This window comes from Hemiscyllium ocellatum, chromosome 25, assembly GCF_020745735.1.
Source record: "Hemiscyllium ocellatum isolate sHemOce1 chromosome 25, sHemOce1.pat.X.cur, whole genome shotgun sequence".
NCBI lineage: Eukaryota > Metazoa > Chordata > Chondrichthyes > Orectolobiformes > Hemiscylliidae > Hemiscyllium > Hemiscyllium ocellatum.
This window is the reverse complement of record NC_083425.1, coordinates 36,784,664-36,928,842: the sequence shown is the minus strand read 5'-3', so window position 1 is coordinate 36,928,842 and position 144,179 is coordinate 36,784,664. Positions and strand designations below refer to the sequence as shown.

Below are 144,179 nucleotides of genomic sequence, written 5' to 3'. Positions count from 1 at the left end.
AAAACACGGAAGAAGCATAAAAATTAGAGTAATTGCAAATTTGTGAAACTTTCATTTGAATGACCAATGAATGATTTTAAACTGAAACGTGCATGATACACAAAAGATGTATGTAGCGTCTGGTACAATCCACCCAACTTCCAATTGCCGTTGGTACAGCTGTAAACCACAATTTATTGGAACTGAGAGTGAACAAACCTGCCAAATGATTCAGCTTGGTGTTTAGTAATCAGAGAAAGTGTTGTACCCATAGCAAGTCCCATCACATCCTTTACTCTAAATGCTTTGCATTTAACAAATTATTTTTTTGAAAGGTAGTCAGCATTGTCAATGGCAACCTTCCAACGTCTAAGATGATGATTTGTGTTGTGCTGTCAACTCTACTTTAAGCAGCACCTGATGTACTTCAGGCTCCCACTTTGGCATGGCCATTTGTTGCAGGGGATTAAAAAGGTGCATGACTTGTTGGCCTTTGTATTTACTGAGGTCCCTTCTCAGCCAGCTGAACTTTTCCTTTTCTGCCAATTTCTTCCAATGCCTTTCCAAACAGTCTCACTCTCGAGGTCATGCCATCAGCGACTGCACCCCAGTTGTCAGTGTCAATGTCCACCATCTTCATATCACACTTGCAGGTGTCCCTGTAGAGGAGGTTTGCATACCCAGGATGATATGACCCAATGGCCAGTGCTCTATATTGACAATGTTTGGGTATCACCCATCCCATAAACACACCTGAATCAATGCAATCATTGTTGACTTAGCAGTGAGTGCCTGTTGATGAATTAACATCTACTCCCCAGGTCCTCCGAGCTGGTGACCTTATCCTACCAAAACACACCAAGAGATACATATTTACATATTCAGCAATCAATTTACAAGGAATAAGTAAAATAAATAAACATTTACATTAACTTGTGGAAGCATTAGTAGAGATAAGATTGTAGCCCATTGGCAAAGACAAATTTAACAGCCCATCTGCTGCCTTGGCTAAGATCAATTAATTCAACAAAACTCCTGATCAAACCACAGGTCTTTCAGTTCTATACAGTTCAGAAACAAACTAGGTATCTAGCAAGTGCAATTAAGTATTTTGTCAATTTAATGCAGCCACAACATCACAAATGTAAATGTCTGAAACATTATATGCTGCCTCTTAACAACATTATCCAAAGGCACGGTGCTCATTTTCACATGTAAACTGATAACATTGTCACTAAACTAGCAGACTATACTCCCAACATTCATTAGGAGATGAGCTGAAAACTCCAGTTAGGTATCAGGAAGACTAAAGCCATTGTTTCATGGTATTTGCTCCAAAATCAGTTCCCTCATCTCGTGGCATCAGTTCTGAATCTCTAAATATTACAGGCATTTTCAGCCCACAATTCCAAGATGCGTTTTCTAAAAGAAGACTATCACAGAGACAAAATTACTGCAAGTATAAATTCAATAGCTTGCTGTCAAAATGTCTGTGTGGGACAGATGGAATGTAACACATAAAGATGTCAAAGGAACTTCAAACAGAGAGAGTCAGCAACTTGAAACAATGGTTGACTATTCTACACATCTCTGCCACTTTTTCAGATATTTTTATGGGTTCCCCTTCCAAGAATGTAGAAAACAGATTAAAAGGGAGCTGCAACAGTGTTTGAATGGTATTATTTGGCTGTTGTGGAATACAGAGCGACTAGTATGCTGTAGCAGTCACAGATAGGGAACAGCTAGTAAGCACCCCTGCACTGTAAGTAAAGAAAGTACATAAAATGAGTTCAACAGGATTCCAGACGAGGAATTTAATCAGTCTACAAAACTAAGAATTTCAAAAATCAACTGTTCAACTGCCAATGTTAATGTTATTGGTACAACACAATAAAGACCACAAGGTTTCTTGGCTGTTTATAAGAAATTCATAAACTGATCTATATAACTTTTATTTAACTTCAGTCTTGTTTGACTTGCCTCTTATTTCTACTGAGTGTATACCTAGGTTGCATTCATATTTTTTGTGTGTAGCAAATAATAAGCTTACTTGTTTTGAGTTCATTTGGATCTAAGAGAAAGGTATCCACTAGGAAAGGAATCCTTTCTAAATGTTACAATCAGGCAGGTGGGCGAATAATGAAGGGGAGACAGTTCATCCCACCTCACCCAGCAGCTTAATAGTTTGGGGTATTCCATCTGGAACTGCAATGAATTGGGAAACCTTTCCTAGGGTTGGTTTGTAACACTGTGCACTATGTTCCCCTAGCAACACTCTGTGATCAAGCCAGCGTGTGGTCATAAATCTTCCAGCGCAGTCCCATTTATTCTCTTATATTTGAGCCACTGTAAATCTGAAGTCATTCAAAATTCTGCGGCCCATGTCTTTGCACTTGGAGGCAAGTCCAGTACCTCAATTATCACTCTGCTTGCTGAACTATATTGGCTCTCAGCCAAAAAATGCCTTGATTTTTAAATTCTCAGCTGAAAAATGTGTTGCTGGAAAAGCGCAGCAGGTCAGGCAGCATCCAAGGAGCAGGAGAATCGACGTTTTGGGCATGAGCCCTTCTTCAGGAATCATTCCTGAAGAAGGACTTATGCCCGAACCGTTGATTCTCCTGCTCCTTGGATGCTGCCTGACCTGCTGTGCTTTTCCAGCAACACATTTTTCAGCTCTGATCCCCAGCATCTGCAGTCCTCACTTTCTCCTTTTTAGATTCTCAGCCTTGTTTTCAAATCCCTGCATAAACTTACCCCCCTTTTTGTCCCTAATCTGCTCCAATTCTACAAATTTCTGAGATTTCTGTGTTTCACTAATTCTGGCCTTTTCTTAATCCCAATTGCACAATTCAAGTGTCTAGCCCCATCCTCTGAGATTCCCTCCTCACACCACTTTGTGTCTCTGGCCTCCTATAAAACACTTCATAAAATCTATTACTTTGACCAAGACTTTAGTTTTCTGACCTCCTTTTGGGCCTTTGTGTGATATTATATTTTCTACTGCTCCTGTGAAGCACCTTGGGACATTTCATTACATTAAACATGTTATAAGTTGCTGCTGTGGTTGCTGGTGGAAACAAGTTGAGGGTTTGTCCCATCTACATAATTTTCCTTCCAACGAACTCACTACTCAGGAGGCATGCATTGTTTTTATTTGTGTATAAAATTCTTTGATCATCTCTCCTTTTCTTTAATGGGAATTTTTGCCTCTGACTATGTCTTTTGTTTTCACGGGAATATTTTAAATAAACAACGTGACATGATGAAGTCTCTGAGTTTGCCTTTGCTCCTACAGCTTGAATGGCCATTTTTGATGTCTAACTCTAAAGGAGATCTGTTGTAGCTCACAGAATAGAATTGTAAGATGATCGCACTTTGGTCTGTGCTGTACACTGTCAAAACTTCCATGAGTTTGGGGGTCAAATGTCAGATTCAGTGGCGAGGGTCAGGTTGTTAAAACCTCTGTTCGAAACAAGAATCAAACTCCAGAATATTCCAATCAGATTTACTGACGTGTGCATGGAATTTCTCATTTTATGTTGATCAAACAGTCCCACACCTGTAGGCATCACATCGCTGGAAGGAACTGATGTAGAATTTTTCAAAAAATGCTCTGAGGAGATCATTAAGATTCTTCTCCCATTCTCAGCAAGACTTCTAATATTAGCTCTGAGGTTGTGAAATGCTTTTCAGAGCTTTGATAACAGCACAATCATTTAATAATCTTCCATTTGAAGATTAATTAGACTATGAAAGCAATAAAGGATTAATGTACCACTTCTGCCACTATCTAACACCATTTAGATGAAGTAGACTGAAAAGATACTTGTGAGGCTCAAGATTGGCATAGATTAGTTGGACCAAATGGCCAGTGTGTGTTATAAATTCTATCTAATGCATGTTCTGTTGGGCTCTGACTGTGATCTTCCCTTGGGACCTAATTAGCTTGAAGGGGAAGGATCTCAGGTGAATGTCTAGGCTTTCTGTCAAATGCTGGCCATGAAAGGATAGGCTGTTTGGATGCTGCCTGTGTCATAACTGCAATAGCACTATTAACAGGACAGGCAAAATTGAATCTCATCGAAGTCTCAGGATTCCTTTGAATTTTGTAGGTAATGAGGCGGGATTTTAATTATAACTACCTCTGATGAACTGTAGTAAACTTTTTAATTTCTTTTCATGTCTGCTGGAAGCTGTGATTATCTGGTATTCATGTTTATTAAAAATCTGTATTTCCTAAGAACGTTGCTGAGCCACATCAAATATGGTGAGCTTCCAGTCTGCCTTGGCAAAGTGTGGTCTACAGGACCAATGAAGAAAGAGGAAAAGAAATATAGTTACGAGGAATAATTGTGTGAGAATAAGAGGATGCTGGTTTAATGTGATATTTCTCTTTTTTATTCAAGACAATATGAAATAGTATTTGTATGCTTAAACAATGCATATCATGGTGAAAGAATCAGGGTACAAAATCATTTCATATATGCATGATGGCTCCTGCGTACCTTTCCTCCCTGGTGAAACAATATCCTGAAATTATTCCAATAATGGCACAATGGTGGTGCCACTGATGGGTATGGCCACCATGTGCTATCCTCCACATCATCCTGGCTTCAGGATTTTGTTTCAATGGTGAAAAAAATGCCTCTCCCTCCTTTGATAGAGGTCTTGGGTCAGGTGCTTATACAGGTTTAGGAGTGCCTCTATGGCCATGATCCTCACTATCACTGCAGCCTATTCCATTCCCACAGCCTACTGGGATCTCTCAGCTCCTCCACTTTTAGCTTCACATTTTCTTTGCTCCACTGACTGCTGCCTCGGGAATTCACTCACCTACTGCTGCCTCGGGAATTCACTCCACCTACTGCTGCCTCGGGAATTCACTCACCTACTGCTGCCTGAGGAATTCACTCACCTACTGCTGCCTCGGGAATTCACTCACCTACTGCTGCTTCGGGAATCCACTCCACCTACTGCTGCCTCGGGAATCCACTCACCTACTGCTGCCTCAGGAATCCACTCACCTACTGCTGCCTCGGGAATCCACTCCACCTACTGCTGCCTCGGGAATCCACTCACCTACTGCTGCCTCGGGAATTCACTCACCTACTGCTGCCTCGGGAATTCACTCCACCTACTGCTGCCTTGGGAATTCACTCACCTACTGCTGCCTCGGGAATCCACTCACCTACTGCTGCCTCGGGAATCCACTCCACCTACTGCTGCCTCGGGAATCCACTCACCTACTGCTGCCTCGGGAATTCACTCACCTACTGCTGCCTCGGGAATTCACTCCACCTACTGCTGCCTTGGGAATCCACTCACCTACTGCTGCCTCGGGAATTCACTCACCTACTGCTGCCTCGGGAATTCACTCACCTACTGCTGCCTGAGGAATTCACTCCACCTACTGCTGCCTCGGGAATCCACTCACCTACTGCTGCCTCGGGAATTCACTCCACCTACTGCTGCCTCGGGAATCCACTCACCTACTGCTGCCTCGGGAATCCACTCACCTACTGCTGCCTCGGGAATTCACTCACCTACTGCTGCCTGAGGAATTCACTCCACCTACTGCTGCCTCGGGAATCCACTCACCTACTGCTGCCTCGGGAATTCACTCACCTACTGCTGCCTCGGGAATTCACTCACCTACTGCTGCTTCGGGAATTCACTCCACCTACGGCTGCCTCGGGAATTCACTCACCTACGGCTGCCTCGGGAATTCACTCCACTGACTGCTGCCTCAGGAATTCACTCCACCTACAGCTGCCTCGGGAATTCACTCCACCTACGGCTGCCTTGGGAATTCACCCCACCCACTGCTGTCTCTGGAAACCCCTCCGCCTCTCCAACTGTAACAAGGATAGAACCCCCCGGTCTTCACCTTCCACCCGACCAACCTTCGCATAAATCGCATCATCCGCCAACATTTCTGCCACCTCCAAATGGACCGCACCGCCTGGGATATATTTCCCTCCCCACCCGTTTCCGCTTTCTGCAAAGACTTTTCCCTCTGTGACTACCCAGTCAGGTCCACACTCCCCCTAAAACCCACCCTCCTGTCATGGCACCTTCCCCTTCACCAGTTTCCTCATTTCCCCTCCCCCACCTTACCCCAGTTCCAACCTTCCAGCTCAGCACCATCCTCATGACCGATCCTACCTGCCAATCTTCCTTCCCACCGATCCACTCCACCCTCCTCGCTGACCTATCACCTTCATCCCCACCTCCATCCACCTATTGTATTCTTTGCTACCTTCTCTCCAGCCCCAACCCATCCCATGTATCTCTCCACCCTGGGGGCTGCCAGCCTTCAGTCCTGATGGAGTGCTTTTGCCCAAAACGTCGATTTTCCTGCTGCTCGGATGCTGCCTGGACTGGCTGTGCTTTTCCAGCACCGTTCTAATCTAACCACAAATCATTAAGAACAACAAAATTTATATTATTATTAAACTATAAAATCTTAGGGATTCGGGGCACCAGCTCCAGTAGAGTGTTCTGTTGTGTTGAGGAAACGTTGCTTTAAGAAGCTGCTCAGCTCTCTGATTTCATGTTGATATTGTTGAAGGATCATTCAGGATTGACTGAATTTTAAAAGCTGTTAAAGTTTAATGTGAAACTAACTGCACAGCTACAAATCATCTTTGTTAAGCCATACAGAATATTAAACAGACACTTGCAATGTTTTTGTGAAGCACTAAAAGAGAAAATAGTTATGTCTGGTACATGAAATAACTTTAATTCTTTACTGACCTGTTAACTGAAGGTAATCTGAACAATGAAATAAATAACGTTTTAATGTGAATCATGGGTTCACTTTACTTGGAAATCTGAGTAATAAAATCCATCAATTGTATGGTTAACTCGTCAGCTACAATGAAGGAAGTTACATAGACACAGTTGATGTACATATAAAGGTGTCAGTGTGCTGTTTGTACAGGTGCCTATATTACAGCACCCATTCATTACAGCTCCAGAATTTGTACACAAATTTAACTCTAAATTTCCTACTGGAATTGGATTCTATAACTTTTGAAGCCAGTGAAAGAGTGTAAAGGAAAGACAGTGACGCTTTTGACAAGAATGGTCTTTGTACTTTATGGTTGTAATATCTATTAAATCTTTATAAGTTCAGGATGCTATGACTCTAACATGATGCTATACAAGCTCTTCCTTTTGAGCTGATTGATATTTTCTAATCAATCTCTTCAGAGATGGTATTATACACCTCTGAAATGGGTGGGATTCGAATCTGGTCCTCCTGGCCCAGAGGTAGGACCACTACCACAGCACCACAAGTGGCACGTTAATGGAAGCAAGCTACTGATCATATTTTTAATCAACCTGCCCAGGGATGTTATGATACGCCTCTTAAAGAGGTAAGACTTGAACCCAAGTCTCCTGGTCCAGAGTTAGGGACTCTACCACTGTGCCACAAGAACCTCTCCTTAGGATCTATTCATGAAGCATGGTAACTCTGAACAGCTGTTGATTTGCTAATCCTATTTTACAGACAATTACCTAACAGAATGAATTATAAAGACTTCTGTTTAATCAATGTTAATGATGAATTAATATTCATCAATCTGACTATAATGATGTAAATAACTGATTGCATCTCCCCTTTCAAGAGTCTCTGAATTTTTTGCAGTAACTTAAAATGCTTCAAGAAATTCCCATCACAACTTGTGTCTTACAAGTAAATCAGAACAATTGGGCTTATTCAGAACCTAACCTAATTTCATTCAGTAACCAAAACTGGTTTCAAATATTTGAAAAATTGTGAATAATTATACTATTCCAGGACTTGGTAATATCTCGTATATTGGGCCTTTACTAATTAAGGAGAATCGAAGTTTCGGGCATGAGCCCTTCTTCAGGAATTCTTCAGGGCTCATGCCTGAAACATCAATTCTCCTGCTCCTTGGATGCTACCTGACCTGCTGCGCTTTTCCAACAACACATTTTCAGCTCTGATCTCCAGCATCTGCAGTCCTCACTTTCTCCTACACTAATTAAACCACCTACAGTTTGCACTAAATTTTATAAAAGCAGCAAATTGTCAAACCTGTTTGTTATAAAGAAATTAGAAACATATCTCTTGACTTCGGATCTCTCTCACACAATCAGATTCCAAAGAGCGCTGCATTATGGTTCTGCAAAATAACAAATAATGCGTAAGCAGGTGCACACACCATATAACAAGTTACTTTGTCACGTTAGCCTGGGACTTGATTTATAGATGTGACAAGATCAATGTAATAGCCTCAGGTGACTGTGTGTGTGGAGTTTGCACATTCTTTCCATGCATGTGTGGGTTTTCTCCGGATGCTCCGATTTCCTCCCACAGTCCAAAGATGTGTAGGTTAGCTGAATTGGCCATGCTAAATTGTCCTATAGTATACAAGGGTTTGCAGGCTAGGTGGAGTGCCCAAATGTTACAGGGGAAGGGTGGGATGCTTTTTGAAGGGTTGGTGCAGATTCAACGGGCTGAAAGGCTGCTATCTGCATTGTAGGGGTTCTATGATTCTATGAGTATAGCAGGTTGATGTTTATCCTTCTAAACATCCCCAAAACACAGACATGAGCAACCACACACAAACATAGAAACACACTTTTCTTCATTTCCCTGCACAGATTATCTGTACTGACTGTATATGTTAATCAATTATTGCATCTTTATTGAAAATGTTTTGTTTTAATAAAAAAACAATAACTGTGTTTATTAAGAAAGCAAGTTGGGAGATCTTTTTGTTTAAAACCTGATATTGAGAAGGTATTAAATTGATCATCTTGAACACTGCTCAAGGTATTGTTATTTTTTGTGAGATCCCTGGAATAGTGGAACTATAGCAGCAGTGTACTCATCCAACCACAGGCATAACATTAGTATGTATTAATGTACTGACTGCCTTATGCACTGATTTCAACCATTCTGTTTTTTTTTCAATAGAATTCTGTGAATGCATGTTATTGTTACATTTAAAGGTCATCAGCAAGAACAGTTTCTGAAGTTTTTTGCACTTAGAGATTCCTTTGTTTAATCCTGAAGAGTCAACAAAAACAAAATGAGAATACTGTGGCCATTCTTGATCCTAATCTATTTGCATGTTAATGCCATGCATTACTGGACTGCTTTCCCTCAAGTATCACCTGCTTAACAGACAAGCATCTGACATGTTAAATGAATCTTGTCTCATACAGTTTACTTCAGAGAGCGCTTTAATTTATAAATTCATTAACTGTGTGACATTTCTACTTACAAGGACTGCTGCAGAGAGATGTGACAAAGTATCACATCTAAGCCTGCAGCAAAGCAAGTGCCAACTGAAGTCAATGCTTTTATTTGACAATTCCCTTGGATGCAGAAAAAAACATAAACCAAGATCCCCAAAGCTGATGTTTTTGGTGTGTTGAAAAACTGGCAGCAAGCAAACTATTTAGATTTGTTTCATTCCTCTATCACAAACGCGATGTAAGGTGAATGGTTTACATTATTTCTCATTATTTATTTTGGATTTTCAAATTTTCAACTAGTGGCATATGGATTTTTTTGTGTCTATGATTAACTTGTTAGTATTTCTGTAGCCATGGTGATTTATTTTAAAACATAGTATTACAGAGAGACTTCTGAAGAGTAATAGGGTTTTATTTACATTGGGAGAGTCTATGAGTGAACAAAATAAAAAATATAGAGCATTAGACTTTCAGATTGAAGATTCTGGAATTTTGGGGATGCTTAGGAGAAACACCCATAGCTTGAATTATTTTTTACCTTTCAGTGGAACAGTTTTACAGAAGTCATAGCTGGAGCTAGGTATATAAAACAGTTGCTCATCTGAAAGACAATTAGTATAATACTGTTAGGAAATAGATTACTTCAGTATAAGCAGTTTATTATGAATTTTCCAGACTAGAAGTGTTTGGCTAAAATCTGAAAGAGCTATTTGAAGCTGAGAGATTCTAAACTCAGTTGTATGAAAGTACCAGGAAAAGGCTATCAGATTCTCAAGAGGAGTTGAACCACAGTCAAATAACACTCTACTGGTGTGAAGGAGAATGGAATTCTCTCTGGTATGAGTACAGTAAAAGAAGTGCTTCTGGGATTAATATGATTATATTTGAGCATATATTTTGACACCTTTAAATTTGTACCTTTAAATTTGTGTTACATGTAAATAGCTTGGTTTATTTTATTTCAACTTCATTTATTTTGCATAACAAACTTTTGTTTTATTGTTAAACATGAATCTTCAGCCTTGTGTGTTTGTGTTTCAGTAAAAGACTATGTCCTTAAAGCCAAAAGAAAACAAAATACAATCTATTAAGCAAGATTTCCATCTGGGATCTGTCTTGTCCAGTAACAGCATCAGCTGGAATCATAACATAAGGGGGATCTGAGTGAAATGGTCTATGGAGAGATGTGTGACAGATTTGGCTAAGATGTCCGGTGAGATACAGTTCAGCACTAAGGTAATCTCGCCCCATCTTTTACACTTTTTACAAGTGGTATGATGTGATCCTCGTCATGTAATGAAATGTTGCCAATTTATTGGCAATTAGCAGTTATTAAGGTCCTTCTTGATGGAATGCTTTGCCTCATTGATATTCCAATTACAATCTTATCAAACTCACCTAACAGACTAAGCATTGGACATGAGGATGAATCTTAGCTGCAAGTGATTCAAACCAGGAGGTCAAATGGGCTTTCTTATTAAGATTGCTAAATCTTATCAAACTTGTCACATTCATTGCCATCCCACCCATTTGGTGTGTATCACATCTGATTTCCACTCCATCTTCCATGTGTCATTCGGGGAACAACTCACTGGATATCCCAGGATTTACTGGCATCCCTGGCACAGGCACCATCTTTCAAAAGCCATTGTGCACCCAGACAAGCACTGTCTGATCACAGCTGCCCCATACAGTTGCTGGCATCTGCCCCAAGCATGGCAGAAAGGGACATTCTCAACCCACTTGTGGACAAAGTCATGAAGGTGCTACTGGATGGGGTGGTGCAAAGGTGGGACTTCATCTTCACCCTAGGAGCATCAGTGGAAGTCATGACAGCAGATCATGTCAGCCTGGTCAGAGGTAGTCACCCAGGTTAAAGCAATCTCAGCCATCTGATGGAATGCCCAGCACTGTTGGATGAAGATCAATGAGTTTCTCCACTCCACCTTCTTTAACTGCCACACCTTCTCTCTATTATATCACATTCACTTTGTCTCTACCATTATACCCACCAAGACTCATGTTCTCGCACTCTCACTATCGTCTGTAATATCTCTGAGCATAACAGGTAAGGAAATGAATGACAGGCAGCATAACCATCTGCCTTAACCCTTATTACCCTATTGATGTTTTTTTACCTCTTGGAATGCAATAGAGGTGGGTACTACGGGAGAGTGGGCAGCACAGCTTTTACAGTTAATGCAGGTGGGGAGGTGTTCCAATGGCACAGAGGGCATGCACAGTGAGTGGTATCAGGGACTGAGGTGGGTGAGAATGAGTGAGGAAGAAGTTGCAGACAGTAGTGTGTAGTAGGACATGCATCATAATGGGAGGTGGGTACAGTAGCAAGGATAGAGTGAGTGTCAGGTATCAGAGAGAAGATGATGGCATTTATGGGGGTAGATTGGAGATGGTAATTGGACTTCTTTCTTACAGTGTTGTGCATTTCTCCAGGTGGCTGTGATTGTTTTAACCTGGATAGAAGCCTCAGACCAGGGTGACCTCCACTGTTAGTCCTGGGTGAAGAGGAGGTCCTGCCTCTGCACTACACCCACCCACCAGAGTCTCCAGGACCCTGCCCACTCAGCATGACATAACTGTGGGAACTGTGCGAGGCAGCGCAACACTGACACTGCTCCCCTGGGTGCCTGTGCTAGAGATGCTGGTCAATTCTGGGAGTTGTTGCAGGAACGGAGCACGGTAGCTGGGAAAGAAATGGTATGTAAAGCTAGCCAATTGGACAGGAATAATCATTAATGCAGTGAGTTTGGTAAGATTTGGCAAAAAAAATTGTTTAGACTTGTGAAGCTTAAAATGATTTACACTCAGGCCAAAAAGTGGAAGATTCAGTCCAAGCAACTTCATTTTAAGCTTTAAACATAAATCTTGGCAGTGAAAATTAAAGGTCGAGTTTAATTATTGTGTAAATTATTATTATTTTCCATCTGACACTTTTACCTTATAGATCACAGTGGTTTACAAAGGAGTCTACCACCTTCACAAAGGCAATGTGTTAGAGGCAAATTATGCGACATTGCCAGAAATGCTCACATCTCGAGAATTAATTTACTTGAAAGAAACTACAGCTATTTTCCCCAGGCTGACACTGCCCACTGGCCTTGGCTCCCACTTCAATGTTAATGTAAGAAAATATATAAAAAAACAGAGTGGCTACATACAGATGATGAGGTGTCTCCTGCAGACACATTCAGAAATCGTGTCAGACATAGAGACAAACACATGTGCTGAGTGATTCCTCCAGTCCCAATAGCCCCCAAAAAACAGTGCTTTGCTATCTGGATGCAGAGAATGTGAACAAAGTGTAGGGCAACCAGGAAACAAGTTTGCGAACTAGAACTTAAAAATAATTGTGCGTTTGTGCATTTATGCATGCAAAGACATGTAACAGTTTCCAAAGAAGCAAGATGTTGAGTCAGTTCCATGGAACTGCTTTGTGAATGGTCTCATTGTTCTGCAGCATGATGGTCTATCAATATTCTGGGCCACGGGCTCCAAAAAGGCAGGAATGCAAATTCAATTAATCATGTAAATTCCTCATTTTGGCTGTGCAGCTCAGGGAGATACTCAGGAAGCTTAATTCTTTCACACAAAAGAAGGCAGGGAAAAAAGAATCGCGGAGAAAATAATCCTGTACCATTAGTAATTGTCACACAGCGGGAATGCCAAAGTTATTTTCAGCTCTGGTAAAAGACAATGACATCATTAATGCAATCTCCCAGAAAAGATTTTTTAAAAAAGAGGAAAATGGCTTTTGAAAAAGCAAGTGATCAAAAACAGTTCTTGAGACCGCACTAACCACACGATGGAGCATCGTTTCCTCTTTAGTTTCCTCAATTTCTGAGCCGTTGTCAACACTAGCAAATGCTCCCAAATGCCTTTTCACTGTTGTTATGTATACAAAAATAGACTAGAAGGGATAATTGTAGTGCCATTTAACAATAAATACTATTAAAGGTAGAAGACACAATTAAATTCTAAACACCCTAATTATTATTATTTAGGTGCCAGATAATAACAACATTCTGATGGTAGTAAGTCTATTTTAATCAATTTTTGAACGTTATCACATTTTGAACATATCATTTCAGTCTGTAGTTTGTTCATAAATCTCTACATTTTTCAGACTCAAAAAGAATGAAGACAGCAACACTGTTCAGAAGTCAGAAAAAGGATTCAAATTGGAAAAGAAACCTCTCCTTAGATTTCTGGCAAATTTAATCATTTTTTGTCCAAAAATTCAAACACATTGCACTGGATAAGATATTTTATAAAATGATTATACATCCTGACTGCCTAACGAAACGAGCTCAAGAAAGAACAAAGTCTCCATTGAAAATAATATGGTTATTTCGTGCAAGAATTAGATGTTATCTTTATCTAACCAGTGTGAAAGCTGATATCAGTGTAACAAAGGAGAAAGTGAGGACTGCAGATGCTGGAGATCAGAGCTGAAAATGTGTTGCTGGAAAAGGGCTTATGTCCGAAACGTCGAATCTCCTGTTCCTTGGATGCTGCCTGACCTGCTGCGCTTTTCCAGCAACACATTTTCAGCATCAGTGTAACAAACCAAGGGACAACTATAATGCCTGATCATTATATACAAAAGATGCTTCACAGAGATAATGGTCAGCACATGTTGAGCTGAAAGACAGGCTAGATCACATAACCAAAAACCTTGTCAAATTGGTCTGTGAAGATTTGGAGTCCTTTGACTGTCTTTGAGGTGGAGGGATTTAACCTGAGGTCAATGTTATTGGCTGGTTTCTGGCATGCAGTCACCTGTAGCAACATTTTAGTTAATCATGGTTCCTTGATGATTTGTCTCTGTAACAATGTTTGTGAAAACTGGGTGCCAATTTCATCGCAAAGAACAAAACTGAGACATTAGCCTTAGTTCAATTATTTACTCAAATCCTCTTGTGACCTCCCTTGTAATACTGGGTCTAGTGTGTGTTTCCAAGAGTTTTTTGGTGGATTTCTCTTTGCATAATGGTTTCTAGTTTTATGCCTTTGTTCCAACAACACTATTCCTATTGAATTCGTACCCATATGTGAGTAGGTAAAAGTGACTGCATGAAGGTGGTGTGCTTCATACCGTTATTTTTTACTTTCCTCAGAATTAACAGTTAATAAATTTGATCTTTCTGAGTTACAACAAAATCTTGACAATTGGCTTCTTATTGCTCAAAGCAAAAATGGTGACTACATTTGTATGGGAGAGAGGTAGGGCCTCATGTCAACTGAGGAGGTTTGTTATGGATGAAAATGTGTTGCTGGTTAAAGCACAGCAGGTTAGGCAGCATCCAAGGAATAGGAAATTCGACGTTTCGGGCATAAGCCCTTCATCAGGAATCCATTCCTGATGAAGGGCTTATGCCCGAAACGTCGAATTTCCTATTCCTTGGATGCTGCCTAACCTGCTGTGCTTTAACCAGCAACACATTTTCAGCTGTGATCTCCAGCATCTGCAGACCTCATTTTTTACCCAAAGGTTTGTTATGGACCAGACCAGACCAGACTCCCTCAAAGCATTTTAAGAAGATAACCCAAACCCCAACTTTTTCTTATTTTTACAGCAAGTGTAAAGTGCCTTGTCCAGAAGCAATGCGACTGTTCAAACTATTTGTTGTTAAGCAAAAACACAATTTATTTAAACACTATAGTTAAAATACAAACCACAGAAAGAAGAACTTAGAATAACTAAACTATTGGAAAACTTAACTGGATAATAGATACAGTAACAATTACTAATTAACTGTTCCAATTTAGTAACATACAAAAAACGCATCCCTGGACTATAAGTAAAATTCAGAAAAATTGATTTTGTCGCCCAGTAGCAGAGTGAAACCCCAGCTTCTAGCCGTAAGTGAGAGGGGGAAAAGATAGCTTCTGCTGCTTCAAACCCACAACAGCGACTGCTTAAAGCTAAACCTAGAAACTAAAAAAAACGAGAAACCCTGGTCTGTGAGAGCTGGTCCTACCCATACAGGCTGCCTCCACTGTTCCAATTTTTAACAAAAACCCCAAGGCCTCACAAACTGTTTACTCTCGTGGTTTTGATGGACTGCTCATTACCTCTGCCTTACAATCTCTCTTTTAAAAAAACAGGGCAAAATACAGGCACATCTCTTCCAGCCATGGCATCACCACGGGTTGAACAGAGGGGAACATTTCTTCCAGTCTCACCTGGTTGTGATAGAATGTGTAAGTGAGCCTCTGAGGTGAGCCACATGATTAGTCTGACACCTCAGTAGTCATGTGCTATTACTTTGCTAAGAAATTGCCAAGAGCACGATGCCTTATTATCATTCAGTCTCTTAATAGGCATGATTTTAAAGAAACTTAGAAGTCTGGCCTGAGCACATAAGAAGATTCAAAGAGCCCACTTGAGGACACTCTCCTCACATTATTTCACTGCTTCACTTCTCTTCATCTCCTATCTCATGTAATTGTGAGAGTAGGATATGACCTGCAGCTAATAGCACTTGAGCTGGTTCTAGTGAGTACACAAGGGCAGCTCGGAATGGAGTTTATGACTCATATCTCAATTTATTTGAGTTCAGGATTATGCTGCATTAGGATTGCAAACTGTTCACGCCATTACACAACACAACGAACAGAATGCGTCTAAAGTACCATCATGCCTCCTTCATTTCTGATTGAGAAGATTGAGTGTCTGCAGCATTTAAATTGCCTCTTATGAAAAAGATCGACACAGGTGGATTGGAACAACACCAACAGCCACTCTGACCTTTGATTAAATATTAAATATGTTCTGGTTCCTGGATCAGGAATTACTTGATCACACAGCCAGATGTCTATGTGAGTGATAGTCACAGATATCACAGCATCGCCGATCAAAAACCAGAATAATGACTATACGCAGCCACCCCTTCAATTCCATGTTAGACACAGCCTGCACTCTAATAAGCCTTAGACACTTTGAAGATCAGCTATCTGTCCTTTTCTGTTAACCCTTTGCTGATGTTAGTCACGGTTTATTTTTAAAGCCAGTAGTCAATACACAAAAAGTGACAACGACCATTTTAAATGCTTGGAGTTATTTTTTATCAAAGGCTTCCTGAAATTCTGCAAACTTTTGCAGAACAAATCACTACATTGTGGTGACAGTCTGTTATGGAGATAATCCCTTAGAGTTGAATAATCCAAAATAATGATACTAGATTTTCATTGAAATTCTTTTGTGTGGTGATGGAAACAGATTCAATAATGACTTACAAAAAGGAATTGGATAAGGCCTGGAAGGGATAAATGTACAGGTACCTGAGGACAGAGCAAGAAAAATAAATTAATTGGACAGTTCTTTTAAAAGGCAGGCACAGGAATGTTGGGACCGATAGCCGCTCTCTATGCTGCATGGTTCTAGAACTCTACTTACACAATTGTGCATCTTTATTTAAAGTGTTAGCTGTGCAAAGGTGGTCAGACATCATAAAGATGACCAGTGCCCTTGGGTTAAAGTCATAGTACATTCATGAAGGTCTGCAAATGTATGTTATCTCAGTCAAAAACGGCATATTCTGGGGAATCATAAAGTCACAAATGAAATAATCAAGATCAGGATGAGGGATAAATCACTAATATTGAAATGATTACTATCTGATTATTACTGAAGGGAAAATCAGGAATATGGGAAAGGGAAACACAAAATGTTAGTGTTTAAATACTTGGTTTTGAAATATGGGCTGCATTCCCTTTATTCCACCAATGTATGTACGTAAAGATAAATTATTGCAGAAGTGTACTAGTCAAAGTTGGGAAAGCGTGCTAAGTGTTTCATTGGAGAAATATCAAAGATATCTTATGAATTCATTGCAGATTGGCATTCAAGTTAAATTAACAATGGTATTGCAGTAAAACAATGCTTTTCCTAGTCCTTGTTTTGATTTTACGTGCCACACGGTGCAAACTTTTGTGAAGCAGCTAGTGAAAGAATTCTGAAGCTGAATTTTCAGGTTGCACTGTTCCTTGTTTCAGGAGATCAATTTTCTCAAGCCACAGATACATTTAAGCAGCAAAACCACACTGGAGCTTGTTGGGCATGAAAACATGAAGAGTAAAACATTTGGTATTGCATGAGTTTCAGAGGAGAAAATTTTAACATTCTTTGGCATTAGGTGTCATCTGTGTTTCTTAATTTGTTTTGAGACAGCCTGTTGAATTTGCTGAATCACACTGTAAAACTACAGCACTCAGAATGCAGTTACACAAGAAAGTAATGAGTGAAGAGGAAAACAATGTACTAAGTCTTTGGATCACAGAAGATTCAAAGTTTCAACAGCTCAATGGATGATGATAGAGAATATAATGTAAACTATTTACCCAAACACTGAGAAAGAAAAGGTACTTCAAAGATCGTAAATTCTGAGTCTTATTTTGTTACATCACATTTAAAAATGGGTGCAAGTTAAAACCTCCTCTAAGCAAACAAAATGCTTTACAACCTTCTGTGTCACATCTTGATGATATGAGTGGGATTTCCACTTTTGACAATTAATATCTCCTTGATGGAATGTCCTATTAAAATTTCTCACACAAAGTGACTTACTCACTCTTACTCATTAAATTAAAGCTTATGTCATGATTTGACATATCCGACTACCATGGGTCAGCATGTTAATTTATGTCATTTCTCATTGTTAATAGACATTGGTATGCACTTGACATATCAGAAAAGTTATGCACATTTTTACATCAGTGAAACCAGCCTATCTCTACAATTACATACAAAAGTTGAAAATGTGTTGCTGGTTAAAGCACAGCAGGTCAGGCAGCATCCAAGGAATAGGAAATTCGACGTTTCGGGCATAAGCCCTTCATCAGGAATTTTTTACCCTAATTACATACAAAACATAACTTCAAACAAAGTTGGGAATCGTGTTACTATTACATTATTGTTAATGTCCTTAATAACCCAACATTAGCTGAGGGAGTAGAAAAATCTGACATATAGCGGGTCCTGATAACTCACAAACTCCATCCTGTTGGTTTACTCTTTGCCCAGGCTCAAATTATCCAGTGTGATTGCAATAGTGAAACTGAAGGGCCTATCTCTAAATGTTCAAGCTCAAACTGATATAACATTATATCTTCATTTCAGAATAACTAAATACCTAGGTCTACTTATATCCAAAAAGCCACTATTGTACATTTTATATGTACTATTAATAACCATGTAAGTGCATTTTAAGATGATTCAACTTCTATTTATTTTTAAAACTAATATACAAAGCATTTTGAGAAAACACTATCTAATCCTTTGCAGTGTGATACTGTGCATAGGTGCAGCAATATTCTTGTTGACTGCAATGTTCCAGGTGCAGATCTTGACTTGTGGTGGAAATCAGTGCCAGTAAATGTGGCAGGAGAGTCAGACGCTCGGTCACATGAACGGAAGGGCTGGGAAAGATTGCGATTTATTTACAGTGGCTGCAGAGAACAAAGCCAAGAGCCTCAGGGTTCAGCCACACTGTGGGATCCATTCTCAAGCAGTAGTCAACTCGTGTTCCTCTTACATGGCAAAAGGACCAGTAAGCAGTTGGCAGCAGGACAGAGGGAGGTGGTTGAATTAGTAAAAGGCCAAGCCATCATCCCAAATAAATGGGGTGAATGTCACAAGAAGTTAAATGATCTGACCAAGAAAAAGAGGATCTTGTTGATCATATTTGCTATATTTAACCTTGCCCAAATCATTCTTTTGCCTACCTATGTTACTCCAAACTCTACTGTCATCTCTTCTTGTCCAATACCAGCAAGTCACTGTCATCTTTCACATTATAATCATAAACACATTCTGAATTCAGGCGCAATCATCAGTCAACATTCAAAAGTGGAAGGACTTATCACTCAGCTGCTGACCCCACAGATGTATGTCCTATGTGATCATTCTCTCGGACATCTTCCTCTCCTTTTCTCTCTCTGGCGATTGTGCCTTTGAAATGAAGGTGCCCCATTCAGCTGCGTCGAACTTTACAAGCTAAAGGTGTCTGCCTAATGTGAGTCTGTGCCTCAAAATAGAGGTCACATGAGTTTGGCAGACAAGGAGGCTATATGTACAAAATTGTATTTACACCATTCACCCCCACCTTTATATATAAAATATAAATACAGATGCATGCATTTCTGAGTTACCCAAATTGGCAAATATATATATAGATAGTATGACTGTTCTTCTGTCTTAGGAATTTGTTAGTCTAATTGTCTATGTATTCCTCACTTAATCAAAGGACAAAGAGAAGTACAGCACAGGAACAGGCCCTCCAAGCCTGTGCCAATCATCATGCCCTAACTAAAGTAAAAAACAAACCTTCTGCCCTAATTTGGTCCATATCCCTCTTTTCCCTCCCTATTCATGTAACCAACTATCTTAAATGTCACCAACATGCCTGCTTCCACCACCTCTTCTGGCTTCAACACTCTTTGTGTGCAAACCTTCCCTGGCACATCTTCCTGAAACCTCCCCCCTCTCAGCTTGAAACTGTGCCCCCTTGTAATTGAAGCTTCAACCCTGAGAAAAAGCATCTGACTGTCCACCCTATCTATGCCTTTCACAATTGTGTGGACCTTTATTGGGTCTCCTCTTAGCCACCGTCTTTCCAGTGAAAACACTCCTAGTCTTTTTAACTTTTCCTCATAGCCAATGCCCTTGAGACCAGGCAACATCCTTGTGAACCTTTCTGCACTCTCTCCAAAGCTTCCATGTCCTTCTGATAATGTGGTGACCAAAACTGCACACAATACTCCAATGCAGCCTAACAAGGATTTTATGTAGTTGCAACATGGCTTGCCAACTCTTGAACTCCATGCCCCACCTGACAACGGCAAGCATGCCATATACCTTCTTAATCACTTTGGCTATCTGTGTTCCACTTTTACAGAACTGTGGACCTGCATGCCCAGATCATGCTATATGCTAATGTTGTTAAGGGTTCTGCCATTTACAGTGTAATTCACGCCTAACGTTGATCCCCCAAAATGCATCACCTTACATTTGTCTGGATTAAATTCCAACTCCCATTTCTGTGCCCAGGTCATCAATCTATCTCTATCCTATTGTATCCTTTCACAATCTTTGACACTATCAGCAACTCCCCCAGTCTTTGTGTCATCTGTAAACTTAGTAAACAGACCACGCACATTTTCCTGCAGATCATTTATATATACTACTAACAACAGAGAACCTAAGACTGATCCCTGTGGAACACCATCAGTTACCAGGCTTTATTCTGAAAAACACCCATCCACCGCTATCCTCTGTCTTCTACAACCAAGCTAATCCTTATATCTTGCTGGTTTATTAATGGTATATGTATCTGTTTATCTTGGTATTGTTTCCTCAGTGATAAAGGTGTAGCAACTTGTAACTATTCCCATTTGCTCACCAATTCCATTGTTATGTCATAAGTTTGCTACTGTGCATGGAAACAAATCTAGTTTTGCTTTGTTTGCCAGCATTTGAGATGGAGTTTAGTGGAGAAAATGTTGCAGATGTTTTCTCTGAACCAGTTTTAATTATAGCTTTGTTTATTTTAGTCAGGGCTTACAGCTCTGCATATACTTGTGTCTCCCCATCAATAGCTGTGCTTTCTTACAGCTCTACAACAGTCACCTCAATATCAATTCTGATACAATGTTTCAAGTGTACAACTCAGCACAGTGTTCATCATGAGGCCTTCATTGAAATGAGCTTAAGGTGTCTCTCTACAGTGTGTGTGCTTCGTGGTAAATGATCGTATGACTGTAGCAGATTAAGAGGGACATTTGTACATGATTACATTTGAATCCAGAGAAAGGGATTGAATGTTTAATGTGATGAATGAGGTGCTCATCAATTAAGTTCCTTTGACCTGTGTGATAATGCTGCTTCTTTAACAAGATTACGTTGCCCTTGGTTGTTTTTCTCAGAAGGGTCATAAATATAAAGTTGCTGAGAGGTCGAGGTTTGAAGGGCCAGTTTGATAATAGCTAACAGATACTGCCTCAGGCAAAAGGCTTTCAAGTTTTTAAAAAAAAACTTGTACAGTAAAGAGGGAATAGCCAGATCTCCCAACTCAGTTTTTCTCTGATCTGGTTGTTCACTGAAAGCAGGCAGTCGGTTTTGAGGCTGCTGGTCCAAGAAACAGCTCCATTGAAGAAGGTGTTCCATGCTGAATCTCTCCGTCATCTCACTCTCTCCTGTTAGACTCTGTGTTTGATTTTACCGCTTTTTGCCTAGGGATGTTTAGGGGGATTAGACAATAGACAATAGGTGCAGGAGTAGGCCATACAGTCCTTCGAGCCTGCACCGCCATTCAATATGATCATGGCTGATCATTCCTAATTAGTATCCTCTTCCTGCCTTATCTCCATAACAGTTGGAAAAGCATCATTGAGTTGGGATAGTCTATTTGGTTTGCAGATAGGTTAAGTTATTCTTTATTCTGTTCTCTTTTGTTTGTGTTTCATTTGGTAATTTTGCAAATAAATTCTGTTTTGTTTGAAACTAAGTGATCGGACCAGTTACCTTCCTCCTGGAATATTCTCATTGCACCTGCTTAAATCAATGAGCAATGTTAGGGTCCAGGCTACTTCCTTGAAATGTGTTGAGGGGGTCCAGCCTGATCCATAACAACTGCAGTAGTATTGAGCTTCTTGAGGGTTGTTGTTGAGAGCTGCACCCATTCAGGCAAGTGGACATTATTCTATCACATTCCTTAATTGTGCCTTATAGGTGGGGCTTCGAGGAGCCAAGCATTGAATTACTCTCTACAGAATTCCTAGCCTCTGACCTGCTGTTGTAACCATAATTGGATAGGGAACAACAGAATAAAATAGACAGCAGGAAAAACAAATCAATCATCTGAAATTTCATATTTAAGAAATATCTAACAATTAAATGTAAAAGAACAAATCTCCACACTCACGGAGTTCATTTTCAATGCCATAGATGTTTATTTTAAGTAAGCAACAATGAGCGCATTGTTAAAAGAATCTCTGATGGCTAATTCAGGGTTTATTATATATACATAGGGAAAGGCTTCTAAAGATCTATGTTGCATCTGTTCATCCAGTGTCCTCCTGCAGTTCAATACATTCTGGTGAACCAAGCTTTGAAAGATGCCATTTCCATGAAGCTAAAAGTGCTCCTGTATATCTCAGACAGTAGCTTAAATAGTTAAATCAAACTATTTGCTGGAAAGAGTGGATATTGTCAGCAACAATGTGGTGGTGTTTAGTCAAGTAAAGGAACTATTCCTACAGAAATTAATTACTTTTTTTTGTAAAGATCATGTTGTATATTTAGTTCAACGTTACTAATGATCTATTTTATTGTGGTTACTATATCGGGCAGAACTTCCCTGAAGAAATTTTATATTCAAAAGAATTTGACCTATGCTGTTTGCAATATACCATATCCAACAAGAGAATGGTGTCAGTGAGAAATACTGGAAATTGTTGGTTGTCATGGTGCAAGTACAGAGAACTGAAGGATCCTGACAGGTCACTTGTCTTGTCATTGCAGAGCTCAGCCATGTTCAAATAGGTGAAAGAAGCTGTGGGTGGTTTTAATTTCTGTCGTCATATACAGAAATGTGTCCCCAAGGCAACGGTGGAGTTCACTCAACATTGATTCTTTTTGTAAACTTGTTTTTTTTACCGTTATCTATTAATAAACTGCTCTCTCTCTTTTTAAGTACTAAATACTTTCAAACTAAGCCATGGTTCTCAAATCAAATCAATAGAAGTCTCAGATAAGCCTCTGAGAGTCATTAATAATAACACAATACCCATATGTTTAGATGAATGTATTTGAGCTGAGTGATGTAGTCTAACAATTTTTGACTTCCATTACACTATCTAATGGTTTTATGGCCATATACTTTCCTGAAAAAGCGAGAACCAGGCATCTGTTGTCAGCTTGGTGATCAATATATTTAATATAATTTGTATCATTTCAAACCTTTCATGCAATTGCATATAGATGAAAATCAGTAAAAAAGATGTTAGATGTAACATCCTTTTTTTATCAGATGTTGGTGTCATTGGTCATTCCAGAATTTTTTAACCATCCCTAAATGCTTTCAAGAAGGTGTGAGGGAGCTGCAGTCCAGGGTTGTTAGAAAAGGAATTCCTGGAATTTGATCGAGTGAGTGTGGTAATTCCAAGAAAGGATGATGCCTGGCTTGGATGGGAATGTGATGGTGATGGGGTTCCCATGCATCTACTGCCCTCATCCTTCTAGATGGTAAAAATTATGTGTTTGGAAGGTGGTGTCGAAAGAACCTGGATGAGTTGTTGCAATGCATCTTGGTCCATACTGCTGCTGCAGTGCATTGTTGGTGGATAGAGTGAATGTTGAAGGTGGTGAATGGGTGCCATTCAAATGACCTCTTTGACCAATGCATCATTTTGAATGTTCTTAGAAATATTCTCAGCCAGCCAGGTGGCGAGTATTCCATCATACATCTGACTTTTGCCTTGAAGGTTCTGGAGAGTCAGGAGATGAGTTACTCACCACAGAATTCCAAGTCTCTCACCTGCTTTTGTAGTCAGAGCATTTATATAGATGACTCAGTTCAATTACTGTGCAGTGCTACGCCACCCCTGAAGATATTGATAGCGGGGATTCAGTAAAACCACTGAATGTCAAAGAGACATTATTAGATTCTCTGTTCTCGGAAATAGTGATTGCCTGGCACAAAATGTACTGTGGCACTTCTAAATCATAGAATCTCTACAGTGCGGAAGGAGGCCACTCAGCCCATCAAGACATCCACACCTTTGTATTTCCCATGGCCAATCCACCTAATCTGCACATCTTTGGACTGTGGGAGGAAACCAGTGCACCCAAAGGAAATGCTCTCAGGCATGGGAGAATGTGGAAACTCCACAGACCGAGGGTGGAATTGAACCTGGGTCCCTGGTGCTTTGAGGCAGAAGTGATAACCGCTGAACCATGTGCCGTCCTCAACAGCCCAAGCCCAGATGCTGCCCTGCTTTAGTTATATACAGTCATAGAGATATATAGCATGAAAACAGACCCTTCGGTCCAACCCGTCCATGCCGACCAGATATCCCAACCCAATCTAGTCCCACCTGCCAGTACCTGGTCCATATCCCTCCAAACCCTTCCTATTCATATACCCATCCAAATGCCTCTTAAATGTTGCTATTGTACCAGACTCCACCACATCCTCTGGCAGCACATTCCATACACGTATCACCCTCTGTGTGAAAAAGTTGCCCCTTGGGTCTCTTTTATATCTTTACCCTCTCACCCTAAACCTATGCCCTCTAGTTCTGGACTCCCTGACCCCAGGGAAGACTTTGCCTATTTACCCTACCCATGCCCCTCATAATTTTGTAAACCTCTATAAGGTCACCCCTCAGTCTCTGACACTCCAGGGAAAACAGCCCCAGCCTGTTCAGCCTCTCCCTGTAGCTCAAATCCTCCAATCCTGGCAACATTCTTGTAAATCTTTTCTGAACTCTTTCATCTTTCGCAACATCTTTCTGATAGGAAGGAAACCAGAATTGCACGCAATATTCCTACAGTGGCCTAACTAATGTCCTGTATAGCCACAACATGACCTCCCAAATCCTGTACTCAATACTCTGACCAATATAGGAAAGCATACCAAACTATCCTATCTACCTGTGACTCCACTTTCAAGGAGCTATGAACCTATCTTTGTTCAGCACCACACCCTAGGACCTTACCATTAAGTGTATAATCCCTGCTAAGATTTGCTTTCCCAAAGTGCAGCACCAATCAACTGATGCCTTGTCATTTTACATATTATTACCTATTTTTCAATTGTGGTTACTATTATATTAAGAAATGTAACTGCTAATGTTTCCACAGCAGCATTCCACCAAAAGAGCTGAATAACTACGAATATATTTTTATAAGCATTGATGGATGAAGGAATGTTGATCATGGACAACCAGAGATCTCCTCTCTTCAGATAGTGTTATGGATGACTGGAGCTTTCGAATACAGAATTGCACTAACATTCAGTTTGTGTGTCAGATTATATACAGAAATCTTACAGCAGATTTTGTGGTTAAACTGCAAGAAGGCCAACTGCTGATGAAGCAAACACAGAACTATTGTAATTATATTATTCCCGAGCAGGACTTATGCAATTTGCACTTTTATATCAGCAGACATTTAGTCGCACAGGCAGTTTTATGGAACAAGATCTATCCTCATGAATGATAGTTAATTGTGCTTCGGCAATATCAATTCACCACTCTGCCTTTGGATAGAGGATTTGATGCCTGAAGTCTTTGTTCATCTCAGGTGGCAGATATGGCTGAGGTTTGTCTGTCAGCTGTACCAATCTGTTGCAATCTCTGGGTGACAAATGACTGAGTTTCAAATACACCACAAACCTTGGCTACTCTTAACTACCTACAGGCTGGATGACAAACCTCAACAGAAACTAGAAGGAAGATGTCTCTAAAAGTAGAGCTCATATATTGAACAGACTTCAGCAATGACATGAGGACTGAATAACCTAAATTAAATTTGAATAGGATTGGTAGTAAGAGCAGTAAGATTGAAATCAAATTCTTCACAGCTTTGATTCTATGCATTGAGTCAGAAAAGATTATTGTCCTCTGAAGAACTGTAAATTGATACTAAACAGTGAAGACATGATAATGACTCAGCATTCTAGAGGATTATTTGATTGCCCACAAGGACTGGGGAGTGGTGATGCAACCTTTTTTCCTACTGGATGTTAAATAAATGGGACAGAATGGATTACATTATATTATATTGGACAGGAAGAAGACAGGAATGATAAGTGGGCCATTTTCAAGTTGGGGGGCTGTGACTAGTGGAGTGGCTCCAAGACCAGCATTGGGATAAGCTATGAGGAGGACATAAAAAAGATGCAAAAGGCTACAGACAGGTTAAGTGAATAGGTAACAGGGTGGTGGATGGAATATGAGACAAATATGAGGTAAGGAGTTTGGTAGTAGGAATAAGAAAACAGAATCCTTTTCGAAAGGCATGCAATTTCTCAATATTCGGAGAGACTTGGGTGTGCTCATGCAAGGAAAACACAAAAAGTTTGCATGCAGTTACAGTGATCAACTGGGAAGGCAATTGGAATATTGACCTTTATTACAAGGGCATTGGAGTACAGGAATGACAGAGTCTTGCTACAATTGTACAGGGCTTTGTTGAAACCACACCTGGATTACCACACCAAATTTGGTGTTCATACTACAGGGGACAATATATTTACTAAAGGGGCAGTACAGTAAAGATTCACTGGATTGACTGCTGGGATGAGGAGATTGTCTGAGGGCGTTTAATACCAGGAGTTTGAAGAATGAGAAGGATCTCATCAAAAAGCAAAGATTCCGACAGGACATGATTCTTGTTCCGTTGATTGAAGAATATTCAAAAATAACTTGCATTTATGCCAGAACTTTTTACTGAGAAATAACTTCTAAGGTGCTTCACAAAGGCATAACCAAACATTTTGAATATGGAGCCAAAGAGTTGTCAGGGAGGGAAACTAAAAGATTGGTCAAAAAAAGATTTTGAAAAGGTGATTAAATGAACAAGAGGTTATATAGACAGGATAAGAGAAAGAGATGTATTAAATGAGGCCTAGGAGGCTAGCAGAGGATGGGTGGCACAGTGGCTCACTGGTTAGCACTGCTGCCTCACAGTGGCAGGGACCTGGTTCAATTCCACCCTTGGGCGACTGCATGTGTGGAGTTTGCATGTCTTCCCTGTGTCTGCATGGGTATGTTCCAGATTCCTCCCACAGTACAAGAATGTGCAGGTTAGGTGGATTGGCCATGCTAAATTGTCCACAGTACCCAGGGATGCACAGGTGAGATAGATTAGCCATGGGAAATGCAGGATTGCAGAGATGGGATGAGATGCTTTTTGGAGGGTTGGTATGGACTTGATGGCTGAATGGCCTGCATTCACACTGTAGGGATTCAATCATGCACAAGAGATTGAATCAGAGAAATAGAAAGTTTCAGGGTTTCAGGGCTGGAGATGATTACAATGGTGCAGAAAGCTTTTAATCACAGAAATAGTCTTTCAGGTTGGAACTCTAAGGGTCTGGGAGACAATTTCCTTCAGTGAACTAATTCTCCTGCAATAATTCTTCAAAAAGGGTGAAATCTAATTCAAGTAAACCATAATAAAGACCAATTTAAATGAATTGCACAGAGAATCCAGCTGCTATTGCACCATTTATCAGAATATTACTCAGAACAATTAATTTATAGCATTGTCTTTCACAACATTAAATATTCTCTAATTATAATATGAGTGTGGACAGAGCTTCCTCTCTATTTTCAAATTATCTTAAGATTCCTTCTCCACAAGCAAAGGCAGCCATGTCATAATGTATGATGCACTTTGCTTTTTGAAACTGTTAGAAAACTATTACTTAAGCACCTAATTTACCAATTCAACAAGATGTCTAGTGCAAACAAAGTATCCTCACGGGTATGAACCAAAGGAGATTGGATATAACTAAGAATTACAATTCAGATCCTTCATCTGAGAAGGAGAGACATGGCAGATATTATGAATAATGTAACAATCTGTCGAGATTGAGGCCTTGTTTAGCAGGTGTAAAGTTTTAGTGTATAAAGGATTTGAAACGGTTCATCTTGTACAGTTCTTTAAAGATTCTTTCCAATTTAATACTAAAGACTACATTAGCATTAAAGCAGATGAAGGTATAAACCGGGACATTGAATAATAATAAATGAGCTCACGAGAGATTTCAAACTGAGAATGTTTACTGTGATGTCTAGAAATCTCACTAAAGTTAAATGAAATGAAACAAATTGTGTTAAATGTTAAACAATTAGAATAAGGGGGTTGTTGTCATATGAGAGAGAGTGAGTGAGAGAGAGAGAGAGAAAGAAGCTTTTATTTGTCATTTCTACCATATACAACTGATACAGTAAAAAATGAGACAGCGTTCCTCTAGGACCGAGGGTGCTACACAGACAGCACACCTACACAATCATACTTGGCATAAAGTGCAGAAGCAGTGCAAAACACGCAAGTTTCAGTGTAAATGAAAAGTTATGAATAATAAATATTTTTCTGGCAGCAATTCAAAGTCTTGCAAAGAATTTCAGATGGGAAAGAGTCCGATCATACTGCGTTAAGGAGCCTGATGTCGTGGGGGAAGAAACTGTTACATAGTCTGGCTGTGAGAAACTGAATGCTCCGGTATCGTCTGTCAGATGGTAGGAGGGAGAAGAGTTTGAGTGAGGGGTGTGTGGAGTCTTCCACAATGCTCGTAGCCTTTCAGATGCAGTGTTTGGAGTAAATGCCTCTAATGGAGGGAAGAGAGACCCCAATGATCTTCTCAGTTATCCTCACTATCCGTTGTAGGGTCTTACAATCCAAAACAGTGCAATTCCTGAATGAGGCAGTGATGCTGCAGCTCAGGGTCCTCTCAATGAACCCTCTGTAGAAGGTGGTGAGGTTTGGGGGAGTGGGAGATGGGCTTTTCTCATCCTGCACAGAAAGTAGAGACACTGCAGGGCTGATGTTGAAGGTCCAAGTAAAATTCTCAGCCAGGTGCACACTAAGAAATTTGGTGCTCCTTACAATCTCCAAGGGGGAGCCGTCAATGTCCAGCAGAAGCTGATTGCTCCTTGCCCTCCTGAAGTCAACAACCATCTCTTTCACCTTGTTCAGAGACAGGTTGTTAGCTCTGCACCAGTCCGTTAGCTGCTGCACCTCCTCTTTATATGCTGACTCGTCGTTCTTGCTGATGAGACCCACTATAGTTGTTTCATCAGCGAGCTTGATGATGTGATTTGACATGTGCATTGCTGCACAGTTGTGTGTCAGCCGGGTGAACAGCAGTGGACTGAGCACATGGCCCTGGGGGTCCCCCGTGTTCCATGTGATGGTGTTGGAGATGCTGTTCCCAATCCGGACTGACTAAGGTCTCTCAGTCAGGATGTGCAAGCACCTTAAAGAGGGTCTACTTTTACACTGTCAATTATTACTACCTGCCCAGGATATATATTATTGTACTGTGACATTTACTCAGTTTATGAGCAGGAGGGGTAAGCTAGGTGTTGCCTGTGTGTCATCTTATCTTAAAATAAATAACCCATATCATTGTTTTACCAATCCATATTGTATGATTAGTATGTTTAATTAAAACAAAAAAACATGTTAACAGTAGTAAATTAAAACTGAGCCCTAAATTTTGTCTGTGCAGAACAGTGTAATTACTCCCTGCTTTCCAAGCCCATTTAATTTGGTCTTGTCTCTTCATATTCAATGTCACAGCAATTTGGTTGGTATAGTAAAAGCAGAATAACTCTCCTGATACAGAGTACAGCACAGCTAAAACGTGTAATTTATTTTATAATTTGGAGATTGAGTAGTTTATGGATCTGGTGAAGTCATAAAACTGTTACATAATGACATCAGAAATTTTTGAAGTACGGACTAAAGCAACAGAAAATAAAAGACAAATGAAGTAACTCCAAAAAGGCTGGCGTCCTGTCACCAAGTCCCCCTTTATTTAAATGTAAACAGTCCTTGATTTCAGTACTGCCTTTTCAGAGTCAGCTATCAGAGTGTCAATATCTCTGAGATTCCCCTTTTTTTCAGTTTAATTTGGTCAGATTTATTTCAATTGCGGTATCTTTAACAATTGAAGTAGTTAGCTTCTCAATGCTTCCCACAAGTAAGGGAAATAAATTGTCCAATTATGCAATCATTCCTTGAAATCTACTGAATATACAGGGACTAATTCCGTATATCAATTCCTGATGTTGCATTATAAGTGACACTGACACAGAAAAGGTTGGCACCTATAATTTACATATACAGGAATATTAAATTTAATATTTTATAACTTGATCAGTTTTCTAACAGCAATGTTTAAACTAATTGGATTCAATTTTGTACAATTCACAATTGAGGACTAAATGTAAAATACTAAACAGTCCATAAAGAGGACAGTTACTTACGTATTAGACCAGACAAATCAATGCTTTGAACAATAGATGTTTTCCTTTATGAAAACCAGTTTAGCTTTTATAATATGAAGTGTAGAGGAAAAAGATGCGGCAAAAGATAACTGGAAGATTCCCCTTTCTACCTGTCAGCCTGGGCTACCTGATTGGACCAGATTAACAACCCCAATCAAGGAACTCATATTCTGTGAGGTCCATCTGGATGACCTCGTTACAATCACTACATCATCCACTTCTGAGGCCAGTCCTTTCTCTTAGAGAGCCTCCTATGGCGTTTCAGCACTGAGTCAGGTTTCTCTAATGGGGGACCTAAGATGGCAGCCATCTGAGAAGATCACACTGCAGAGCTTCACATCACAGCAGGAGCAGGACGGTCCTCTAACCAGCCCAACCCAGATCATCAGGATTTCTTGGGACATTGGAAAGATTCTGGAACCCCAAGAAATATTTAAAAATCAACTTACCTGTATTTTCAGCTGTCCAGAAATGCCTAAAAAGGGAGGAGGAGCATCCGAGGCCAGGCCTGCAGCTCAGCCTGCAGCAGCCTCGGAGCCGTTTACTCTCCAGGACCTGGTGGACCAGCTCTCGACATCTCGCAAGATACTGGGGAAACAAATTGAAGAGAAACTGGCTCCAGTCTCTCTCATGCTGCAGAAGCACGAGCAGCAGCTGGGAGACCTGGAGAAGAGGACGGATGAGGTGGAGCACAGGGTCACAGTGGTGGAAACTGATGCCAGTTCATTCAAGGATGAGATCCAAACCCTGAAGACTCAGGTTTATAATTTGCGTGACCAAGTGGATGATCTTGAAAACAGGGGCAGGGGAAAAAACATTCGGATCATCGGTCTGCCTGAGGGTAAGGAAAGTGAGTGGCCTGCGAAATTTGTTGAAGATTGGCTTCCGAAATTCCTTGACTTGGAGGCTGGCATGAGAGAATTGAAGATAGAGAGGGCTCACCGGGTCACAGCATGGAGGTCGGGTCTGGGTCAACACTCTCGTCCTTTCCTGGTGCGGTTCCATCATTACCGGGATAAGGAGTGAGTCATGGAGGCTTCCAGACTCCAGGGGAAGGATCCAAAGGCCCTAATTTACGAGGGGTCTAAGATCATGTTTTTTCAGGACTTTTCAGTGGCGGTGATCCAGAAACAAAAATTGTATGATGGTGTCAAGAGAAGATTGAAGGAACATGGGATTCAGTACTCCCTGAGATATCCGGCAGTGCTTCGGATCACCTTAGATGGATCCATGCATCTCTTTGACACATCAGAGAAGACAAGAGACTTTGTGGATACACTAACCTTATTTAAACAATTGTAGTATGTATAAATATTGTTGCTTGGATATGCGTTTATGCGGAAATCCGGTTGGAGCTTTGTATTTCCCCTTTTTTTCCTCTATTGAAAATAATTTGATTCAAATTATATCTGGCGGTGATTAAGATGTACATTTTAAATTTCTAAGTTAGGACATACCAAAGGAAGGGTGGGGTATTTATTCCCCCTTTTTTAAATAAAAGAATTTTTAAAATTCATATTGATATTCTATGGGGTGTTTATTCTTTTTAGCTTGTGCTTGCGATGTGGTTCTAGCTGGGAGAAGTGAAGGTGGTTGAGATGGTTAGATGCCTATTTATGGGCAGTTCGGGATGGGTAGTTGCCCCCTCCGGGCAGGGGGTGAGTTCCCCTATGCAGCGCTATTGGCGCTTTATATGTTGGTTTGTTTTCTGGTTTTTGTTGTTTTTTATTCTTAATAATTTTGTATGTTTATTAAATGTAGTGGTTTTAGTTTATATAGTTTTTATATTTGGTGGACCATGCGACTCTAAGGCTCAGCAATTTGTGGTTTGGGTTCCTTCTCTCTGGAATTTAAATGCAATTGCAGAAGATTATGGCTAATGATTTGATTAAATGGTGTACCTGGAATATCAAGGGACGTCACTCACAAATTAAGAGGAAGAAGGTACTCTTGAATCTTAGAAAGGAGAAGGTGGATAGTGCTTTGTTACAGGAGACACATTTGGATGACAAGGAGCATCTGAACTTACAGCAGAATGGCTTTGACCGAGTGTATTTTTCATCATTTAATACCAGAAGTAGGGGAGTGGCCATATTGGTTAGGAAAAACCTCTCATTTAAATTGTTGGAAGACACATATGGGAGGTTTGTAATTTTTAAAGCCTTGATAAATGGGGAAGAATATGGTATTTTAAATCTTTATTGTCCCCCAGCTCTTCCTCTTAAATTCTTGGTAGATGCTTTTTCTAAACTGAAAAGTCTCAAGTCTCGGCACATCATTATAGGGGAGATTTTAACTGCCTCATGGACCCCACAGTAAACAGGTTGCCTAAAGGTCCCTCGATACCCTCTGCACAAACTAAACAGTTATTGGGTTTGTGTGGGGAATTAGGGTTGGTGGACGTTTTTTTCCAATCCACATAGACGTCACACGAGGATTGATTTTTTTTCCTGACCCCTGCAGTAACCCTGAATCTGGTGGCATTCTGCACGACTGGTAATATTGCCATCTCTGATCATGCTCCAGTGTACCTCATGGTTAATATTAAGGATGTTACAGTGGATTCAAGGTACTGGCGAATGGACCCCTTTATTCTCATGGACAGTAAATTTGTGGAGTATTTCTCTAGGGAATTTCGGGTATTTCTAGACATCAACATAGGCTCGGTTGATAACGCATCTGTTCTCTGGAAACTGCCAAAGCTTATACCAGGGGGTTAGTTATTTCATATTTCACCAGTAGGAAGCGGCAGAAGGGTGAGCAGCAACATCTCCTTGAATCACAGTTGAAGGCAGCCGAGAAGGCCTGTTTTGACAGACCCTCGTTTGTCAAACTACAGAGGATTATGGCACAGCGGTCTGCACTAAATTCCGTGCTCACGCAGATGGCAAAGAAGGAGCTGGCTTTTGCAAAGCAAAGATTATACAAGCATGGTGACAAGCCAGGCAAATACTTAGCACACCTTGCCGGAAAGAGAAGTGCCCCACAAACCATTACAGCGATTAGGGAAGTGTCTGGGAACCTAACAAGTGATTCTAAAAGATTAATGTGGTATTCCAGAGATTCTACTCTAAGTTATATCAGTCTGAGAATTGTGAAGAGGGGCAGGCCAAAATGGCATCCTTTTTTAGAGATCTGAAGTTCCCAGGTGTGACTCCTGAACAACAATCCTTTCTTAATGCATCATTATCAGAGCAAGAAGTGCAGGAAGCTGTGAGGCAGCTTCAGAGTTGAAAGGCGCCCGGTCCTGACGGACTTCACAGTGATTTCTATAAGGAATTTATACGTATATTGTCAGGCCCAATGCTGAATATCTTTAATGATTCATACAGGAGAAAGTGAGGACTGCAGATGCTGGAGATCAGAGCTGAAAATGTGTTGCTGGAAAAGCGCAGCAAGTCAGGCAGCATCCAAGGAGCAGGAGAATCGACGTTTCGGGCATGAGCCCTTCTTCAGGAATGAGGAAAGAGTGTCCACCATGCTAAGATAAAAGGTAGGGAGATAAAAGGTAATCCAGCAGTTTCAGTGCCTTGCCTGATACAATGCATTCACGTGTTTGGCACTTTTTCAGGGTATAAGATTAATTTTGCTAAATCAGAGGCTATGCCGATGGGTGGTCTTACAAAAGGGTTGGCTCTTGAGTGACTATAGATTCCCATTAGGTGGTCACAGAGAGTTTTGTGTATTTGGGCATATTCATTACTCCAGTTCTGGATTGGCTGTTCAAAGCCAATTTTACTCAATTATTTGAAAAAATTTAACAAGATCTCCAAAGCTGGGAGGCACTTCCAGTCTCATGGTTGGGTCGGATAGTGCTTATTACGATGAATATTCTCCCTCGTTTGCTATACCCTATACGGATGCTCCCCCTGATTTTCAATAAGCAAACACTCAGGAGACTGAAAGCTCCTTTATCTGAACATCGTAAACGGCCCCTCATTAAATTAGCCAAACTGCAGTTGCCTCACAGATTGAGAGGAGTAGACCTTCCGGACATTAAAAATTACCAGTTAAGCTCGCTTTTGACCTACGTAAGTGATTGGGTTTGTGGGGACCCTCTTTCAATATGGCTAGATATCGAAGCCTCCTAAGGCAAGGTGCCGCCTTACCAGTTTGCTGTTTTTGGACAAGGTGAAGACAGTTAGGGAATAATCCAATAGTCATCAATACTGTTAAAGCATGGAGGGCAATTCAGCAGAGGGAAGGTAATATTGGCAAAACATCTTTGTTTACACTTTTAGTGGGTATGCTGGGTTTTCAACCGGGTATGATAGATTCAGGATTTAAACGTTGGGCAGCTAGGGGTATATCTTGCATGGGTGATTTATTTGAGGGAGATATAATGATGTCCTTCGATCAGTTAGTACGTAAACACGAGTTACCTAATAGAGACCTCTTTCTTTTTTTCAAGTTAGGGATTTTATTTAAAAAAAATCACACTTTTGACTGATCTCTACAAATCTGACATAGAAAGAGGGGTACTAAAGGCAAAGAGTATATTTCCTGTCAGTACCTTATATCACCAGTTGGGAGGTGCCACCTCAGATGAGTCTGATCGACTCTGCAAGATGTGGGAAAGAGAGCTGGGTGTTGAAGTTTCTTCAGAGGCATGGGAGGATATTTGGGAGAATATAAGGAAGATATCAATTTGCAATAGCACCCATGCTTTACAGTTGAAGATTCTCCACAGGGTCCCCCTAGCCCCAGATTGTTTGTCAAAGTTAAAACCAGGGGTATCTTCAGCATGTCTCAAGTGCAAGGTCTGCATGGGCACTCTTACCCATTGTCTTTGGTCTTGTGACAGGCTTCAAACATATTGGAGTGTTGTGGTGGGTGCAATGGAGAGGATTTTAGGTGTGGGGTGGAGAAGGACCCTATTTCTCTCCTTTTGGGCCGACCCATTGTGTTTCTTGCAGACGCGCATAAGAAAAAACTTTTCAATATTCTTATGTTCTGTGCAAGGAAGAATATCTTGCTAGGTTGGATATCCAAACATCCCCCAGGCCTCTCAGGTTGGCGGAAGATTGTTAAGGAGCATATTCCCCTGGATTTTCTCACAAATATGGTACACCACAAAACTGAGAATTTTTACAAGACATGGCAACCCTTTTTGAAATACCTGGACACAGATTTATCTGCCACACTAACAAGGGCTTTTATATAGCCGTAACGGTTGTGTTTCATGAATCCAATATCCAGGGAGGAGGAACTGTGAATGTATGAGTGTTTTGTTTGGCTGGGCTGAGTTATTACTATTTACTTGTTTGTTGTTAGGTATTTATTTATTTAGTTAAATAGCTAGTTTAGTTTTTTTATTTTATACTTCTCTATATATGTTTATACATTCGTATAGGAGGGTGGGTTGGAAATTACTTTTATTATTTGGGTTTAATTTTGTACTATTTTTGTACTGTTTTGAATTGCATTGTTTTGTATTTGTTGTAATATTTAAAAATCTATTTTTTCTTAATTAAAATATATTATAAAAAACACAAATTAACTCTATGCATGTCCTTTGAGTGGGCATTGACAACGACTAAGTACATTGAACCAGTGAAAGGACCTGCATCATGCAACCCAATCCAAGGTTTACCTGGCCGTTCCAATGAATGTGGCAGGAATGCTGGTGGTAATCTTTGACCTTGTTGGCATTCTGGACACTGCCTCACCAATGCAGCTATGTCTGCATCCAGGCCTAGCCACCAGACATAGCTTCTCACCAATACCTTCATTTTGGACTCTCCTGTTTGGCCCTGGTAGATTTCAGCCAGTATCTAGCAGCAACCTTTGCTTAGCACAATCATTCTGGTTCCGCATAATAACATGTCATCATCCACCGTGAGCTGGTCACTCCAGGTCAAATCTACTTGTGTAAAGAGGTTTACCACTTGTTCAAAATCCCCAGAAAGGCAAACTAGCCCATTGGGCTTCAAATTGGTACAACTGCTGCCCATTCTGCAATTTACACTGGTTAGATGATTCCTTCACTTCCTTGCCTTCTGATTTCTGCCTCTGCTTTTGCCCTTATGGCAAATAGCATTGGGCAGGCCCTTGCAGAATCGTGGAATTGTTTCCTGGTCAAAATGCAAGGTAGCCTTTGGTCCTCTGATAGTCCATGGAGCTTCCTGGAAGACTTCTGGGTATTTAATTAGGACTTCACTCAGGCTGCTATTTTCTAATCAAAAAATGTTGAACCAATCTAGATTGTGAATCTCTCACAACCAATTTCTCCTTTTCAAGCTTGTGCCTAAGCCCTTTACTAAGATCAGTGCTGTCTGAACTAGCTGCTGTTCATGAGAGACAGGAATCAAAGCTGTAAAGGTTCCCCTGGTATTGGTTCTCAGCCTAACTGAGATCTTGCACAAACTTAAGGGCTGGAGTCCAGAGGGAATTTTGTTAAAAACTGGTTCTGCAATCACTAATACGGCCACGCCAGTATCAACCTCCATTTGAAGTAGATGACCACTTCACTAGGTGTTCATTTTGATGGTTCTGATTTTGATGTTGCTCAGCAATTTAACTGTTTCAAATCAAATATAATGGAATTTCTAGGATATGAAGTCTCCTGGATACCAGCCTGAGAGTTCTTTTACTCCATTTAGGTCTATTAGGAATCTTTAGCTATCTTGAATCTGCATATTGGCAGCAACTACAATGACGTGACAGCCAGGGTCCTGAAGAAAATTATATCTATTTGACCGACGTTTGCTTTGTCTCAGGATTTTGCTGTGGACTGACCTGGAATTCCTCTGATTCCTGATGAAGGATTTTTGCCCAAAACGTCGATTCTCCTGTTCCTCAGATGCTACCTGACCTGCTATGCTTTTCCATCACCACATTCTCGACTCTGATCTCTAGCATCTGCAGTCCTCACTTTCACCTAGAGTCCCTCTGTTCAGGCCATGGCCCGAGTCTGTCAATGCAATCCCATTTACTCAAGTGGTGTTCCCAAGCTCAGTTAGACTGGCGAGTGTGTCCACTTTCATCAGAATACCCTACATCTCACATGCTCCTCTTGCCACATTTTCCAATGATGAAATTAGTTGTGGCATCTGTTTGAAGTCCAGTTGGGCTTCAGCCAGTCAGTGTCCTTGCATGGTTATGTCATTATAACCACATATCAAGTAGGTTAGTTTGATCTTTGAGTCGGATAAAAGGTTGGCACAACATTGAGGGCTGAAGGGCTTGTACTGTGCTGTATTGTTCTATGTTGGTCTATCTCTAAGCATCTCATTAAAAGTTAAATCAAAGTCACGTGCTTCTGCTAATCATCTTTATTTAGTCAAAAATCCCGATACAGAGTCCCCTGGCTCTCGGAATTGCTGGGTAAAAACTATACTGGCTGAGGATTAGAGGAGGTTTCAGCTTGTAATATTCCTTAACTATGTCCATCAATTCTTGAAAGGTTCTAGTATTTGGTGCCTCAGGGAACATTGGGTTCCCAACAACAGAAAAAAGCTCCACAGGCTCTCAGGAAGATTATTCATTGTAACAATGTTGTTTGCCCCAGAAAACAGAATGTATTTTTTCCACATACTGGACCCTGTCCTTGACAGCAGGGTCAAATGAGTCAACGTTGCCAAACAAAGGCATGGTGGAAAAGCTGCTTACGACAACTCAAAGACAACTACTGCGAGGAACATGCTTTACTCTCATCACCACTAAAGTAACTCCAGAGAGGACAGCATCCCATTGCCAAGTTTGTCTCTATTTTCACATGAACAGTCTTTGACTTACTGCCTCTTCAGAGTCAGCTATCAGAATATCAATGTCTCTAACACTCCTCCACTCCCATTTTATCTGTCAGCCAGGGCTCTCTGATTGGACCAGGTTAACAACCCCAATCAGGGAACTCATATTCTCTGAAGTCCAACTGGCTGACCTCATTATAATCACTACTGAAAATAATGATGTATATGGGTGTGTAGTTAATCATAATAATTAACTGTCACTCAGAAAAAGAACAAGTTTCAAATCTGTCCCATCAAGCAGACTTAAATTATATATTTTTGATTTTTAATGTGCTTCATTGCAATGTAGTGTGAAAGGATCGATAAAGTGACATGTTTGGGGGACTTGTTAAGCTATGTAAAATATCAAATCTAATAGAATTAGACAGGCACAAAGACTGGGGAAATGTGTAGCATATCACTTCTATATTTTATACTTGTTGGTTACGACAATCTTATTACAATCTTATGTTCACATTAATGCTAAAATTAACACAGAATTTGACAGAATGTATGACAAACCAAAAGTTTTGGAAAATATAGTAAACTTAAGCCTTGGATTCACAAAACATTCATGATTTCAGGATGTTCTAAAATGCATCACATTTTGTCACCTTTGAGTCAAATGGTTTTGGGTTCAAGTCCAGTAGGAGATTTGAACTCAGATTCGAGGTTGACACATCCAGAGCAGCACAGAGGAAGTGCTACATTGTGTTTAGGATAATACATGAAGTCAGGCTCTCTTTTAGGTGGCCAGAAATTGCCTGAATATAATTACCTGAATTTGAACAAGAACGGAATTCTACCTGGTGTCCTGCTTAGTATTGATTGACCAATCAACATTAGTGGAGACCATAGTGTAGACAAACAGCTGAGCGGAGCAGGCACAAAGTGCAGGCATAGAGGTTGTGACACGGGGTGTGAAATGTGAGTGGTCCAGGTGTGAGCAGAAACCTCTCTATGACACAGGGAGAATCGGGAAAAAATTCTGAATCTGAAAAACTACTGTCAGAAGAACAGTGGAACCTGAGGAAATAAATGTGTTTAATTGATTATATAATCTAGTTAAATGTTTGGGTCCAGGGATAACATTAAAAGGGACCAAATAGAGTATATTAATATTAATACTGATAGCAAGGCACATTGCCCAAGCTTTTCATCGTGCAGTCATTGTTGTCTGATGATTGTCTTGGTGAATGCTGAAGGAAAGGTTATTGTAACACATCACCTAAGGGTATACTCTTTGATTGCAATAGTTTAGCTAATACTTGCAGTGTTGTTGAACAGAGAGACCTAGGGGATCAGAATATAGTTCTTTGGAAGTTGCATCACAAGCAGACAGCACAGGCCTTCATTGCTCAGATGATTAAGTATAGGAGTTGGGATGTCATATTGAGGTTGTACAGGATTTTAGTGAGGTCACATTTCAAGTAATGTGTACAGTCCTGGTCACCCTGCTATTGGAAGGATATTACTAAATTAAAGAAGGTTCAGAAAAGATTTACCAGGATATTACCAGGACTGAAGGGTTTTAGTTATGGAGAGAGGCTGGGTATGCTGGGATTTGTTTCAATGAAGCTTAGGAAGTTGAGGGTGATCTTATAGAGGTTTATAAAATCATGAAGGGCATAGATAAGGTGAATGGGGGGGGGGATGTTCAAAACTAGGGAGCATATTTTGAAGGTGAGAGGAGAAAGATTTAAAAGAGAGATGAGGGGCAACTTTTTCACACAGAGGATGGTTCATATGTGGAATGAATTGCCTGGGGAAGTGGTAGATGCAGGGATCAGTCATTTGGATAGATGAATGAATCGGAAAAGTTCAGAAGGATATGGGGCAAATGCAGGCAAGCGGGCTTGGTTTAGTTTGGGAAATATGGCTGGCATAGATGAGTTGGACCGAAGGGTCTGTTCCACACTGTATGACTATGACTCTATAATCTGACACTCCTTGTAGGTACTGTTTACATAGCATCTTGTATAAGCAATAGTAGAGGTCTGGTTAGTGAGTGGGCTTTGTATGAATGGAGCTTTGACCTTCAATAAGTAGTTGATTGGTCTGTGAAATGGTGGCTAGTTATCAGTGACAAAGGCCTTTTGCCAGCCAACAACTATCTGTTTGGCTTCCAGGTGGCGGAACAGCTTAGGGGTGAGAATACTTAGACTGACACCATTGGATTTCTGGGGAAGGTGTTGTTTATCCTCTGAAGTAAGAAGCATCTTAAGCCTAAAGAAAGGCAGTTTATTTTTCCCTCAGCAGTTGCTGTAAGCTGTGACTCTTAACTAGTAAACCAGAGACCTTATAAGTGTGAACCAGCCACCTTGTATCTTCTGAAGAAGGGCTTATGCCCGAAATGTCGAATCTCCTGTTCCCTGGATGCTGCCTGACCTGCTGCGCTTTTTCAGCAACACATTTTCAACTCTGTATCTTCTGCCAGTAGGAGAAAGCGAATCAACGGACAACACATCCTGACGAACTAAAAGTACCGTCTCAACTATCTCCATGGACCAAAACCATTGACCTGCCTAACCAGTCTTTCCCTCCACCCATGACATTCATTTCTTCTCCCTATCTATGTGTGTGTTTGGGTAGAGGGGGAGTTTATAATCAGGTTACTGTTCTAACCAGTATACTTATAGTTTGACAGTTCATAATTGTTTATCTGTACTAGAATCTATTATTTATAATAAAAAGTCATTCTAGTTCAGTACAAAATCCTGATCAACATTTTTTGTCAACTTGCAACTAAAAGATAGATAATTTGGGGAATTCTGCATGCTTTATAAAACCTTTAACATTTGTGGTGGCCCTGGGAATAGCAGGGCTGATTTCCAGTGCACGAACCCTGTGAGGTGTAACAAAGAGGATATGGAGGAACTGGAAAAAGTGCAGAAAAATTAGTAGAATTGTACCAGGACTATAAGGAAACATTGAAAAGACTGAAGCACTTTTTCTAGAAAAGGGAAAACATTGGGTTGTCCTGATCGATGTATTTATTATTATAAAAGGGGTTTCTCACGTGAATGTGGAGAAAGAACTTACAATTCCATTATAGACTAGAATTATAGGCCATAAATACTATAAACTCAAGCAAATTCAACAGGGAAATTTATTTGTACAGAGAGTTTGTAAAATGTGGTACTTGTTACCATAAGGAGTTGTTAAAGTGAGTGCCATAAATGCATTTAAAAGGAAGCTAGAAAAACACAAGGGAGAATGGAATCGAAGATTGGACAGTAACATCCCTCCATCCAAAATGATCTTTTTGGTATTTAATGCTATAAACTTGTTCCAGGCTGCAGAAATCCATCTCCTCCATTGAACTCAGAGAATAAACACTGGAGACTGGTCTTCACTGATCTTTGGTATTTTGTGTTATTTGTTCTGCAAGAGAAAAGACAAAATATTTTTGAATGCATTGTGCTGTGTCTGGGTGATGGGTGTGCCTTTGCTGAATAGCTGGAGATATTTGGAGACAGCAAGATGTAGGTGGGAGGTTAATATAGTTGAAGTTAAAAATCATGCAACACCAGGTTATAGTCCAACAGATTTATTTGGAAGTACAGAGGAACCTCGATTATCTGAATAAGATGGGCAGGCACTATTTCATTTGGATAATTGATTATTTGGTTAATTGATTCAATGCTTCTCCTCTGGGGCTCGGAGTTTTCCGAAGTTTCCTTTCTCCTTTCTCCACCTGCCTTGCTCCTTCTCTCTGTCTCAGGGTTTGTTTCTGAGCAGACACACACTCGTATGTAAGGGACCTGCAGCATTGGTGAAGCCTCCACCCCACTCCCCCAAACCAGTTCAATGGGATTGACACAGCAAGCAGTTGCTAAGTTCCCTCCCCGTTCAGGACACTAGGCAGCAGCATACCGTGCATGAGACCCCACCCCCAACACCTGTCTGCCCCATCCCCACCCCATGTGCACCACCGCCCCCATGCACCCCTACCTCCACCCACAGCAATCTAAACATATAAACAGAAAGCAGGCTTCACAACCAGTGTTTCAGTTGTAGGCTTACTGAAGATGTTACCTAGTAAACCTACAACCAGATTGTTTCAGTTGCATGACACTGTGATCTTTTGCCATAAATTCTGTGTCTTACGATCCTTCTCTACAGCTACCTGATTAAGGAGCAGTGCTCTAAAAGCGAGTGCTTCCAAATAAACCTGTTGAACTATAACTGGTGTTGTGTGATTTTTAACTTTGTCCACCCCAGTCCAACACCAGCACTTCCACATCATGAATATAATTGAAAGTCATATGTGAGGATGAGTTGGCCTGAATCTTGATTGCCAGGAAGGATTAATGCTTAAGTGATGAGGGCTGAGGTGCATTGAGCGTGGTGATATGTTGGAGAGAGCGTGTGAAAATGCACTCACTGAGCTTGACCATCTGTGTAAGATTGTTGAATTTCTCTCAGTTTTGCTGCCAAATCCTTGGAATCAGATTGTGTGAGCTCATTTTCCTGGCCACCTGCTCCCATTCCCTTTGGAAGGTAAACCCCCCACAGAAACATCCTCCTGATAATCTCCATGACTTGAGTCTCCATCATTACACCTCTGAACCATGGTACCTTCTCTCTGCCCCAGCACTTCATTTCTATTATCATTATTTGCAACATTTACAGTTAACAGCAGCCCCTTTTGATTCAATGCAGCTTCTTTTTCAGAAGAACAGATTGTATTTACGATCAAAACTTACCAATCTCCTTGCCTGTTGAGCAGATCGTATTGGGCTGGACTGCACACACATATCATGGAAATAGGGAGGGGGCATTCAGTTTACATGGTGCTGCCTGAACGGGAATTGATCCCACTCCTGTAAACAGGGTAGAATGAACTTCTCCCCATCTTGCACACTTAGTGCTTTTAGGTTGTGGTTTACAAAGGAAAGAGGAGAGAGATCACAAAGGTATTGTTGATACTGAAAAATTATATTGAAATTGGTCATATATCAATTGCTATTCACAATATATATTAATGATTTGGATGAGGGAACTAAATGTAATATCTCCAAGTTTGCAGTCAACACAAAGCAGGGTGGAATATTTTATTTTTAGTTCATTCGTGGGGTGTGAGCATCACTGCTGGACCAGCATTTGCTTCCTATTCTTAATTTCCCAGAGGGCAGTTGACGATATTTTTGTGGGTTTGGAGCCACATGTAGGCCAGACCAGGTAAGGATGGCAGATTTCCTTTCCTAAGGGTCATTAGTGAACCAGATGGGTGTTTTTCCTGGCATTCAGCAATGGCTTCATGGTCATCATTAAACCCTTATTTCCAGATTATTGTCAAATTCAAATTCTACCATCTGCCATGGGGGGATTTGAACCAGGGTCCACATACCATTACTGGTCCTCTGGATTAATAGACTGGTGATGGTACCATTGGTTCCCCACAGAGTGAGCATGAGGAGAATGCAGAGATGCTTCGGTGTGACTTGGACAAGCTGGCTGGGCAAACCCATGACAGATGGTGTATAATGTGAGTAATTGTGAGGTTACCCACTTTGGTACCAAAAACAGGAAGGCACTTTATCATCTGAATAGTGATAGATTGGGAAAGGGGGAAAGTCACTGAAAGTAAGCGTGCAGGTGCAGCAGGTGGTGAAAAAAGCAATTGATATACTGGCCTTAATAGCAAGAGGCTTCGCGTACAGGAGCAGGGATGTCTTGCTGCAATTGTCCAAAGTCTTAGTGCGACCATATCTGGAGTACAATTTTGGTCTCTTTAATTGAGGAAGGATGTTCTTGTTTTAGAAAGAGTTCAACGAAACCTTACCAGGCTAATTCCAAGAATGGCAGACTGATGCATGAAGAGAGACTGGATGAGCTAAAATTATCATCACCAAAGTTTAGAAGAATGAAGGTAAATGTCATAGAAATCTATAAAATTCTAATAGGCCTGGACAGGGTTAACACTGGAAGAACATTCACGAAAACTGGGAAGTCCAAAACCAGGGGCCATAGTTTAAGGGGACTAGGTCAGCCATTGATGAAGAGAATTATTTTCACCCAAAGAGTGGTGAGTCTGTAGAATTCTCCGCTGCAAAAAAAAAGCTATTGAGACCAAAACAGTGAGTGCTTTCAAGAAGAAGTTAAATACATTTCTTGAGGTTAAAGGGTTCAAGGGGTATGGGGAGAAAGTGCGAACAGGGTACTGAGTTGAATGATCAGCCATGAGTATATTGAATAGCAGAACAGACTTGATGGGTTGAATGGTCTACTCCTATTCCTGATTTATGTGCTTCTAGGAGGATTTGCATCATCCTTAGCTATACTGCAATCTAAAATTTTAGTCAGCAGAATTGGATGGATTGAGGAGGCAGGCTTGTGTTTTATATTACACTAATATTGATTATTAACATGGTACTGAGCTGAAAATGTGTTGCTGGTTAAAGCACAGCAGGTCAGGCAGCATCCAAGGAACAGGAAATTCAACGTTTCGGGCCAGAGCCCTTCATCAGGAACCCATATTGTATAATTTACATCATTGTCCAACTGCCAGTCAATCCAATTTATTGATAAAGAGAAAGAGACTGATGCAACTTCTAATACGGATCCAGAATAACATCCATTTTATTACCTTTTTTTCTTCTTTTTTACTAATGCTTTGTTTTTTGTCTGTTCATTTTCTATTAAATTGAAATGTTCAAACTTCATTTCAGTTTATTATAGAAGCTGCAAATCTATTACTTACTGACTGTTCCTTCTTTATTTTGTATCTATGCAAATGTCACCTCATTTAGCATTGGTAATTCACTAATTTATTGGATATATATATATATATAGAACAATGCGGAGCTGGGAATAATTACCAGCTTGCAATCCAATCAAAGTATTCAGATGATTTTATAAACTGTAAGAACCCTCAGCTTAGTTCCAAAATTAGATCACATCATGTAACACATTTTGTTTTCCCTTTAGTAAATTTGTAGATTTATTTGTAAGCACATAAAAGTAAATGCTGTATTTTTGTTCAGGTCTTATATGCATTTTGTGCACATCCACAGTTTCTGCAGTCAAACTCCTTGCTAAAATTTGGCACACTTTACCTAAAAATAATTTTTAGTATCATTGCGTCAAATATGTTTTGAGATTGTCTGTAGTTGATTCTCAGAAGAAAATCTATATTCTGTATCTTTATTAGCTTTCGTGTTCGTAAAAAGATTGGTGTAATGCTGTAGAAATCCTTCATCTAATCAAGGTCTGCTCCCAAAGCATTAATCAAAGTGGTGAAGGTAAATGCCTCATCAATGAGCACCACCACACAAGATAATTTCATATGTAACATCTGTGAAACACTTCTCAGGCTCGAGAGAAGTGCATACTGACAGGACTACATTCCTTCCTTTTTCCATTAATGCTGTGTCTTATTCAATTGAAATCATTGTTTTTTTTTCCCCTCTGAAACATCGCAACAAAATGTCAGCAAAAATAAAACTGAACACCACCTCAAGTGACTCACCACCCTCTTCAGCACAAAAAGGCCTGTTGTGTAGGTAGCTGGAGTAAAGCTGGAACTGCTGGTTGCACGAGTTTAGCACTCCAATTCAGATTCCATTGTAAGGGACATTAATATACCAGGGCATATGGTTTCTGCAACTATTATAGTGCCCACCTCGATGTGAGAGAGTTTCTTTTACTGGGTAGTGGTACTAGCTAAAGTGGCTAGATTTGAGATTGGCCAATTTCTTAATAGAAGTTGATTTCTCTTATACAACTGTACTTCATAGAGTTCTGCAATTAATAAAAGTTTAGTTGTACCCAACGTAATTGTTTTGACATCTGCATTGTAAACCAGCCAAAGAAAGGCTAAATAATACACAAAATATCATTAATGTTATTCATGTACTATTGGAATTCTACTCGATAACATTTTACCTGGATTCAGGTATCCGGAATATGAAATTTTGCTTCTTCCTTTGAACTTTCTGCCTCTTGATCTTCTTTTCTGGGAATTGTTTGGACTGTAGTTAGCAAAACCACACTGTGTGGCATTAACACAAGTTGGAGAAAGTGAGGACTGCAGATGCTGGAGATCAGAACTGAAAAACGTGTTGTTGGAAAAACGCAGCAGGTCAGGCAGCATCCAAGGAGCAGGAGTATCGACGTTCCGGAATGAGGAAGGTGTGCCAAGCAGGCTAAGATAAAAGGTAGGGAGGAGGGACTTGGGGGAGGGGCGTTGGGAATGCAATAAGTGAAAGGAGGTTAAGGTGATGGTGATAGGCCAGAGAGGGGGTAGGGGCGGAGAGGTCAGGAAGAAGATTGCAGGTCAAGAAGACGGTGCTGAGTCCGGGGTTTGGGACTCAGGTGGGGGAAGGGGAAATGAGGAAGCTGGAGAAATCTGCATTCATCCCTTGTGGTTGGAGGGTTCCTACGCAGAAGATGGGGCACTCTTCTTCCAGGCGTCGTGTTGCCATGGTCTGGTGATGGAGGAGGTCAAGGACGTGCATGTCCTTGGTGGAGTGGGAGGGGGAATTAAAGTGTTCAGCCATGGGGTGGTTGGGTTGGTTGGTGCAGGTGTCCCAGAGGTGTTCTCTGAAACGTTCCGCAAGTAGGCGGCCTGTCTCCCCAATGTAGAGGAGGCCACATCGGGTGCAGTGGATGCAAATGATGTGTGTGGAGGTGCAGGTGAATTTGTGACAGATATGGAAGGATCTCTTGGAGCCTTGGAGGGAAGTGAGGGGGGAGGAGTGGACGCAAGTTTTGCATTTCTTGCGATTGCAGGGGAAGGTGCCGGGAGTGGAGGTTGCTTGGTGGGGGGTGTGGACCTGACGAGGGAGTCACGGAGGAAGTGGTCTTTCCGGAATGCTGATAGGGAAGGGGAGGGAAATATATCCTTGGTGGTAGGGTCTGTCTGGAGGTAGCGGAAATGCCGAAGGATGATACAATGTATCTGGAGGTTGGTGGGGTGGTAGGTGAGGACCATTGGGGTTCAAGGGCGGAGGAGCAGGAAGTGGAGGGGATGCGGTGGAGAGCATTGTCAACCATGTCCGAGGGGAAATTGTGGTCTTTGAAGAAGGAGGCCATCTGGGTTGTTTGGTATTGGAACTGGTCCTCCTGGGAGCAGAGGCGGCGGAGGCGAAGGAATTGGGAATATGGGATAACGTTTTTACAGGGGGCAGGGTGGGAGGAGGTGTAATCTAGGTAGCTGTGGGAGTCGGTCGGTTTATAATAAATGTCCGCGTTGAGTCGGTCGCCTGAGATAGAAATGGAGAGGTCTAGGAAGGGGAGGGAGGAGTCTGAGACGGTCCAGGTAAATTTGAGGTCGTGGTGGAAGTTGTTAGTAAAGTGGGTGAACTGTTCAACCTCCTCGTGGGAGCATGAGGCAGCGCCGATACAGTCATCGATGTAGCGGAGGAAAAAGTGGGGGGTGGTGCCAGTGTAGCTGCTGAAGATGGACTTTTCCACAGTGGTTAGCACTGCTGCCTCACAGCGCCTGAGACCCGGGTTCATTTCCCGACTCAGGCGACTGACTGTGTGGAGTTTGCACGTTCTCCCCGTGTCTGCGTGGGTTTCCTCCGGGTGCTCCGGTTTCCTCCCACAGTCCAAAGATGTGCGGGTCAGGTGAATTGGCCATGCTAAATTGTCCCCATAGTGTTAGGTAAGGGGTAAATGTAGGGGTATGGGTGGGTTGCGCTTCGGCGGGTCGGTGTGGACTTGTTGGGCCGAAGGGCCTGTTTCCACACTGTAAGTCTAATCTAAAAAAAAATATCCAATGAAGAGGCAGGCATATCCCGGGCCCATGCGGATGCCCATGGCAACTCCTTTGGTTTGGAGGAAGTGGAAGGATTGGAAAGAGGAGTGGTTCAGAGTGAGGACCAGTTCAGTGGGTGTCAGTGGAAGGGTATTAGTTTGTACGACAGGAAAGGAAGAAGTGGAGGGCTTTGAGTCCTTCATGATGGGGGATGGAGGTGTACAGGGACTGGATGTCCATGGTGAAGATAAGGCGTTGGGGACCGGGGAAGCGACAATCATGGAGGAGGTGGAGGGCCTGGGTGGTGTCCCGAACGTAGGTGGGGAGTTCTTGGACTAAAGGGGACAGCACCGTGTTGAGGTATGCAGAGATGAGTTCAGTGAGGCAGGAGCAGGCTGAGACAATGGGTCGGCCGGGGCAGTCAGGTTTGTGGATTTTGGGCAGGAGGTAGAAACGGGCGGTGCGGGGTTGTGGGACTATGAGGTTGGAGGCGGGTGGATGGGATGATATCATCCTTCGTCATTTCCACCACTTCCAAACAGACCCCACCACCAAGGATATATTTCCCTCCCCTCCCCTATCAGCGTTCTGGAAAGACCACTCCCTCCATGACTCCCTCGTCAGGTCCACACCCCCCACCAACCCAACCTCCATTCCCGGCACCTTCCCCTGCAACCGCAAGAAATGCAAAACTTGCGCTACACCTCCCTCCTTACTTCCCTCCAAGGCCCCAAGGGATCCTTCCATATCCGTCACAAATTCACCTGCACCTCCACACACTTCATTTACTGCATCTGCTGCACCCTCTACATTGGGGAGACAGGCCGCCTACTTGCGGAACGTTTCAGACAACAACTCTGGGACACCCGCACCAACCAATCCAACCGCCCCGTGGCTGAACACTTTAACTCCCCCTCCCACTCTGCCAAGGAGATGCAGGTCCTTGGACTCCTCCATCACCAGACCATGGTAACACGACGCCTGGAGGAAGAGCGCCTCATCTTCCACCTTGGAACCCTCCAACCACAAGGAATGAATGCAGATTTCTCCAGCTTCCTCATTTCCCCTCCCCCCACCTTATCTCAGTCCCAACCCTCGGACTCAGCACCGCCGTCTTGACCTGCAATCTTCTTCCTGACCTCTCCACCCCCACCCCTCTCCGGCCTATCACCCTTGCCTCAACCTCCTTCCACCTATCGCATTCCCAACGTCCCTCCCCCAAGTCCCCCCTCCCTATCTTTTATCTTAGCCTGCTTGGCACACCTTCCTCATTCCCGAAGGAGGGCTCATGCCCGAATCGTCGATTCTCCTGCTCCTTGGATGCTGCCTGACCTGCTGCGCTTTTCCAGCAACACATTAACACAAGTTCCCAAATGAATCTCTTTCATCTTCTCCATATAAAATTTGCTAAAATTTCTTCCTGTGTCCAAACACTGCTCCTCCCATAAATGACTGGAGTTGAATCAGCTCTGTGTTTGCCTTGGCTCAACAAACTCCATCAGGTCTACCAGCATTGTCTGGCTTACCATTTCTTGTGTGACTCTAGGACAATACAATCCAGCCTGTGTATTCCCAGCAGAGAATATCACAGACTCAACAGCTTCAAAACTTGGATGTAATCCAATCAGAACACTTCCTTCCTCATCCCATCATACTTGTTTCCTGACCAAAACCCAGCTTTTCCTTTGTATCTTTTTCACAACTCACTTCATTTCATTCTCCCAACTCTGAGACTCCCTACTTATTCATGCCAATTTCCAATAGTCTTGCCCTGCTTTAGGCTTATGTAACCGATCAATGCAGAGGTGAAGATCCAATGCATTGTCTTGCCAGTGTCAATATTAATATACTATCCACATGGCCATGATAAACGAACAGTCATTTGTTGGAGTAACATCTCTTTGGTTTCCTTTCCTCCTTACAATCATTGCCAGTCATATTTAATTATAAAAACAGTATTTAAGCCTTAACACCCATTCTTCTCATCTTTTAGTTATATCAAAATACTAACTTCAATATTGCAAACAAAGATATTCTCATAGAATGCTAAAATATTTCTGCTGCTTTGCTGGAGTACACGAACAAAGATGAAAATAAGGTCATGTATGTTTTAAATCAGATGGTCAAGCAGTGAAAGATGGAACTGGAGACTATCTTTATATATTCACAAACTGTCACTTACGCAGACGGGTTACATTTTGTGCACCTTGGGATCTAGTAACCGGTATTTAACCTGTTCATAATGGGAGCTCAAGTGTTAATACTCACCGTCTGACTATAGTTAAACTCCTGATTAATACACATTTAACAATGTGCATGTTCAAGTTTCAAAAAAAACTTTAATCCACTAACTTCTTTAATGTACATAAACTAAAAGTTACATATTAGATGACTACCACTCACTGAGTGAGATTTTCTTTGTACACACATTCTCATGCTCCACACAATTGAATTTTTCATTAAAGTTTAAAAAAAGAACTGAATAAAATTGTGTGTATTGTAGACATTCTGAATAACACTTCTTATAAATGATATATTTATTATTTTAGTGGATATAAATATTAAATATGGAATCATACATACCTTCTTTGCATTTAGACTTTCAAGGCAATATCTTTCTTGTCATTTATATCTAATTCAAGTGATCAGTAATTTTGAAATTTAAGTCATGAACTACTGCATTGATCAAGACAAACTTCTGCTTAATCATATAACAGACAAAACGCTTTGCATTTTAATATAAAATAAGATCTTATTATCTGTGCAGTGGCTAGCTGTGTAAAGAATGAAGAGCATTCTACTATGACACATGTTCCATTTAGAGCAAATTGGCTAAAACATGATTGATGAATTGCGGGTGTTGTTTGGATAATACAAACTTTCTGCTGAACTGGTATAATGATTTTCTATTAATGATCTTCTACGGCGTGATTTTCTATAGCAGTTTTTCATATTGCAGAGGAACATAACTGTCATATTATGGCAGAACAACCTGTAATGGCACTAAAAGGATTAATGTTGGAAACTACATTAAGCTTTCCTCAATTTTATGATGGAGGCTTCAGTGGGGATAAGGCTGAACATCCCAGGATCTTGTATACAGCAAACCTCCTCATAATCTTAACAATAATCTTAATTAGACTGACATTACATGTACCTGGTTGCTATTGTGCAATGAAGTATATCTTGCTTAAACTCAGTGCCTCATTTCATTCAGACTCAAGATGATTGCAGCAAATCAGCCCAACCTCTACCCACCAGTGGTTGGTATTCCCAAAACTAAATGCAACATGGGATGTCAAAAGTGTGAATTAGAATTCGATTTAGCCACACAGAACAAATTCCAGCAAACACAAGAATTTTCCACTGACATCTTTAAAGCATTTATGATTTTAAGAACTGCTCACATTGCCAGTCAGCGGCTGCAGCGACCAGGAAAAGTGAAACAGCTCACAGAGAAACTAATGCAAAGGAAAATCAGTATTTAATTATAAAAACATTTTACTTCAGGCTGAACAAGCTGAGGAGGCTAGAAGTAAAGAAAGGAGTGCTCACAGCTCACAACAAGCACTGCCACCATAGCCAGCAATTGGTACAAGGCACATCTAAGGAAGGGAAATCTGGAGCCTAGAAATGATTCAAACTGAGGTAATAACATTGTGAATTCCAGAATTAAGGTGACAAGGAGGCAATTTATACTCCTAAACAGACAGAACCTAACAGCAGAAGATAGTAAGATTATTGAGGCTCAGATATGATCCATTCCTTAATGTGGAGTTCCGGTAGGAAGAATTTATTAAGGGCACAGGCACAAGACTTTATTTGGGAAAGTTGTGGAAGAGAACAATTATTGTTTATTACATTGTGGAAGATAGGAAAGTGACCATGTCACCATGAAACTGTGGAAAAAAAACCATTTTGACCTAAATAACACAAAAAAAGCCCCACTCTTCTTAGACATAGAGTTTTTATATTGCAGCACTTAAAGCTTTAAATTCAAGAAAATAATTCTGTTATGCCATGCAGTCTAAAAGCCTTTAAAAGAAGGAATTTGAAACAGCATTGCTATAATGCAGAATTAGAAACTTTCCAGGCAAAAAGAATAAAGAAGCATGTGTACTGGGCAAGATGAAATCCTTTAAAGCAAAGAGAATGAAACAGTCCTGAGACTCTCGACCCTCTGATTGAAGAAAGTCTCCACCATCTTAAATGGAAGCCCCCTATTCAATTCCTAAATTATGTCATATAGAAATTGAACTTCCTACACTTTTCGCTAAGTCATGCTTCTTATTTGGCTTGAGGTAGCATTTGATAATATTTGCTGGTTTCCATTAGGAAAAAGAAATGTCTGTAAAGTTTATTTATTTACTATGTAGGTTTATTCTAGTACTGGACAATTTTCTGAGTTGAGCCTTGAGAGTGCCAGTTAACATGATTTATTCAGATATCACAACCGCGCTGGCATCATTAATTAATAGCATAACATTCACAACACTGCTCAAACCTCATGAAAATGTGACTCGGATCAATGATTGACACCTTATGCAGTTCATATTGATCCCAAACAGTACTGATTTTATATGGATCAAGTTAACAGCCACAAGATAATTACCAATCAGATTCGTTTGATTCAGTAACTAGAATAAGTGTTTTATTCCTCTCTGTAATTACAGGATTAAACTCAAGGAACAACTTTAGCGTTTTCCTTGAAATGCCATGAGCAATTCATATCTTCAGGGGATTTGAAAATTGTGTAATTTGGGAGAACTAAGTGGATTACAATAATTAATGGCATTTCATTAGGATGTCGAACAATAAAATTCTAATTTAGAGACTTGAAAATGTCAACACTATATCCCAAAATTGATTGCTTTGTGGCAAACAGCAGGAAATGTGAGTTGGGCCAGCTTAGGGTTTTGCAGGAGTTGCTTCTATAATGATAATACTGGAGATATGCAAAGGTTTGTAAAGATGCTGAACAATATGGATGAACAGAGAGGCAGAAGTGGAAATATCTATGAATGACTCATATTTTACTGATTCTTTTTGCAATCAAATAATAATTGTGAGGAGAGATATACTATTTTAAATGAAATCATGTTATTGAAATACCAATTTAATCTGACAAAATAAAAGTTAAGAATATTATATGGGAATAGTCAAGATTGACTCTTAAACACAGAAATAGTCCTTTGTGTTGTATATTTATGTTGTTAGTTAAAAATCACACAACACCAGGTTATAGTCCAACAGGTTTAATTGGAAGCTTCCAATTAAACCTGTTGGACTATAACCTGGTGTTGTGTGATTTTTAACTTTGTACACCCCAGTCCAACACCAGCATCTCCAAATCATATATTTATGTAAGTATGGTGGACTATCACTTTAAGAGTCTGTCATGTGACATAGTGGTGGTGTCATTGGCCATTTTGGGTAGGAACCAGCTTAGTCTAACTTTGCCACTGTAGAGTAAACATCTCCATAATAAGCTGTTGATGCTTCAGCTTCCTGGATTTCTTGGAACAAAACACTTAGCTCAAATTGTCAATGACTTATACCTGTCCTAAAGTGAAGAGTGGAGATATTTGCTGATGGCTCCACAATGTTAAGCTCCATTCACATGCTTTCCAATTTTAAAGCAACCAAAGATGAACTTAGAGCTGCAGACATTGTTCATGCCTCAAAAATCATACCCACCTCCTCAAACACAATAAGGGCTGGCCAACAAACCCTGATCATGCCAGTGATGCTCTCATCCCATGAAGGAATTTAAAAAAAGTCAGGAAATGCCCTTCTCAAACAGGAGACAATCCAAACATCTTCCCACAACCCTGAATCGAAAGGCAAGGGGTGAAGGGAATGTGGCAGGGAAAGAGAAAGAATCATAGTCTGGGGATTAATTTACTGTTTTAGAGTGTATGGGACAGTGTTGGCTGATCCTAATAACAGGCAGCACTGGCAGGATGGATTGTACAGCATAGATCTTGTTGTACACTCCATGAACCATGATTCAATCACCAATCCTGAACAAAAATATGCTGGGAATACCATCACCTCAAGGTCCCCTTCAGGCATCACTTGATTTTGTAATGTCATTTTCTCACCATCATCACATCAATTTCTCAGACATCCATGATTAAAATCTTTGGAAGAGCACCATCATTACAAGATCATCAGCAATTCAAGGAGACTGTAACCATTACCACCTTTCTAGGCAACTGCAGAAGGGTGATCAATGCACCATGGCAACATCACTCATGTGGTATGAAGTAAACTACAGGTATTGTATACATTGACAATCCCCAGAAATCGACAAAATATTACATACTTTAATGGCCCAGATTTTCCAGTCTCCAGACTGTCAAAAACCAGATGGACACTTTAAAGATGTGCATTGAGACTTCTCAAAGTACTGAATACATCCTAATTACTAGCAAAGTTGAAACTTCCAAAGGGCAAGTTCCAAACACCCAAACTGACTCCCATCATACACCTGAATGCATTTCCCCAGCAAGTGACCAACTTTTCCCACTTACCTACCACCTTACACTCTCAAACCATCTGGGCATCTGTACCCCACCCATCTGGCACAGGAACCCCATCCCCACCTGGCACCTGTTCTTTCCTATTCACTTGTCACCCTAGCACAGTGACTCAGTGGTTATCACTGATGCCTCACGGTGCCAGGGACCTGGGTTCAATTCCAGCCTCAGGCAACTGTCTGTGTGGAATTTGCACATTCTCCCCGTGTCTGCGTGGGTTTCCTCCAGGTGCTCCAATTTCATCCCACAGTCCAAAGATATGCAGTAAAGTTGGATTAGCCATGCTGAATTAACTATGGCGTTCAGGGATGTTTAGGTTAGGTGCATTAGTCAGGGGCAAATGCAGTGTAATAGGGGAATGGGCCTGTTTGGGATACTCGTTGGAGGTCAGTGTGGATTTACTGGGCCGAAGTGCATGTTTCCACACTGTAGGGATTGTTTGATTCTATGTGCAGAACTGACTGTGGTTCATTTCCTCGACTGCAGTGTTACTGAACCCCTGACTCTGACTGTTGCAAGCTGCCAACTGACCACGTCCAAGGCCCTGGACTGGTCTCGATGCTGTCTTTGTCAGACACTGGCAGGACTGCCTGAGTGATGACCCTTGGCTTGGCTGAGGACTAAAATTCTTTAGAATTTGACAGATGGTCACTTGCTTGAAGCACATGCAGTGCGTTTGCTGCATAAACTACTGGCACATACAGCAGGAGTGACAATGAAGTAGCACAGTGTCATACAGCAACATGTCCACGTCTTGGCTGATCATTGCTAACAACAATGACAGGCTGCCCTGACTTTGTATCTGCACTAACAGGCAAGGCAAAACATCTTCTATGAGCCTATACGTTCTGAATGAGATAGCAAAGCACAAAAAGGCAAAGCAGGGTTGCCGTGAGCATCCAAGGAGGGGTGAAATGAGTGAGCACTAAAAAAGCAAATGAGAGGACCAGAGGTGCGGCCTGCTCTGATGCATAACATGGATGCCTGTCCCTGCATGCAAAGTGACCTGGCAGCAGCATTACAATACAACATTGCAACATTGAAATGTATAGCTATATTCAAAAATGAGTCAGAGGTTTGTTATTCATTCACAGAATGTGGGTGTCATGGCTAGGCCAGCATTTATTACCCATCCCTAGTTGCCCAAACAGTAATTGAGAGTCAATGACATTGCTGAGGGTTTGGAATCACACATAGGCCAGACTAGGTAAGGATGGTGGTTTCCTTGCCTCATGGACATTAGTGAGCTTTGGACATGGGTTTTTTTCCCACAATTGACAATGGTTTTATGGCCATTATTAGACTTTTAATTCCAGATTTTTATTGATACAAATTTCACTATCTGCTGTGGCAGGATTCACATTCAGGTCCCCAGAACAATACCTGGTCTTGAGGTTACCAGTCTAGTAATAATACCACTAAACCATCACCTCCCCATATGGATGTGCTATGATGCTGTGGTGAGGCTGATACCAAATTCTGATGATGGCATGAGCAGACAGTTGCCCTGAGATATTGAGGAGTGCTGACTGGGACAGAGATCTGGAGGATCAAACTGCAAGCTCAAGATGCCAGGTACCCACTCTTGACTTTGTGTGGGGAAGTTTAGCCATCTCCTCTCTCTCCACTGGATGGGAGAATCACAAATGCATATAAATGAGGGAAGAAAAGGTAATAATGAGATGTCAATGTATACAAATAGGACACTCACTGCTCACTTTTGATGTTTCTTGCCATTCAAACCCTGGGTGCAGAATCAGGCATGTTCCTCTCAATATCAAGAGTCAGATTTCACTGATCTTGCCATATTTTCCCATCTGACTATTCATTGTCCGCATTGTTCAGAGGCTGGGAAACTTTCACCCTTAGTTTTCAATTTTCACTTTTATGCAATTATCCTACCTTACCAATGTCTACTTGGATACAAGCCAATCATGAGACAGCAACCAAGGCACATTCCATTGTGGATAGACTTTATTACTTACTCAGCCTTACAGCTTCTTCCACCTCCTGTCTCTCCCTCCCTCCCTCCTGATAAATGTTATCAATACATGGGCTCAGTCAAAATGTAGCCATCACCTTGCTGCTTTTTAACCTTAAATAAAGACATTGACAAGAATGCCAATGTACTCAATATGAAAACACAAAAATAGAATTTTAAGTAATGCAAGGAGTTAAGAACGTGTAAACTAGATAGTATGGGTGAGGGATATGATAAATTCAAGGGCATGGACTAAGCAATAGAGCAAAGTAGCTCTAAAGGCATTGAAATTCAGACTTTGGCAGGAAGACTGTACAGTCCTCACAGTACACCCACAGATAAGGTTATAGGTTGCGAAAAATAATAAAAAGACATGACTAAGAGCCCTGTTTCTGAATGCACAGAACATTCATAATCAATGCTCCTTCTAAACTAGTCATGCAGCCGCTCGAAGAGTCTACACACATTGATCATGGTCTGGACACACTGGTTCTGATTCTGGTAGTCATCGCTGCACACATGCTGTGGAGCTCTGTGCAGCTGCAGGAAACTGTGGAGAAAATGTAATCCAGACCAAAATGGATTAATTGTCACATCACTGGAAATAAATATGTGTGAACTGATGATCATTAAAGAGACGTGGCTAAAAGATGACAAAGGTTCGGTTCTGAATATTCAAGGGATAAATTGGAAACATAAGAAATTAGGAAAAGCAGGCAGACGACCTCTGTTCATTATAGATGACAGTGAGAGATGTCTTTACTTCTCAAAATCAAGAATTAGGATCAGTTTGGGTAGAGACAAAGAATAGCAAAGGGAAGAAGTCGCTTTTAGGAGCAGTTTATAATTCCCCTATCAGTAACTACTTTGTAGGACAGAGTATACAGGAAGAAATAAAAGGGATGGTGAGACCAATATGATGATAATCATGAGTGATTTTAATCTACATATAGATTAAATTAACTGTTTTGACAATGGTAGCCTGAAAGATGAGTTTGTAAAGTGTTTTTTGAGTCAGTTTCTTGGAGCAGTATGTTCTTGAGTCAAAGAGAAAATACATAATTTGAGAACTGATAATGAGTATGAGGTGGGGATAATTAATTGCTTCAAAGTGAAGATACCTATCAGTACAGTGAAATGTCTTTAAGAGATATTTCAAAACACTCAGCAAAAATACATTCCTGTTGAGAAAGACCCGAGGAGAAGCTACATCACTTGTAGTTAACTAAGGAAATCAAAAATAGTATCAAATTGAAACAAAAATTATGTGACTTAGCAAAGACTAACGACAAGTCAGAACACAAGGCAACATAGAAACCAGTAAAAAAATGACTAAATAAATGGGAGAAATTAGAATATAAACATAAATGTAGAACAGACAGGAGGCTGGAAGAACACAGCATGCCAGTTAGCATCAGGAGGTGAAGAAGTCAACATTTCAGATGTAACCCTTGTTCAGGCATGGGGGTGGGTGTAGGGGGAGCTTCAGATAAACGGGGGTGGGGAGTGCAGGGTGGTGAGGTGAGGATAGGTGAAGACAGGTAGAGAGTTATGACCTGGTTGTGTTGGGCGATGGGAGGAACAAATCCAGTAGGTGGCTAAGAGGAATGGAATAGATGGGAGGGGAGGAGCTGGGAAGGGAGGCTATTTGAAATTGGAGAACTCAATGTTGAGTCCTCCAGGCTGAAGGCTGCCCAAGGGGAAGATGAGGTGCTCTTCCTCCAAGGTAAAAACAATGACTGCTCTTCCTCCAATTTGCAGTTTGATCCATTGTGGCAGGAGGAGGCCAAGGATGGTCATGTCAGAAAAGGAACTACACCTCCTCCCACCCAGTATCCTACACAAATTCCATCCCACTCTCCCAATTCCTCAGCCTCCACAACATCTGCTTGGACGAGGAGGCATTCCACTCCCAAGCATCCCAGTATTCTAAGCATGTGCCCTCTACATGTCTTCACCTATCCCCACCTCACCACCCTCCCTCCCCACCCTCTTTATCTGCAAGCTCCCCCACACCCACCCTCAGTCCTGAAGAAGGATTACACCTGAAACATTGACTTCCCGATCTCCTGCTGCTGTCTGACTTGCTGTGTTCTCCCAGCCCCCTGCTTGTCTACCTTGGATTCCATCATTTTTGTCTCTAATCAAGTTATAAACATAAAAGCAGTTGGTCAGAGTTCCTACTGATATTTAAAAATAAGAGTAACTAAGTGTTGGTGCTGTACAGAAAATTCAGGGAATTAATAATGGCAAATAATGAAATGGTAGATGCATTGAACATTTTTCTTTTGTCAAGGTTTTCATTGTGAAAATACAAAAACATTACAGTAAAAACTGTGCTTCAAGAGCTTAATGGAAGGGAGGAACTCAATCAACTACAATCAACCAGGAAAAGGTACTGAGGAAGTTTTTAAACCTTTAATCTTTAAATCTTTAGGCTGACAACTTCATTGGGCCAGGTGGCTCACATCCTAGGGTTTAGGTTGGATTGGATTCCCTATAGTGTGGAAACAGGCCCTTCGGCCCAACATGTCCATACCGACCTGAGAAAGTAGATGTTTTGTTTTAATTCTCCAAAATTCCTTAGATTTCCTACTTCACAAATAGATTCTAGAAAAGACCCATCAGATTGGAAAACAGCAACTGTAACTTTTCTATTCGTCAAAGGATGAAAACAGGAAGTGGGAAACTACAAATCCACCAACCTAACAGCTGTCATAGGGAAAAATGTTCTAATTTATTATTAAGGAAGTTATAGCAAGGCATTAGCAAAATTTCTGTAATCAAGCAGAGTCAATGTAGTTTTGAGAAAATGAAACTATGTTTAACTAATTTATTAGAATTTTTTAAGTAAGTAACAAGCAACATGGATAAAGGGAAACCTGCAGATAGGGTTGGATTTCCATAAGTATTTAACAAGATGCCAATTAAATGTTATGGTGCAAAATAGCACATGGTGTAGAGATAATGATACTAATTTGGATAGAAAATTGGTTAGCTAGCAGGAAATAGAGTGAACTGATAACTGAGTCATTTTCAGATTGCCAAGTGGAGTATCATAGTGATCTTTGCTGGGATCTCAACCACTTACAATCTATATCAATGGCTTAGATGAAGGGACCAAATACATGTTTCCTAAAGTCACCGATGACACAAAGGTAAGTAGGAGAATAATTTGCAAAGAGGGGATAAGGAGTCTGATAAGGAACCCAGGTAGGTTAAGTGAGCAGGAGCAGATGGAGTATATTGTGGAAAAATGTGAACCTGTTCATTTTGGTTGGAAGAATAGAAAAGCAGAACACCATCTAAATGGAGAGTGACTGCAGAATGTTGGGTACAGAGGGATCTGGGTGTCCTGATGCATGAATCACAACAAATTAGCATGTAGCTGCAGCAAGTGATTAGCAAGGCCAATGGAATGTAGCCATTTATTTCAAGGGCCCTGACTTTAAAAGTAAAGACATTTGCCTGAGGGGGCTTGACAGACGTTTCCAATTAGAGATGGGGCTAGAACTAGGCAAACAGATTAAAAATAATTTTCAATTTAAAGTTTTCTCTCAGATGGACTAATCTGTGAAATTCTCTTCCCAAGAGAGCACTGAAGGCTGCGTCCTTGCATATATTTAATGTTGAGCTGAAAGATGCTTGACTGACAAGGGTGTTGAATGGGTTAATGGGGGGAAAGGAGAGGCCACAATTACATCAGACAATATGTCACCAAATGAAGAAGCAGATTCAGAGGGCCAGCTGTCCCACTTTTGCTCCCAATTTATATCTTTCTGTATACGTGACCTTTTACCAAAGCTATTTTGTTTGGACAAACTACATTTAATTTTATAGAAATAACCACAGCCAACTAAGTTACAGGCAAGCATTGCATTAGGTTTTACCTTCATTAGATCAAAAGAAACTTTTATCTTAAATCTAACTGTGTACAATCTCTGACACATCTAGTGAATACAATACTAAAACCTCATTTTGTATAATCATTGAAAAGAAAAATCTTTCCTTAGATCTGGTTTAAAATAAAAACACTTCCACTTAAATTTGATGCTGGTTTATTGAGCTCCTTAACTCCTCATTAATAATGCATTTTTCTCCCTCCTATGCACATTCTTCCTTGAGGGAATCAATTCTCTCTGTAGGCCTTTTTACATCTCTCATCAAAGCAGACATTTGTTTCTGAGGAGACTGCTTCTTTCTTCAATTTGTTCACAGAATATGTGGCTAATGATCAGTTCTATAACATGAGTTCTGCTGTTGAATATAACTCTCAAAGATTCATGTAACTTATAAAACTAAAAATAACAGTCACTATGTATCCTTTGTACACTACATACTGAATCATGTATAGCCTACTACCTTATTAAGTCCTCCTGTAATTGTTATATGCTCTTCATGTATTCTCCATCTTTTGATAAACATAAGGTGCCTCAACAAAGAACTGCAATAACGGCAAAGTTACTTTTAAATCTTTTGTTAAAAATCACACAACACCAGGTTGCAGTCCAACAGGTTTAATTGGAAGCACTAGCTTTTGGAGCGCCGTTCCTTCATCAGGTGGTTGTGGAGCAGCGCTCCGAAGGCTAGTGCTTCCAATTAAACCTGTTGGACTATAACCTGGTGTTGTGTGATTCTTAACTTTGTCCACCCCAGTGCAACACCGGCATCTGCAAATCACAATTAAATCTTGTCCAAATTTTCAGCTGATGCTGATCAAACAGTTGACAGTTTTTTTTCTTTTCAATGATTATACAAAGTAAGGTTTTGGTATTGTATTCACTAGATGTGTCAGAGATTGTACACAGTTAGATTTAAGATGACGTTTCTTTTGATCTAATGAAGGTAAAACCTAGTGCAGGATGCAGAAGCAGTATAGAACCACATGATAAAAGGAAAATTGGGCAATTTCTTTTGGATATCCTAACTGAAATGCAGTTTTGCTCTCTAGAGATAAGTTGAAATTTACCTCAACCTACATTGTTTTCAGCCAAAACTTCCACTGCCTGGCTTTTCAAGCAAAATCATAAAATCTGTTTTTAAGGAATGCGATAAAATTAAAACTTCAAATCTTAAAACACGCAACACATTCAGGACCATTTCATCATAACTTTGGATGTTCTCTGTCTAAAATGAATTCAATTGCATTTATTTATTCCCAAACATTTAGACAAAAAGAAAATAATGTTGTAGTCGTGTTCCCCGCAGGAAATATGTCTTTTTAGGAAACTTGCAAACATTTGATTGTCTATTAGAAGAGAACAGGGCAGGTGAGCTAATTTTGGATTACTATAGTAAAGAGTTAGCATGAATGTGATGGGCATAATGTCCGCTTTCTATGCTATAGCAATTGACAATTGAAAATATATACTATGCTGTAATTTCACCTGTTTATTGTTTAGTCTGGAAAATAAGTCAGTCACCAATTAAGGAATTTCAATAAAACCAAATTTACCAAGTTTTCACTCATTAGTTTACACTTTCCTGATATGTCTTCCCAGACAGACAAAACTACTTATTACATATTTATTTGAGAGGTATCTCAGCAAAAACTAATAAATTTCTCCACTGACAAGGAACTCTTTTAGTATTCCAGTGAGGATAACAAAAATTGAATTGCATGTTTAGATGGAATCCCATCTTCTACAAAACTAAACACAATTCTCATTAAGAAAGCAAGTTGGTCAATGTCCCGAAGAGCTGTTTGGTTTAAAAATCAGATGAGTCTGCGCAGATGGTCAGATTGGTTTCAGTCTCCTCTTATCACGATGTTACCACCTCCAAAGCAGTTTGGAAAACCATTTCAAACTGGTAGCAAGGCTGAAAATGTGTTGCTGGAAAAGCACAGCAGGTCAGGCAGCATCCAAGGAACAGGAGATTCGACGTTTCGGGCATAAGCCCTTCTTCAGGAATGATTCCTGAAGAAGGGTTTATGCCCGAAACGTCGAATCTCCTGTTCCTTGGATGCTGCCTGACCTCCTGTGCTTTTCCAGCAACACATTTTCAGCCTTGCTACCAGTTTGAAGGGTTTATGCCCGAAACATCGAATCTCCTGTTCCTTGGATGCTGCCTGACCTCCTGTGCCTTTCCAGCAACACATTTTCAGCTCTGATCTCCAGCATCTGCAGACCTCACTTTCTCCTCAAACTGGTAGCAAAGCTGATATTTTGCAGACTCCTGATTATAGTTCAATTCCATTTTCTTACTGCACATTCCAAGATGACTTGGCCCCAGAAAGCACAAGATGACCTATCCCTTCTGCAACCATTTTCTTTCCCCAAAAAAATTTGGGTTTTTGTCCCCAGCTATCCTCACCTCATCTCAGAGGATACAGACAGGAAGGTGAAAGGGTAGAAAACTATCCATCTAAACTGGATTCATTAACAGGTTTCAGAGATGGTGGGATACTGCACTTACTTCCTCATAGTTACATTTTTAAAAAACGTTAACGCAGTGCCTATAGTTCAAAACCATTTATTATTACTAGCAGTAAGAATTAACATTAATAGTCAAAGACATAACTACTGTTACATTGTTACTGGAATTACCAAGACAAAAGATAATGGGCTGATTTTCTTGTTTTGCTGTACCTATAATTTAGTACACACCAGGGACACTGTAATAAGAGAGATGAGGGCAACCATGGCTCTATCACATCATTTTATTCCCTCAGTGTTAGAAAGGTATTCATTTCATGAGGTATCCAGATGAATGGCCTCTAAACCCAAACTCTACCTATTCAGGAAAGAATAGAAAGTGAAGACAACAGGATCAACAATAGGCCCTAGTTTTCTTCCAAGTACAAGGGTTTCTGATGGAAATCTGTTACCATTTTGGACAACAATCAGAAAACCTTGATGGCAGTGGCCATTCACAATGTTTCAGGCTTGAGAGATTTTGAACAGCTCTGAATTTCCTCTGCATTACCTCAGCATTGGTCCACATCAGGTACAAGGTCTTGGAGGAATGGCTGGAAATATAAGCAAACTCAGGTCATTACAGATGAAGTATTTTTGAAATGCACTCTACCTTCTGAGCAACAGGGACATGAGAAACAGGAAAATCAGTTGCCCATAGATCTCCATCTTCATTTTGTAAGAGATGTGTAATGGATGTATAAGGGCTAAATTTATCCAATGCAAGAACATTTTAATGTTTTGAACATATTGGTACAAAAATGACTGTGTAAAACAATCCCAAATATAAAGTTATGCTGAATTAATGGTGGTGAGTTATTCTTCTTCTCAGTTCTGGGTATTATATTCCTTTAATAAAATGATGATGTGAATGTGCCAGTGTTAGACTGGGGTGGATAAAGTTAAAAATCACACAGCACCAGGTCCAACAGGTTTATTTGGAAACATTAGCTTTCAGAGCACTGCTCCTTCATCAGGTAGCTATGGAGCAGGACATAAGACACAGAATTTCCTAGATTGCTGGTAAGTTTTCCATCTTTTAAAATGGATTGCAGATTTTGGCTCATTATTATGTAAATCCCTGAACTTCATTTAAGTCATATTCTCAACATAATTTAACGTTTTATTTTTAAAAATGACATCTCAGCTCAGCAATGTATTAAAGGTGTGAGTTTAGAGTCTGTTTGTATCCCAGTCTTGAGTCAGATTGGTTCTATTTCCAAAGTAGGAATTTATAAAATGTTACATGGATTGACTGCCTGCAGATTGTGTGCTTTTTGCACAAAATAGACTGTGTCTGCAAATGCAAATTCATCCCATAGACTGTGTGTGTGCGTGCATGCATGAGAGAGGGAGGATATGAATGTGTGCATGTGAGTGTGAGTGCATGTGAGAGTGTGTGTGTTTGCTTGTGTGCATGCTTGGTGGAGTGTGTGTGTGTGAGTGTGATAGAGTATAAGGCTGTGAGAGGGTGCATTCATGGGTGTGAGTGTGGGGTGTGTATGTATTTGTGTATGAGAGAGAGAATGTGTATGAGAGAGGGTCTGCTTGAGTATGTAAGTGTGTGTGTGTGTGCGTGTGTAAAACCTTAAGTTATTTCAAGAATGTGAGTTATCTCAACATTGTGGGCCAAAGGGCCTGTTCTGTGCTGTACTTTTCTATGGTCTAAAAGGAGTTCCGGGATTTACATATTAATGAACCAAAACCTGCAACCCATTCTAAAAGATGAAAGACTTAACAGCAATCTAGGTTTGTTCAATATATTGTTTCAGTTGCATGACACTGTAATCTTTTGCTATAAATTCTGTGTTTTATGATCCTGCTCCACAGCTACCTGAGCAGAACTCCAAAAACTAGTGTTTCCAAATAAATCTGTTGGACTGTAATCTGATGTTGTGTGATTTTTAACTTTAATAAAATGATAACTTTATTTGTGATTCACTATCAGAAATACTGAGATATACTGTGAGATTTTCAATCTTTTGCCTCAACATCAGTAGCAGCAAATGCAACAGTAACAACAGGCAATGATGGAAAACAAAATCTAAGCAATATAAGATAAGATATATTAAGTTGCAAACAATTTTCAGGCAATTAAGCAATCTTAGCATTCAGGTAACAAAGGAATAATTACATATTTGTCTTAATGGTTTACAGCATTATGTAATCGCCCTCAGTTGGATCACCACCATGCATATCACTTAGAACCATCCAAATATTTCTGCAGATTCAGCATTCCATTCGTGAACAAAAGCAGTTGTGCATTTCAAATAACTCCACACTTGAACTCCTGCAAAATCAAGGCACTATCACATTATAATACTCTGCAGGCAGATTTAAACAATGTACATTATTTCACATATTTAACACTACATTTACACAAAACACCATTGGAATTCACTAGCTATATTTCCTGGACATAGGAAATGTACCATTTTAAACAAGAACAAGCTGCACAGCAGACAGAATAATGTAATGTCTTACAATGTTTTGAACATTTAAAACACTTCTAAATACAAGATACATTTTACTAGAGAATGCAATTGTGCTGATCTACTTCCGAGTCAGTTTACTGCATGTCACCTTGAATTACACTCAATATAAGAGAAGAATGCAGTTTGTAGCTGCATGAATCAACAATAAAAGATACAATGGCGATATCTTGTGCAATTGGGAGGAAATGAGGGGTAGAATGTACATCAATCAAAATTAATTTACCAATGGAAAAAGTATAAATATAGAAAATAAAACACTTTTTTTAACAGTTTGATAAAGTACAACATGACAGAGACCCCACCTCCCCCCAAAAAAACTGAGCAATAGTGCACGGATCATAATACAAAAATGCATGAAGTATCATGTCATTAAGTCATTAATTAATCTACAACTTGCATGAAAGATAAATTTTGTTTATTGTTATGCACCTTGGGTATTGGACTGAATGGAATACGTTCAAAAGCACAAGACTGGGTAATCAGACATGGTACATGTTCCACGTCAGATACCGACGTGAAGCCAAAACGTTGTAAAAGTAAGTGGCAACCCATTCAGTGAAGTATCTATCCCTCATTGTAGCTATTCATAATAGATTAAATCTTTTGTGTACTTTTTCATGGCAAATTATTGAATTGTTTAGATTAGACTTACAGTGTGGAAACAGGCCCTTCGGCCCAACAAGCCCACACCGACCCGCCGAAACGCAACCCACCCAGACCCCTACAATTACCCCTTACCTAACACTACGGGCAATTTAGCTTGACCAATTCACCTGACCCGCACATCTTTGTGACTGTGGGAGGAAACCGGAGCACCCGGAGGAAACCCACACAGACACGGGGAGAACGTGCAAACTCCACACAGTCAGTCGCCTGAGTCGGGAATTGAACCCGGGTCTACAGGCGCTGTGAGGCAGCAGTGCTAACCACTGTGCCACCGTGCCGCCCACAGAATTGTTATTGGTTTTGCATCAAGCAATGAAACATGTTATAATAAAAATTAGTTGTTTCAATTTTGAAGTCTGTTGGTAATTCCACAGTGTGACATTAGAGTTGAGAGTGTGGTGCTGGAAAAGCAAAGAAGATCAGGCAGCATCCAAGGAGCAGAAGTGTCGACATTCGGGCAAAAGCCCATCATGAGGATCATTCCTGAGGTAGGGCTTTTGCCCAAAACAGCGACTCTCCTGCTCCTTGCCTGGTGCCTGATCTGCTGTGCTTTTCCAGCACCACACTCTCGACTCTAATTTCCAGCATCTGCAGTCATTATTTTCACCTAGTCTGAGATATGAGTTTGTTCTTCATCTGCCCTTCTTATTTAACATAAAGTAATTTACCCGATTATGTATCACACAAATTATTCAGGATCAGGGATTGGGAGAGGGTTTGGAATGTCAAAAATTTGCGGTGTGATACATGTTAGTGCACAATTATCTGGCTTATCAAATTAAACTAATAACCCAACAAAACCGTGGTTTTAATACTTAAGGAAAAGAAGCCATTCCCTTAGAACATAGTGTTGGATAATCACTGTTTGCAAAGATCATGCATCACCAGAATTACCAACATTCATCTCAGAGTTGGTTATGAACCTCTTGCTCAGAGATCACCTACTGAGGTGTGAGCAGATGGAGTAACTAAATTGTTCTTCAAAACAACCAGCACACTCGCATTGAGCCAATATCTTTCTGCTGCGCCCACACTGAAGAGACTATTTACCAACCTCAAAACCATAAAATGTTTTAAATTTGCATTGAGTAGTTTGGATTTGGAATGTTCTGCCTGATAAAACCGAGGTCAGATTCTAATTAAAGGACACAATATCTCAATAAGTAAATGGTAAGCACTCAACCATATTTATAGTTGCTAATTGCTTTTTAATTTACATTGCTTTTCAGTGTACTTTATTGGGCAGTACAACCGAAACAGATGTATTAAAATATAGCAATGGAAGTGGAGATGACATGGTCTTGAAACATTGGTGAACACTCTGCATTTCGATCGCTTTGCTCAATAGCTTTCAGTTTGCTCTGTTGCTGTAATCTGAATTAAACACAAATATTCCCAAGTGACTCTTAAAAGGAAAATAAGCAGAGATTCTCCAAAGGTATGTATTCACCACTCACCCTGTTGACCCTCTATTTACCTATTATTTTAATGTAATGAAGCTATTTAAAAGTTTGTTAAGAATGTCCATGTGAGGTGCATGGAAAAATGTGAGAGACTAATAGGAGATGCCAAATTCTTTTAACCATCCTGGTGATGTTCATCAAAATCATGTGCAAACATGAGCAGGAACAAACACTGTGTGTATGCAACTTATGAATGGTATATACAGAACCTAATTTGACGCAGGTATAAAGACTATTTACACCAAGGTATGTAATAGCAATTACATCCAAGGTCTAAAAGGCTTGGATTTTCACGTACTGGAATGGGGGCATCAGAGTGGTACACCTTCTTGTCACTTGGACCCAGCTATAATCATGCTATATTTTTCCTAGGATGGAGGTCATTAGATATGCTATGAGACCACAGCATCTAAAAAGCAGGAGGGCACTTAAAGGGGTCAGAAGAATACAGAAAAAGAAATTCATTATCAATTTCAACCAAGTACAAAGTCTAAGAAGGTAGGTGATTGGAGCCCAACAGGAAAGACAAGGCCATTAGTAAACCCTCTCCCAGTAACTTACAATTGTTACTGTGACTACACTAGGTATTGCCCCCTACCCTTCTTCTGAGGGTAACATGGATTGTTAATTGGTTAGGAGATAGGAACTATGTAGCAAAGTTAAATAAAGTATACTTTGATTGACAGATTGGGTCAAATGGTGTTCACCACGGGTCTGTATCAGAGCCTTTGCTTTTCAGCAGTTACATCAAATTAGAAAATTCTATATTTAAATTTGGAGAGCATGGAGACACAGTAAGTTGTGTGGATGGGAGTAGTAAGTTTCAAAGGGACATAAATAAAGCAAGAATGCAGGGAAATTGTGACAGACAGACTTAACATTGGGAAATACATTAGGAACTATGAAGGAAAAAAGGGATTTGGTCCCTAGGTAGATACATCAGTAAAGGTTAATCTACACACATAAAGAAAAATCATATAAAGTTGAAAGGAATGCTGGTGCTCTTCTGTAAGGGTTTGAAATATGAAATGGAGTAAATTATGTTTCTGTTGGAGCCATGGCCATCTGTAGTACTTTGTATAGTTTTGCAAACCCATACCACAGGAAAGGTCGACTGGGTTATAAGAGATTGACTAGAATGGTGACAAGTTTTAAAGGGTTAGAATGTGTAGACAGATTGCATAAGAGTTGCTTTTATCTCTTGGATTCTAGAAGGTTGAGTGATGTAGTTGAGTTGTTTGAATGGTAAGTGATGGAGTAAATACTCTTGTGAAAGAATCCAAACAAGAGGAACCAACATTAACAATGGCTCTTGGTCATTTAGGAGTGAAATCAGGATTGTGTCACACAAACAGCAAAGAATTTTAAAACTTTCTCAACAAAATTTTGTGGATGCTGGGTCATCTGAAATTACCAAGACAGACTGACAGATTTTTATTAAATAGAACTAGAGGGCATTTTTCAGGGTGAATAGAGAAAGATATAAAAGGAACCTAAGGGGCATCTTTTTCACACAGCGGGTTGTGCATGTATGGAATGAGCTGCCAGAGGAAGTGATGGAGGCTAGTACAATTATAGTATTTAAAAGGCATTTGGAGGGTATGAGAGAGATATGAGCCGAGTGCCGGCAAATGTGACTAGATAAGATTAGGATATCTGGTCGGCATGGACAGGTTGTACCGAACAGTCTGTCTCCACGCTGCACATCTCTACGATTCAATGACTCTGAGTCTCAAGGGGTAGGGAATAAATGGAAAATGGAGTTGAGATAAAGATCAGCCATAACCTAATTGAATAACAGGATGGTGTACTCCTGTTCCTAGGTCACTGACTGTGAATTCCATAAATACATTACATTGCTACATGAATAAAGAGACCTTGGAGTGCAGATTCATAGCTCCTTGAAAGTAGAGTCGTAGGTAGATAGGATAGAGAAGGAGGTGTTTGGTATGCTTTCCTTTATTGGTCAGAGTATTGAGTACAGGAGTTGGGAGGTCATGTTGCAGCTGTACAGGACAATGGTTAGGCCACTTCTGGAATATTGTGTGCAATTCTCGTATTCCTATTGGAAGGATGTTGTGAAACGGGTTCAGAAAAGATTTATAAGAATGTTACCAGGGTTGGAGGATTTGAGCTATTGGGAGAGGTTTAATAGGCTGGTCTATTTTCCCTGGAGTGTCAGAGGCTGAGGAGTGACCTTATAGAGGTTTATAAAATCATGAGGAGCATAGTTAGGGTAGACAGACAAGGTTTTTTCCCTGGGGTGGGGGAGTCCAAAACTTGAGGGCATAGGTTTAGGGTGAGACGGGATATTAAGAGACCTGAGGGGCAATTTTTTCATGCAGAGGGTGGTATGTGTATGGAATGAGCTGCCAGAGGAAGTGGTGGAGACTAGTACAATTGCAACATTTAAAGGCATCTGGATGGATATATGAATAGGAAGGGTTTGGAGGGATATGGGCCGGGCAGTGGCAAGTGGGTCTAGATTGGGTTGGGATATCTGGTTGGCATGGACGAATTGGACATCTGTACATCTCTATGACTGTATGACTTGAGTAGAATGTAGCTTTACACAAATATCTTTAATTCACCTGTTGCAGAATAAGCTATCACTGAAATATTTTTATCCCAAGAACACAGCTGCAGAGATCCAAAATATTCAGGTTTTTCTTAAAACCTTTTGACTTTTACATGATGGAGCAGGTGAATCCACAGCATTCCTTCAGCAGGGTCAGCCCAGTCTTCGCCACAAAAGGTGCTGATGTCTGCTGTGCTCTCGATGTCATCTTCCTTTCCTTTATAGCATCTGTGATGAGACAACAACAACATTAGTGAGCTGTTGAAACACAGCATTGTAGAGCAATGTTCATACACACTGAATTACCTTGTCCTTTTCACGCAAACATATAATGGCGTCTGTTCCAAATAGTCAGAGAAAAGTTCGAATTAAGTCCAAGCTGCAAGTATAAGTAACATTTCAACGACTGAAAACCAGCTGTCCAAAAACCAGACAGTTTTCTCCCAGGTGCCTTTCAATAGACAATAGACAATAGGTGCAGGAGTAGGCCATTCAGCCCTTCGAGCCTGCACTGCCATTCAATATGATCATGGCTGATCATTCCTAATCAGTATCCGCTCCCTGCCTTATCTCCATAACCCTTGATTCCACTTTCCTAAAGCAAAGTGAACAGAAGAAGGAAGACACTGTTCTGAGCCTGCTTCCAGAAAACAAAATTATTGAATTCATTTCATAGAATTCCTACAGTGTGGAAACAGTCCTGAAGAAGGGCCCAAAACGTCAATTTTCCTGCTCCTTTGATGCTGCCTGACCTGCTGCGCTTTTCCAGCAACACATTTTTAAGCTCTATTTGGCCCACCAAGTCCACTTTGACCCTCCAAACAGCCACCACTCAGACCCATTCCCCCACCTGATTACTGTACTCTACATTTTCTCTGACAATGCACCTAACCTAGGCATCCCTGAACACTATGGACAATTTAGCATGACCAATTCACGTAGCTTACACATCTTTTGATTATGGGAGTAAACTGGAGCACCCAGAGGAAGTCCCTGCAGACACAAGGAGAATGTGCAAATTTCACACAGACAGTGTCCCTGGCGCTGTGAGGCAGCAGTGCTAACCACTGTGCCACATTGGGATTTGTGTACCCTCAGGACCAGCTCTGTCTCCCTCTGGCCATCTCCATTCTCTAGCCACAAAGCTACCTTTTCCATCAGCAAGAATATTCCAATAATAACATTTCTAGCTGCTTTCGAGGGAAGAAGATCTGAAGTCAGCCATTGCTCTCTGTCTCTGTTACTGCAGTTTTTAGATCAGAGTTTCCAGCATTTGCAGTCCTCACTTTTGCCTATCTCTGTTACTGCTGTCCAATTGAAGCACTCTATACTTGTAAGAATCACTCCTTTGTTAGATAAGTCAATTTTTAAAAATTTGTACAACCAAAACTTATAAATGTTCAATGTTTCAGCAGATAATGGTTTTGTAGTATTACTGTGATTACCTTTACTGGCACCTTGTGGTTTCTGTCACCTTTCCCAATGTGTGTTTCAGTGTTTTATGAAGATGTTTCATTTTTTGCATTTTTGTACTTAACGCATTGGGGGTACTGATACATTAGAAAAGATTAGAGAAACACCCAAACTGTTTCTTTTAGAAAGGGTCTCTTAAAGGAGAACAAAATATATTTTAAAAGATAGTTCTGCGTAGTCACATGCCTTAACTTAATAGCTTGAACTCATTAACTGGAAGGTACATGCATAGACTTATAACTGTCAGGAATTAAGAATGATTTGGACGTTGTCTGCAGTTCAGTTGGGATTAAGCCTGTTGACAGAGAGAAGTTACTTAGCTACCTCTGCTGTTCTGAGCAAACCCTTGTGGAAAGTGCAGTGTGAAATTTGCAAAACTCAGCTTGCTGTTCTGTTGAAAAGACATTTAGTTCTTAACAATTCCTGAACAAATTGCATTTACAAAGGTCGCAGTGACAACAGCCTGTAGTTCATAGAATCCCTCCAGCGTGGAAACAGGCCATTTGGCCCAACAGCTCCACACTAACCCTCCAAAGAGTATCCCATCCAGACCCATTCCCCTATCCTATTATTCTACATTTCCCCTGACAAATGCACCTAACCTACAATTCTTAAACATTACGGGCAATTTAGCATGGTCAATTCCCTTAACCTGCATCTTTGGACTGGTGGAGAAAACCTATGCAAATTCAGGGAGAATGTGCAAACTCCACGCAGACAGTCACCCGAGGCTGGGATCAAACCCAGACCCCTGGTGCTGTGAGGCAGCAGTGCTAATCACTGAGCCACCGTGCCATATTTAGTCATATCTGTCTCAGCGTGCTAAGTTGCTGATTGAAAGCCATCTTGAATATTTCATACCTTATCCTTTCCCCATCAATAATTATTCCCATTCATAATTATTAGCCAAAATGTTATATTCAAAATTAATCTCTGCATAAGAGGTTATTTTCTCTGGTTAATTGGGGTGTGTGTGTGTGTTGTGGGTGTGTTATTTAGATGTGTAATTATTTATACTTCCCTATTTGAAATGATGCATTCATCAGCTTTACATCTTTGTCATGTTTTTCAAAATAAAACAGTAATTTTGGTCTTTATTAAAGAAACCTGATTGACGGTTCTTTTATTCTAACCCTAAGTATATAATTGAGTATGTCAGTAACTAGATAAAGCACTTAAGCTTCTGTTGTGACCAGTGGAGTGGTAGGTCTAGAGACAGGCAAAACACAACTCCAACTTTGGTTGTAACAGAAGTACGTACTGTTTCAGATAGTTTACTAATCCCACTTTTTCTATTTTTGTCTAAATCTTGTCTAATGATTGGGGTATAGGATACCATCATAGAGCCTTTAAAGAAGAGGCTTTGTTTTAGCTAACAAGTTGGTATACTGCATGATAGCAATAAGTACAACTTGGAAAACCACTCAGCATAATTACTTGGACTCTTAAGAGCTGTACACACCATATTTTCTCCCTATGAAAACTCATGTAGAGGTCACTGTCTTGACCCACAGGCTATGTGTGATATCAACAGAATAGGAGAGCTCAATGTAACATGAATATTAATTCCTTTAATATTATTTCCTTATACAACAGTTATGAGGGCCTGTGACACTCTGCCATCCTGTGAACTACAAACTAATTTTCTTTTATCATATTAATCAAAGAAAGCCATTGGAGAGGAGTTGGTTCCACAATCTGTGAAAATTCCAAATCCAGCACAGTTTTGGTCATGACGGCACTAGATTTGGGCCAGTGTATAACTTTCCAATCAAAAACAAACACTGAAAGGTTTCACAAGTTACCTCTTCTCTAATCTGAAGGATGTTTTCTCAAGTCAAACTTGGCTCATAAAGTCCAAAAGAATAAAATGGAAAGTATTACAAAATTTCATTTAGATTAGGTCTCAGATGTCTGTCAGAAATGCCAGGTTATTAATAATATGAACTTAAAATCCAAGGGTCTCAATACTGACAACTGAGGAACTCCACTACAAGCTTTCCTCCAGCCTGAAAAATATCCATTGACCATTATACTCTCTTTCCTATCACTCAGGCAATTTTGTTACCATAGTGATTGTAATAGGGTCAGCCAGGTAGACTTCATACTTTGGATCAGAGAATGCTGGAAGGGCTTTTGCCCGAAACATCGATTTCGCTGCACTTTGGATGCTGCCTGAACTGCTGTGCTCTTCCAGCACCACTGATCCAGAATCTGGTTTCCAGCATCTGCAGTCATTGTTTTTACCAGGTAGACCTCATAGACTGGGGCTGTTAATCTGGTACTATCAGGAAGCCCTGGCTGACAGATAAGAACAGGAGCCTCAGGGGTTCGGCCCAAACATGACACTAATTGTTAAAGTTCACTTGATAATGTAACTTTTAAAAAAGGTTTTGTGATTTACATATGAAAGAACTAAAACCAACATGGTCATTCTAACAGATGAGATTAGCAAACAATCCAGGTATTTTTCAATATATAATTTCAGTTACATCACACTGTAAACTTTTGCTATAAATTCTCTGTCTTACAAACTTATCCTCCACAACCACTATGGAAAATAAAGAGCATGAATGCATGGGAAGGGTTAAAGCATGACGACCACTGGCAATCTGTTGCAAGGGGTCTGCGGAATGCTACACTAGTCAAAAGGTCAAAGGCAGGATGGGATTAGAATAGTGGAATGCTCTTACACCAATTAGCAGGGTAAGGTTGAGGCTGAAAGGTCACTCTGGTGGGATGAAATAACACAGTGAGTAAAGTCAGCCTCGCCTACAAAATATCACCATGGCAGGTTTGGAACAGGTTGTAATAATAAATGTTTGAGATCCTTGACAATAAATATCTAATTAGTAGTTAATAGAGTCAGCCTGCTTGAGACCCTTGACAGTAAAATATCTAATCATGATGTTAGAATAGCATTAAGTAGAATGTAGGAAAAAATATAGTGATACAACTAAAAAGATAATGGGAACTAACATCACTGGTTTATTGTGTAGCTGGAGTGAGGTAATGTTGATTAACACAGTTGGACATGCTGATAAGCTAACAAAAATATGATATATAAAAATATAGAGAACCACGGACCCTGAGGTTCGTGGGCATTCAAGCATCTGCTTTCTGAATGTCTGGTTTTTATTTGCAAATAAAAGACCTACTCCTTGAAGAACTCTCCGCGTCTCCTGGGGATTCTCTACATTTTCTCCACGACACTACCTGACGAAGGAGCAGCACTCTGAAAGGTCATGCTTCCAATTAAACCTGTTGGACTATATTCTGGTGCTGTGTGATTTTTAACTTTGTACACCCTAGTCCAACGCTGGCATCTCCAAACCATTATTTGAGAAGTTTGACTCACTCAATCCTACCTTCAAAGACTGGACCCAGGATGTGGAAAGAATACATAACCTTTTCCAGGCAAAAGACATTGGAGCAGATGAAAAGCAACACGCAATCCTGAAGCTCATGGACCTACAGCTTTTTCAATAATGCAGGTAGTGGAATGTCATTTATAAATAAAACACCTCTTTTGGGATGCTGAAAGTACTATTGGTGAACTCGATTGCAGGCTGAGAAAACTGGCCAACTGAAGAGTTTGTGAGGAATTGGATCAGCTCAGTCAGACAGGTATGCAAACCAGTTACTTGGATTGATTATATTGAATAGGTGCTAATGAGACACTGGAACGGAGTTATTAAGCCAGGAAGTTTGCAGCATTCACTGTCAAAAGTGAACCAAACGAGAGACAGAGAGATATACAAGTCATTCACCTTGATTGACTATTGAATTGACTATTGAATGGGTTGTTGGTGATGCAATGCTACAAGGTTTCGGGTGGAACAATAGGTCTGAGTTTCAATAGAATTTTAAGACAGCTCAGCTCCAAAGGTCAGCTCAATCCATAAGGGAAAGTATAATATGCAACACTGTCTTTTGTTATACCCTTCATGAGGAAGAAACTCAATGTAAATTATGCTAATTACATTGTTACATCAAAGTACTGCTAAGCCACTGCACTTGGAAATGACCCAGATAACTGGTTAAAGCAGGAAGACCGCTTTGATTCTAGTTCTACCTGCTCTGACCAGGATAGTATACACTTTTTAACATCTTGCGCTCCCAAAGCAGAATTGGTGTGTGGGCATAGATATTTAAGAACTGGGAGGTTACTTGACATGTTAGAGGAAAGACTGGTTTTGTAAAGTTGCGTATGTGTCTGTCTTCTGTTTCAATGATAATAAATCAAGCCTCATGGTAGACCATATCTTATTATTCATGTAAAATGAATCCCACAAAGTAAACAAGTAGATGAGACCTTACCAAAACGAAGCTTACAGTTATTAGGAGCCTATCTTCCCCTGAGGCACCAGATACTAAAAGCTGTCAGGGATTGATGAATTTAGTTAAAGAATATCACACAACACCAAGCCTCCTCTAATTCTAAGTCACTACCGTTTTTACTCGGCAGTTCAAGAACCAGGGGGATCTTTGTTGGGACTTTTGAGGTTAAGACGACTGGCAGAGGCATGTGACTTTCATTTAACCCTCAACGAGATGCTGAGAGACTGTTTGGTATGTGGGATTAATGATGCAACCAGACAAAAGTGCCTACTAGCTGCAGCAAAGCTGAAGCAGGAAACATAATGGATTTAATATTGGAAATGCAGCAAGTGGAGCATATGAGTTACAGGGTATTCCAATGGAAATGGACACCTTTGTCAGTCTGACTGGCCTGAGGGACACCACATGAGTGAAGGCAATTGTACAGCCTCACTCAGGACATATCCTGAACAGACAGACTCTAGGTCAGCCCACAACAAAACCCTAGAACAAAACCAAGCCTCGATCAAATGGTTAAAATTTTCTTCCGAGTCCAGGCCAGCAAGCCATTGTAGTTGCTGCCAGTATGCAGACTCAAAGCAGCAAAAGATTCCTAGTAAGTTTAGTGTGAGAACTCATAGGGCAGTATTCAAGAAAAGTGTAAAATGTAGAAAGTCCACCTACATCTGGTTTGCAACAGGTAAATTGCCTTGCAATATCCAATTCAGAACCAATCAAAATGAACATCTGGTTAAATGATCGCCGGTTTGAATGGAGGTTGATACTGGCATGGCCTTTTCACTGATTGTAGAACCAGTCTTTAACAAAATTCAGTCTGGACACTAGCCCTTAGGTTTGTAAAAGACTAATACCTGGGAACCTTTACAGATTAAGGGTACAACTTTGGTTTTGGCTTTTTATGGGAAGCAGCTCATTCACTGATGATGTGACCATAATTAGTTACCACTGTGAAAGGCTCAGGCCCAAGCCAGATGGGGCAGAATGGGTTGAGAAAGATTCAACTTGATTGGTCCAACTTTTATCAATTAAAAATTGGCAGTCTAAGTGAAGTCCTAATTAAAAAGAGTCGTAGAGGTGTACAGCATGGAAACAGACCCTTTGGCCCAACCTGTCCATGCCAACCAGATAGCCCAACCCAATCTAGTCCCTCCTGCCACCACCCGGTCCATATCCCTCCAAACCCTTCCTATTCATATACCCATCCAAATGCCTCTTAAATGGTGCAATTGTACCAGTCTCTACCACTTCCTCTGGCAGCTCATTCCATACACGTAGCACCCTCTGCGTGAAAAGGTTGGCCCTTAGGTCACTTTTATTTCTTTCCCCTCTCACCCTAAACCTATGCACTCTAGTTCTGGATTCCCTGACCCCAGGGAAAACACTTTGCTTATTTACCCTATCCATGCCCCTCATAATTTTGTAAACCTCGATATGGTCACCCCTCACCTGGTATGACAGGTTGGCACAACATCGAGGCCGAAGGGCCTGTACTGCGCTGTAATGTTCTCTGTTCAGCCTCCGAAGCTCCAGGGAAAACAGCCCCAGCCTATTCAGCCTCTCCCTATAGCTCAAATCCTCCAACCCTGGCAACATCCTCGTAAATCTTTTCTGAACCTCTTCAAGTTTCACAACAGCTTTTCGATAGGAAGGAGACCAGAATCACATGCAATATTCCAACAGTGGCCTAACCAATGTCCTGTATAGCTGCAACATGACCTCCCAGCTCATGTACACAATACTCTGACCAATAAAAGAAAGGATACAAATGCCTTCTTCACTATTCTATCTACCTGCAACTCCACTTTCAATGAGCAATGAATCTGAACTCCAAGGTCTCTTTGTTCAGCAACACTCCCTAGAACCTTACCATTAAGTGTCTAAGTCCTGCTAAGATTTGCTTTCCCAAAATGCAGCACCTCGCATTTGTCTGAATTAAACTCCATCTGCCATTTCTCAGCCCATTGGCACGTCTGGTCCAGATCCTGTTGTAATTTGAGGTAACCCTCTTCGCTGTCCACTACACCTCGATTTTTCAGGAAGGTCTCGGAGCTATCAAAGGAGCAAAGGCTACCTTGCATGTTGACCAGGAAGCATTCCCATGATTCTGAAAGGGCCACCCAGTGCCATTTACTTTACGGGGAATAGTAAAGCCAGAAATCAGAAGGCAAGAAAGTGAAGGAAAAATCAAACCAGTCCAGTTTGCAAAATGAGCAGCACCCAGTCGAACCAATTGTGAAACCCAATGTGTCGGTTCACCTTTGTGGGATCTTACACAAATGGTAAATTGCTTTTTGTAGCTGGATAAATACCCAATCCTTCACATAGAGGAGTTACACATAAAGCTGGCGGGGGGGGGGGGGGCTGTCCTTCACAAAACTGAACATGAGACACACATACTTGCAACTGCAGCTGGAAACAGCTTTACTGAATATCAAACTGCCTAGGACCAACCCTCATGCAACAACAGGGATAGTTCTAACAGAGTCGCAAATGGGGAGAAGACTCTGCACCAGGTTAAATCTGATCTTCCCGGACCTGGAGGGGCAGATGAAATGGAACGCCATTGCTTGACACAAGGCTCCAATAAGCATTCTGTTTACTTCTGGGAGCAAAATTTGGTGTAGGAACTATGGGAATGGCACTGCATAGGTAAGTGGCATGGTCAACGTGAGGTCAGGTATAAAGGTCATGTAGATGTTTAAGAATCCTGAACAGGCACGTGGATCAGATGAAAGCTGCAAACTTGCAAACACTGTGGGAACACAATGTGCCTGACTCCTCGACAGTCTCTCTGACTGCTCAGGAACTTGTGAATTCTCCCACTCCATCAAGCGTTGAAGTTAATTTGGAATCTGAGATGGACATGACAGATATTGCAGCCTTGACGCTGTTGCTACCCCAACAGGAGAATGAATTTGTTCCGAGATGCTTCGGGCACAAGAGGCAAGGTACTGTGGGATACATGGCGCCGTTGGACAAACCTGACCTGGTGCTAAAATGCTCCAGGAGGAGTTACAAAAAAAAAGCCTATGTCCTCAGACTCTGTGGGGGGAAGGATGTAGTGATTGTAACAAGGTCAGCAAGGTGCACCTTGTGAGTTCCCTAATTGGGGCTGTTCATCTGGTCCAATCAGGGACCCCTGTCTCACAGATATAAACAGGAGTGCATTATTTCCTCGTCCAATCCTATTTTGATTTAGTCCCTGCCCTCCCCTTCACTGTTTGATCACACAGCATTGCCATTTTTGATGTGAAGGGCACTGCTTGGCACTGGCCACGCGGGTGTTTTCCTATCTTCCTGGTGGTGGAAATTGAATAAATATTCGTGCACTTTATGTCTCTCACTGTGTCTCACAGCTGCACACACACACCATAGGTGCTGGGGTTTAAAAAAAAACCATGAGACTAAAAATAATAAGCACTACCGCAGTTAGGCGGTAGTGTGGGGGTTAATAATAAAAAAAAAGAGAGAAAAAAAAAATAAATGGGAGTTTTGGGGTTAAAAATAATAAGCACTACCGCAGTTAGGCGGTAGTGTGGGGGTTTATTTTTTTTTTGTCTTTTTTTTAAAAAATTAACAGGAGTGTTTGACGTGAAGGGCACTGCTTGTCACAAAAAAAAATAAACAGGAGTGCATTATTTCCTCGTCCAATCCTATTTTGATTTAGTCCCTGCCCTCCCCTTCACTGTTTGATCACACAGCATTGCCATTTTTGATGTGAAGGGCACTGCTTGGCACTGGCCACGCGGGTGTTTTCCTATCTTCCTGGTGGTGGAAATTGAATAAATATTCGTGCACTTTGTGTCTCTCACTGTCTCACACCTGCACACACACAACATGGGTGCTGGGGAAAAAAATAAGCAAAAAAAAATAAACAGGAGTGCATTATTTCCTCGTCCAATCCTGTTTTGATTTAGTCCCTGCCCTCCCCTTCACTATTTGATCACGCAGCATTGCCCTTTGATGTGAAGGGCACTGCTTGGCACTGGCCACCTGGGTGTTTTCCTATCTTCCTGGTGGTGGAAATTGAATAGAGATTCGTGCACATTGTATCTCTCACACCTGCATACACACACCATGGATGCTGGGGAAAAAAAATAAGCACTACTGCAGTTAGGCGGTAGTGTGGGGGTTAATTTAAAAAAGGCAAAAAGGAGTGTAAGGGCAGTGCTTGTTACTAGCCACTTGGGTGTTTCCTTTCGAGAGCTGGATCTGTGTGTGTGTGTGTGTGCGCGCGTGCGCGCAAGGACTCTCCTCCTTGAAGGGGTCTGAAAAAATTCAACAAGAGTGCATTATTTCCTCGTCTAATCCTGTTTTGATTTAACCCCTGCCCTCCCCTTCACTGTGTGATCACGCCACATTGCCCTTTGATGTGAAGGGCACTGCTTGGTACAGGCCACTCGGGTGTTTTCCTATTTTTCTGGTGGTGGAAATTGTATAAAGATTCATGCACCTTGTGTCTTTCACTGTGCCTCACACCTGCACACACACACACCATGGGTGCTGGGGAAAAAATAAGCAGTACCACAGTCAGGCAGGAGCGTGGGGGTAATTAAGCAAAAAAAAATAAACAGGAGTAAAAAAAATTTTTAAAAATAAGCAGGAGTGTCAGATGTTCTGTTCACTCTGAAAGCTGGCTCTGAGTAAGCTGGACTGGGTCATAGAGTCATACAGCACAGAAATAAACCCTTCATTCCAATTCGTCCATACTGACCAGATATCCTACATTTATGTAGTCCCATATGCCAGCATTTCGCCTACATCACTCTAAACCCTTCCTATTTGTGTACCCATCTAGATGCTTTTTAAATGTTGTAATTATACCAGCCTCCACCACTTCCTCTGGCAGCTCATTCCTTACACACAACACCTACTGCATAGAAATGTTGCCACTTTGGTCCCATTTATACTTTTCCACTGTCACCTTAAACCTATGCTGTCTACCTGGGGAAAGACCTTGGCTATTCACCATCTTCATGACCCTCATGATTTTATAAATCTCTATAAGGTCAGCCCTTAGCTTCCGACAATCCAGTGTATATCAGTGTCAAAGACTTTGGGGAAAGGGTAACTTAGTGACAGATTACCAGCCTCTGTGGAGTTATTTCAGCTACCACATCATATTGTCCCTGATATTCTAAAACTTTCCTCACTAATCTGTCCTGTGGTACTCTATCAAACATCTTTTGAAACTCCATGTCATATCAACATTCTTCCCTTCATCAGTCCTCTCAGTTGCCTCTTCAAAAATCTCCAGAAAACTAGTTAGATGCGATATTCCCAGAACAATCCCAAAACTCTTCCAAATCAATCTACATTAATTCTATCCTGAATAATTGATTCTAGAGGTTTCACCACTACAAAAGCTAAACTAACTGTTCTGTAATTGCTGGGCCTACATTACAACCATTTATGAACAAGGGTGTAATGTTTGCAATTGTCCACTCATCTGACATACCCTTGAATCCAGGGAAGATTTAAAATTAAATGCCAGTCCCTCTGCAATTTCCTTCAGTATCCTGGGACATATCTGATCGAGGGTAGTGCCTTATCCAAATTAAACACTGACAGCTTATTCAATACCTGCAACTGCTCTCCCCACCCTCCCACATCCCCCCTCCCCACACCTTCACCCCCACCACCCACCTTACCAACTTTAAACCCTTCTAGTGACTGAGTTTCCTCCTCTGCCATGACAGACTGGACAACAGCTGACTCATGGGTAAACACAGACGCAAAATATTCATTTAACACCTCAGTCATGCCTCTTGCCTGTGCTGTAAATGCTCTTTTTGGAGTCCCACCGTTCCTTTTGCCACCTTTTTACTATCGGTGTACTTGGACAAAATGTTGGTATTTCCCTTTATGTTAGCTGTCAGTCTTTTTCATAATTCTTCTTTACTTTCACAGTGAGAATGCCAGAGAAAATGAGAAAATTCATCCCAATATCCCTTAATTAAATACAACACTGAACTAGAATCAGAAATAGCACTCTCATATTCATCTGTCTGCCACTGAAGGAACTAGTAGCTGTGATCTGGGAATTACAACACAAAACTAAAGCTGGGCAAGCTGTTGAAATAAACTTGCTCATATTTTAGATCTAAATTTAGACTAGTATTCCTCAGCAAAAACGATTATATATTGATTATTTACACTTGACCCAGTTGAACAAATTGAGCCATACATCACACTCTCTAAAACACAGAGGTGTCACCGAGCATCATTGAGCATTGTTTAACATCACCACCAAAAGGTTAGCTTCAAACTAAAACCAATCAGAAATACAACTTCAGCAATTACTGACAGTAAATATTAATGGACAAACATTTTGTGGGTTTATTTAACATTGCTGCAGATCTGAGTTCCAGATTGAAAATCCACAAGTCAACAGTGAGTTCCAAATAATGGCAAGAAAATTATCACCAGATCAGGTTCAACAATTGGAAGGAATTTACACCTGCCTTGGAATACTTTGAGCAGCCATCACAAAAAATATTGCAAATAAAGCCTTGAAAAACTCCTCTAGCACACAGAGACTCTCTCATTAAATCTACCTACCAACATAACCACATTTCTTCCCACTGTTAACAGACTCCTTAGAATTGACCTCTACAGTCTATCCTATGGTCATTTCTCTCTCTCTCTCTCTCTCTCTCTCTCTCTCTCTCTCTCTCACACACACATCTTGAATGATGCCACATATGTGAACATAGAACAGTACAGCAAAGGAATAGGCCCTTCAGCCCTTCAGCTCCCCATGATGCCATTCTAAACTCATCCCATCTGCCTGCACATGGTTCAGATCATTCTATTCCCTGCCTGTTCATTTGTCTGTCTAAAAGCCTCTTAAGCATTATTATTGCATCTGCTTCCACCACCTCCCTTGGCAGCACATTCCAGGCATCTACCACTCTCTGTGTAAAATATTTTTTTTCTCACATCTCCATTAACCATATCCTCTCTCATCTTAAACCTATGCCCTCTTGTATTTGATATTTCAGCCCTGGGAAAAAGGCTCAGACTATCCACCCTATCATTATTTTATATACTTCTATCAGGTTAGCCCTCAGTCAATGTTTGCAATTGTCCACTCCTCTGATACATCTTTGAATCCAGGGAAGATTTAAAGTTAATTATCATTGCCTCTGCAATTTCCATTCTTATTTATTAGATTAGATTCCCTACAGTGTAGAAACAGGCCCTTCGGCCCAACAAGTCCACACCGACCCTCCGGAGAGCAATCCACCCAGACCTATACCCCTACATTTACCCCTGACTAATGTACCTAACACTATGGGCAATCTAGCATGGCCAATTCACCTAACCTGCACATCTTTGGACTGTGGGAGGAAACCAGAGCACCCAGAGGAAACCCACGCAGACACGGGGAGAATGTGCAAGCTCCACACAGAAGTCGCCCAAGGCTGGAATCGAACTTGGGTCTCTGGCGCTGTGAGGCATCAGTGCTAACCACTGAGCCACCGTGCCACCTACGTATCCAAAATCTCCTCCTCTTTACCACTTAAAACCCTTCCAGTGACTGAGTTTTCTCCTCTGAGACCCCAGGCTGGGCAACATCTGCCTCATGAGTAAACAGAGGTACAAAGTATTAATTTAATGCTATGTAAATGCCCTTTTTCATCCATAATCAGCCCTACATCTCCTTTCACCATCCTTTTACTATTGCTGTACTTTTAACAGAATCTTTAGAACTGACTTCCACAATCAATCCTTACATCCTTCTTCTCTCTCACACCCATTAATGGTGCCATATAAATGAAAATTGTTGTCCAGTTTTAACTGATACAATGAGGGTTAAAAATTATTTTAACAAAGGGAAGTCCGTGACCCATACCCTTAATTGCTTCAAAAAACCAATTGTCACATTTGGGAAATTGATTATTTAAATAAATTTCACACATTCTGCATAACAGTATGCTTTATAACATTTTAAGACAAAGTTAAAAATTTAAAAAGGAAAACTGAAGCAGTTGGCTAATGTTAAAAATTACACTGTTTTGAAAGTGCAATGTTGATCTGCTTGGATTTCAAAATGCCAAGAGGACATTTGATTGTTCCAAATTCAAGCAGCTTTTCTCAGTTGGGTGCAATCTCAATAATCAACTCCACTTCCTCCTCAGAAACAAGATTATGCACAATAATCAGCTGGGGCATCAAGGGGGAATTGAATTCCGTTCCATTCTCATCCTTATCTCCATCTATCTTAATTCATCTAAACACAGCTGCTACAGCCTCTCGACTTGTCGGCTCAGGAACAGTAGGCTTGGCAGCATAATTCTTCCAAATCTCCAAAGGTCGCAAACACAATTTGTGGGACTTCAACGAAAGAATTGGCTTTACCTGCGGATTTTGTAACATTTCTGCAGTGTGAATGGCTTCACAGGATTCTAAGTAGTATGTAGTGTATGCATGGCATCCAGTCAGATAACCTTTCAGGCAATGTAAATGAACTTTTTTTGTTCTGTGTTCTGGGAGTGTGTTGCATTTTGGTTTCTCTGTTGTAAGGAGGATATACAAAGTTGTCAGATTCCATAGGATATTATCAGGTATACAGTTAGAAATACAAATAGAGAAGAATTAACTGAAGTAGTGTCTAATGGTCTGTGCATCGCTCTTCCTCGTGTATATACATCTCCTCAACTCCAGCTTACTCACTGCAGGTACAGAAATACCAAACTTTCTATACTTTTACTTCTTTGCAACATTGGTCTTCAATGTTATAGAATGTAGAAGGGAAAGAATGAATAATTTGAATCCTCTTGTGGAATCCAATTAACTGATTATTTTGACTCATTAATGTACTGATGCAGAAGTAAAGTTTCAGAACTCTTTATTCTTCACTCCACTGGTGTTGCCTGACCCTGCGGAGTGCTTGCAGAATTTTCTGTTTTTATGTTGGCAGACTAAACTGACTGAATAGGTTTGCAAAGCCATCTGTGTGAGACAATCGCAGCCAGGAAAATTAAATGACTCGCACACTTTCACATATTGAAAACTGTTTATTTTTGTTGGTTTTGTCAACTTTGTGAGCTTGGTACTGCAGAATTAATGGCAATTCAGTTGTGTGTTTTCATTCATCTATTCGGAATATTATTCATTGATGGGTTTACAAGAACTGTGAATTTAATAATTCAAAATTCATTGTCTGGGGGAAGAGCAGCAAGTATTGAGCAGATTGCATTTTAAAATCTTGAAACTCTAAAGGAGAGATCAGTAATTTAAAGCGTGGATACAATTGATGATATAAATACTGCTTGAACATTTCTCTCCTCCAGCTGCATGAATAGAATGCCATCTTGAAACAAATTCCACTTTTCAAGGCCTTACATTTTTCCCAGTTCTTCTGGAAGGATTGATCAGACAGATCAAACACAAATAAAATTCCTTAATCCCAAACAGTTAATTATCCTGTTTTACCAGCAAGTGTGTGAATTAAGATATTTTACACTGTGTCACTTCTGCCAAATCTTCAGTTGCTGGGTCCCACTCAGTTGCTGGCACTAACTAGTACACTCCTTCAGTTTTATGAATCTGGCAAGAAAACAGGCCAATTGTTTTCTGCTCACTGGGTAGGGCATTGATTTCAGGCAAAATCAGGAATCTTTTCCCAAAGCTCATCCATCATTTACAAGGCACAAGCCAGGATTGCGATGGAATACACCACACCTATCCATTAGTGTGGCGCCAAACAACATTCAACAAGCTCAACACCATGCACAAAGCAGCACACTTGACTGGTACCACATCCAACAACATTCATTATCTACACCACCAATGCAACAGACCTTTTGGATGGATCATTGAAAAGATCCACTACAGCAACTTACCAAGGGTTCTTCATTGCTACCTCTAAACCTGTGCATCTACCTCCCCCCACCCCCCCCCCCCGGAGAGTGATAAGGGCACCAGACAGATGGGAGTGTCAAAATGTTCTCCTGTTAGTTTAGAAAAAAGGTGGTTCTTTTAATTGCAGGAGGCAGAGATTCATTGTGGGAGAGGGAGTGATTGACAACAGTTCCAACAGGAAATGGAGGGACAGGACCCTGACTTTAGAAGGCAGCTTGAGCCTTACAAGGATGGCCTGATGGAAAACTGGGTTTCTTCTTAGGAATAAATCCTCAAGGCTAATGGGATGATATCTTTTATTTTGAGAGAGACTTCATGTTTCAGTTATACAAAGCATTGGTGAGACCACATCTGGAATGCTATGCGCAGTTTTGGTCTTTTAACTTAGTAAAGACTGTAAATCCACTGGAGGCAGTTAAGATGAAGTTTACTAAATTGTTACCTGGAATGAGTGGGTTGTCTTATGAGGATAGGTTGGATAGGCTGGGCTACTTTCCACAGGAATTTAGATGCATAAGAGGGTGACTTGATTGAAGTTAAAGAATGTCTCCTCTTGCTGATCAGTCCAGAACAAGGAGAAATTGTTTAAAAGTTATGGCTCACACTTTTTGGATAGAAATGAGGAGAATTGTCTTTCTCGTTGAGTTGTGCCACTTTGGAATTCTGCCTCAGAAGGTGGTGGAGATGAAGCCATTAAATATCTTTAATGCAGATGTAGACAGATTGTCATTAGGCCAGGGAATCAAAGGACATCTTTGGGAACGTGAAATCCAAAACACAAACAGATCAGGCATGATTTTATTGAATGGTGAACCAAGCGCAAGGGGTAAAATGGTCTTCTTCTGCTCCTATTCTATGTAAGTACATTCATCTGGGTTCCCTACATTGAACGCATTGTGTGCTGATCCAGCACACAGAAAGCACAGCATATTTTCAGATATTCATTGTGTACTACCTGAGCATTTAAGGATTGGAATCACGTTCAGTTCAGAAATCCATATGAATCCTCATAGATGACCTCCAATTCTGTGTGAGTACCTCTGATTGCTCAAGATGACAGCTATGCTATCAAACTCCAGTGACCAACAATTTGGTTGTCCATCGAAAAAGACAAAGAAATATTTTTGTAGATCTAATCTTAATCCCAGACAGAACCACTAAATCACTGAAGAATGGTTTAGATGAGCAGAGCATTTAATATAAGGGAACTGTAGTTGCTGGTAAGAGGATCAGTAATACAAACAGTTACTCTGCATGGAAATTCATTCTATTCTGGCATTGGAGTACTGTCTTTCTCTAATGACTACAAAATGTGTATAGCAGTTTTTGATTAGTGATGTGCTTGTCATGGTGTGAAATAGCAGGTTTCAAATCCCCTAACAAAACAAATCAAGCTGAAAGGTGCTCTTAAAACATAGGAGAATGTCGGGACTGTAGATGCTGGAGACCAGAGTCGAAAAGTGTGGTGCTGGAAAAGCACAACAGGTGGGGCAGCATCCAGGGAGCAGGAGAGTCGATGTTTCGGGTATAAGCCCTTCATCAGGAATGTGAGGGGGTGAAGGAGACTGAGAGATAAGTATGATGGTGGGAGGAAGGTAGTTGGAAAGGCAATAATTAGATGCAGGTGGGGGGTAGATAGTGATAGGTCAGAGAGCAGGGGGTGCAGATAGGTATGAAGGAAGATGGAAAGGTAGGACAGTTCAAGAGGGCGATGCTGAGTTGAGGGGTTAGATCTGGGATGAGGTGGGGGGAAGGGAGATTAGGAAGTCGATGTTGATGCAGTATGGTTGAAGGGTCCCAAGGCGGAAAACGAGGCATTCTTCCTCCAGTCATCAGGTGTCTTTGAATTAGCAGTGGATGAGACCCAGGACTTTTACATGGCCTTGGCAGAATGGGAGGGGGTGGCCACATGGTGGTGCAGTTGTTTAGTGCATTTGTTCCAGAGATGTTCCCTGAAATGTTCCGTGGGTTGGCGTCCTGTATCTCCAATGTAGAGATGACCACATTGAGAGCAATAGACACAGTAGATGACGTGTTTGGATGTACAAGGCTTTGGGGCCTTGGACAGATGTGAGGGGGGACTTGTGCGCACAAGGTTTACACCTCTCGTGGTGGCAAGGGAAGGTAGAGGATGTGGAAGGTGCATTGTGGACCTAACGAGGGAGTCATAGAACGCAGATAGGAATGGGGAGGGAAATATGTCTCTGGTGGTGGGGTTTGATTGGAGGTGTGGAAATGGTGGAGAATAATGCACCATATTTGGAGAATAGTGGGGTGGAAGGTAGAAGGGGGTTCTATCCTTGTTGTGGTTGGAGGGGTGGGATTCAAGGGCCAAGGTGTGAGACATGGAGGAGATGTACTGGAGGGCATTGTTGATCATGGGAGGGAAAATTGTGGTCCTTGAATTAGGAGGTAATCTGGGATGTCCTTGGGTCCTGGGAGCAGATATAGCAGAGGCAGAGGAATTGGGAATAAGGGATGATGTTTTTAGAGGAAGGAGGTGTGGGAAAAGATGTAGTAGATGTAGCTGTGGGAGTCGGTAGGTTTGAAGTAGATGTCTGTGTTGAGTCGGATGACAGAGGTGGTTTCAGAGTGGTTAAGGAAGGGGAGGAGGTGTCCAAGATGGTCCAGGTAAACTTAAGGTCAGGGTGGAAGGTTTTAGCGAAGTTGATGAACTGTTCAATCTCCTCATAGGAGCACGAGGTGGCTTTGATACAGTCATCAATGCAGCGGAGGAAAAGGTGGGGAATGGTGCCAGTATAGCGGCGGAAGAAGGATTGCTCCATGTATCCTACAAAGAAGCACGCATAGCGGCTGCCCATGTGGGTCTCCATGGAGGGGTGCTGTTTCGGCCAGCAGGAAGGGAAGAAACAGAGGGCTTGGAGGCCTTCGTCATGGCATATGGACATGTATAGGGCCTGGATGTCCACGGTGAAGATGAGGCATTGGGGCTGGGGAAATGAAAGTCATGGAGGAAGTGGAGGCCGTGGGTGGTGTCCTGAATGTATGCGGGAATTCCTGGATCAAGGAGGACAGGACGATGTCGAGATTTGAGGATAAATGTTCAACGGGCAAGAACAGGTGGAGACGATGGGTCAACCGGGGAGTCAGATTTGTGGATTTTGGATTAGAGGCAGGACTGGGCACTGTGGGATTCCGGGAATGAGTTTGGAGGCTGTGGATAGGACACCCCCTGAGGTGATGAGGTTATGGATGGTCTGTGAGATGATGGTTTAGTGATGGGAGGTGAGGTAGTAGTCAAGGAGGCAGTAGGACAAGGTACCTGTGAGTTGGCGCCTGGCTTCAGTGGTGTAGAGGTTGGTGAACCAACTACAGCAGCCCCCACAAACCTTCTCCTTCGAATCCTCCCACTTCCTTCAGACCAAAGGGATAGCCATGGGCACCCGTGTGGACCCCAACTATGCCTGTCTCTCCACAGGATACGTGGAACAGTCCATCTTCCACAGTTACACTGGCACCATCCCCCACCTTTTCCTCCATTGCATTGATGACAGTATCTGTGCCACATCATGCTCCCACAGAGTTGAACAGTTCATCAACTTCACAAACACCTTCCATCCTGACCTGAGGTTCACATGAACCATCTCAGACACCTCCCCACCTCCCCCCACCCTTCCTACACCTCGCCATTTCCAACTCCATCGACTGTCTCAACAGGGACATCTATTTCAGGGACTCCCAATTCCTCCGCCTCTGCCGTATCTGCTCCAAAGAGGAGCAATTCCACTCCAGGACATACCAGATGGCCTCCTATTTCAAAGATTACAATTTCCCCTCCCATGTGATCAACAATGCGCTCCATCGCATCTCCTCCACTTATCACACCTCTGCCCTTGAACCCCATCCCTCCAACCACAACTAGGATTGACCCTTACCTTCCACCCCACTAATCTCCAGATAGAGTGTATTATCCTCCACCATTTCCGCCATCTACCATCAGACCCCACTACCAGAGATATATTTCCCTCCCCACCACTATCTGTGATCCGCAGAGACCATTCCCTCCACGACTCCCTCATTAGGTCCACGCCCAACACCAATCCACCTTCCTGGCAGCTTCCCTTACGGCTGCAAAAGGGGTAAAACCTGCACCCACACTTTGCCTTCACCTCCGTCCAAGATCCCAAGGGATCCTTTCACATCCGGCAGAGATTTTCCTGCACCTCCAAACACCTCATTTATTGTGTCCATTGCTCTTGATGTGGTCTACTCTATGTTGGGAGATGGCACGCCAACTTGTGGAGTGTTTCAGGGAATATCTCAGGGACACACACACCAAACAACCCCACCGTTCTGTGGCCAACCACTTCAATTCCCCCTCCCACTCCACCAAGGACATGCAAGTCCTGGGCCTCCTCCACCGCCAAATCCAAGCCACCCAACACCTGGAGGAAGAATGCCTCATCTTCCACCTTGGTACCCTCCAACTACGCTGCATCAACATTGACTTCACTAGTTTCCTAAACTTCCCTCCCACCACCTCATCCCAGATCCAACCCTCCAACTTGGCACCACCCTCTTGAACTGTCCTACCTGTCCATCTTCTTTCCCACCTATCCGTTCCACCCTCCTGTCCCACCTATCACTATCACCCCCACCTGCATCTACCTATTGCCTTGCCAGCTACCTTCACCCCACCCCCACCTACTTATCTCTCAGCCCCCTTCCCCACCCCCCCCCACCACATTCATGGTGAAGGGCTTATGCCTGAAAACGTCAACTCTCATGCTCATCGGATGCTGCCTGACCTGCTGTGTTTTTCCAGTGCCACACCTCTCAAAACATACCCTATTTACAGCATGTACATGGACTCATTTTGTCATCAATTTACATTAAAGATTGGAACTGAGTGGATATGGGAGAGCCACTTGGCTTGGTTTAAGTGGTCCTCTCCAAAGTTGGAAGTGTCATGCAGCAGACATTCCATTCATCAAAATTCCACTGAAATGGCATAAATCAGAGGCAAGAATATAGTATTGACTCACTCTTTGTTCATCTCCTACATTTAAACATCCATAAGCAACAAAACTCTGCCTAATCTCAACTCATACCAAATGCCAATCCCTACCACCATTTGCTGACCTTCAATGGCTCCCTATCAAGCAATATTTTGTTTAAAAAATTCTCATCCTTGTTTTCAAGTCCCCGCAAAGCCTTACCCCTTCCTATCTCTGTAATCTCCTTGAGTCCTGCTATCCTCCAAGACTTCTTGCACTTCTCCAATTCTAGTTTCTTGTGTATCCTCAATTTTAACCGCTCCCCCATTGGTGGTGGTCTCTTCAGTTGCATTGGCTCCAAGCTCTGGAGTTCCCTCCGTGAACCTCTCCATCTTACTACTTCACTCTCCTCCTTTAAGACACTCCTACTTGCTGTTTAACCAGGATTTTGGTCACGTGACTTAATGTCTCTTTATATGGTTGAGTATCATAATAGGTTTTGTAGTGTTCCTGTGAAGCAACATGTGATGTTTCATTAGAACAAAGAGCAAAGTATAAGGCAGCACTGGAGCAGGTCCTTCAGCCCTCCAAGCCTATGCCAACACACGTTGCCCTTCCATGCTAAAACTGTCTTCACTTACAGGATCCATATCCCTCTATTCCCTTCCTATTCATGTATTTGTCCAGGTGCTTCTTGAATGCTGTTATTTGTCCACTTCCACCACCTCCTCTGGCAATGCATTCTGGGCACTCCCCACCCTTTGTGTGAAAGACTTATCTTGCACATCTCTTTTAAACTTTCTCCTCTGCACCTTGAACCTGGGTCCTCTAATAATTGACCCTTCTACCCTGGGAAAAAGTTCATGCTTTCAATAGATTAAAGGTATAATATTATGTTAGGAAGACTTTTCATATTTATATTTTCTTGGAGAACTTACGTTTTGAAGCATTGCAAAGAAAATATTTATCTCAAGTTTTGTGAAAACATATACATCTTCTTTAGAAAAAAACATTAAAAGGCCTTTATGCACATTGAGATTTACTAACAAGGTTTCCTGGGAAATCACATGTTTACCGATAACTGCTTGTTCTGCTGTAGACCCTGTTGGACCTGCCTGAATAGTGACTTGATGGAGGATATCTTGGTATCTGGAATTAGTTGCAGAACAAGAAACCTGGGAGGAAAGATTACCCAGCTGATCTCTTCTATTTCTCAAAAGAACCCTCTTGCCAAGTTCAGGGGAAAACCTATAGCTTCCCCTGAAAGACCTTAGATTTAAGATTAGATTATATTCCCTATGGTGTGGAAACAGGCCCTTCGGCCCAACAAGTCCACACCGACCCTCTGAAGAGTAACCCACCCAGACTCAGTTCCTTCTGACTAATGCACCTAACACTACGAGCAATTTAGCATGGCCAATTCACCTGACCAGCACATCTTTGGATTGTGGGAGGAAACCAGAGCACATGGAGGAAACCCATGCAGACAGGGGGAGAATGTGCAAACTCCATACAGACAGTCACCTGAGGTGGGAATCGAACCCAGGTCCTTGGCACTGTGAGGCAGCAGTGCTAACCACTGAGCCACTATGCTCTTACTATTGCATTTCCTGAGCAAGCTGTGTCTCTCAAGACTCCTTCGGACAACGTGCATAATTAGTGACTTGACTATGCATGCCAAAACCCTAATCACCAGAGAGTGAATCTCTGGAGAGAGAATTTTTTCTCCGTACCAGAAATACGTGGGTGCTTTGGATTACTTAACGGAATAAATACTTTCATTTCCATTTTACTGACTGTATGTTAACCACTCATTCAGTAAGTTTTACTAAGTTTATTTTGATAATAAAACAACAATTTTGTGTTTATTAAGAAAATGAATTGATAAATCTTTTTATTTAAAACATGAAATTTTTAAGGCATTTATTGGCTGTGTCTGTAACCCAGAGATATATTTTTATTTTTGTAGTGATTATAATAAGGTCAGCCAGCTGGACTTCATACAATATGAGTTCCCTGATTGGGGTTGTTAATCTGGGAGCCCTGGTTGACATAAGAATAAGAATGTCAAACATCCTGTTCTCCCTGAGAGCTGGCTCTGAGGGAGCTGGATCAGTGTCAAGGGCTCTCCACATGTAGATAAAGGGTGACTTGGTGACAGGGTATTGGCCTCTGTGCAGTTATTTCAATTTTATGTTGTTATCTGTGGAGTCATGAAACGAGAACAATAGGGCACTCTTCCAGCCTTGATTGCAGCAATAAGTATGCCTTTGTTTGTTTTATTTATATAGCATATGCAACATAACATAGATAATAGTGAAATAATCCACTTTGGCAAGACAAACAAAATGGCAGAGTGTTAGATGGTGATAGATTAGAAAATGTGGTTGTGTAAAGGTGCTCCTGTACATTACTCATTGGCAGCAAGCAGTGAGGAAGACAAATCATGTGTAGGTCTTCATTACTATGATTTGGAGATGCTGGTGTTGGACTGGGGAGTACAAAGTTAAAAATCACACAACACCAGGTTATAGTCCAACAGGTTTAATTGGAAGCACATTTGCTTTCGGAGCGTTGCTCCGAAAGTTAGTGTGCTTCCAATTAAACCTGTTGGACTATAACCTGGTGTTGTGTGATTTTTAACTTCATTACTCTGGGACTTCAGCATAGGAGCAAGGATATCTTGCTACAATTTCACAGGACCTTGGTGGAATGGTGTGCAATTTTGATCTCCTTACCTAGGAAGGGATGTTTGAGCTAATTAGAGATTGTGTCAACTAAACCTGTGCTCACTAGAGTTTAAAAGCATGAACAGGGATCTCATTGCAATGTATAACCTTCTGTGCTCTGATGGCAGCCGATAGAATTGATAATATTTTAGTCTCTAATTTTGAAACCGGTACTATCTTTTCTAGGTTCAGTAGCAAAATCACATGATCATCTGAATTTGAGCACAGATATGGTTCAGTAATCACAGTTAATAGCAGTCAGTCATTCTGTCTGGTTTTATTCCAAACACTTCTCCATGAGTCACTTCAATCTGAAGTCAGGTGCACTGACTCAGATTTCTTCTCCAGTTACACAATAGGATCACTGCAAAAGCCTGGCTTTATATCAGGCAGCTACACTGCAATCAAAATTACAACCACTCCTGTGCAACAGGAATTATGTACTAAAAGGGCTAGATTTAAGTTATTGCTGACAAACATGGCCATTCTGAGGGCAGGCCGTGTTTGTCAAACAGGATCTGCACTGCAACATTAGGCAGCATCCGAGAAGCAGGAAAATTGACGCTTCGGGCACAAGCCCTTCATCAGGAATGAGGCTTGTGGGCTGAGGGTTGGGGGCCTGAGAAGTCAATGGGAGGGAGGGTGGGACTAGGGGGGGAATGTAGCTGGGAATGCAAAAAGTAGATGAAGGTGAGGGAGAAGGTGGTAGGTCAGAGTGGAGGGTGGAGCAGATAGATGGGAAAGGTGATGGACTGGTCGGGAGGGCTGTGCTGAGTTGGAGACTTGGGATTGGGAATAATGTGGTGGAAGGGGAAGTGAGGTAACTTTTGAAATCCACATTGATTTGGTGTGGTTGCAGGGTCCCAAGGCGGAATATGAGGCGTTCTTCCTCCAGGCGGTCGGGTGGTTAGGGTTTGGCTATGGAGGAGGCCCAGGGCCTGTGTGCCCTGTGTGGGAGGGGGAGTTGAAGTGTTCAGCCATGGGGCGGTGGGGTTGGGGCGGTGCGAGTATCCCAGAGATGTTCTCTGAAATGATCTGCAGGTAGGCAACCTGTCTCCTCAATGTAGAGGAGACCACATCGGATGAAACAAATACAGTAGATGACATTGTTGGAGGTACAGGTAATTTTCTGTTGGATGTGGAAGGATCCTTTGGGGCCTTCGATGGAGGTAAGGGGAGTGGTGTGGGCACAGGTTTTGCACTTGCAGCAGTGGCAGGGAATGGTGCAGGAAGTGGGGTGTGGTCTGGTGGACCTGACGAGGGAGTCGAAGAGGGAATAGTCTCTCTAGAATGCTGATAAGGGTGGGAAGGGAAATAGATCACTCATAGTGGGGTCTGTTTGTAGGTGGCGGAAGTGGTAGAGGATGATGCGATGTATGTGGAGGTTGGTGGGGTGGAAGGTGAGGACTGGGGGGTTATGTCCTTGTTGCATTGGGAGGGATAGGGTTCAAGGGTGGTGATGCGGGAGGTGGAGAAGATGCGCTGGATGGCATCATCAACCACGTGAGAAGGGAAATTGTGATCTTGGAAGAGGAGGTCACCTGGGGTTTTCTAAGGTGGAATTGGTCATCCTAGGAACAGATGCAGTGGAGGTGGAGGAATTGGGAAGCCTCCAAACTCATTGTCTGTGAACCCAACACCACCCGTTTCTACCTTCTACCAAAGATTCACAAGCCTGACTTCCCTGGTCGGTCCAGTGTCTCAACTCTGCTTACCTTGACACCGTCCTGTCTCCCTTAGTCCAGGAACTCCCCAACTACGTTCAAGACACCACCCAAAGTAATTTGAAGTTTGGCAAGGAAGACCTGGGAAAAACAGCTGTAACAAAAACCTGAACAAAGATATTAGTGAGAAAAGGTGAATTAGGAGGAGGTGTTGCAGTGTTATGTAGATGTCGGTAAGCAGTCTTTGTCATAAATATAATGTGGAGTTTGAAGCTCACTTGAACTAGATACCAAGGTTTTTCAGGTTTGTTCAGCATGCATAAGTAATTAGGAAGAGGAGGCCATCTGTGATTTTCTAAGGTAGAATTGGTCATCCTCCAGGATTTTTGTTTCCCCGCTCCCCAATGCCGCATCTTCACTGTGGACATCCAGCCCTTGTAGACATCCATCCACCACACGAAGGCCTCCAAGCCCTCCATTTCTTCCTCTCACACTGTCCCAACCAGTGCCCTTCCACCGACACCCTTATTCGCCTGGCTGAACTGATCCTCATCCTTAACAATTTCTCCTTGCAATCTTCTCACTTCCTCCAAATCAAAGGGGTGGCCATGGCACCCACGTGGGACCCAGCTATGCCCACCTCTTTGTCAGGTATGTGGAACAGTCTATCTTCTGCAGTTACACCGGCACCATCGCCCACCTGTTCCTCCACTACATCGATGACTGTATCGGCGCTGCCTCGTACTCCCACGATGAGGTTGAACAGTTCATCAACTTCACCAACACCCCCACCTCAAATTCACCTGGACCATCTCAGACACCTGCTCCCCTTCCTGGACCTCTCCATCTCCATCTCCAGCAACTGACTAACCACAGACATCTACTACAAGCCCACCAATTCCCACAGCTACCTACACCTCCTCCCACTCTACCTCCTGTAAAAATGCCATCCCTTATTCCCAATTCCTCCACTTCATCCGCATCTATTCCCAGGATGACCAATTTTACCTTAGAAAATCACAGATGGCCTCCTACTTCCAAGATCGCAATTTCCCTTCCCACATGGCTGACGATGCTGTCCAGCACATTTCCTTCCCTTACCGCATCTCTGCCCTTGAACCCCACCCCTCCCAACGTAACAAGGATAGAATCCCCCGGTCCCCACCTTCCAGCCACCAACCTCCGCATACATGCATCATCCTCCGCCACTTCCTCCACAAACAGACCCACCACGAGAGATATATATCCCTCCCCACCCCATTCCCTCCGCAACTCCCTTGTCAGGTCCACATCCCCCACCAGCCCACACCCTACGCCCGGTACTGCAACATCCCTGGAGTAGTTGGCAGTTTGGAAGCTAGCACTGCATTTGGTAAGGTTCAGGAGTGGACAGGAGGAGCAACCAAGGAGAGGAGAAGCTTGCATAGCAGTGACCAACATTACTCAGGTGGAATTGAAGATATTATTGTCACCACACCACACAAAGGATTTTCACATTACTCTCGACGACCATCTTCAGTCATGTTCCTGAACAAAAGCAGACATTCTGCTAAAATGTCAGATTAGGGATTGGGATTTGGATTGGGATTGAGATCCTATCATGTCATGAGGTTGTAAACAGGAAGACATTCCAGCCAGTCAGATTGGCAATAGTTGCTTGTGATCAGGAACAGGCAGTCAGTCTTCTTTAGTGATTTTCAACATGCTTTATTCTCCACAGTATTGGCAATGGAAGTCTTTCTCAATATTTCCAATTTTTATTTAATCAACTCCACTTCTGGTTCAGTTTGTATTTTCAAGGTGTGTTTTTTCTCTGCTTTAATTCCATTAAGAAGCTGGAAAGAGTTTCACAGTTGGAAAGTGGAGTTAGGCTGTGATTGTATTGAATGGTGCAGCAGGCTCAGGGAGCTGAAAAGGCCTCCTCCTGCTCTTATTCTGCTTTTATAGAACATAGAACAATACAGCGCAGAACAGGCACTTTGATGTTGCACTGACCTGTGAACTATTCTCAGCTCGGCCCCCTACACGATCCCAAAATCATCCATGTGCTTATCTAAGGATTGTTTAAATCTCCCTAATGTGGCTGAGTTGACTACCTTAGCAGGTAGGGCATTCCACGCCCTTACCACTCTTCTATGTAAAGAACTTGCCTCTGACGTCTGTTTTAAATCTATCACCCCTCAATTTGTAGTTATGTCCTCTTGTACAAGTTGACATCATCATCCTAGGAAAAAGTCTTTCTCTGTCTACCCTCTCTAATCCTCTGATCATCCTGTATGTCTCCATCAAATCTCCCCTTAGCCTTCTTCTTTCCAATGAGAACAGACCCAAGTCTCTCAGCCTTTCAACATCAATGTTATCATTCCAACATCAACCAGCTAAGCTTCATAACTATCTTGAGATATCCATTATGTGGTACACTGGAAAGTCAAAGCCAATGATTTCAGCTGCTGTAACACATTATTACTTTTTCCCTATTCCTAGCTACTTATGCTGAACAAATCTGAAAAACCTTGGTATCTAGTTCAAGTGAGTTTCAAACTCCACATCACATTCATGACATGCTTACCTACAGCTACATAACACTGCAACACCTCCTCTTAGTTCACCTTTTCCCACTAATATCTTTGGTCAGGATTTTGTTACTGCTGTTTCTCCCAGGGTCTTCCTTGCCAACCACCAAGTTACTTTGGGAGATCTGCATATATCTGATTGGATGGCTGTAAGAGATCCCATGATGTTATGTGCAAAAAAAAGGGGAATTATCCCCAATCTCTTTAACATATATATCCCTCAGTTAACATTACAAATACAGATAATCCAGTCATTATCACATTGAATATTGTGAGAATTTGCTGGACACAAATTAGCTCCCACATTTCCCACATTACGGCAACGACTTCAGTTCAAAGTATGTCAATGGTCACTATGGCTATGTTTTTATATTCACTCATGGGATGAGAGCATCACTGGCTAGGCCAACATTTATTGCCCATCCCTAATTGTCCAGAGGGCAGTTAAGAGTCAACCACATTGCTGTAGGTCTGGAATCACATGTAGATCAAACCAGGCAAGGATGTTTGTTTCCTTCCCTATTGGACATGAGTAAACCAGATAGGTTTTTCCAATAATAGACAATAGTTTCATTGTCATCATTAGACATTTAATTCTGGATTTTTATTGAATTCAAATTCCACCATCTGCCATTACAGGATTCATACCTGGGAACCCAGAACATTACGTGGGTCTCTGGATTAGCAGTCCAGTGATAATACCACTAGGTCATCACCTCTCGATCCTAATGGATTGTTCATACAATCCTCGTCATAGTCTTTAAATATTTTCATGATTTACACTTCATGTTCTCTCTGAAACCTCTTTTAACTCTATATACCGAACTGTTTCCAACTCTGGCCCTTAATGTGTCACTGGCTCCCTTTATGCTATTGTTTGTGACAGGCATTTCCAGTCTGCTCAGCCCTATTCACTGGAATTCTTTCAATAATCCCCTCCATTGCTCCTTCAATTTTGACAACACTTCTCAAAGTCAAGGATATAATTTCTTGTGATGGCATGTGTTGGGAAGTTATTTCTGAAATGCTCAATTTTGCACCCATTTTTTGATATCAACTTGCACCTAAATTTCCTAAGAATCTCAATAGCAAATGGCAGAACATAATAATTACCACAAGCAAATTGCAACCAGCAAAACTCAGACCACATATTTTGTTCTTTAAGGATATAAGTTTCAGTTTAAAATTACTTTGCCATTCTTCATACACAGTATTACTAAAACATTTAGTTGTGGAAGCATTTCAATTTCTCATATGACTCATACAGATGCCATAAACCAGCTTTCACAGGAAGGGAAAAATACAGTGCAGGTCCCATTGAGAATATATGCAATTCATTAAAATATCAATTTAATGAAAAAGATATCACAACAAAACACCAGAACAATGAAATTGCTTCCTGTTGTGCCTAAAATTCTGGACAGAATTGTATAGTCTTGCAAATTTTTATATTTGCAGCAAGTTCACCAGTGCAGCTATTTAACGTGGGGTACAACTATTACAGTGAGCCAAGATGAATTCGGAAGCAGTGATCAATTAATATATATATTAGATGCAACAAACCGTTAAATGGTACAAAAGTACAAAGGTTCAATGGTGGGGTAGGAATCTGGAAAAACAGAGGAATTGGAGATGTTTAAAGAGCGCGTCTTTTGCCACAATGAGGTGAAATGTACAGCAGAGATGGATCAATGGCTTGATAATTAAAAACCTACCTGTTTTTTTGGAGCTGGCCTTTGATAATTTTGCCTGCAGGAAATCAGCCATTTCTTTGTCTTCCTCTCTCTCCCTGTGATAAAAGCAATAAAATTCAGTGGTCACCATTTATCAGATATCTGATAGCTGTTTTCTTTTATTCACTTGTAGGATGTGGGTGTCAATGGCTGGCCAGCATTTATTTCCCATCCTTACTTGCCATTGAGAAGGTGGTGGTGAGCTGCCTTCTTGAACTGCTGCAGTTCACTTGCTGTGGGTTGACCCACAGTGCTACTAAGGAGGGAGTTCCAGGATTTTGACCCAATAACAGTAAGGAACGGCGAAATATTTCCAACTGATGATTGTGCGTGGCTTGAAGGCGAACCTGAAGATGGTGATGTTCCTATATATCTGCTGCCGTTGTCCCTCTAGTTGGAATCAGTCATGGTTTGGGAAGTACAGCCTTAGGAGTACTTGGAGAATTTATGCAGTGTGTTTTGTAGAAGTTACACACTGCTGCTCCTGAGTGATCGGTGATGGACGGAATGGATGCTTCCGGATGTGGTGCTATTCAAGCAGGATGCTTTGTTCTGGGTAGTGTCAAAGCTTCCTGAGTATTGTTGGAGCTGCACTCATCCAGACAAGTGGGGAGTATCCGATCACACTCCTGACTTGTGCCTGGTAGATAGTGGACAGACCTTGGGAAGTCAGGAGGTGAGTTACTTGCTGCAGCATTCCGAGCCTCATACCTGCTCTTGGAGCCGCTGTGTTTATACAGTTTCATGTTAATAATAAGCTCCTGGATGTTATTCATGGGAGAGTCAATGTTGGCAATGCCACTGACTATCAAGGGACAGTTGTAGATTGTCTCTTATTGGTGCTAATCATTGCCTGGCATTTGTTTGGCCCAAATGTTACTTGATACTTTTCAGGCTCAGCCTGGAAATTATCCAGGTCTTGCTGCACTTAAAGATGGACTGCTTCGGTATATAAGGAGTCATGAATGGTGTTGAACAATCACTGGCGAAAATGGCCACTTCTGACCTTACGATGGAGGGAAAGTCAATGATGAAGTAGCTGATGATGGTTAGGCCTAGGACACTACCCTGAGAAACACCTGCAGAGATGCCTGAAGTTGAAGTGACTGACCACCAATAACCAGAACCATCTTCTCATATATCAGGTATGAATACAAGCAGTGGAGGGTTTTCCTCTGATTCCCACTGACTCCCAGGCAGTGATACTCAATGGTATTACTATCAATGAACCCCTGCGATTTGTTAGAACCTCTTGATGCTACATTCAGTCAGTTGTGGCCTTGATGTCAAGGGTTGTCACTCTCACCTCACCTCTGGGACTCTGTTGTTTTGTTTATGTTTGAACTAAGGCTGTAATGAGGTCAGGAGCTGAGTGGCCCTGGCGGAACCCAAACTAGGCATCATTGAGTAGGTTATTGCTCAGCAGGTGCTGCTTGATAGCACTGTTCATGACACTTTCCATCACTTTACAGATAACCGAGAGTACACTGATGGGGTGATAATTAGCCGGGTTGGATTTGGCTTGTTTTTTATGTACAGGACATACCTGGATAGTATTCCATATTGTTGTGGTTCTGTTCACCGAGCTGGGAATTTGTGTTGCAGACATTTCATCCCCTGTCTAGGTGGCATCCTCAGTGCTTGGGAGCCTCCTGTAAAGAGCTTCTGTGATGTTTCCTCCGGCATTTGTAGTGGTTTGTCTCTGCTGCTTCCGGTTGTCAGTTCCTGCAGTCCGCTGCAGTGGTCGGTATATTGGGTCCAGGTCGATGTGCTTATTGATTGAATCTGGGGATGAGTGCCATGCTTCTAAGAATTCCCTGGCTGTTCTCTGTTTGGCTTGTCCTATAATAGTAGTGTTATTACTAGCAGCAGATTCAAACCACTACAAATGCAGGAGGAAAGGTCATAGAAGCGCTTCACAGGAGGCTCCCAAGCACTGAGGAGGTCACATAGACAGGGGATGAAACGTCTGCAAAACAAATTCTCAGCTCGGTGAATGGAACCACAACAACGAGCACCCGAGCTACAAATTTTCTCCCAAACTTTGAATATTCCATATTGTCAGGGATACACATATATCAGTATGGTAGCTGTTCTGGAACAGTTTGGCTAGTGGTTCACCAAGTTCAGGATTATCAACACATCTACAAAGGCATCATATTCTATAATTCAAGCCTCAGATCCTTGATCCTGCATTGGAAATTATTTCAGAAGCTTGTTGAAGTAAAGATTCTGTACCTCAGTCTTTCAAATTCAACATCATCCACGAGAAAATCTCTTGTCTCGACCAGCTTGTGTATCTGTTGCAACAATTCTTCTTCCTTCTGTTTATCTTCATTTGATTTGTCTTTATCTAGATTTACAAATGAGAGTGTCAATTAAGTCAGTGTTTATAGAGAAAGGTGATATTTTTAAAAATCTGACTGCACTCTTCCAGAAACAGCTGAGTCATACTGACTAGCAATGTCTTCATTTTGATGCCTCATCTGCATGGAATTAACTGCTCTGTGTATGTTACAATTAACACTATGCCCAAGTTAGGAAGGGGAAGATCAGTGGTGGTTCTGTCGGTCGACTCTTGTCTCTGAAATATGAGGCTATGGGTTCATATCTCATTCCAAAGACCTGAGACCAAACGGCTAGCGTGTTGTGCAGTGTAGAATAAAAGGGCTGTTGCATTAGTGGAAGAGCTGTCTTTAGGATAAAACATTAAAACTAAAGTCCTGTTTAGTGAATGTCATTATTTTGAAGAAGAGCAGAGGAGTTCTCCTGATCAATATTTATCCTCCAATCAACATGAGAAAAACAGATTACTTTTGCTTGACAGTACAGAACTTGAATATTGCTGAAAACAGATACATGTTTCAAAAACATTTTATTTTGCTCACATGTCAAGACAAATACAAGAATGCTAAATTTATACTACAGAAGAAAAGAGTGATTACTGGTTTGACAGTTCAACTCTAATTAACTGAGACATTGCAATGGAAAAAGCAAAAGATACACTGGCCATTATCATATTGCTGTTTATGGGGAAATTGCTGACAGAAAATTAGCCTTTGTGTTTCACATATTACAATAATGACTACACTGTGATTCATTTCATGACTGGAGACTGCTTTAGAATATCCTAAGGTTGTGAAAAACAATTTCAGGTGGCACAGTGGCTCAGTGGTTGCCTCACAGCGTCAGGGACCCAAGTTCAATTCCTGCGTCAGATGCCTGTCTGTAAGGATGATTTGGAGATGCCGGTGTTGGACTGGGGTGTACTCTGGGTTATAGTCCAACAGGTTTAATTGGAAGCACTGGATTTTGGAGTTCTTCCAATTAAACCTGTTGGACTATAACCTGGTATTGCCTATGGGAAGTTTGCACATTCTCCCCGTGTCTGCGTGGGTTTCCTCTGGATGCTCCAATTTCCTCCCACAATCCAAAGATGTGCAGGTCAGGTGAATTGGCTGTGCAAAATTGCCCATTGTGTTAGGTGCATTAATCAGAGGTGGGTGGGTTACTCTTCAGAGAGTCGGTGTGTACTTGTTGGGCCAAAGGGCCTGTTTCCACAGTGTAGGGAATCTAATCTAAAAGTCCATTTAACAGATAGAGTGATGACATGTAACTAAACCTCAGGCATATGTCTTTTCAGAACTGGAAATCTGATTGACTACTTGAATCAGTTTTGAGAGCACTTCTGGGAATTTATATAAAAAATAATCAAGAAAAAGTAAACATTCCAAAGGAGGCTTCCAAATTTCACATGCAGTTTTTGTTCTTTGGAACAAGACATTCACATTAAATAATCACAATCCTAACTCATACACAAGACTGCGTTGTCCTGAACAACTCAAATATTTTGTATGTAAGCAGAATTAATTTTTTTTCTGAGCTAAGGTGTTGACAAATAACTTGGCACTCCATTTTAATCAGTCCCCACTGATGCCTGCTAGCTGTGATGAGTTGGCAGGCAGTGTTGGTGAGGACAGTGTTCAGTCCAGTTTTTAACTTGATACAGTTTGAGTTATTTCAGTTGAGTTTCTGAAATCTCATAAAACTATTCACTGATTCAAGACGAGATGGTCCTACAAATGGTTGGGGTGAAAATTGGAAAACAAATCACCCCAGTTGTTTGGACACATGTTCAGAAATATCTTGAAAGTAATTGTTATGATCCTGGAGCAGACCATCAAATATATCTTACGATCTGGCTAGGGAACCATTAACTTTTATTTTTGCAATGAACAAATTGTGAGATCCAGAGGATTGACGAAGAGAATATTCCACAGTTTTACACAAACTACAATAAGCTTTACTATACAACTTAGAACAGTAATACAATCTACAATATATGTACAACTTTGTTCTAAAACCCAGAATAAACAGGGGAAATAGAACACCCACAGTGCACCTCAAAGAAATAAATGCAATCAAGTGAGAACCCATTGATTTCTTCATATTGCCCCAGATGTTATTGACATTGTAAGTCATCAAATCCGATTAAACTTCATAAGGAATCATCATTCTTTCTTTTTGCTGATCTGGCCTTGAAATTCTATTTCAAGATCCACTGTGTCACGGATCACCTCAACAGTGGTTCTCATTCCTTCACTCCTTTGGACTCTGACACTACATTCCAGTACTCTTTTACAAGCATAAACCCCAGCTTTTCACTGGCAGTTTGCTTCACCAAGCAAGCCCTACCTCTGGATTTTTTTCCTGAGCTTTAATTTTGCTTCGGATGCATCTGGCAAAAACTGCTAATGTGCTTTTTCAAATTCCACAATCAATTGGAATGAACTGTTAATGGACAGCTGCTTCTTTTCTGGCCCTCCCACGGCTCTCAGGACTTTCCAAGAGCCCTCACTATGCAGAGCAAGTCAACTGCTATAGTATTACCTTGATTTCTCGCTATACAAATCCTGTGCAGATACATGAAAATAGAGTCGGGGTAGGCCATTTGTCCCTTCAAGCCTGTTCTGTCATTCAGTATAATCATTCTACTCAGTGTTATGTTCCCGCTTTCACCCAATACCCTTTGGTCCCTTTATCTCTAGGAAAGAGAGAAAGTGGAGGAGGCTAGGACAATTAAAACATTGAAAAGGTATCTGGATGGTTATATGAATAGGAAGGGTTTTGAGGGATATGGGTCAAGTGCTGGCAAATGGGACTAGATTAATTTAGGGTATCTGGTCAGCATGGACGAGTTGGACCAAAGGATCTGTTTCCATGCGGTACATCTCTATGATTCTCTATAATCCTATCTATCTCCTTTTTGAAAACATTAAATGTTTTAGCCTCAACTTAACAAGGATGTTGCCATGGTTGGAGAACTTGAGCTGAATAGGGTGAATAGGAAACTGATCATGGAGAGACTGAACAGGCTGGGGCTGTATTCCCTGGAGCGTCGGAGGTTGAAATTTATAGAGATTTATAAAATAATGAGAGACATGGATAGAATAAATAGGCAAGGTCTTTTCCCCGGGGTGGAGGAATCCAGAACAAGAGGGCATAGGTTTAGGGTGAGAGGTGAAAGATTTGAAAGGGAGCTAGGGAACAACTTTTTCATGCAGAGGGTGGTGCGTGTATGGAATGAGCTGCCAGAAGAAGTGGTGGAGGCTGGTACAATTACAGCATTTAAAAGGCATCTGGCTGGGTAAATGAATAGCAAGGGTTTAGAGGGATATGGCCAAGTGGTGGCAAATGGAACTAGATTAACTTAGGATATCTGGTTGGCATGGACAAGTTGGACCGAAGGGTCTGTTTCTGTGCTATACATCTCTATGGCTCTATGACTCTGTTTTCTGTGGCAGAGAATTCTGTAAGTTCACACTCTCTTTGTGTGAAGATATTTCTCCTGATCTCATTCTTAAATGATATACCCTGTATCCATAGTATTTGACCCTTGTTCTGCACTTTCTAGTCATCGGGAATGTTCTTCCTGCATTCACCCCACCTAATACATTCTGAATTTTACACGTTTCTGTGAAGTGCCCCTCATCCTTCTAAACTCTAATGAATATAGTCCTAACCAATCCAGTCTCTCTTCAGTCCTACCAGCCCAGGAATCAGTCTGGGAAACTTTCAATGCACTCTTTCCAAAGCCAGAACATATTCCCTCAGCTAATGAGAGGAAAACTGTACATAATACTCCTTACTGAGATCTCATTGAGGTCCTACACAACTGCAGCAAGACATCCCTGTTCCTGTAATCAAATCCTCTTGCTATTAAGGCCAATATATCATTTGCCTTCTTCACCGCCTGCTGCACTTGCATGCTTACTTTCAGTGACTTAAGGGTTCCTAGGTCTCGTTGCATTACCCCCTTTTCCAATCTACGGTCATTCAGACAACTGTTAAAACTATTCTCTGAATGTTGCATTCTCACATAACAGTAATGATTTGGAGATGCCAGTGTTGGACTGGGGTGGACAAAGTTAAAAATCACACAACACCAGGTTATAGTCCAACAGGTTTAATTGGAAGCACACAAGCTTTCGGAGTGATGCTCCTTCATCAGGTGGTAATGGAGCCCTCCACTTTCACCTGATGAAGGAGCGTCGCTCCGAAAGCTAGTGTGCTTCCAATTAAACCTGTTGGACTATAACCTGGTGTTGTGTGATTTTTAACCACATAACAGTAGGAATGGATTTCATCACATAATATAGCTAATTAGTTCATAAACCCTAAAATGATTTTGGGGTTATTAAGTTGATAACCCATTTCAATAAAACTGTTTCATTCCTTTATTAAAACACCAGTCAAGGTTTGAACAAGCTCATGAACCAAGGTGAGCAAACCAAAGTGAAGGTTGATTCCCAGGACATTGCTGTGCAGGAGCAAGTAGCTATCGTGCAACTAGCACCATGGTTATCTTATCTGGGAGGATTATATGGAGGGGTTGTAAATTTGATATGGAAAAAGTGTTCTAAATGATATAAATCAATAAGAAAAATGTATCCAAAACTTACTGAATAAAAAACGTGTTTTTTGTCAAAACTTTTATCAACAATTTGCAAGAATTGCAATTCGAGAAAAAAAACTGAAACAACAAGTGCTGGTCAGGCAGCATCCATGGAAAGACAGCAAGCTAATATTTTGGGTCAAGACGATATGAGTAATACTGCATGATAGGAGAGTGTTGATTGCTTGGCAAGTGGATTCTGAGAACCATTCTTCCTCAGCTCAAACAGAAGGACATACAGATATATTCTTGAGAAAGGAAAACAGTGTGTCCAGTTGAAACTATAATGCAAATTTATTTTTGCCTGCTGTAAAGAAAACATGACACAGGGATTATCATGTGTGCAAGTATGAAGATTTCTGCTTTGAAAATTTGTAAATTGAATATTTTTTAAAAGGTGAGAAAATGATGGAATATTGGCCTTCAGGGACCTGGGTGCTAATGCGCACAAATCAATAAGTTGCACCTTAATCTTTATTACAAAGTAGTTGGAGTCTACATGGATAGGGTAAATAGACAAAGCTTTTTCCCTGGGATGGAGGAGTTCAAAACTAGAGGGAATAGGTTTAGGGTGAGAGGTGAAAGATTTAAAAGAGAGCTAGGGGGCAACGTTTTCACACAGAAGGTAGTGAATATGTGGAATGAGCTGCCAGAGGAAGCGGTGGAAGCTGGTACAATTACAATATTTAAAAGACATCGGGAAGGGTAAATGAAAAGGAAGAATTTAGAGGGAAATGGGTCAAGTGGTGGCAAATGGGACTAGATTAATTTAGGATATCTGGTCGACATGGACGAGTTGGACCAAGGGATCTGTTTCCATGCCGTACATTTCAATGAGTCTCTGACTCTATGAGAGTAAAGGGGGTTTATCTCTCCACCCTTCAGGCACTCTGCCTGTATTCCTGATGAAGGGCTTTTGCCCGAAATGTCGATTTTCCTGCTCCTCGGATGCTGCCTGAACTGCTGTGCTTTTCCAGCACCATTCTAATCCAGAATCTGGTTTCCAGCATCTGCAGTCACTGTTTTTACCTCTATGAGAGTAAAGGCTATATACAGTTTTAGTGACATCACACTTGGAGTGTTACACACAGTTTTGGTCTCATAGGAAGAATATACTAGCCCTAGAGGGAGAACAACAAAGGTCCATGAAACTAATTCCTCAGGTGAGGGAATAAAAACAGAAATTGCTAGAAAAAAGGGTTCAGTCATTTAGGACTGAGAGTAGGAGAAATTTTTGAGTGTTGTGAATTTTTGAAATTTTCCACTTCAGAAAGCTGTGAATGTTAAAGTCATTGAGTATATCGAAGGAAAAAGTTGAAAAATCTTTGCATAATAATGGAATCAAGAGGCTGAATGGTCTGAATGTGCCTTTCTCGAATATTACGGTTACACAGAGGACACTTACAGGTCATTTGTAACCATCACAGACTAAACTGACATCAATCTCTAATTGCTATTCTAAGGAAAATAAATCAACATCAAAGACTGAACCATAGTCTCCAATTATTCCAGCACAGAGACCCTGACTAAACAATGTGAAAGCACACATTAGGGCAATGCAAGTTACTGTTTTACCATTGAAGTTGATAAATGTTAGGTTTTAAACAATAGTTTAATTGACTTGTTCAAGCAGTCAATAATTCTGTGAGACTCATTGCACTGGGTGTCGTAGAATCTGTCCATTCCAGAAACGTGGAAGCTGAAACACTTATTTATGCAATCAATCCACATTTTCAGTGCAATGGAGGTAGCCTTTGCCCATGGGAATAAGAGCATGCTCAATCACTGTATTCTAATTGTTTTGGGTGTAAGCTTTGACTTGCTTTGAAAACATGGTTGACGCATTTATTTTTTTCATGTCAATGGAATTCAAGCACTCACCTGGTATTGATACTAGTTTCTGTAGCTCTTTCTTAAGTCGTGTTATCTCCTTACACAGTTGTATATCATCCATCCTAGAAATGAATATCAGAAAAACAATTGCATATGTTTATACATTGATGATATGATGATCCATTGAAATGTATTCAAAAAGCATATTTTGCAATATCACTCCTATATATAGTATAGTATTGAATCTCCGAAATTGTCTTACTGATAGTTTTTTTCTTTCAACATAAGTTAGCTAGAAAAATGCAACAATGAACAATAAGACAATTTTATGTGTTGGATATTATCAAATTAAGACTGTAACATATCAATCAGAGAAGTAATCAAAACTGTGGGAAACATCTATTGAAATGTAAACAATCCTTTGTTTTCCTAACTATGGATTAAATGGTCTTATAAACATTCACCCATTCTATAGTTTTATTACATTATTCTACCTTTCACTTGTGGGTCTCTTCATGAGAAATTGTAAATAGAATGTCCTGCTTCACTGCTGATCATTACTTTCACACTGTTTGGCATGATATGATTTAACCATAAGATGTACGTATCTTTACAGAAAGTGAATATTTCAGTGCTAGTTATCCAAACGTTGGCACCAATCATCGATGGACTGAACACAATTTAAGTCAGGAAATGTATTAAAGATAAAGAGAGATCCTATAAAGTGGCCAAGAGCAGTGGGAAATCAGAGGATTGGGAAGGCTACAAAAACAAACAGAGGATAACAAAGAGAGTAATAAGAAAGGAGAGGATCAAATATGAAGGTAGGCTAGCCAGTAATATTAGAAATGATAGTAAAAGTTTCTTTCAATACATAACAAACAAATGACAGGCAAAAGCAGACATTGGGCCACTTCAAACTGATGCTGGAAGCCTAGTGATGGGAGATAAGGAAACAGCAGGAGAACTTAACAAGTACTTTGCGTCAGTCTTCACAGTGGAAGACATGAATAATATCCCAACAATTAAAGGGAGTCAGGGGACTGAGTTGAGTATGGTTGTCATTACAAACGGGATAGTGGTAGAAAAGCTAAAAAGTCTTAAAATTGATAAATCTCCTGGCCCCGATGGGATACATCCTAGAATTCTGAGAGAGGTGGCTGAGGAAATAGCGGAGGCATTGGTTGAGATCTTTCAAGAGTCACTGGAGTCAGGGAAAGTCCCGGATGATTGGAAGATCGCTGTTGTAACCCCCTTGTTCAAGAAAGGATCAAGACAAAAGATGGAAAATTATAGGCCAATTAGCCTAACCTCGGTTGTTGGTAAAATTCTAGAATCCATCATTAAGGATGAGGTTTCTAAATTCTTAGAAGAACAGAGTCTGATTAGAACAAGTCAACATGGATTTAGTAAGGGGAGGTTATGCCTGACAAACCTGTTGGAATTCTTTGAAGAGGTGACCAGTAGGTTAGACCAGGGAAACCCAGTGGATGTGGTCTATCTAGACTTCCAAAAGGCCTTGGATAAGGTGCCACACCGGAGGCTGCTGAGCAAGGTGAGGGCCCATGGTGTTCAAGGTGAGCTACTGGGATGGATTGAGGATTGGCTGTCTGACAGAAGGCAGAGAGTTGGGTTAAAAGGTTCTTTTTCGGAATGGCAGCTGGTGATGAGTGGTGTCCCGCAGGATTCAGTATTGGGGCCACAGCTGTTCGCATTATATATTAATGATCTGGATGAAGGGACTGGGGGCATTCTAGCGAAGTTTGCAGGTGATACGAAGTTAGGTGGACAGGCAGGTAGTACTGAGGAAGTGGGGAGGCTACAGAAGGATCTAGACAGTTTGGGAGAGTGGTCCAGGAAATGGCTGATGGAATTCAACATGAGCAAATGCGAGATCTTGCACTTTGGCAAAAAGAATAAAAGCATAGACTACTTTCTAAACAGTGAGAAAATTCGTAAAGCCAAAGTACAAAGGGATCTGGGAGTGCTAGTCGAGGATTCTCTAAAGGTCAACATGCAGGTTGAGTCCGTGATTAAGAAAGCGAATGCAATGTTGTCACTTATCTCAAGAGGGCTGGAATATAAAAGCACCGTTGTGCTACTGAGACTTTATAAAGCTCTGGTTAGGCCCCATTTGGAGTACTGTGTCCAGTTTTGATCCCCACACCTCAGGAAGGACATACTGGCACTGGAACGTGTCCAGCGGAGATTCACACGGATGATCCCTGGAATGGTTGGTCTAACATATGAGGAATGGCTGAGGATCCTGGGATTGCATTCATTGGAGTTTAGAAGATTAAGGGGAGACTTAATAGAGACGTACAAGATAATACATGGCTTGGAAAGGGTGGATGCTAGGAAATTGTTTCCGTTAGGCGAGGAGACTAGGACCCGTGGACACAGCCTTAAAATTAGAGGGGGTCAATTCAGAACAGAAATGCGAAGACATTTCTTCAGCCAGAGAGTGGTGGGCCTGTGGAATTCATTGCTGCAGAGTGCAGTGGAGGCCGGGATGCTAAATGTCTTCAAGGCAGAAATTGATAGATTCTTGCTGTCTCGAGGAATTAAGGGCTATGGGGAGAATGCTGGTAAGTGGAGTTGAAATGCCCATCAGCCATGGTTGAATGGCGGAGTGGACTCGATGGGCCGAATGGCCTTACTTCCACTCCTATGTCTTATGGTCTCTTATGGTCTTAAATTTACTTCATAATAAATCTTAAATTAAAAAGCTAGCACCAGTAACAGTGACCACGTGGTGAAATCCATTCTGATTCACGAATGTCCAGTGAAAGAAATCTGTCAGCCCTAACTTGGTCTGACCTCAATGCAAGTTAAGAACCCCTCTTAACTCCCATGATTAAATGAAAAGAAATTATTAAAAATGATTATATAAAGTTATCTCTTTTTCAGCCCTTGTTTTCTAAATACTTTTAGGATTTCAGACAAAGAATAAATAATATATCAGCAACATTTAAATAACCAGTAAATGAATAGATTTTAAAATTTCTCAGGCACATTCTATGAAAGAACTTAATCGAACAGGAAATTATTTAGAAAATTAATTTAGACAAGCTTTGTTGTTTAAATAAAACCAGTAGTCAGATTCTATTCAAAGAAGCCCCATGAACTGCAGTCTAAAACCTTGACAATTTCCTAACCTGGTGCCATTACTAAAATTACTCTTCACATCGTATCATTGTTTTTCACACTACATTGGGACCACTTCACTGGAAATGATACTGGTCTGCTGGCAAGAAAAACACAGCATTGGATTTTGCAGTTAGCATTGAAGTGATGGCCCTTGTCACTGACTTCAAATGAAACTACCCACAATATGGATTTCTCCTTTCCTGACATTAGTATGCTTTCAGCGCTAAGCCAAGGGATCCTTCATGCATTCAGCAGCACCAAAGTAATCAAGCAGACTAAGCAGTTAATCACATTGAACAATTTGCACAGACAGCAAGTCAGGAAGTGAAATAAAAATTTTGACATCCATATGGGAATAACATATAAACCCAAATATTAATATTTATTATTAGACAAATGTAACACATTTAGTTTACTGCATCAGAATGGTTTACCAGCAGTACCTATGACTCAGTATATAGTTAAATGCCCAGTTTTAGTCAATTCACTCATCAAGGTACAACATTTTTCAAATCTTTTTTGTAGTGCTATCAAAAGGGAAATGCTGCATCATTTCTAGGGCGTGTAAACGTTTCTGACTGCAGGATTGCATGTGGAAGATCAGGGAATCACTGAGAGCACATTCCAGATTTCCTCATTTAACTGCATATGTGGAAGCTAGAAACACTGACAGTTTCACTGCCGGATTGACAGTGACCATTGACAGTTTTGTTGTCAAAGCAACTGCAAAATCTGGGCCAATTTTTCTTTAGATATTTTAAGCTTGAAAAAATACCTTTAGGAAAAAGCAGGAAAACATTAATGTGCTGCCCCTCAGAAAGGGTCAGCCTGCAGAAGTGATTACCAGCCCAGGTTTCTCTCCATGTGTGCATTATTCTTTCTCCTCAGGAGAAAAAAACTCTTGTGCACATAATCATCATTCAATGTCTCTCATGGGTAAATAAAGCGTCAAATAAGTGTTTGAATTCAAGCTTTTGATTCAATTCAAGCCGCAATTAAAGAGTCTGGACTTCAATAATGAAGCACAGTGGGAAAACAAACAGATCCAAATCACAGCAGAAGGGACACCCGAGAGGTCTTCAGCTGTAGTTATTGGAAATGATTCCAAAGCAGTAATCTACGCAAGTTGTGATATCTATTTTATACTTTTCCAATTTCACTCTTGTGGCTTCACATCAGCTCAAAGCCTCTATTAGAATAATGCCTTCCAATTAAACCCAAAAAAAACACAATTTGACAAAGGGCTCGATTGTGAAATATAACAGCAGGAGACAAGACAAGACAAAAAGGTTCGAATCTTTGTATACTGTAAAATCACATCAGACTTTTGCTTTTATGAATTATTTTCTTAGTCTAGCCTTTCAAATGTTTATGTCCTTATGGTATATATAAGATTTAAAGATGATATCAGTGAGCTGGCATTGTGATTCCCAGGTAAAAACAAGATGAAAAAGAATTTCTCTCCTTTTTCAGCTGAAATAAATTGTTTTTTCAGAATTAATGGATGGGATGCTACAGAAGAAGCAATTATTTTATATCATCTTCTGTCATGTGTCAAAGCAGAAAACCTCGTTGCGAGTTATGAACAAAACAGAAGCTTCCGGCCATAGGAATGTAATTAAAAATACATTTTATCTGTGATCTCTATTGCTGCTGAGCTGGATGTCTCTTCCTTTGATGCATGCTGGTTGATTCCATCATTTCAGTAAAAAGGGGCAAAATGTCCATTCTAACAAACGTGAGTAATCACTTGTCCTCCTTCACAATTGTCGGGTAAAAAATGAGGTCTGCAGATGCTGGAGATCACAGCTGAAAATGTGTTGCTGGTTAAAGCACAGCAGGTTAGGCAGCATCCAAGGAATAGGAATAGCCCTGATGTAGGGCTTATGCCCGAAACGTCGAATTTCCTATTCCTTGGATGCTGCCTAACCTGCTGTGCTTTAACCAGCAACACAGTTTCAGCTCCTTCACAATTGAACACTCACTAATGAAGTTGGCAATTTTACTTTCATGGAATCTTACCACACAGAAGGAAACTATTTGGCCCATTCTGCTTATACTGACTCATACCAAATTCTCGTAATTTGGAATGCATCTGTTTAGTCTCCCCACAATACCCTCTATTCCAAGAGCTAGCTCAACTTATTCTCATCTCTCTTCTTGAGTGAAGCCACAGAAAAACAAGTATTCTGCAACTGTAGAGAGAACAGGAACTCCCTCATGTTTAAGAAGAATTTGGGGCTAGAATTTCCAGTTACTGCTGAAAAGAAATGCATAAAACTCCTTGGATTAATATTTATGTTCTTCACACTGGTCATCAAGCATCTTTGTACTAATCCCATTTTCGAGCACTTAGCCCATAACCTTGTTTGCTATGGTATTTCAAGTGTTCATCTAAACACTTCTTAAATGTCTTGTGGATTCCTGCCTCCTCCATCCTTTTAGCCACTAAGTTCCAGATACCCAGAACCCTCTAGGTGCAAAGGCTTTTCTTCAAATCCTCTCTAAATCTCCTGCCCCATACCTTAAATCTGTGCTCCCTGGGTACTGACTCTTCTACTAAGGGGAAATGTTTGCTCTCTAGCTATGACTCTCACAACTTTGTTGGACTGAAGGGTCTGTTTCCGTGCTATACATTTCTATGACTATGACTCTGTGACCTCAATCAGGTCTAACCTCAGCTTTCTCTGCTCTAAAGGAAACAATGCCAGGCTATCTAATCTCATATCATTGTTTTGAGATGTTTTCTAATCAACCTCTTCGGAAGTGTTATGACACACCTCTGAAGCAAGTGCAACTTCACCCAGGCCACCTGGCTCAGAGGAAGAGTTGCTACCACTGCATCACAAGAGCGTTTAGTCTCTCCTCAGAGCTTAATCAGCCCATACCCACACAATCCACATCTCTGTCATACAATCGCATCCTGCTGCCTTCAAGGATCCATGTATATGCACACCAAGGTCCCTCAGACCTTCTGTACTTCTGAAGGTCCTACCATTCAAGGTGTACTCCCTCACCTCATTAGTCGTCCCAATGTGCATGGCCTCAGACTTTTCAGAATTAAATTCAATTTGTGTGTCTGAATCTGACTGGCACATGCAAGCCCTTGCAAGGTTTTCCTCCTCATTACTTAGCATATCACCAATTTTCATGTCATCTGCAAATTATTGATCGTATCTCCTACACTCATATCTAGATCATGAATTGATGCAACAATCAGCGAGGGACCAATTCTGAACGCTGTGGTACACTACTGGGCATGGGCTTCCAGTCACCAAAACATTAATCTACAAGCACTCTCCACTCTTAGTTTCTTAACCAGTCTGCCAGATGAGACTTTGTCAAAAGCTTCAATCATCTCCTTGAAAAATTCAGTCAAATTTATCAGGCATGATCTCCCCTTTATAAAGCCATACCAGCTAGATATTTTAATTAACTTGTTTGGAAGATGTAATAAAACACCACTGGATCAGGTAAGACATGAACCCAAGACTTCTATCCCAGAGCTGTGATACTACCACTGTGCCACAACTGCCCTTAGCCAAGCTGACTATCCTTGAATAATCCTTGACTCCTGAAATGGAGATTAATTCTGTCTCAGAACTTTTTCTAATAGTTTCCCTACTACAGATGGTAGATTCACTGGTTGCTGTTTCCTGGTTTATCCCTAGCATCCTTCTTGAGTGGATAGGGAGAATGGACTCAGTCTTTTTCCCAGGCTTGGGGAATCAAGGACTAGAGGGCATCAGTTTAAGGTTAGGGGGAAAGAATGAAAGGTAATCTGAGGGGCAACTTTTTTTCACAGACACGGAATGAGCTGCCAGCAGAAGTGGTTGAGGTGGGGACATCAATATCATTTAAAAGGCATTTGGACAAATTCATGGATAGGAAAGGATTAGCAGGATATGGGCCAAGTGCAGGGAAATGGTGTTAGAGTGGATGGACATTTTGGTCAGCATGGACCAGCTTGGGTCAAAGGGCCTGTCTGAAAATGTGTTGCTGGTTAAAGCACAGCAGGTTAGGCAGCATCTCAGGAATAGGGAATTCGATGTTTCAAGCATAAGCCCTGAGATGCTGCCTAACCTGCTGTGCTTTAACCAGCAACACATTTTCAGCTGTGATCTCCAGCATCTGCAGACCTCATTTTTTACTCAAAGGGCCTGTCTCCATGCTGTAGGACTTTATGACTCTATGAATAATGGTTCAGTCTATGAGCTGGCTGGGTCCCTGAGTGGATTGCCATCTTACAGCAGCATTACAATGATAGTTTTCAGTGTGGTCTGAGATGCAACATCGAAGTACAGGAGCAGACTGAAAGTCGATCAGAGATGAGGTTCTTAGGAGTCAGTACATTTCAAATGCCAACATCCTGGGATGTGAAGTGCATGTGGCCTATGCCCATGGCGTGTGTTCTGAGATATGGGTTCCCCGTGTCCAAACTGGAGGCTGCTTGCAGCCAATGGTGAGAAGTTGCCAGATACCTGCTCTGAGTTCCATGTCGAAAATTCCCAGTGCCTAGCTTGTTTGATGCATTTGGTAAAATGGGAAGCTGAACATTAGTGAGGCAAGTTGCAGCATTGATAAGGCATTTACCAAATTATATACCCCTTAATTGGCAACTCATTGCTACCTAGTGAGAAACATGCCAATCCAATTGGTAAAAACATAACAGATGCAGCAACATATTCCCAATGGTGAGGAGGCATCGTCAGGCTTCTCAACTGGTTCTGTCACAAATTCCACCATCCGCTCTATCACTCAGAGTGCTACCAGATTCCATTTGTAGTAGTTTTTAACAATTTTTCAAAGGAAGTGTTTATATTTCAGCTCCCACCATGATCTTGCGTTTATTCAAACTTTATATTATCACGTGTAAAATGGTTTAAGACGAAGGATATCAGTGTCATTTACTTGTCAATACGCTGTCTATGAGAATTCTTCAGTAATTAGTTACTCTCTTCATGACATCATCATTGTTGGATGCCAGAAGACTCTTTTAGGTGGTACTAGCATTAAGCTAACATTAGAAACATGAGGTCCCCACGACAAAGGGTGCAAGAATGTTGCTTTATGGCTTTCTGTAAGATTAGTGGTGAGCATTGTCACTTCATTCTGATTGCAAAATCCAAACCAGTTAATTTTAAAAAACAGTTTGATTTACTTTATGTCAGACTGAAGTAAAGAGGGCAATGAGAACATGGACAATATAAAACAGGTAATAGGAAGAATGTTTTTCTTGCAATCAAATGCTTTTGCTAATGGAGCGTTGGCATTTAGCCACAGAAGGAAGTGATACTTTAATAACAGAGCCTTGATTTGACACCATCTGGAGTATCATGCTCAGGTTTGGCCACCAAACCTCAGGAAACATATATTGACTTTGGAAAGGGTACAGCACCGTTTAAACTGAATGATAAACGAGCTTAAAGAAATACATTATGAGGACAAATTGCATAATCTTGACTTGCATTCCCATGACTTTAGTAGCTTGTGGGTGGATCTAATGAGGACCCTACAAATGTTGAAAGAATTTGATAGGGCCAATATAAAGTAGCTATTTTCATTACATAGGCAACCGAAACCAAAAAGGCTTCATCTTAAAATTACAGCAAGTCCAATTATGAGTGAAATTTGCTTTTTCATTCAAATGGTAGTGGAAATCTGCAACCTACTTTGCTAAATGTCTGTAATGCTAGGTAGGTTAAAATTTCAACATTGACATGTGTTTTAGTTAAGACCATCGAGGAACAAGTAATGGCAAAGTTACCATAGTCTATCAGAGCATAGGGCTGCTCTCTCATTAGAAAGAGATGACTGGTGGTGGTTTAAACCTGAGGGTCTCCATGCTTCAGGCGAGGCATAGTAATCTCAGCCGATGTGGGAATTGAACCCACGCTGTTGGGGTCACTCTGCTTTGTGGTCACTGAACTGACCCTCAATCAAGAAATAGCCATCAAAAATGGATACATGGAATTGAAGGACAGATCAGATGTGATAAACAGGAAGAAAAGACCTGGGGTGAGGTGGTTGAGTGGCCCACTCCTCTTGATAGATGTTTCTATGTTTCTTTCTACTTTGACCTTTGCACTTACATCTCCCAAACTTGTTGGTTAATTCCTAATCATGTCAGATGTGATATCAGAACTATACATCAGATGATGGGTACAAAGGATTTGTGTTCAATTTCTTTATTCTTAAATTTGTCTTCTGCATGCTAACAAAATATTTAATTGAATGTAATAATTTACATTTCATTAATATTCAAACCGTTTGACCTGTCTGTACATTAACGTTATACTTTCACAACATTATGAATGTGGGTTTCATGCAATTTTTACTATAATTTTAGCAAATATTGTCAATAGCTTTCTTTTCCAAAGAGTCATCCGAGAACAAGATGGACATTAGAGAATTGAACTCAACAATGCAAGCTAGGGTTAATGCACATCATGTTCTTTTCAATGAACTTGTATGAAGCAAGGAAATAAGCTCTTCCTTCTCATATTTCTGAAATGAATGTAAATCTTTTTTAACACAGCAGCACATTACAATCAAAACGTAGTAACAATGAGGATCCAATTTATTGAGAAATTGGCTAAGCATCAATTTGGGGAGTTTCATGCAGGGTTTCTCTCTGAACCCTAGTGAAGTTTCACACACTCTTCTCCGCAGCTCACCTCATTACACACACACTACGGCACCCGATTTGTGTTATCGTCCACTGAGCAATAGCAGTAGCACTCGGCAATGCTGGGAGCACCCCTCGCCAACCCCCCCCCCCCCCGCCTCAGGGTTCCTTGCACTGGCATCATTTGTAAAGCCCAGTCATGCACCAGGTTAAGCACCACTAGCCAGGAATTGCCCTTCACAGTGCATGTAATGGGAGGAGAATGAAAAAGATTCTGAGGGCACATGGGTGCCACAGCAGGCACTTCATTGCAAGCGCAATTGCATATTCAGAAGTAAATTGCTATTTCACATCATCAGTTTTCAGATCAGTTATCACTGTTGTGGTTCTGTTCGCCGAGCTGGAAGTTTTTGCTGCAAATGTTTTGTTCCCTGGCTAGGGAACATCATCAGTGCTATTGGAGCCTCCTGTGAAGCGCTGCTTTGATGTTTCTTCCGGTATTTATAGTGGTTTGTTCTTGCCGCTTCCGGGTGTCAGTTTCAGCTGTAGTAGTTTGTATGTGGGGTCCAGGTCGATGTGTCTGTTGATGGATGTTCTTGCCGTTTCCGGGTGTCAGTTTCAGCTGTAGTGGTTTGTATATTGGGTCCAGGTCCATGTGTCTGTTAATGGAGTTTGTGGATGAATGCCATGCCTCTAGGAATTCCCTGGCTGTTCTCTGTCTGGCTTGTCCTATGATGGTAGTGTTTTCCCAGTCAAATTCATGTTCCTGGTTGTCTGAGTGTATGGCTACTAGGGATAGCTGGTCGTGTCGTTTTGTGGCTAGCTGATACATCAGCTAGCCACAAAACGACACGACCAGCTATCCCTAGTAGCCATACACTCAGACAACCAGGAACATGAATTTGACTGGGAAAACACTACCATCATAGGACAAGCCAGACAGAGAACAGCCAGGGAATTCCTAGAGGCATGGCATTCATCCACAAACTCCATTAACAGACACATGGACCTGGACCCAATATACAAACCACTACAGCTGAAACTGACACCTGGAAACGGCAAGAACATTCTTCAACAGACACATCGACCTGGACCCCACATACAAACTACTACAGCTGAAACTGACACCCGGAAGCGGCAAGAACAAACCACTATAAATATCGGAAGAAACATCAAAGCAGCGCTTCACAGGAGGCTCCAATAGCACTGATGATGTTCCCTAGCCAGGGAACGAAACGTTTGCAGCAAAAACTTCCAGCTCGGCGAACAGAACCACAACAACGGACACCCGAACTACAAATCTTCAACCAGACTTTAAGTTATCACTGTAACTGCAGCTACAAGAATCAAACTGCACAGGTTAACCATCCCTAATAACATCCTACTCTTGCCCTAATGCTCAGAGTAGCCTGATCTCTTCACAAAGTTCAATGTGTGAACCCCACACATTGGAAAGCCTTCAAACAGTTGAAGACAAAAAAAAAATTGCTGATGCTGGAATTCAAATTGGACAGGCAGGAGGCTGGAAGAACACAGCAAGCCAAGCAGCATCAGGAGGTGGACAAATCAACGTTTTGGGTGTAACCGACCATTGACCAACCAGTTTGTACTCCCTACCTGTCTTCACCTATCCCCACTTCACCACCCTGACCGTGCCACCTCCTTTATCTGCAGCTCCCCCCACATCCACCCCCAGTCCTGAAGAAGGGTTATACCTGAAACTCCCCCACCTCCTGATGCTCCCTGGGTCGCTCTGTTCTTTCAGCCTCCTGCCCAACTATTTAAACTGTTGAAAGCAGTAATTGTTATTCAGCAACAACAAAAGTAAAGGAAAACCAAAGAAAAGTATTCATTTGCTTCCAGGAGTAGACTGTTTGCTTATTGGTGGGAAGCAAAGTTAATGAATGATCCCTGTACCCACATCTCATCTACTGGAAGCGGGTCCCAATTCAGTCCTGAAAGCAGCAAATGGTGGAGATCACAGCATCCATGGAGAGAAAGTAAACTCACCTTTTGAGTCTTCATCAAAGTTGGGGTACCAATATAGTCCTGTCAGGCTTAGTGCACTCGACATTGTAGCACTCTATTGTGCAGAAATGTTTCTCCTGCTCAATCTTCCTTCTCGGAAAACCATTCCTGCTCTCCCAGATCCTCAGCATTCATTGCATCAACTGTTTCAGTTGAGCAGTGCACAGCATGAGGCATACTTTGTGCAGATTGTATTGCAAGGTCCCAACATCTACCTCCCTTCCATCCCGAGGCTGATCCAAGCATCAGCACCTCATCTTTAGGACCCTGGTGGAAGAATGGGCAGCTTAGTATCTACACCCAACCTCAATCAGGGACTGGGTAATGGAGTCATCAGCCATGGTTGCAGAAGATAAGTCTTGTCTCCCAGTAACATCCTTGTAAGGCATATGATCCTTGAATCAAACAGAAACATGAGAGTTCTCAAAGATATAGACATAATGGCAGCTCACAGGGTATCTAGTACAGACCCTCAAGATGTGATCAGAGATGATTTGCACATTGGTAGAATGGAAGCCTTTTATATTGATCAAGTTAGCTGCTTGATGATATAATGATCTCACTGCAATGTGTGTACAGTCTATGGTGCCTTGTCCAGGGGGAAGCCAGCTAGGTTGTAAAGCCTGCTGCTGGGGGTGACAACACTGACCTCATCATGGGAAAATGAGATGAAGAGATGTGTTCTGGCATACATTGCACCAACAATAGTCTTAACACATTTGTGGGTTGAGTATTGAGATATCTCACACTGGTCCCCAGTGGATCCCTGGAAGTAACATTTTGCGTAAAAATTGAGTGCAACTGTCACCCTGACGATTAGAAGATAAGCGAGCCTCCCACCCCTTCAGGTCACAAGTCCCCCTCCAAAAGCTGGCACAGTCAGTGACAGTGTCCCAGGGCATCCTCTGCCTGTGGTGACACTGTGCCTGGCATATCTGGAGGAAATAGCATTGAGGATGATTGACCCCATGCCTCCTCTCTGCCCTGAGGGAGCCTTCTGCTGCAACACTTCCACCTGGAAGCTGTTTGTCAGCCACTGAAGGTTGCTGCTGGTCCTCAGCTCACTGACGCATCTATTCCTCCTCAATGCGTCTGCAGCATCATTGCACCAGCTTCGGTGCCAATCACCTGAGCTGAGGCTGGATCCATTGGTCATGGTTCCAAAGAGCCTCTGTGGGGAAGATCAAAAACAGAGGAGGTAAGTGGTAATGTGAGCAGTCAGTATTTATATCACACGCAAAGGATGGTTTAGCATGATCTTTGATAGAGTGGGGCATGGAGGACTCTGACTAGGAGGTCCATGGAATGCCTCAACATGGACCTTTGACTGGGGATCGTATTCTGAGGTATACAGCACAAATATAGTGGAAGATTGTAAGTGTGATAGGGTCACTGATACTCTGTTTCCTTCCCCTCAAATCCTCACCCCTCAAAAGCATTCCGAGAACAGCAGCCTTGCATATAAAAGCCCATTGGAAAACACTTAAAATTCAACTTGAGACGAGATGAGCTCCATGCCCTTGTGCAGTTTATGAGATCTTGGACTGACTTTGTGAAGAGAGGCCAAGATGTGCTTTTTTTTTTCGGTTAACTATGATTATTGCTGATTCACAGAGATAACTCAGATCAATCTGTAATGACCAATGACCATGGTGAAGCTTGCTTGTGACTAGGATTTTATCCCACACATTTGGTCACTCTATGCATTACACATGCAGGGCTCTGTGATTGCAGAGATCTTTAATCTGTACTGTGCAAGTGCCTGATGAATGCAATTGCCCCTTGCAGAGTATCATATTACTGACAAGTAGAACTGCATTCTCAGACTGACAAACCACTTACTCCACCCTTTTGGTGTGGTGGCAGCCATTCTTCTTTATTTCCATTGCACATTGTGATTCAGATAAGGATGGAAGGCAACACAGGTTATGCTTTGCAGATTGAGTCACTGGCCAAGCCTAAAAATCAAGGGCCCACCCCAAAACTTTGCTGTTTTCTTCCTTAAACCCATCAGTTCCAAGCCTCCATGTTTTTCCACCAAACTCTTCTAGCCCTCTTATTGAAGTCAGGGTGGCCATGGCTATCCTGTATATATCTTTATATGCTCTACTATCCCCATCCTTATATGCTGAGCTCCCTCTGTACCAATTATTGTCCCTGTGCATCCTAGCATACTGTCTCCAATCCCATAATTGCTTTCCACAACTTCTCTACCACAGCAATGGTCCCTGGTAATCTACCATGACTTTCAGGGACCAAACCTCCAGCTGTGGCCTTCCCCCACTGTCTGACTTGGAAGGACAGTGCCAATAGATGAGTAACCAGATCCCTGACTAATCTGCATACAGCTCCGCAACTGACTTACTGCTAATCCCAGGACTGGTTGCACTGGACCTGCAGGACTGACCATGGCCCACTTCTTGGATACAGAACCTCTGACCATGACTGAACCAGCAACTGACCACTATCTGCAAGCACTTGGACTGAGGTCAAATCTTGTCCAAGTGCCTGGACATAGATCAGACGCTGGCCCTGACTGACTATTGCAACATCCTCTGAGTGGTAACAATCCCCCTTGACTTGATTGCTCCCCCTAGGCTTTGAAACATGGCCATTTGGTTGAAGCCTATGCAGTGTGTTTGCTGTACAAGGTGTAACATTGGCATAGTACAATGCCATACATCTACTGTTCACCCACTTGACTAATCACTGCTAGCAACCATGACAATCTGTCTGACTTTAGGTCTGTGCTGAAAGGAAAGATAAGACAAAACTACTGAGGGTCTGTTAGCTCTGAATGAGGCAGCACAGTGCAGTAAGGCAAAAGATGCTGTGAGCAACAAGTAGGCATGGATCGAGTGAGTGCTAAGAAAGCAAGTGAAGAGCCCTGAGGTGCAACAAATGAGCTGGGTACCTGGCCTTGCACACTAGGTAGCTGGCAGCAGCATAACAATGAAAGGTATTGGTGAGCTCCAAAGTGCAATACTGAAGTAAAGAACCAAATTCTAAGTGATTTGGAGACATGGTGAGGCTGATATATATCCGATGCCAATTTCTGTGAATGGATTAGGAGGGAAGTGGCTGCTACCCACAGGATGTGCTCTGAGATTTTGGGGACTGCTGTTCAGGATAGAGGGTCAGAACAGCAAGTGGTGAACCAGGGAGACCAGTTGCCTACTTTGACTTCCATGTTGGCAATTGACACCATCTAGCCTTTCTCTGCCACCTGGGGAATAGCAAACTGCATATAAATTAGATGAAATAAGTAATAATAACGTGTAAATGCATCCAAATAGAGCTCTTGCCACTCGCTAATGAGACATTCACCTTACTGTCTAAACCTTCAGTGCAAAACTGGACTTTTCTTCCTTGGCAATATTTTTCCTTACTTTTCAACTCACTTCCCATTGCGCCCATTGTTCAAGGGCTCAGATCTGACCTCAGAGTTGAAAGCACATTGGAAGACCGAGTTGCTGCAAGTGGAGAATTCAGAATCAGGACCACTGTCTCCAGTCATTCAGTCATGACTGATCCAATGAGAAACACCAGCGTCAGTCTCCCACGAGTGGTGACCTTATCGAGGTTTATAAAATCATCAGAGGCATGGATAGAGTAAATAGACAAAGCCTTTTCCCTGGAATTGGGGAGTCCAGAACTAGAGGGCATAGGTTTAGGGTGAGAGGGGAAAGATATACAAGGGACTTAAGGGCAACTTTTTCCACACAGAGGAATAGAATGAGCTGCCAGAGGATGTGGTGGAGGCTGGTACAATTGCAACATTTGAAAGGCACCTGAATGGGCATATGAATAGGAAGGGTTTGGAGGGATATGGGCCAAGTGCTGGCAAATGGGACTAGATTAGATTAGGCTCTCTGGTCGGCATGGACAAGTTGGACCAAAGAGTCTGTATCCGTGCTGTACATCTTCATGATTCTGTGATCCAACTGAAGACTAGAAACTTGAAAATCTGAATGATTCTTTTTCTGGAGCTTGGTCAAAATTCACAACCTGATTCTCCGCAGAGTTTTATTGTCTTTGTTTCATATGCTTGGAAAATTATATGCTGGTTTTTGTAGTAGTGGATGGTTGGACATATTTGAACATTTTAAAGCTCGTGTTAGTAATTTATACTTCTTTACATGAGAAAGTCTCCAAACTAAAACTAACTCTTTAAATGTTGACTACATAAATCTGGCTAGCTTCTTCCATGCATCAAATTTTACATAATGTGGTGTTTATTTATTAAATTGGCAACATCATCTTGTTTTAAAATTCAGCTTTCAAAGCTCAGAGCGGTTTGAAGAAAGGATTCTGTTCACCCCCTAGTTAGACCTAACTGCAATTAATTCATGAATTATGTTTGTCACCATCTGTGCAGCTATTGTTCCTGCTACCAGCACTTCAGATTGTTCAGCCCCAGTCTTTTCATACACTTTGTTCAACTCTATGAACATCTTTCTCTCTTCAGTTTTGTTCTCATTTGCATCACACTCCTTTCCCAAACCTCCACGTTTGCCATCAGGAAAGTCACTCACTCCCTTAGTTTCTTTCTCACTGGATTTCTATAAATTTCCTAATTGTCGTCAGGCAGTAGACCTTTGTCATTGGTAGCTGGTCAGTAGTTTACAAAACAATCCATGACTTGGTGCCAACCAAAGCTCTGTTTGTACACAACCCTTTGGCTCCAATTTATCTGCAAACTTAAATTTCAATTGCTACTTAAATTAGCAGTTGTGTAAATGATGCTCATTCGAAGTGTCAGATTATTTGCTTCAAAACACGCAGCAATCCTTCAGCCATCCCGGGTTTTTCAAACAGTTCTTTTCTCATTTCAATCCACAATTATATTTACAGGAAAGAATAACATTCCACAGCCTTTACACAATGCTTCATTATTCCTATTTTTGACAGATCATGCTTAAAAAACTCGGAACAGTGCACGTGAAAAGCTATGTAGACAGCACATTTTTTTAAAAAAACTAATGCACAAAAAGACACCTGGAACATTTTTAAAAACATCATTGGAATCAGATGACTTCAGATAATTTTTTGCTGGAAATCACATGTCGGTGTTTATGGCTGTCAGGAATTGTTTGTAATTCAGTTGGAATACAGCCTTGCTGAGAGAGAGGAGGTCCAGCTTATCCTCAACTTTCTAAGAATGGGAAAACTAAAACTCCGATGCAGCTGTTCTCTTGAAAAACTTCTGAAAGAGTTCTTCTCAACATATCCTTAATAAGGTGTGTCTTCAAAGGCTCCGCTAACAGCAGCCTATGATTAATGATCTCCATTTATGTCAGCCAGGACACTAACAGAAAGCCATTTTGAAAATTTCATTAATGTTCCTTGTTTTCCTTTAAGAGCTAACAATTATTGGCCAAAGTGTTGCAACTCCCAGATTTATCTCTGCAGAAAAAATTTCATTTTTTTCATTTCTTCTTATTTACTCGACCAAAACGCTTCATGATTTTGAATCTCATCATCAAATTCATCTTTAACATCTCTCTCCATGGCGAGGAATTCAAAATTCTTCATTCTGTCCACGTAACATTTTTTTTCATTCCTGGAGTCCATTCCAGTAAGTCTCCTGCTCAGCCTCCTCATGTGCAGTGCCATGAATGGCCACAACTTTGCAGTGTTTTATGATAGTTTACCATAGCTAATTTGTTTTTGTACTCTGCCTCTTTGTTTGAGCCCAGAATCCTGGATGTCTTTTCAACATATCCTGTCACCTTCAAAGTGACAGATCGAGCCATGTTGGCAATCCGTCAGTTTTTTTCATTCACTTGTGAGGGTGTGAGCATCATTGGTTTGCCAGCATTTATTACCCACCCAAAGTTCCCCTTGAGAAGGGAGTGGTGTATGCACACCTCCAGGTCTCTCTGCAGCTGCCTCACTCTAGTGATTGTAACGAGGTCAGCCAGGTAGACCTCATGGAATATGAATTCTCTGATTGATGCTGTTAATCTGGTTCAATCAGAGAGTCCTGGCTGACAGATATAAACTGGAGTGTGGGATTTGAGGTTTGTCCTCATCTCCCTGTAAACTGGTTGAACGGTAAGTTTTGGAGCCTGGCTTTGCTGCTCCTCTCCCTTGTAAAATTGCTGTTGTATACAGCTGTAAATGTTAACTTTTTTTTGTGAACTGTTTTGCAATTGTTTCATAAAATAAAAAAAATAAACTGGAGTGTCCATGGTTCTGTTCACTCTGGGAGCAGGCTCCAAGGGAGCTGGATCAGTGTCAAGGATTCTCTATGTGTAAATAAAGGGCGACTTGGTGACAGGATACCAGCCTCTGTGGAGTTATTTCAACCACCTAGATACATTTAACTTTTATTTTCTCTTCTTGTTTCTCCCTTCAACATGAATCACCACAGGACTCTGCACTACCATGTGCCTGCTTGGGTTTCCAATTTTTGACCTTCTACAGTCTGTTGTTGCAGCCTCTTCACTATTTGAAGTGACATAAAAGTTCAATGTAGCAAACTTTAAAATTAGATTAGAAAGCCCAGATTATTAATATATAGCTATGTGGACATGGCAAACAATATTATTCCAGCCTCTAAAGTGACAGATACAGCCATGTTTGCAATCGGTCAGTTTTATTTCCACTTGTGGGGTTTGGGCATCATTGGCTGGCCAGCATTTATTACCTACCCCAAGTTCCCCTTGAGAAGGGGGTGGTGAGCTGCCTTCTTGTAATCCACATGATATAGGTAGACCCAGAATGCTCTTAGGGAAGTTACATATTTACCTAGCACCTTTAACCTGGTAAAAAAGCCTATGGAGATTCACAGAAGCATAAACAGACAAAAAAAATGAGATTGAGCCACAGAAAGTGACAGGCGACTCAATGGATGTTCATAGAGATGGACTTTTAGGAGCATTTTGAAACATAAGAGAGAGTTTGAGAGGATGCAATATTTAGGGAGGGAATTCCTACAGGAAAATAGAGACTGATCTGGTAATTAACTGGATGATAGCATTGGGAAGCAGTATTTAATCTATCAGTATGGATGAAATAATTGATATAATATACATACTTGCCTGTTATGAAAGACCTAGTGCTTCCTGAAAAAAATTTGATCCATGAAGCCATTTGTTCTTGGGGTTCCATTTTGTTTGTGGTGACAGTTGTTAAAGTTACTACAATTAAACTAAACTCCATGCAGCATGTATGTAGCTGAGTTTGAAAACGTTAATTGGAAACACTGGATAAAGATTAATGATTTCCTTTTTGGTCTCAGAAAACAGTTCCATTGCTATTGCAAGTTTAAGCACTTCATTGCTTTTTTTAACCTGTTTTGCGTCAAAGAGCATATTGCTCATTAAAATGGAATAGAGTAATGATTCCTTGTAAAGCTCATTTATGATATTTTTTGCTATGTTATTTGTTTGATACTGCTCTGATTAGCTGATGATCAGATGGCATTGCAACCTAAGCATGAAATAGTTTGAAATGTAAGAATAATGAGTTTGAAAGTCCCATTTTGTTGACAAGACCATCCTTTATTGTTCATCCCTAATTCCCACTGAGAAGGTGGTGGTGAGCTGCCTTCCTGAATCATTGTAGTCCTGGGGAACCTGTATATTCACACAGTGCTGTTACGAAGAAGGTTCCAGGGTTTTAACATGGCAACAGTGAAAGAATAATGAAATTGTTCTAACTCAGAATGGTGAGTTGTTTGGGGAACTTAAAGATGGTGATCCTTTCATTGCAAATACATTTCCAATTCACACTTAATCTGCTTAAAAGAGCAGCGTTTTGCTTGCAATGCTTTGATTAATAAATCTGAGGATGGTTTTATAGTCATAGAGATGTACAGCACGGAAACAGACATTTAGGTCCAATTTGTCCATGCCGACCAAATGTCCTAAATTAATTTAGTCCCATTTGCCAGCACTTGGTCCATATCCCTTTAAACCCATCCTATTCATATACCCATCCAGATACCTTTTAAATGTTGTAATTGTACCAGCCTCCACCTCTTCCTCTGGCAGCTTATTCCATTCATGCACCACACTATGTGTGAAAAGGTTGCCCCTTAGGTTCCTCTTAAATCTTTCCTCTCTCACCCTAAATCCATGCCCTCTAGTTCTGGACTCCCCCACCCCAGGGAAAAAGACTTTGCCTATTTACCCTATTCATGTCGCCCATAATTTTACAAACCTCTATAAGGTCACCCCTCAGCCTCCGACGCTCCAGGGAAAATAGCCCCAGCCTACTCAGCCTCTCTCAATAGCACAAACTCTCCAACCCAGCAACCTCTTTGAAGATCTTTTCTGAGCCCTTTCAAATTTCACAACAGCTTTCCTATAGGAGGGAGACCAGAACCGCACACCATATTCCAAATTTTATAATCTGTGAACATGACAAAGAATATCATCATTAGATTAATTGATTGGACGAAGATAAAAATGATAAAGAAAGCAGAAATTACCAACAAATCTTGACTTGCATAAAAAAAGTGAAAAACGATCCAAGCTCAAAATTGGAATTACATTGAAACTTGTAAATTAAACATTGGAAATGGAGACAGCCATGATTGTGAAGGTGGTCCTCCTAGGATGACTGACAACCTACAATTCTAAGGGTTCTGTTTTATTTTGGGGGGCTTTTCAACAGACACTTTGGCTTTTTGATGTCCCACCAGTACCCTTCCACTGACATTCTCACTTGTTTGGCTGAACTGGACCTCCCCCTCAACAATTTCTCGTTTGAATCCTCCCACTCCTCCAGACGAAAGGAATAGCCATGGACACCCGTATGGGCCCCAGCTGTGCCTGTCTATTTGTCAACTACATAGAACAATCTACATTCCATAGTTACACTGGCACCAGTCCCCACTTTGTCCTCTGCTACATAGATGACTGCATTAGTGCCACCTCGTGCTCCCGCAAGGATGTTGAGCAGTTCATCAACTTCACCAACACATTCCACCTTAGCCTTAAATTCACCTGGACCATCTCTGACACCTCTCTCCTTCCTGGACCTCTCCATCTCCATCAACAGTGACCAATTTAACACTGACATTTTCTACAAACCCACCAACTCCCACAGCTACCTGGATTACACCTCCTCCCACCCTGACTCCTGCGAAAATGCTATCCCCTATTCCCAGTTCCACCGCCTCTGCTCCCAGGAGGACCAGTTCCACCACAAAACACAGTAGATAATCTTCTTCTTTAAAGACCGTAATTTCCCCTCCCGGGTGGTTGAAGATGCCCTCCAATGCATCTCATCCACGTCCCACACCGCCGCCCTTGAAACCCACATCTCCAACTGCAACAAGGACAGAACCCCTCTGGTCCTCACCTTCCATCCCACCAACCTTCTATACATCACATCATCCTCTGCTATTTTCACCATCTACAAACAGACCTCACAACCAGAGATATATTTCCATCCCCACCCCTCTCTGCTTTCTGTAAAGACCATTCCCTCCATGACTACTTGGTCAGGTCCACACCCCATAACAGCCCACCCTCCCGTCTTGACACCTTCCCCTGCCACTGCCGGAATTGCAAAACCTGCGCCTACACCCTCCCCCCCCCACCTCACCTCTATTCAAGGCCCCAAAGGAGCCTTCCACATCCATCAAAGCTTCACCTGCACTTCCACACACGTCATTTACTGCATCCGTTGCTCCTGATGCTGTCTCCTCCACATTGACGAGACCGGCCGCCTACTCACAGAGCACTTCAGAGAACATCTCCAGGAGACACCCACACCAATCAACCCCACCACCTCATGGCTGAACATTTCAATTCCCCCTCCAACTCTGCCAGAACATGCGGTTCCTGGGCTTCCTCCATCGCCACTCCCTCACCACCCGATGCCTGGAGGAAGAACGCCTCATCTTCCACCTCAGAACCCTTCCACTCCATGGCATCAATGTAGACTTCATCAGTTTCCTCATTTCCCCTTCCCGCACCTTATCCCAGTTCCAACCTTCCAACTCAGCACGGTCCTCATGAACTGTCCTACCTGTCCATCTTCCTTCCCACCTATCCACTCCACCCTCCTCTCCGATTTATCATATTCACCCCTACCTCCATCCACCTGTTGTGCACTCAGCTACCTTGCCCCCAGCCCCACTCCCCTCCTATTTATCTCTCCACCCCAGACGCTTCCTGCCTCATTCCTGATAAAGGGCTTATACCCGAAATATTGATTTTCTTGCTCCTCAGATGCTGCCAGACCTGCTGTGTTTTTCCAGCACCACTTTAATCTTGACTCTAATCTCCAGCACCCACTTTTGCCACTTTGGTGAATTCCAACACAGAAGGATGAAAAGCCAGAGTGTGGCTTTGGTTTCATTTGGAACTGTTATAATTTCAGTTAATGGTAACATTGCAAAAGTCAGTTCCTGGAGTGAAACTTGTCAAATCATTGATTTTGTTTTGCAGTTGGTTACCGTGGGATTAGTCACTGATCTTATTCGTCAATAAAAGGACACAAGTCTATTATGCAAAAGAAAATAATCATTCATACAATCTGATAGGGCAGGGTGATTGGTTGGCAGTTGGACTCTGGTTAGAGAGGTATTGTCTTGGACAGTGCACCAGCTAATTATGACTGACAGGTAAGCTTTGTTTAAATATCACCAGGCAGGTTATCACTCTTTGGTCAAGGGATTGCTCTGAGAAATTAACCAGCAAATGGCTATCACATATTTTATTGAAATGTTATTTCTTTCTGCAAAATTCAAGACCCTGTATATTAATATAAGTAACTTTGAATAGAGACAAGTCTGCTACACTGCGAGTCTGACTGACAATCCTAAAATTGTTGTCAGCATAATGCTTTGCATATTCAGGATTAGCCAACAAATGTATCCAAATACAAAATCATTCTTAATGTTAGACACTGCATTCTGAGTTTTGCAAGCACAGGCTAACTGGGAATTGCCTGTATCTTGCTTATTGCAAACAACCAAAGGGATATGCTGTTTGAAACAATCCGTCAGTCTTTAGGATGTGTGGTATCACATCAGCACTGAAAATCGTAAATCTCATTACTCATTTGTGTGAGAGGTAGAGCATCTATTTTGTTGGTGATGATCTGTATGTGTGTGTTTAGAAAGACCTTAAAATAAAGCTTCAACATGTTTCCCAGCAATATTCTTTACTGATACTCCATCTTAGAGAAATGTCATTCCTGTCCAAACTCTTTCATTTCTTACTGAAATGACTTTTCCAGTTTTTTTCTTTGAGTGCTGAAATTCTTTGAGTTGTCTTTCCAGTTCCAACAGTTCCTTTTCAGTTCGGACATCCAAAAGAAACTCCCAGAAGGTAAAGATTCTACAAACTCAACAAATGGCCAGTCTGCAAACATGAAGCAACTCTTCTGAAAACCTTATCTTTCATCTAGGATGAAACTGAAAACTGATTTAGAGTCATAGAGATGTATCGCATGGAAACAGATCTTTTGGTCCAACTCAATTAGATATCCTAACCTAATCTAGTCCCACCTGCCAGCACCTGGCCTATATCCCTCTAAACCCTTCTTATTTATATACCCATCCAGATGCCTTTTAAAATATTGCAATTGTACTAGTCTCCACCACTTCCTCTGGCAGCTCATTCCATACACATACCACCCTCTGCGTGAAAAGGTTGCCCCTTAGGTCCTTTTTATAACTTTCCCCTCTCACTCTAAACTATGCCCTCTAGGTCTGGATTCCCCAACTCCAGGGAAAAGATTTTGTCTATTTATCCTATCCACGCCTCTCATGATTTTATAAACCTCTATAAGATCATCCTTCAGCCTCCGGTGCTCCAGGGAAAACAGCCCCAGCCTATTCAGCCTCTCCCTGTAGCTCAAATCCTCCAGCCCTGGCAACGTCCTTGTAAATCTTTTCTGAACCCTTTCAAGTTTCACAACATCCTTCCGATAGGAAGGACACCAGAATTGCATGCCATATTGTTGTGAAGTGAACTTAAACTAAACTAGTAGTCCCAATCATTTGGTTTTCTGTGTGTCATACACTCAGTATTGTAAACATTTCATCAATTAACATCACATGTATATAGTTGGGCACTTACAAAGTCACATGTTTTCTTGGAAATAATGTATTTAGGTCACTTTTCCAAATGATATTCTGATTTCCTAAATAGGAAGTTACCTTTGCAGAACCAAAACATATTTGCCTCTATTTTGAAATCAAAATTCTCAATAATAATAATATATTATACACCTTTAATGCAGAACTTTACTGTTTAGCCAGGTAAAACTATCAGAGATGGTTGCAGCCAGCAAATGAGCTCCCAACCAGGTCATATTCAACCACATCAGCATAGCAGTGAAAAATGGAAAGAGGTATACCCACCAACCACACCTTCTTCATTAAATGAGTTCTTCTGGAATACAGATGATTCAAGGCTGCAGATATCTACCCCCTTCAGGACTTCCCAGCACTAGGTACTTCAACAAGGCCTTCTACAACATTGCAGCTGGTGTTGAGAAAGGAGCTATTTTGCACCACTATTAATTCTGAAGGCAGAGCCACTGTTCACACTGCAGTCACAATAGAACGGTGTTATGACGATTCAGATTCACAACTCCCATACTCTTGTTGATGATGTGTTCACTTTCCTTGTCAGGTACAACGAGGTGAATACTCGCTAAATACCTCTTCAAGATTTAAACCAGCAAGTAGAAGGTCAAGGTGACCCTAAAGGCAGACAGCAAGGAACCCACTCACCACCCTCCTTCCAGCTTTGCCGTCTGGGGAATTGTGCTGCCTGTCCCTGTGATAAACCTGTCCACTTTGCAGCAACTGCAGTGCTAGCATATGCATGAACTATAAACGTCAAGGCCATGGTGAACATATCTAGCATGAAGGAGACCTACAGTCATATGTTGGCACAATGAGAAGAAAAGAATGCACAAGCAGTTGCCAAACGCTAACATTGATTTAATCTGCTAAGGGGGACAGGACAATGGAGGAGCTAGCAGAGGGCTATCCACCTTAGTGCCACATGTTCGCAGTGAAAAAAAGAGGGTCCCAGTGACTTCCCAAATCAGTGCCAAGAAGTGGTCCCACCTGAAATGGTAACTAATATCCAGATGTTGAGGGAAATGGATAACACAAGTAATTGAGGAGAAGGAATTTGTGCTCCAAAATAGTGGAGACAGTGAAGATGCCATCGCAGAAGCCAGTTTGCTCCTTAGCTACTATGTTCAGTTCAAATTATTGAAAGATTGTGCTTGCAACAAGTTTCCATACAAAATAAATCCTTACTTGTGTCAAAACAATCCTCAGTCTATTGTTCCAAATGCCGCGTCTAGGGTCTGAAAACTGTCAGCACAATGTTTTCTTGATGCTACAGTTGGCAACAGTGGTTGATGTATAAAGAAAGAAGCAGGTGGTATGCAGCTTCGTCTAATAGGATGTCAGATTGACCAGGATTTTCCCCAGAACATTTTATTTAATCAGGTTCAAAGAGCAAGTATTACCAAAGCCCAGCAGAGTACAGAGCAGTCCATCAGATGATAGAAGTAATATTCTCTTCAGTTACCAGTTCAATTCAATCAAAGCATCCTATTTGATGGAACATACTCTGGTGTCAGACAAATACATGTCTCGCAGGAACTTTAACTCTTTTTCTCATAAATTTTAGCAGCTGGCAAGCATGCAAACTATTTAAGAATCTTTAAGACAGTCTATCATTAGGTTTCAGAGATCATTAAAATATAATTCATTCAAAGTATTAACTTGTTGAAATTCAACTTTTACAGTTGAGGGATAATCTTTGAATTTTTTTATTCCACAAAATAGTGCCTGTGTCATACGCTGCATATGAAAGCACATTTTTTTATTGTAAAGTCAAAGGTGAATGTCCTTGAACAGAACAAATGATGTCAGCAACACATCAAGGCAACAATCACTCACACACATGAAAGGGATATTGTAACCATACTTGGTGTTCTTTGTGTAATCCTCCTGTAGGTTGCTAAAAGCTTGAAGGTTTTCTCTGAAATCAGTAGTTTTTAAAATGACGGCAATAATGGTGCCAAAGTTTAGTAAACCATTGGACACAACTTTCATTTCACTGTAGAAATGTTCTGCACAGGCTGTATCCAAAGATATATTGAGCAAGCATAATAAAATAAACATGTAACTTCCTTAAAACAGGAAAATACTTAATTGATTTGCTAATGCTTTAAAAATAAACCAACAAACATCACAATGTGAGGATGGACATTAGGTTCATACCATTTTTAATTATTCCTCCAAAATTTAATGTCTTCCCATCTTTATCCACCTGCTGCCATTCCCTCTCATATGTTGCTCCCTGGGTCTACTGTCTCAAGGCATCTAATGAGCTTGCATCCACCGGATCAGGGATGAAACTAGGCCTTTGTCAATGATTCCAAGGTGCAATGAAGTTCCTGTTTGAATAATTGATACTTACACACAGCTGATGGAGTCAAGTAGCCCTGTGAGTACATCAGCCACAAACATTTGTTAATGACATAACTGGACAGAACCAGTCCTACAGATACAATGTTTTAAGTAGTGTGTTTTGCGAAATGTTGTTTAGAAGTAGTCAATGAATAGAAAGGAGACTAGTCCTGTGATGGAGGTAAACTTTTATATGTAAAGTTTGGACTTTGAATTAGTGTCATTTTGAGTTTTGGTTAGCGTGTATAAAGGGGTTTCGTGATTAGTTAGTTCGGTTTTTCGCTAATTTTTTTTTCAAAAAAAGCAGTATGAGAGAAATAATCCCTGCAGTGTTTTGGGGATTTGTTGGCATAGGGAGAGCTTTTACAAGTGAACACAATAAATAGTGAACTACATTAGACTTTCAGTTAGATGAATCGATATTTATTTTTCTTAGAGTCATACCACACAGAAATAGAGCCTTCAGTCTAATTTATCCAGGTTTTCCAAACTAAACTAGTCCAGTTTGCCTGCATTTGTCCATATCCTTCTAAACCTTTCCTATCTATATACTGTCCAAATGTGCTTTAAATGTTGCAACTGAACCTGCTTCAACACCCACAGTTTGGAAAGACATTTGGCTTCAGTTCACAGAGGTGCTAGATGAAATTGAATTGAACTGAACTGAATTGAATTGAATTGAATTTATTGTCACATGTACTGAGGCAAAGTGAAAAGCTTTGTCTTATGAGCAATACAGGTAGATCACAGAGTTAAATAGATTGATAAGTAAATAATAGGTAAACAGCGACAAAAACAAAAACAAAAACACAGGTACAGGTGAATGTTAAGAGCTTGCGAGTCCATTCAGTATTCTAACAACAGTAGGGTAGAAATTGTTACGAAACCGGCTGGTGCTTGTGCTCAGGCTTCTGTACCTTCTCCGCAGTGGTAGAGGTTGTAGAAAAGCATCGCCGGGGGGGATGGATCTTTGAGAATGCTGACTGCCTTTCCTTGACAGTGGGCCTGGTAGACGGGTTCTATAGATGGGAGGTTGGTCTTTGTGATTGTCCAGGCTGAGTTCACCACTCTCTGCAACTGTCTCCGATCTTGAATGGTACAGTTGCCATACCAGGTAGTGATACATGCAGACAGGATGCTCTCGATGGCACATCTATAAAAGTTGGTGAAGATATGTGCCATCATGCCAAATTTCCTCAGCTGTCTGAGGAAGAAGAAATGTTGTGGGGTCTTTGTTACCAGTGCGTCTACATGAAGAGTCCAAGAAAACTTGTTGCTGATGACCACTCCCAGGAGCTTGACACTGTCCACTTGTTCCACCATTGTGCTGTATAAGTTACTCCAGAGCAAGAGTTTAGTTTCAAAGTTGCAGATCAGAAGTGTTTGGTTAGAACCCTGAAGGGGTTACTTGAAGTTGAGAAAATCTAGGCTCAGTTGTTTGAATACTCAAAGAAGAGTCTGTCAAACACTCAGGACTGAGAACTGAAAGAAAGTTATGCCAACCTAAAGCTGTAATAGGGAGGGAATTCCGTGTACTGAAGAGTTTATTTCTGTGTGGGGAAAAAAGCAAAAAAAATCTAGATTCATCTAACTGAAAGTCTAAAGTAGTTCACTATTTACTGTCTAGGTGTTTTTGGGATGGATAGAATACTGTTTTATGCCTTTTTTAAAAACTTGTGTTTTATGTAAATAACCTAATCTTTTCTTTTGCGTAACAAACTTCAGTTTTATTATAAAACTCAATCTACAGCATTTTGTGCTCACATTTTAGTGCAAGGTACTTCATTATCTTTTTTTAAATGTTCTATTAAGCTGGATTTCAATCTGAGATCTGACTTGTTTCGTATTAACATCAGCTAGGTTCACAACACTCCAAATACTGTAAATATGAAACAATTACAAACGAACATTGGAAGAAACTCTTGCAGCTTACTGAAGCACCAAAACATAATTTATATCATAATGATAAATATTAAAATAAAGGAGAACTCATACTTACATGTACCGGAGTTCAGATTCTCGTCTGACCAGTATATCTCTTATCCTTTCGATTTTAAAAAGTTCATCTTCAATGTCATCCAGTGTTATGGTCGAATCAGCCATTGATATAATATCTGTATCTGTGATATAAACAAAGGCATCAACAGAGTCATTGAATTTTAAAGTGTAGTGCCTTATAGAAATAGGTACACCATGTGTCTGAAAGAAATTATCACACAGCACATAGAAGAGAGGAAAAGGTCTTCAAATTTGCTGATGGAAGGCAAAAATGTGGGATGGAAGACAGCAGCATTTGCTTTCATTGTATCATCCTTTGTATCAAAATACACACCAGAAACGGTAAGCACTAGCTTTAAAATTCACTAATATTGGTAACGTGACAAATGTTTTCAACACATTAAATATTCTTTACAGCTCCACCAAATGAAACATTGCCCATTATTTATACTCATGATTCCTGAATATTCAGAACAATAGATGCTGGTCACAATATACTGGTTAAATGAATAAAACAATTAGAAAGAGATCAAATTTTTAGTTGTGGCATTAGTATTAGATCAGACATGTAGTTCGGTGTCCTAATAAATGGCAGTTGCTTCATTCACTTAATATCATCAGATCCAGTCTAATAATAGCAAGAGGATTGAAGTATCCTATATTGTTCTGGAACTGTTCTGACTCATGGTATACACAAGAATTTGAAATATCAGTCTTGAGGGAATGATGTCCAAATCTGCAGATTCACTTCCACTCATCTGTGCAGCCTCCTCTAGCTCTCCAGTATCACCCCACCATCCCTAGACAGCTCCTTACTTCAGATCCTGGCCTGCATCTCCTCTACTTTTGCTCTACCTTTAGTAGCTATCTATACTTTGGCTGCCCTGACCTCAAGCTCTAGAAATTTCTTCCTAACTCCTACTATTCCTCCACCACTACCTTGCCTCAGTTAAGAGGTTTCTTAAAGTTTATCTTCACTTCTGTGGATCAGTGTCCTGTCTTGCTGAATTACCCATCTGTGAATGACCAAAAACTACTTTTCTACATTAAAAAGTTCTATTAGCAATATTCAAGTTAATGTTATTCATACCACTTGTGTGGACACTAAACAGCTACATGGATTGGTTACATTATTTACACTTCCCAGTGAGATCAGGCTACAAGTTCAAAAAGAGCCCAGAGAGCATGGAGTGGCTTTATTATAAAGACAGGACCAAGAGAGGAGGCAGCAAGTTGTAAAAGTATGTGGAGAGCAGGGAGTGGATTAATTGAAATGATAGCATCAAGTGTGGAAAAGGCATGGGGAGTGCACTGATCTTCTCCCTCTCCTATTCAATTCAGTAGAATGCTGAATGCTCCACGCCCATCCATGCCAAAATGCTATCCCCTGCACCTAAATGAAATGAAAAGGAAGCCTATTATCTGAATGGTGAAATATTTTAGAGCTCTTCAATGCTGAAGGGTCCAAATGCATAAATTACAAAGGTTAGTAGGTAGGTACAGGAAATAATTAGGAAAACTGCTAGAATGTTATCATTCATTGCTAAAAATATTGAATACATTGTCTCTCCTCATTTGTTCTACTAACATGAATTATTTCATACATTTTTTGCATTGATTTTCAACTGCCATATGTTTACCATTGCACCAGATTCTCTGCAATCCCCTGAATTCTTGTTACTATCCTCCTCATTATTTACTGCATTCCCAAATGTTTCGTCATCTCTGAACATCGAAATTAAGTTCTGCAAGCCTGTGTCCAGGTCCTTAAATAAACTAAGAGTTATGGTTTCCAAACTATCACATGTTTCCCCCAGTCTGAAAAACAACCTTTTATCACTTTTTTTTTGCTTGCTATCATTTTGTTAATTTCATATCTATACAACGACTTGCCTTTAATCCTCTGGATATTCTCTGCATACTTTTTCCACTATCCTGTATTTTGTAAACATGCAGGTCCAGTCCCATTGTTCAAAGTTCTATCTAAACAGGTAATACAGTACAAATAATGTTGGGTATTGTCACAAATGATCTTGATCACTTCATGAGTTGGAATGGTTTCATTCTAAAAATAAACTGTCTTTCCAAATGCAAAGAAGTGTAATGTTTACAAAAAAAACTTGTATTTGACTAGCACTTTAATGCAATTATACATCCTAATTAAGACCTTCACAGGAGCTAATAAAACAAAATTTGACACTGAGTCACATATGGGGATATTAATTCAGGTAGCCAAAAACTTGGTCAAAGAAGTAGGTTTTAAGGTATGTCTTAAAAGGAGAAAAGTGAGAGAGAGATGGAGGGAAGGAATTTCAGAACCTAGGCCTCGGCAACTGGGTCCCAGCCACCAATTATAATTATAACAGGGAATGAAAAGCCAGCACTAGAGAAATGCAGGTATCTTGAAAAGTATTGGGACAAGAGGAGATTACAAATGTAGGGAAGGCCAAGTACCTGGAGGCATTTTTTAAAAATGTAAGAACTTTACAGTCAAGCTGTTACTTTATCGGTTGCCAATATAGGTCAGCACAGGGAAAACAGGGAATTAGAACTTGCTGCAAGTTATTGCATGGACAAAAAAGTTTTGAATGACCTCAAGCTTATGGATGTTTGAATTATGGAGCGTGTTGAATAGTCAAATGTAGAGATAACAAAGGCACGAATGAGAGTTTCAGCTAACATAATAGAAAACATCTATTCAGAAACAGCTCAAATTCAACTAAATACCCTGAAACTAGTGTTATAAATAAATTACAATAAAGCTGCCAAACTGCCATAAAAATGTGTTTGATTAATTACAAGTTCAAAAAAGTTCTATAAGCAATTGTTGTTTCTTAGACATTGCTCACCATTTCTACGTCAGGCATCTAAGGATATGAGACAAAGATAGCTTGCCAATGCCACCCATACACTGAGAACAAATAAACCTTCATGATTGAATGCTACAAGGGTTGACATGAAAGAGTACATTTTGCATAGTAGCAGGAAATACGCTGTCGTTTTTTTCCTGCAAAGCAATTTGCTAAGTCAGGTCGCCATATACCACAATGAGGTGGTAGAAGTTTACTTGTGTTTGTCTTCTCAGCCAGTTGATGTGCTGTATCAGTTTGATTATTATTATGGGGCCAAGAGCCAAGCTTGATTCCATTGACATCAGCTGTTACACCCTATGAGGAACTGCAGGCAAAATGCTAAATAATTGGTAACAGATTGACTTACACAACAAAATGGAATGCCATCGCACTTTCAATTTTAATAACATGGTCAGTCAAAATCTCACATTAGAATTAAAGTACTATTCACTTTAAACAAGGTAATTCAAATTCCTTCAGTTTATTACAGTATTTTTTCTGTCTGTTCCATGCAGCACATAAATTGGACATGATGGCAAAGTGGGCATGGTGCATTAGCTTTACAAGAGAAATAGTTAGCGTCTTTTTTTTGACAAAAGTGTACAGGGTATTGGGTTAGAGTAAGGATTTATTGTAATGTTTGGAAGCATTGGTTATTAAAAACAATGCAAGTATCCTACTATCAATGTTTTACTCCCAATGTCTGATGCTTCAGCAGAGACCAGAGGTGTAGCACAGTAGCACATCAGCATATACTTTATTAAACATGTGATTCATACTAGTAACTAATGAACATTTTATTAAGTATGAAACATTACATTTGAAAAATAGCTCTTGTGATTTTTAAAGTTGTACACAGGTTTTACTCAACTTTACTTCTGAGAATGTTAGATTTGGAAATGAAAGTGCCTTTACTCATTGTGGCAGCCTTCTGCGATAATCTTATTACGATTGCTATATCTTTATGGGCAGCAGCTGTTGTCATCAATTCACGAAGGTCTGTAAAACTTGGGCAATGGTGGATTATTTTGGTCCCTTAACCAACAAGCTGTAAAAATCAGGGCACATTCTTTGCGAAGATTAAACAGATCTCATGATGATCGGTCTTGAATGATGCAACTCCACTCTGCGAAATGCTTTTGATGATTTCGTCATGTCAAAAAATGCTGGAAATCCCAGCAGGTCAGGCAGCATCCATGGAGAGACAGTAAACAAACATTTCCCATAGAAGTGACAGTCTGTTGAACAGGAGGCAGCTGCTTACACTCCAAAACAAACAGCAGGAAAGCAAAAGGCAAGCAGGAACATACCAAAGCAATTTTGTCAAATGATCTTCCTACATTCAAAAACTTTTTTGCTAAGTTCCTGATAATCCATAATTATTTGAAGATGCTCGAGTGTTCATGATAATGCAGGTTTTATGTCTCCAGATTAAAATCCACATGAGAGCTTGTCAAAACAGCATAGCAACTATTAGTATTCCTTCCTTGACACCCTGCCCTGGCATGTAGGTACTATCAGGGGACAGTAAGTAACTAAGATTGGTTTAGGCTGGAGTTGAAACTTAAAGGTCGCAAACAATTTGGTTCAGTGTGAGATTGTTGTTGGAAATGGGGTTGCATTTGTTGATGAGTCCTAAATTTGTGATAGAGGTCATAAAGATGAGTTTCTGGTACTTAACAGGTAATATTGGCTGCCCATTAGAGTCTAAGATATTGGCTATGTTAACCAATTAAAAGCAAGTGAAATTTTAAGAGAAGGCAAGCAAAACTGATACTGAACCTGTGTCATCAGAAGGCAGCACTAAGGGTGCTCTGGTGTGAAGGGACCAAGGATTGCACTTTGGGACTCCCACATCCTTGGGATGGGAAAGAGTTTCGTTGCTACAAATGTTGTGAGTGTGAAACCAAGTGGAAATAGTCCGGTAGAAATGAACAATTTTGAAAAATAATTGTTGTTTACCGGTGATGTGGTTAACATTGTCAAAGGCTACAGAAAGTTTGAGGAAAGATAACATCCTATTGTCAGTCTTAAAGGTGCCAGCCTATACAGTCTTAGTGGAAATTTGGGTTATGGCAGTGGTTGAAAGCTGATTGGAGAAAATCAAAATGTGAAATTGGATTTGGGAGATGACTACTATTTTAAGATCTTCATAAAAGAAAGCAATTAGAGATTAAGCATTAACTTTCAAGAACAGAAGGTTGAGGATTTTTTTAAAATATAGAATGAAGCCACCTTAGAGCATGTGAAACTATTGCATTGTGAGTTAAAAGGGGGCAGTAAGGAAAGTTGGCTGGTTGGCAATTTGCTCAGAATGGGAAACCTGAGATGGATCATGCAAGAGGGGAGTGGGAGGAGCATGAGGTAAGATAGAGACATTGGTAATGCAAGTTCAGGGCTAAGACAGAGTAAATTCAGATTGGAAGTGGGGGGAAGCATGACGAAGTTTGTCTTAGTGCGCAATAGAACTAGCAGGGGCAGCTGATTGGATGATTTCAGTCTTGGTGCAGATATCATCAGCTGGAAAGTTTCCAAGTGAAGAGAATATTTTCTCCCACATTCCAAAAGATGTGCAAGTCAGGTGAATTGGTCGCGCTAAATTGCCCATAGTGTTAGGTGCATTAATCAGAAATGAGTCTGGGTGGGTTACTCTTTGGAGGGTCGGTGTGGATTTGTTGGGCTGAGGGGCCTCTTTCCGCACTGTAGGGAATCTAATCTAATTTAAAAATTGGTGAACTGTCTCTTACCCAGTACTGTTTTATGTCAATTGCATAGTTCATTTCCATTTTCTGCAATCAATGTGAGTAGTTGGTGCTGTGGGAAGAAACACAAGCCTATCTCAGAGTAGCCAATATCAAGCACTCCCTCATTCATTTCATCTCCATGTCTATTGTATTCTACCTCATTTTTCACAGGGCAGATGCTATTTGTATCAGTCATCGTTAATGGCGTTCCCAAACTAGGAAACATTGTGAGAGTCCTGTCACAGTCAAACTCTCAGGACCAGGTAACCAGTACCTCTCAGTCTCCTCTTCAGTATAATTTCTAGAATAATTCCTGATTTTCCTTCTCTTCCCTCCTTTAAACCCATTATAATGTGTTAAACTTCCTTTATGTATCAAAATTTAATCAAAATTGATCCAAATTCAATGTTGCTTTTGTGAAAGCATACACTTTGCTCCAGCACTGACGTGAGAAACTATTCGATATACAACTATATCCAAAGTTATATATTTGTGAAGTGGGAAATGTTACTGAATAAGTTTGATCGGCTGAGGAGGTATTGAGCTGGGTTTATCCGACGCTGAGATGTTGAAGACACAGGCTTTTATAGCATAGACAATTGTATGGCTTACGTTCATCTGCTTGCCATCCTCGCAAACACGTTAACGTGCGGAGAGAGGGGGGGGGGGGGGGGGGGGAAGAGATCCTCTGTCAAACATTAAAAAGGAGAGTGACTTTTCAAATAGAGCAAACTGTTGCGTTTGAAGTGATTTTTAAAATCGACGCAGCCATGAGAATTCGTGACCATTCCGGAGCTCACAACAACCCGCAAGTAGATCGGCAGGAGGTTGGAAGAACACAGCGAGCCAGGCAGCATCAGGAGGGAGGGAGAAGTCAACGTTTCGGCTGTAACCCTTCTTCAGGACTGGGAGGGCAGATGGGGTGAGCTGCAGATAAACGGGCTGCATGGACTGGGTGGTGAAGTGGGGATAGGGGAGGACAGGTAGAGGGTGCGACGTGGATGGTCAATGGGAGGAAGGAATCCATCACAACCGGCAAGACAGCATTTAGCATCGAGTTAGATTCAGCATGGAGTTTCCAACGACACGCTTAGGTGCATTTCAAAGCATTTACTTACTGAAAGTAAACAGAATACACAAATGAATGCTGAGACAATGACGAGTGCAGGGGTATACAGCAAGCAGGTGAACTTTGGCAGCTTGCACCGGACCAGATGTCACCTTTTCATCACTCCGTGGAAAAAAAAGCGAATAAATAACATACCACGGAAATTTTATTTTACCTTTTACATTCTCTGCCTTCCACGTAGTTGATTCAAGAGATCCATAATGTTTTCCGTACGCTTTTTCATTCTCCATCATTTCTAAATTCAATAATAAAACACAGGTACTTCTTTTTTTGTTCAGTCCTCAGGCCTCTTGAACCGTGTTATGTTACAGAACTAGATCCTGACAACACCGAAACGGATTTGTACCCATTATTGAAAGGTGTGCAGAGTAGAAATGCAATGAGCACTAGAGCAGCAGCAGCAGCAGCAGCATCCCGGACGCTAGCGAAGCCTCTGGGGCTCTGCTCTGTTTGTTCAGAGATCAGAGTGAGCAGGCGAAGTGGTGCAGGGCTCTCCGGAGACACCTGCCGGCTACGTTTGGAAATGCTGCCTCCGGGAGTTTTTGTTGTTATCAGCAACCAATGCTTCATCAGAGGAAAATACTGTTCTTCTAAAAACAAACTGGGCATCCCTGTATGGAAATTTGGGGAAATACACGCTACGTATCAGTTTCTAAAACGGGAAAGGCACTTTCTCTCACTATTGTGAGAAATTGTCAATTGGAAAAACAAATGCCGGCTTGTCCTTCATTCTTCAGCCCTCTGTCTGTTGATAGTGGGCTTATGTTTACCCTTGCCTGCATATGCCGGTGATTTCGTCTACTCTCATAATGACAGATAGCCGTGTACACTATCTGCAACATTTTGCAACCTCAAATATCCTGAGAAAATCCAAAGGAGCAAAACGTCTTTTCTCCCATTGCCTTCTTTCAATCCACAATTAATATGGCATCATTGGTGTACCTTCAGTCTCTACAAAACTGACTTTTTAAAAACCGATACCGATCAAACTCACTTTAATCAAAAAGGCTCACTTTGTCTTTAAGTCGGCTCATTTTTTTTTAAGGAATCTGTTCCCGGGTCCACATCGTGCTAATGTTGAATTCCCCTTGTGCACTTTGAGTTGCGTCCCTGGTCACTTGCGGCCGTTCGCATTTTGAGACTGTCTTATACTCATATTTACACAGCCTCGTCAAACTCTTGGTCTTATTTTGCATTCACTCCAGATCCCATTTAGGTCTTCCTTTCTCAATCAATGACAGAATTCCGACTTACAGTTTCCACCTCATCC

At 41.2% G+C, this 144,179-nt stretch overlaps 1 protein-coding gene across 1 annotated transcript; it reads right to left on the bottom strand.

The window, feature by feature from the left end:
- Positions 1-69,950: 69,950 nt before the first annotated feature.
- zgc:171844 (uncharacterized protein LOC100151763 homolog) lies at positions 69,951-143,226 on the bottom strand. Its single transcript, XM_060844574.1, has 6 exons — positions 143,064-143,226; positions 136,186-136,306; positions 108,019-108,092; positions 101,421-101,535; positions 99,165-99,238; positions 69,951-70,069 (listed from the first exon to the last, which is right to left on the bottom strand). The coding sequence occupies exons 1-6, from the start codon at positions 143,140-143,142 to the stop codon at positions 69,951-69,953; spliced, it is 582 nt and encodes a 193-aa protein (XP_060700557.1). The 5' UTR covers positions 143,143-143,226.
- Between the last annotated feature and the right edge of the window lie 953 nt (positions 143,227-144,179).

What these genes read in the sequence shown, in the direction of transcription:
- zgc:171844 (XM_060844574.1), bottom strand. Translation starts at nt 143,142, where the DNA reads ATGATGGAGAATGAAAAAGCGTACGGAAAACATTATGGATCTCTTGAA. An exon ending in GTTGAATTTGAAAGACTGAG is followed by an intron (nt 99,239 to 101,420) that starts GTACAGAATCTT and finishes CTTTTATCACAG; the next exon opens with GGAGAGAGAGGAAGACAAAG. An exon ending in GGCCAGCTCCAAAAAAACAG is followed by an intron (nt 70,070 to 99,164) that starts GTAGGTTTTTAA and finishes GTCTCATCACAG; the next exon opens with ATGCTATAAAGGAAAGGAAG.